The 144179-nt window shown below is 45.8% G+C and overlaps 3 protein-coding genes across 5 annotated transcripts in view; all 3 read left to right on the top strand.

The window, feature by feature from the left end:
* Positions 1 to 12666, top strand: part of LOC119449670 (cytochrome P450 3A14) — a 65105-nt gene extending 52439 nt beyond the window's left edge. Inside the window, exons 9-14 of one of the 2 annotated variants that reach the window (XM_037712892.2) lie at positions 3310 to 3379; positions 4585 to 4693; positions 5855 to 5946; positions 8951 to 9091; positions 10574 to 10736; positions 12528 to 12666. In XM_037712892.2, coding sequence (XP_037568820.1) covers positions 3310 to 3379; positions 4585 to 4693; positions 5855 to 5946; positions 8951 to 9091; positions 10574 to 10736; positions 12528 to 12626 — 674 coding nt within the window. In that variant the 3' untranslated portion in view covers positions 12627 to 12666. The remainder of the gene's footprint in view (positions 1 to 3309; positions 3380 to 4584; positions 4694 to 5854; positions 5947 to 8950; positions 9092 to 10573; positions 10737 to 12527) is intronic. The other variant, XM_049665361.1, reaches the window with a different exon arrangement.
* Positions 12667 to 25871: 13205 nt separating this feature from the next.
* On the top strand, positions 25872 to 67137 carry LOC119449675 (cytochrome P450 3A14-like). Its single transcript, XM_037712897.2, has 15 exons — positions 25872 to 25973; positions 28386 to 28510; positions 31689 to 31785; positions 32154 to 32206; positions 33174 to 33270; positions 36171 to 36296; positions 40136 to 40373; positions 49643 to 49773; positions 54654 to 54738; positions 55457 to 55526; positions 56033 to 56141; positions 59121 to 59212; positions 59702 to 59842; positions 63055 to 63217; positions 66593 to 67137. The coding sequence occupies exons 2-15, from the start codon at positions 28452 to 28454 to the stop codon at positions 66668 to 66670; spliced, it is 1539 nt and encodes a 512-aa protein (XP_037568825.1). The 5' UTR covers positions 25872 to 25973; positions 28386 to 28451; the 3' UTR covers positions 66671 to 67137.
* Positions 67138 to 81477: 14340 nt separating this feature from the next.
* LOC119449673 (cytochrome P450 6B1-like) lies at positions 81478 to 124706 on the top strand. 2 transcript variants are annotated; one of them, XM_037712895.2, is made up of 15 exons: positions 81478 to 81672; positions 82524 to 82648; positions 91888 to 91984; positions 92348 to 92400; positions 93467 to 93563; positions 96623 to 96748; positions 105083 to 105320; positions 107560 to 107690; positions 112239 to 112326; positions 113007 to 113076; positions 113602 to 113710; positions 115770 to 115861; positions 116344 to 116484; positions 118184 to 118346; positions 123783 to 124617. In XM_037712895.2, the coding sequence occupies exons 1-15, from the start codon at positions 81493 to 81495 to the stop codon at positions 123858 to 123860; spliced, it is 1788 nt and encodes a 595-aa protein (XP_037568823.2). In that variant the 5' UTR covers positions 81478 to 81492; the 3' UTR covers positions 123861 to 124617. The 2 variants fall into 2 exon arrangements, with proteins under 2 accessions (XP_037568823.2, XP_037568824.2); XM_037712896.2 differs by lacking the exon at positions 118184 to 118346 and having other exon boundaries at positions 123783 to 124706.
* Positions 124707 to 144179: the final 19473 nt, after the last annotated feature.

Here is a 144179-nt window from a genome sequence, read left to right as displayed (position 1 = left end):
ATCTGACTAACCTCAACAAGGAGGAGCGTCCCGCTGCAGTCGTTTGACTTTGAGGCCCTCACCTGTATACTACTAACAACCAACTATGTATCTTGTATGAATAATAAACAGAAACTAAAAAAAAAACGCCGTCGAAAGGGAGAAACTGATAACTTCCTTCACTAGCAGAAACATTAGGAAGACTGTCAGGAGCCATGTTCTTTTCAAAACTGGATGCAAGGGCCGGATTTTGCCAGGTTAAACTCTCTGAAGATTCACAATTGCTTAAAACATTCATAACCCAATTTGGAAGGTATTACTTTCAAAGGTTGTCTCTTGTAATATCATCAGCGCCTGAACACTTCCAAAGGAGGATGACTCAGATTCTGGAAGGCATACCGGGAGTTGTGTGTCACATGGATGACATTTTGGACACCGGAGCTACACTTCCAGAACATTACAGGCGGCTGGAGGAAGTTTTATCAAGGCTGAAAGCCCCACGGGTGACATTTAATGTAACAATTGCAGTTTCCAAAAACTTCAGTGAAGTTCTTGGGTCACATCTTGAGTGAAAGCAGGATTCAACCAAATCTAGGAAGAGTGAAAGCAATAGTAGATTTTCCCGTACCATGCACACTAACAGAGGTGCGTCAGTTTATTGGCATGGCAAACCAAGTGGGAAACTTTATACTGAACATGTCCGACAAGATGAGACACCTCAGAGAATTCCTCAGAAAAGACATAGATTGGAGGTGGGATGTGCAACAACAGCAGGCATTCGACCAGGTGAAGAAAGCCATCCAAGAAGCAGCAGTACTCCCTGTGTATCACCCCAAAAGCCGCTGATAGTCTCTGCAGATACCTCTTCGTACGGTATGTGAACTCTTTGAGTAGTTACTTATAGGGACGAAGTTTCATGTACAAACTGACCATATACCTCTGATTCCACTGCTAGGAGATGGAGACCAAGACAAGATCCCAGCAAGAATTCAGAGATTCAAGCTCAGACTAGTGCGTTCTGCCTATTCCATTGAACATGTTCCTGGGAAGGAGATGTGGACTGCAGACGCACTCTCCAGATTCCCAGTAGAACCTGCAGAGTGCATGGAAGAGGAAGTTGAGGCATATGTTCAGGTAGCGACAGGATTGCTACCAGCATCAAGCAAATGCCTAAAAGAATGAGAGAGTACACAGAGGGACGATCCGGTGTGTCGACAAATAATGGAATATTGCACTAAAAGCTGGCCAAGCAAGAACAGAATTCCTCCTGAGATAGCCTCGTACTGCAAATGCAGAGCCACCCTCAGAGTGAAAGAGGAAAAAAAAAGAACGGCAAAGCTTGCACTAGAGCGCGCAAAGCTAAGTGATAACCTAACAGATACCCGGCATAACCAAGCTCAACTCAGGCATAGCCAAGGCCGAACCTAGCTGCTACCAAGTTCAGCCTAGATACAACCAAGTTCAACCTCGACATAGCCAAGTTCAACCTAGCTACTACCAGGAGACGAAATCGATCGGCCAGCTTCGTTGTGACTCGACCTTTGCGCGGCCTAGTGCAAGCTTTGCCTCCCCATTACGGCGACAGAAGAGGAGTGAAATTGCACACTCGGATGATTAGCTGCCACGCAGCCAACTGTGGAAGAAGTGGCACAGCGGAGCAGTGGCACGAGGGCGTGCCGAGCACGAGTTCGAGCGCTACCGAGGGGCGTTAACGAGCTAGCTGCAGAAGAAGACGACGACGCTCGAGCCAATGCTGATATGACAATTTCGTGAAACGCGCACTTTTTACGGCTGGCTTAAACAGCTGCGCTGTAAATATGCTGGTAAAAGACAACATGTAGGTTATCCCAAAACCTCGCTAGAAGAAAGTGCTTTGCCAACTGCACGCGGAACATCAAGGAGTGTCAGAGTAGACAAAGGGCAAAAATGTCAGTAGGGAGGCCCGGGCTAAGTGCTCAAATTAAAAAAAAAATTGTTGCAAACTGCCCTACCTGCATTTAAGAACGGAATCCGAGAGTAGAGCCCATGGTAGAGTCAGAGCTGCCAGATTACCCGTGGTAGAAAGTTGCTGCTGACTTGTTTTAACTGAGAGAAAAGCAGTATTTAGTCGTTGTAGACTATTACTTCCGATATCTCGAAGCCTGTCATCTACGTGAGACCACTACGGAAAGAGTGATAGCTCTGTTGAAGTAACTGTTTGGCCGTAATGGAATGCCAGAGACGTTTAGGTCAGACAACGGACTTCAATTCACGTCCGGGAAGTTCGTCAACTTCACGAAGGAGTACCAAATAAAGCATGTCAAGAGCAGTCCGCACTATACCAAGAGCAACGGTGAAGCAGAAAGGATGGTGAAAACTGCCACAGACGTCCTCAGGAAAGCGGAAGACCCAAGTTTAGCCCTACTCATGTAAAGGTTGACTCCTGGATGTTGTTGATATACTTCAGCGCAGCTTTTAATGGTGAAGACAGCTTAGGACGACTTTACATACCCTGCCATCTCAGCTAACTCCTAAGTCGCCGAACCATGAGTAATGCCGCAGAAGAGATAAAGAAGAGAAGCGCAAGCCAGCCCTAAGTTCCTTTCAGCGGCACCACGCTGCCACTCAAGGCATCTCCCGAAGCTATCAAATATTAATAAAAAATTTATTATATTTTAACCAATGTGTACGCTCATATGCTAACAGGGTGATATAAATGACGAAAATAAGTGCTGACGGCCACAGAGTTTCACACCTTATGGCGATGGCGACTATTGACAATGCGACCACAGCAGCGATGGCCCCCAAACTCCACCAGCTACATGCTGTACAGGACGTTTGCGATCCTGCGACGCGTGTATGGAAACGGCTGTGACGGCAGGGAAACGTGTCATGTGACGCGGGTGATGGGGTTAGGGTGAGGAGGTGCGGGCGCGGGATAAGACGGCGGCTGCTGACTCCAGACGAACACCGATTTATCTAGTGCAGCCGCTACCGCTGCACCCCAAAACGACTATTCACCGTAAAATGCCGAACGTCATCAACAACGATGTAATGGGCACACTGCACACTGGGCAGACTGAGCGCTACTTGACCCGCATATACCGCTATATATGACCCACATATATTCTCATCCTGTTGCATGAGAATACGTCCACCGACAATGAAGACGCGATCTAGATGTATTGCGCAGGGATAGGCTTTTCGTTGCACACGGCTTTATCGGTTACCCACAAAATGCAGTATATTTTATTGCAAGTCAGATCCACTGGTTTACTTCATTCTTCGCTTTATCGCTCGGAAATTCATGTGTGCAGCTAATTTGGAGGCCCGTTTTTTTTTTTTTGACAGGTACCGTAAAGTCCAGGGTGCTAACCAATGAAGAAGTATTAATCACTGCTTCATCACTATTCATAGCTGGGTAAGAACTCTATGTGTCGTTATGTGAAGCCGGATTCTTTAGAAAACATTGTATATACAACAAAGGGAACATGTACTAGTCAGAGAGTAGAGAGTTTTAGTCATGGCAGACTTAGGATGCCTTCGTACTGTACTGCACCTTGCCGCAAGGTAAATTATTCCATCGGCACATTGAAGCAGGTGCAAGGCAGCGTATTGTATCACTATAATATCGGTTGGTAATACCAACGATAATATGGAGCAACAAGGTTTTCAGTGTGTTGATTTTTATGGAGCTCGCTGCTGGTGCAAAGGCACTTGGCTGGCCATTGCATTTCTCAGGTGTTTAGCTCATGCAAACCACTTCGTGGAAGAAGAATTGCGAACCCCAATTTAGAACACACTTGGATCAATAAAATGTACCACAAGATTGTCAGTCATAAATGTGTTAGCCTTCTATAAAAGTGGCATAGTTAAAGAAACAGGGGGCATTTGCCCGAGCATTGACAGCAGCTTTAGTAATAATTTGAATATTTATGAAAACTAACTACCAGACGCGGGTTAGATTAAAAAAAAGAATTACGTTGCCAAATGAAAATACACACATTGTAATAAATGTATACAGGTGAGAATAGGGAAGAAAACAAGCGTTTTTACTAATGTAGGGGATGTGAACATTTCAACGTTATATACAAACCCTTTGGTTTTCCTGACTGGCCAGCGTTTGGGCGCCGGTCACTTATGACAGAGGCCGTTGTGATGACGAGATGCCTGCTGTGAATGGCATTTGCGTAAGAAAAGTTATGTAAATGAAAACTCTGTCCATTTTTTTGAAGCAATTTATGGAGAATTAATCTGAATATGGCAAATCAGTTCTGCGGAAGCCCTCAATGTAGAGGAAAGTACGCGATAGGGAAAAAAGTGTCGTCAGGCTTATTCTGCTGCAAAATGCGTTCTCTAAATTGTTTCACGATTTTTGCAACTTGAGATAATTAGCCGATTCCCATTTGCAACCGGAATGCTTCATTGCGCACTGAATATCATTTCACATATACTATAAAAGTAAAGAAACCGTTTTTCCATGCTCACGTAATAGAAGCTGTTCAGTGAAAGCAAATTGATGAGAGCTAGGGGTTGCAGTTTGTTCTGTGTGCAAAATGATTGCACGTAATATATCTATGAATAAGGATGCATGTATTCGATTCTGCCATTCTGATGTGAATACAGTTTCGAGACAACAGCAACGGCACTGAGTTACCTGATATACGCCCTTGCCAAGCATCAGGATGTACAAGAAAAGGTTCGAAAGGAAGTGATCGATGCCGTCGGCACCAACGTAAGTAACTAAAACGGTGCAAATGCACTAGTGCAAACGATTGCTGCTCCCAGTTCTTAGCTTCAAAGGAGGTTATATGAGCGTCGTTTGTGACATCAATGAAATACTTTGAAAATACGTGTTAGATCGCGGACTACCAAGCAGTGGAAGGTCCACGATACCAATTTGATAACAGCGCATTAGAATTTTTAAATGTGCTCATTCATCTAACTATGGATGAAATAATAGATGCATATCGATAAATTGCATACTTTTAGGGCCAAAATCGTAAAATACCAGTTCTCAATGCAGAGAACTTTGCCAGCTAATGAAGCTACCTCGAAATATGTCCCTTTGTTCAAGTGCGACTGATCTGCGTGTAATGAGTGAAGACACCTTGATGTTGGCTAAAACGCAGTTCATGTATACAAGAAATTGTTTGCAAGGAGGGGGTCGATTAAAGTATCAAAACATTTCTTGCCGGTCCCCCAATGTGCCATATGACTGAGATAAATGTGACTAAGCCGCATCTCTGTGACAACGCTGGATAGAGTGTAATGCTTACTTTTGCGTCGCCGTCGCCGTCGGCGTCGCCGTCGCCGTGAGGTTCCGTATGACGTCAATGGAGATGAAATCGTGGCCGCGCGCCGCCGAACGCTGTATGTGCGAGTGAAAGGGCGCGAGGGACGCGCTCTTTCACGGGGAGTGAACGCACGGCGGAGAACAAACGCGCGTTCTGCGCCGTGCTTCCTTAAGGGCTGCAGAAGTAGGCGTCTCTTTCCTCCTTTACAATCACCATATATGTAGAGCAAACGCGCCTTCTTCCGATGCGCGAGAGGCCGTGGGGGAGGGGGGGAAGGGGGAGGGAAGGGAGGCGACGTTTAGCTGCGGCACCAAGTGCCTATTTATATCAGAGGCTCCGGCAACAGTCACCAACGCCGCACGCATTTTGAGCGAACGCGGGCAAAATGCCGACGGCGTCGACAACAGTTCGGCGCGTTGCCGGTGCTGCTGCATGTCCAAGTTTATACAGCTGATAAAGCTAATATCATTACTCCGTATATCTCTCTACAAATTTGCTATCGCAATTGATGCTTCACCTTTCAGGTGAAACTGCGACAACTTTTTTTCGCCGAACCTATGCATTACAAACCATGAAATGTCCTTTAACGTTTTCATCAGGGAGAGCTGGACTACGAAACAGTCACGAAGAAGCTGAAGTACATGGGATCAGTGGTGGACGAGACACTGCGCTTGTATCCACCGGGACTATCGTAAGTGCGCTGATAAGGTGGTATAAAGATTTCCTGAATAGCAACCGTTCGTTAGAAGTACCTTTAAGAACTAGAGAAAAGTTTTTTTTTTATTTGCAACTCCTAATGTAAAGAAAGTCAGATGTCATCATCATCATCATCATTATTAGCCTATTTTCATGCCCACTGCAGGACGAAGGTCTCTGCCTGCGATCTCCACTTACCCCTGTCTCGCGCTTGCTGATTCCAACTTGCACCTGGAAATTCTTGATTTCAACACCCCACCTAATTTTCTGCCCTCCTCGACTCCACTTTCCCTACCCTTGACACCCATTCTGTAGCCCTAATAGCCCACCGAATATCTGCCGTACACGTTACATAGCCTGCCCAGCTCTACTTTTTTCTCTTAATGTCAACTAGAATATCGGTTAACAGCGTTTGGTCTCTCATCTACCGCGCTCTCTTCCTGTCTCTTAACGTTAAGCCTAATGTTTTATTGCGATAGCAGTTATATGGACACTTCAACCGGATTTCTGCCATCGGCGTCGCCGTCGCCGTCGTCGTCGCCGTCGCCGTGAGGTTCCCTATAGATAAAATCTTCGCCGCGCGCCGTATGCCCGAGCGGAAGCGTGCGGGGACGCGCGCTATCACGGAGAGCGAACGCACTCAATCTCCCACGCGCAAGCAAGGAAGCGGGAAGCCAGCGCCGGAGGGAGCGGGGGGGGGGGGGCGCACTTCTACTCTGCCAACAAACGCGCTCGTCGCTCGCCCGCACCGTCTCTTATCTCCACACGGCTCTGACCTTTATGCGCCGTGCATTCGCCGCTCAGTTTCCGTTGAAGCGATAGACCGCACGCACGTACCTTCGCCCGCTGCGGCGTATGCGCTTGCTGCCAGCGTTTTGACAGTCGTTGTCTGCAGTCATTCAGTGTGATCTATTCATGTTTGTTTGTGCGCGCTCACACCACGCTTGTTCATTCAGTTAGTAATAGTCAGGCCACATTTTCCAACGCACGCTACACATGCAATGCTGCCCGGATCGGCAGTGCAGCGCTACAGGTGTGTCCCTTCGCACGCGCTGCCCACGGGAAGCGCTTCTCATCAACATCACCGTTTCACACGCGCCTTCTCGTGGTCATCGAGTCTCTCTTCATGTCGGTCTACTTACGCCGCAGCACACCTGCTTACTTAATCAGCTCATGTTTACTACAATTCATATTGCTACCAAAGCAGCTCACCTTACTTTGTATGACATTGCTGTGTTGCTATCGCATTCATTGCTTCGCCCTTAGGGCGAAACTGTGAACTTTTTTCGTTGCATCACTCTTTGCACGGTCTTTTAACTTGTTCTCCAGCTTCTTTGTTGACCCACACGTTTCTGCCCTCTATGTTAGCACCGCTAGAATACAAGTATTGTACACTTTTCTATTCCACGACAGTGCTAAGCTTCCAGTCAGAATTTGGTAATTCCAGCCGTATGCACTTTAACGTAAATGCGGTAAAATGTGTATGTAGAAAAACGAAAAAAAAAAAAACTTGTAAAATAACAGCGTATTTGCCATAATAATACACGAGGTTTAAGATACTAAAACGACGCACTGGTGATACACGCCATCGCTCCGCGGATAATTCTGGCTACGTGTCTTTTTTTAGCCTGTACCTTTCAAATTCAATAGCAAATTCGCTTTCCACCACCATCCAATTGGTTATGACTGCGTCGCCCGGGAGTCAAGCTCATGACACTGCAGGCAGCAGGAAAACGCCATTGCCACTGAGCGACAGGGGTGTGCGAATATTTGAAATATGGAGTACAAATCAATTAGGTTTTCGCTAATCGATTCTTATTCAATTCGGTTTTTACTATTCAAAGTTGCCGTATGTTCGTTTTATTTCTAATACTGTAAGGGACAGCAACAGCTGTTGCATTGAGAAATATTGATGGAAGTAGTGACTATTCCCTTGAGTATTCCGAATGATATTGCTAAAAGACAACTGCGGTGGTTACGCCGACAAACCGGTTACTTAAAGAACGCACGGATGTATTTTCTGCAGAAGCTTCCAGTGTTCAAAAAAGCATGCCTCGCCTGATGCAATCTGCGAAGTTGCTGTCTCGATTTAGGTAAAGCAGTTCATTATTTGGATCATCTCACCTTATATGCGCTCATTTAAAACAACGTGCGGTGCTGTAGCATTGCCCTCAGATCCTTCAATGAGCACTACACTTTACTGCTTCCGTCTGGTTAAGTGTTTTTACTTTGTTTCTTTGCTGTGAGCGAGCTGTCATTGACACGTTGCGCTTGTTTTCTCTATTTCCTGTTTACGAACCTTTATGTTTACCTCACACCCCGGTAAAGGCATTGCATGTATCAAACAACGTAAGTCAGCCACGGACACTTCAGATACATTTAATCTTCGTATAGAAAGTGGGAGCATTCAGTATAAGATTTGGTATCCCCAGGTCGTTTTTCTTGAATATTCGTAATGAACTCGATCGAAAATTTCCTAGTTCCAACACTGTCACTATGGCAGCTCCGTTTGCTGGTCACTACGCAGTTCACTCAGTAGTGCAAAGAAGGTTCATGCACAGACACCGGAGCTCTATTTGCAGAGCTTATAAACGTTCGCAGCCTTGTGCAAGCCACAGTATAAACCGCGCCTATATGATCCTCCCTTTCGTAACTAACCATTTCCATCTTATGATAAATCCATGCCACTTCTTATCTTAAACAATTTATTTCTCTTCGCTTGCGTAAAAGCATGAATAAATTACTATTAGAAAGTGCTCCTCGCCATTTGTTACTGTAATCATAGCAACACAACGCAGCCCCTGTCAAATTTGCAAGCGTTCTCATACCTTCGGTATTTATTGCCTGTGCAAGAAAGCAAGTGACAGGCTAGATCGAACATGGCTAACTTGTGGTTTGTAATAACCTCACGATGTCAAGTTGCGACAGTTGCTATTCACTGGAGGAGAAAGTACGACAGTATATATTTATAGTCTGACTCATCATTTTACGCCTTTCAGGTTTGTTACACGGCAAGCCAAGGAAGATTATGTATACAACGGCATTCTGTTTAAGGCGGGAACGTGTTTCATGGTGCCGCAGTACCAAGTACAGAGGGACCCGCGGTATTGGCCAAATCCACTGGAATTTAAACCCGAAAGGTGACAAATGTTCCTACTGATAATATCCGAGCAGTAGCGCGGACGTACTGTTGAAGGAATGCCAAAAGTATGCGCGAAGCATGTGAAGTCAAGAACGGTATGATGGTGAGGTTCTAGTTGCAGTAATATTCAACATAGGTGTTACTGTTGTAATTATTGAGCTGTAAGACAGCCATACCCATAATTTTGTCGCACGAATTATTATAAAATAAGATTTAGAGACGTACACCAACTCGGTTTTTCTAAACCGTCTTTCACCTCTGTGCACCCAGCACAAACTTGTGTCACATCGGTGGTATTGTGGGTGGTCACTGCAGTGGCACACTCGTTTAAGTTAACATACTGGCTAACAAAACTCGCCGCAGAGACATTATGAATAGCGCGAAGCGACTGCGAACAGTATTCCATTGGTCCCATTCCCCAAGGGTGCGGCGTTTTCATGAAAGTTTGGTTTTAGTTGTGCGAGCAGCCATGTATATACTACAGTGTATGTCACTTGTATGGTGTATTCATCGGTGTATGTCAAAATGTTTAGCAATACATTTGCCATAGATTTAGGCATGTTGTTTATGTTATAAATTTACTTCCTGCAACTCAGGTTCGGAAAGTCGTTGACCAACGTTGCCAACGTTTCCAATAGCATGTAATAAACCAATTAAATCGACCATGACACCAAATTTTCTAGTGTGTATATACACTGTATGTCGAATCGTAAGCGTCTCACATAAAGCTGGAAAAATGTCACCGCATTCAATGCAGTGACATATTTGTAGTTAATTTTTATACCGCTGTTAACCGAAGTGAAGTCCGTGAAAACGAAATAAAATCGCACCCCCAGAAAGGGATCTTTCGGAATAACGGCAGTCAATCCCGAATGCCATGCTTTTTTTTGTACCGCAAGCATTAGGAGCTATTGCAGGAACCAGTAATACGTATCGGTCGCCGTGCGTCGTTTTCTTTTCGCGTGTATGCGTCACGGTGGTCTGGACGAGGCAGGCTTTCGGCGTTCTTTGGTTTATGCGGCTTTTATCCCGTGAGTGAAAGAAGAAAGAATTGCGGACATAATTCAAAGGAGACGCCATTGCTGCGCTGTTGAGGGCCAGTGTATGCTGAGCAAGGCGTCCGATGTGTATCGAACTGCTTCAAAGCACAGGGCACTGAAGTGGCCGGCCCCGCATTTTCCGACTTCACACGATCCAAGTGACATTTCAAATTAAAATTTGGAGTTAAATATGTTACAAACGCTAAGGTTTACTTCTTTTTGTATGAACACATTTAGTCATTTATTCTCAGTTACAGTGATAACCTGAGAATAGTTGGGCGACCATGTCCTGACCTCTTTAACGAAGTCAAGACAATAACAGAAATGCAAGAAGGGTAAAGCTGTTCGCTGTCTCAGTTGATAAGTTTGCTGAATGTTCCCACAGATCTAGGACATTTTTTTTTGTCAGCGCGTGACTTTTCGTGACGATCACACCGCAGACACTCGTCGGACAACGAAGCAGCTCTGAAGAAAACGGCATACACGGCCTTCGGCGTCGGGCCTCGGCAATGCGTAGGGACGAGACTTTCATTGCTGGAAATGCGATACGTTGCGGGCAAGATGCTGCAGAAGTACCGCTTAGAATTGGGCCCGTCTCAGAAGGTAAGAAATAAACCAAGCAACAGAAAGGAAGCACACAAAACTACGACTCTAGTCGGAAGTCCTTGTTGCAACTCACGTCTTAAAAGTGACATGTTTCATTGTGCGTGGCTATACAATGGGCGGTATTTATATATATATCATCATGATTGCCTCCTAATTTCGATTGTAACAAATATTTATGGATCGTCTTATTTTGCGGCTGAGTTTACATTCAATTTGTGGATACTAATGCTTCTGTACCTTAAAACATTAAAGGTGAATCAGATTTTAGAACATGATTGCCTGCAAATTTTATTTGTATTATCATTCTTATGTAGTAGTCATTTACTGACTTAACTGCTGTTACAACGCCACCTTTACCACCTGTAAGAAAAAAAATCAGTAGGACTACTTGCTTTTAGATTCGAGGTAGGTCAGCGCATACGGTACGTGTTTGATGCGCATTTTCAAGGAAGCCAGAGATATTTTGGCTTCCCCGAGTCAAACAGCATTTCGGCTTAAATACAAATACTAGTCGTGAAGTATGCCTACCGACAGACCGTGAAATAAGAGGCTGGGGCAGATCTATAGCTGCAAGAAGTGACCGATTTGGGACGAATACGCAAAATTAAAGATGGGAACAGGATGATAAGGAACAAGACGATTGCAAAATTTGGTTTAAATATGCGTGGTACAAATGTAGAAACAACCTTCTTTTGACTTTTTTTGCCAAGTCCTGAATCATGCCGTGCGTAAAATTCGGATTGACTGATTTCCACAGTTGGTGGAAAGAGGTTGTTGGAGGAAAGAGGCAGATCTCGTGCACTTTTGGCTTCATTCAGTTCTAAGCGAGAAGTTAACTCTGTAACAAAGACAATAGAAAAGAGGCTGCGAAGTTAGTTCTGTGCTTCGCACACAATTCAAATTTGAAGCTATCAGGATATCTACGCGCATCGAACAAGCTATCTTGCCGTGTTCTGGAATAGAAAACCGAATCATACCACAAGAAAAGGAATGTGCAAAATTGTTCATGACGCAAGAGCGAACTTGTTATGCAAAGTATTGAAAACGGCACAAAAGACATGGACGTTACAAGAGCTAGGTCGTCTGCTCTGTAGTAAATATATTCTTCTGTGTTAATATATTCTGCACGGAATCATGGTTAACTCATATACAGACATTAGAGGCCGAACAATGGAGGTAAAGTTACGGACGTAGTTTCTGGTACTACTACATTAGGCTCCGTAAATTTACGAGACGTTTTAATATCGTTGCAGGGCTTGCAGCTGTAACTTAAGCCGTTTCAGGACAACAAATAAGAACTTGTAGAGCGTAAGGACTACACGGCAGAAGCCATCGAAAATGCAGAGACGACTGGCATTTTTAATCTTTTCGTGCTAGGTACATGTCCAGCATGGCTAGCGAACCACTTCACACTAGCGTTGGCATTTGTGACTGCATTGGATTCGCTGATCGCTCAACACAATTTAAGGCAGTGCCAACAAAACTGCCGCTGCAAGCTCATGAGTAGACGACATGAGAAACTACGGTTGCTATTCTGGACATTTGTAAACTGCGCCATATTGCTGAATACTGTAATAGCGACATTATGAGCCAATCAGAGAGGCTGTAGCACACCTCTGGGCCAATATGAGCTAACAACATGACGGAATTCGGCACTGTCCCGAATAGCGCCAGCATAAAGTGGCAGAATTAAGATGTCACGCTAGGACGAAGCCTACTGCATACAACGTCATAATCTGGGTTGCTGATCCGCAAGAACTAACAAAGTTCCTTTTGAATATTCTCCAGGGAACCATGGAGCTTGGGCAGTACGCCATGGTGTCAACACCCGCTAATGGTCCTTGGATCTTGCTGCGTAGTTTGACGAACGAGAACATTGGACGCTAACCTTCGAAGCGAACCATGTGTATAGACAAATAAATACTACGCGGAAAACAATTTGCAAGTCGAATGATTAAGCAACAATAGAACAACTAGAAGAGGCAGTCAGTCTAAGTTTTTACTAGTAACTTATAAATAATACATATTTACTGGGAAATACTAAGTATTTGCCACTTGAACGACTAATGACATAATTTTTGTGCTGCAATGAAATTGTTACCATGAGATGAGGTTTTGGGCAAATAGACGCAGAAACTAAATATGGGTGACGATGCCCCTATAGATATCCCGCATTAGACCACCATGAGGTCATAGCGTTTTAGGTCAATTTGGGTAACTAAAGACTCAATCTAGCAAGTTAAGTTTCGATAAGGTTTTCGTTGCCAGAACGGTCCGAATTAAAGAAAATAGTTTTAATCTTTACTTCTCTTACTTGTCACTTGTATGGCGCTTCCTGAATGGACCACACGGGAATCTGCACTATAAATAACATATAAATAAATAAATAAATAAATAAATAAATAAATAAATAAATAAATAAATAAATAATAAATAAATAAATAAACAAACAAACAAACAAACAAACAAACAAACAAACAAACAAACAAACAAACAAACAAACAAACAAACAAACAAACAAACAAACAAACAACAAACAAACAAACAAACAAACAAACAAACAAACAAACAAACAAACAAACAAACAAATAAATAAATAAATAAATAAATAAATAAATAAATAAATAAATAAATAAATAAATAAATAAATAAATAACAAATAAATAAATAAATAAATAAATAAACTGAGTTCCTCTGAGATAAAGTTTTCCGCTCCGAAATCAAGAAGGGGACGTTTGGAACTCATTTTCTAAGTTTGTATATTCTGCCTTCGTATTCAATATTTTTTCTTGTAAAATGACGGAGAAAGCCATCAACAGAAAATGTCAGTGATACTACAGAAAAAGTGCGAAACAAAAGTCGCAGTTTCACCCAAAAGGCGAAGCATCGAATGCGATAGCAAATTATCAGAGCGAGAGATAAAGGAGAGGCGAAAGGCAGGGATGTTAACTGGAATATAGATATCCAGTTTGCTATCCTGCATGGGGAAGGGGTAAGGGGGACTGCAATATAAAGAAAAAATGCATACGCATTGAAAAAGAGGTACAGCTATACGGAGTAAGGATCACAGTCTTATAGGCCGTATAAACTAGTACACATTCGCTTGCTAACTAAATTAACATACATGGTGTCACGCGCACACAAGAAAACATGAACACATCTCACTCGATGCCAGCGGAAAATCACTATCAGAACGTTGGAGTGAGTAAGCGCGGCTGGAGGAGTGAGCAAATTGACCTTCGTACTCCCTCTCGCTTCAACGCGAACTTGAATAACTTCACACTCAGATGGTGAGCCTCGCTACGAGTGGCGGTAATAGAGGGGCATTGCCGGTATTTATGTCGTCTCTCACATGTGTAGTTTGCACAGAGGATAGTCGCTACTATCGCGATAAAGAAAAACATGGTAGAGCTCTTCATGATGCTTGGACAATAGGTCTGGAGCAATCATGTCTTTATCCAAGGCTGTGATGACACTAGTGGCAAACTACAAAGTTCGGGCAGGGTTGGTCGGACCATCGTCTACTGTAAGAGACGTAGCTTGCTGTTTGTCGGAGGCGCTAAGATAAACTACAGATGTACATCCCTCGTGGCAGTACTTGTGTCTTCACGTCAAAATTGGCCACGTACAGGGAGGCGCAACTAACCGTACCTGATAAAGTGGTATGAGGGGGGGGGGGGGGGGGCGTTACCGAGCGTGAGAAGGACGTCGGCCATTATAGTCGCGATGTATTCACCATCGGACACAGGTGAATGCGGCACGAACTCGACGTAAGTCAATTCTGAATATAGCCAGCCTACGAATTCGGCGGAATTGAGCCTACTTAGCAGCAGCTCAGCGGGATATTAAACAGGTACATATAGGCGTAGAGTACGGGATTAACAGGTTATGAAGGCAGAATGCTTGGAGAGGAAGTCTAGGTCAGGAATAACGTCTTGGGGACAGCGGGCGGAGAGGAGGAAGTAAAGGACAGAGTAGCGATCGACGATGCACACATGGGACGTACCCATTACAATTACGAAAGATGTTCCGCTATCGGCGACACAGACGATGCCCGTTGTGGCGGACGTTATAATTTTAACAGCGATCGAAGCTGTTAAAGTTGGAGTAGAAACGTCTGAAGTCCGCAGAAAACTCCGCGCCGTTACCTAGCAACAGCCAAGCCACAGCTGCGCACCACCTGGCCCAACCTCGCATAGCCGCGCATGCGTCGAAACAGTAGCGATGACGGCACCTCGCGTTGCCTAGTAACCACAGGCGCAGGTGCGCGCTCGCTTCGCCCGACACAGACACGGCCCCGTCGAGCTCCCGCCAGCTGCGCATGCGCCGTGACGTAATCCCGGCGTGTCGTCTGTTGCGTTGTTGCTAGGCAACGGCGCGGAGTTTCTGCGGACTTCGGACGTTTCTGCTCCAGCTTTAACAGTTTTGCTATTAAAAGCTCTGACCACTATGCAAACCGGTCAGCCGTTGAATTTGCTGAGCACTATCTCTTCTCATTTTAATATTCTTCATTCACGTTGTAAATAAATTATTAGAATTTTTTCAAGAGCGACGTCTTCGTCCCTGCCCCGTCATCTTGTCCCCTGACGCCGATGGCCGTCAACCTCGGTCACCTACACCATCGTAACGTCGGACGCCTAGCCCAAGGATAGAGAATATGACGTCGTAACAGTATGTTGTGTAAGGACGAGAAAGCCCATTTGGGCGAGAGTAGCCGGGCGGGAGTAGCGGGTGATCTGGGTAGGGGAACTCCAGTGTCTGCGACAAGTACTGAGATATGTATCGATTCGACCACAGTGAAAACAAATGAGATTGCCGTGCGCAGGGCGCCATTAAGATGGCTTGCGAAAACCTGATTGGAAAAAGATCGTTTAACGAGATAGAAGCGCAATATTACACTACTGTAGAGTATATACACTAAATCAATAAATCATATCAAGTATCTATGCGCGAGCCAGGGTGGTGGGACAAGCAAAGAGAGCATGTAACCATGTTGGAGAACTCCTGGCAGAAAGCAGCTTGCAGGAATGTATTCAAAATGGCGCCCATCATTATCACAGTATCTTTACTTCCTCGAGTTTTGAAACCATACAAAGTGACTGAGTTGGAGTCAACAGCGAATTGGCATGGGTGCACGGTTGGTAAATAGAAATATCAAGTTGTTATCGAGATATTTTTCTTGTAGCTCAGTAGAGGAGTACTATACAGGCGAGACAAGTTCATTTCTCATATCGACGATCTGAGTGCCTGCGAGTGGTGCCACTTTGCAAACCACCGGAGACCAAACAACAGTACACTGATCTTGGAATTTGTCCTACCAAGGCCCGGTTAATTTAATATCTGTGCAGCCCGCGTTTGCATTTTACGTAAAGGATTTCACGAAGGCACGTGTCCCTGTAATACAAGGCGAATGAGAGATCTATCTGGAAAACATAAAATAAGTTACAGCAGAACCCATCTCACGAAGACTGTCAACGGTAATGCGATTAACATTGAAGCAATGTTGCGACACACCGCATTGATACACGTTTATTTCTTCCCTGATTACAATGTCTCCGCAATCGGCCTATATGTTCCATTACACTGTCTCGGAGATGTGGCCATAATTTTCTCGGCCAGACAACCATCCACTCAAAGCAGGGGAAGTCACATTTATTTAATATCTTGAGACTTTCCTTGCTTCGGCTTTACAATGTGTCCCAACTATCATGCACCAGTATTTAAAAATATGCAAATGCCACGTAGCTGGCAAGAACATAGGTAATGTTTGCCGTCGGTAAGAGATACTCAGATTGCTTTTTTTGCATTCCGCCTAATTACACGATAAGTCTTAATCAATTATTCAACCTCTGAAATATAATTAGAGGAAAAGTTTCAATTAGAAAATTGTAGATCAACATGAAAAAAAATAGTGGCAGCTTTATACTAGTGGTACCTGACGGGCAAACAGCGAAGCTGGCGACCCCACCTAGCTTTGTCTTGGTTCGGCCAAGTTTTTGCAATTTTATGCTTCGAGACATGGCCAGCAAGATCACCCCGAAATCATCGACAGCCCGAGGAGCAACGAACACTCGGTCATTAAAGTATCTGGACGTTTCTGGATGCTCAAACACATTTGCTCGGTTTCGCGGGCTCGTAACTCCGGATCTTCTGCGAATCGCCGACGTTTCGCCGCCGCTTCGGCGGCGCGATACTCGGGATCGGACCGAAGTCGTCTCACTCGCTCTCGAGTAGCGGCGCGCTTCCTCTTCTTCAGGAGTGACATTCTTCTTCGGCCAGTCCATCTTCGCGGCGTTGTGCTCAGCGCAGAGACGGCAGGGCTTTGGTGTCACCGCAGCGGCGACGTGGAGCTATATATCCCGTGGGTCGCCGCAGTGACGTCATGGCTTAGCTGCGTCTCTGCGCAGCCGCGGCAACTACTCCACACGGCGCGGTGGCGTCATGGCTCGGCAAAGCTAAGGGGAAGCGACGCGGCGCGCTCGATGACGTCACGGCTCACGCAGCTGTGGCGAGGCTCGGCGCGGTCGGCGCAGATGGGGGCGAAGCGTTGCTAGGCGACGCATCGTGACGTCATCGGCAGGCGGAGGTTTTGCGGCATACACTCGACGGACCATCCAAAGCTTCGCTAGTTCACAGGGGTATGTGCCATCGCGCTTGACCCTTTCTGCACTACCTCCAGTATCGGCCCACATTTCTGGTCTATGGTACGTGGTGCAACAACGAGCTTAAACAGCTGCGCTTTTAAAACTGTGCATACAACTTTCTGGTGCTCAATAAGTGCTACATAAAGGCAATTTTCTGACCGTGAAAGAAGCCAGGGAATGCACGCAAAGTGCCTCGAGCGGCCAGTGCGTGTATTTTCGCGTGTATTCGCGGCTTCTTTCCCCTGTCGCATGTTGTGTTCTCAAGTCGAGAGTCAGATGACCATGACACGATAGAATAATCCCGACGGCATCATGACCATGATCACATAGGCGGTCGCCCTAGCTGGAAGACAACTTGGGCTACTGTGTTTGCGTAAAAACAATAGATAGATAGATAGATAGATAGATAGATAGATAGATAGATAGATAGATAGATAGATAGATAGATAGATAGATAGATAGATAGATAGATAGATAGATAGATAGATATGCAGGCAGGCTCAAAATGGCTGTAGGGAAAATAATGCTATTCACATTAAAAACACAAAATACAAAAAGTCCGGAAAGACTGATCTTGCTCAGAGGAATGGTCACTCATTTACCTTCCTATGGGTACCTGGTCACTGCGGCTTGGCTAGCAAGGAGATAGCTGATGCTTGACACTAGCGGTGTCAAGTCTGAAAAAAAAGTCACCGCATATCCACGGGGTGAATGATGATGAGTGGGCGAAGCTCCGGAGGGAATCATCGGTAAACCGTGAATCTTCCGTGTAATTCGCCCAGTCTCGCCGCACTAAATCGAACGATTGACTTCCACCAATGACACGCGCCATATGTGACGTCATTCCTATTTTATAACAGCGCCCTTCATTATAATTGCACCATCTCCCGCTTAAGGGGACGCTAGCACAAACGCGTTAGAAACGTGCAGTACTCTCTAGTAAGGGAGAGAGGCCACAGCGTCTTACGCAGCCGTTTACACATGCCGGAACGTGCACCGCGTTTGCCGACGCCATCACAGGACTGCTGAGAGAGTATAACCCCCGTATTCATAAACGCTCCTCGACTTGAACTTGACTTGCCACCGCCTTCAACGCGTTTCGAACGCGCTGCCCAAGGCGGTGGCAAGTCAAGTTCAAGTCGAGGAGCGTTTATGAATACGGGGGTGAGGCGGAGAGGCCACAGCGTCTTTCACCAGCTTCTTACACGGGCCGTAACGCGCTAGCACAAACGCGTTAGAAACGCGCAGTCTTTCGTTAATGTTGGGTATTTATTGTCATCGTGGTGCGTGTGTCCATGTGCGCTTCGTGGCGTAGTGGTTAGCGCCGCGCGTTCGGAAGCGAGGGGTCCCTGGTTCAATTCCGCGCTACGGACACAACTTTCGGAATTTTTTTTTCATAAAAGTAGACGTGGCTACCTACTACTACTACATACTACAGAGGAGGGACAGACCCACACCCTAAGGAGCTTCGCCCCTAAAAGAGCGGGGATGGCCGACGTTCCTTAGCAACTAGTTGATGTAGGCTTAACGTGGCTTAACTTGGCTTTTTCTAGGCAAGGTTGGGCTGTCAGGGCAAGGCCAGGCTATCATGACAAGGATGGGCGTTCACGCTTGGCTTGATTCTCGCGTTCTCGGTATTCCGGATCGGCTCGGCGACGTCGCATGTGGGCGGCTTTGTTGGCGAGGTAGGCTGGATCGGCACGAAGATGGCGATTCCTTTCCTGCGTTGCTTGAAGGCGCTTCTCTCGTCGGGCGGCCTCTTCTTCCGGCGTCGAAGTGCACTTAGGTCGAGCCAAATTTGGATACAGTGAAGAAATGCTCGGACGCCGGTGCGCGCACGCTTTCATTAGACACTTTTAGTTGGGCGTACGTAACGAGCCTACGTACGCAGCGCGGCTGCGGGAGAGAAGTGCGCATGCGCAGTACGTAACGTATCTCTTCCAGGGATGCGTGCGTACGCCCGCAAAAAAACGCGGCGCACGTAAACGTAACCAGACGTAGCGGACGTAGCGCTTGAAAGATGGCTGCCATGGCGAACGGACAGAGCAACAACAAAGCCGGCGCGAATCGAGTTTATTTTGCGTTGAAGGACGATGTCGCGCTGCAAACGGAGGTGCAGACGAGCGATCCGTTCAGGCATTCCGGACAATGGGAGGAGATCGCTTGGCGCCTCAGAGATGTCCTCAAGAAGCCTTTTACGGCGCGCTGTGTGCGCGAGCGCCTAAATCTGCTGCTGTCGCGCTACTCGGCGAACGATCGCCGAAATAAAAAAAAAGTAAGTCTGCAGTTGTTTTACAGTTGTTACAGTTTTGTGCAGCTGTGATCTCTTGCGGCACTAGCAGGGCACTACAGAGATCGTCAAAGTCATTTTTGTGGAACCGGAACATGAGTTTGAACGTTGAAGAGTCCATGCCGTCGATGTCAAGAAGTCCATGTTGAGAACGGTACCTCACCAATTCGGCCTCCCTGCTTCGCCTCATTTCGTCTTCAAGCTCATCCAAGGTATACTCATGTCTTAGCAGCCGCCGCTCTTTATGGGACAACAGGAGGTCATCAATTTCGGCCCAAGTCAGGACCGACAACAAGCGCGCATTTGATAAAACGCCTGAGGGAGGCATCCTTAAGCGCGCACGCCGAGCTGAACAAAGGCGGTACACTCACGGCAAGTACGAAGAAAACCACACCACACACTAAGCGCGCACACACACCGCAGGGCTCAGCACGGCAAGGCAACAGTGAAGCGTTCAACACAGTCAGTCTAAAAGAACACAGCGCGACCAAACACACGGTAAAAGCGTACGCGCACGCAAAAGGCGACTTCGCGAAACCACGCAGAACGACGCAAACAAGGCAAAAACGTTGATCCAACGATTCGGCTTGACTTGGATGCTAGTGGCCGTTATCGCGGCCGCCACCGCACGATGGCGCTAAGAAGCACTCAAAAGCTGTTTCATTTCACGTATGATACGTCTAGTTGAACGAAACGCATCCCGACATGGTCGATACGGTAAACTAAAAGTGTTGTTGCGCGCTTCGCTTGCACCGTACGCAACGTATCGTCCTGCGTACGTAGGCTCGTTACGTACGCCCTACTAAAAGTGTCTATTAGCGCGATCACATGACTCTGCTGAACACGTGCTCAGCGCAGCTATGACGTTAAATGTCCAGGCTCCTCTCTCGCGGACATAGCGCGCGGCACGAGAGACGTGGCTCTTCCTCGCTCAACCAGTTTTAGCGTTGCACACCACAATTTTGCCAAGCTTAAACAGCTCCACTGTTGACAGACAGACAGACGGACAGACGGACGGACGGACGGACGGACGGACGGACGGACGGACGGACGGACGGACGGACGGACGGACGGTGTGAAATCGCGGTGTGAAGCAAATGGTCGAACCCGGATCAAAACAACACTTTTTTTAGAACGAAGGAACTGTATTTGAGGCAGCACCGTTATTACTGTCATAATCTTAAAAGCACGTCGGAAGAACACTGCATGTCACAGTCGCATGACCGAGTGGCGGAGAGGGGCTAAATGGAGGAGGGGGGGTCACACTGTCACTCGTTAGCTCACTCGCTCATTCGTCGCGGGAACGTGAGAAAATGGGCGCACGCTATCGGGCAACTGAGTGGCGTGGAGAAAACGGAGGGTGTAGGACGACAGGCTGTCGCAAGCGCTTTCGCTGCGCATCTCGCTGGCCGCCCGGCTGTGGCCAGCTCATCGTGAACGATGTTGCGGACTTATTGTCCGCAACATCGTTCGCAACATTTGCGTAATCATCACGCTATCTTTTTATCGAATAATCTTATGCCTCCTAAGTCGGCAAATACGTTGTCGCATCGATGAATAAAATATTGTATGTATGTAATAGAAGTTGAACCCTCATCTTCGAATGTCGATGCGTGCTGTTGCTTCATCTTTCGCCAACCTGTTGGACATTTCGTGTTTTGACCGGTGTGTTAAAAAAGTCGCAGTTTCGCCCGAAAGGTGAAGCACCAATTTCTATAGCAAATTAGTAGAGAGCTATACGGAGTAAGGATAGTTATCGGTTGCATAAACTTGGACAGATTCGCTTACTAACTGAATTAACAAACATGGAAAACATGAATAGATCCCATTCGATGACCGCACACAACCGCTGTGAAAACGCAAGTGCTCCAGCAGCAGAGAGCGAAGGTTCGTGCGGTCTATCGCTTCAACGGAAACTGAGCGGCAAAAGCGCAGCGCATACAAAGGTAGGCGCCCTGTTGCAGATTGCTTTCAAGATACGGTGCGCGCGACCGCCCGCCGCCGCGTAAAGTATAAGTACGCAGTTGCTCGCAGAGCAGAAGCCGCACCCCCTCCCTCCCGCGCTGCCTTCCCGCTCTCCTCCTTTCGCGTAGGAGATTGAGTCGCCAGTTCCCCTGGCGCCCGGTCGCAAAATACGCCGTTGGTGCCGCAGCTAAACGCCGCCTCCCCTCCCTTCCTCCCATCCCCCCACGGCCTTTCGCACGACGGAAGACGTCTTGTTTGCGCTGCATCGCGCGTTCGCTTTCCATGAAAGCGCGCGTTTCGCGCGCGCTTTCACTCGCACATACAGCACGCGGCGCCCAGCGACGATTTTATCGCCCTTGGACTTTACACGAAACCTCACGCCGACGCCAGAAATCCACTTGGAGTGTCCTTATAATTGCTCTCGCAATAAAAGGATAAATAAAGTTGTTACAACTACTACTGACCACGTGACTGGCTGCTTGAATGAGGGAAATCTGGACTGCAGGCTGGTTGGGGCTGTATTCAAAGCTAGCCGGGTAAGCTGCCTCGAGCTCCTGCCGAGGGATTCGTGTAACATTGTCGCACTTGTTCAAAGGACAAGAAACTTCCGCACAAGAAGACGTCATCAGCGTATTAAGTAAGTACGGGTCCGTAGCAAACTAAGGCAATCATCTGCGAACATGCGTACAATAGATTTTATGTTTCCTATCATGTCTGGTTAATAATATACCTATTATTAAAAGGTGACTAGTGCCAAGACTGTTCCTTATGGCACACCGTACGACACTTCGACTGAGTCCGTTTGTTGGCGATCTATTTCAACAATTTGGTGCCGAACACGAAAGGTAAGCTCCTATCAAATTTATTATGCGACGAGACCTAAAGGTTTATTTAACCTTGCTCAGTAGATTACTATGTGCTGCCCGGTTAAACGCTTTCGATAGATTAGGAAATATTTATTTCATACATACTCCTGGTATGTAGGAAGCAAACGGATTCCACCAATTATCATTCAGAGTCCGTGGAAGAAGCCAAGAAAGAGAGAGAGGGAACTTATTTTAGAAACAGCAAAGATGTCGGCCTGTGGCTGACTATACAAGGCTGCTGAAGGAGAGCGAAAGAGTTAGGAGAGCTGACGATGAGGCAAAACCACGTGCATGAATGCGGTAAATTCACATACGGTCATATCACAGCCGTAAGTCACGAGTGTACATGAACATTCCGAAGCATCCTCAGTGAGATGGAATGATCTCGCGACACCATGCTTCGCCTACAACGACACAGAGCCAAGAGGACTGCGGTCAACAACCACGAAGCTGCAGCGTAACCGAAAAAATTCAGAGCTTTTCCCTTGTCGAGAAAATGGGGGGTAAGCAAAGCTTGGTGGCAAGACGACACTGTCGCAGGCGTTGCGCTTCGTTTGCCCTAAACTCAGGGTCGGCGGCTCTTCGCTGACGTTTAGTCTCAACATGCGCTCCCGCAACTCGGTGTCCGCGGCTCTTCGCTAACGTTTCGCCAGGGCTTCGGAAGCCCTCGCGCTAGAATCGGATGACAAGCTTTGCTTGTCCCCATTTTCTCCACAGGGGAAGCGCTGGTGATTTTGTCTCTCTGGGTCCCACGTGGGACAAGGGTAGTTCAAGGGCGCGTTACAGGTCCCCGAACCCACAGGGATATGTGCCATTTAGCTGGACCCTTTCTGCACTATCGCGAGGATCACCACCACCACCACCGCCGACACTTGTGAGCCTACAAAGCTTCGCTTAAAGAAGCAGGCGACTACGAAGCAGTCTCGCGACAGAGGTGCAGATAGCGCGGAAGAAATAATAAGAGCACATAAAAAAGCTACATCTCTTTTTTGCTTTCGAATCAACAAAGTGTGCATGGCTAGCGTTTGAAGATACGTCACCTGTCGATACCGCTTACTGGAGGAGATGATGCGTAACATGAAAGGCGCAGGTATGTATAACTGCGATCGGACAAGTCGCAAAGGGGTTCCATTTGTTCGGCGACTCTTTATGAACTATTTCCTCTCTGTTGATGTCGTCAATCAGTTGACTCCCCCCGTCCACTGCTGTTTAGACGTGTTCGGCTGGCAGCCATATCGACACGCAATGACAACGACGCCAACATCGGGATTGATGCAGCATATTTGAATCAGCATCAGAAACACCCCGCAACGGTATTAGCAAGATCATCCCACCGTGAGTTACTCAAACGACCTGTCTGCTTGTAATACGTCTTGGTGGGCTAGTTTCCTCCTACTTGCAAACGGCGAACAGAAGCTTGGAGGGGCACAAGCGAAGAAACACAACACAGGATATATGTCCTTCCTGACTTTCAACTCGGCAATCCTGGGCTGGAATCCAGCACTTTGTTAATAGGTTTACGTCTAGTTACACGTTGCACTGAACTGTGCAACGTGTGAACTAGCGGCACACAGCGCTTACTTCCAATAAAAATTAATGAAGAAAAAGGAACGCACCTATGTACGAAAGTGTACTGGGACAAGATGACAAGATTCCATAAAAAACACAGAATGACGAGAGGACAAGACAAAAATAACTAAAGAACTATAAAAGAGAGAAGAAAAAAAAAACAAGAAGCTTGTCATCCCCACTCGCCCCACTCGCTCAACCACGCGAACATCCTACATTCCCATCATGCCGTAACAAAGTGCCATGTACGGGATCGGCCGTGCCTTCTACCAATAAGCAGTAGGCCTACAACGAAACCCAATTCGTGACTTCGTCATTGGCTTCTTTGTAAGATATTCAACTTCCGCTGACGAAAGCTTATCCTCTGGAACAGCGCATTCTTGCGCTCTATTTTGCCTAAGCCAGAAGCAGCAGTCGGCGTTACCCATGATGCTAACCTCTTTTGCACCATACATTTAATAATAAAGAAAAAAAACTGAAAACAAGATTCCAACTCTCAGAACGACAAGGTAATTGAATGTCAATGGAAGCATGGATAACATAGGCACATGCGATACAATACCGCGTAGCGTGGCGAAACTGCGATTACTTGGAGATAAATTGGCCAGGCCTCGTTTATGTTTAACGGCAGTGCACTATGTAGGCGAAGGTACGCAATATGCAGTGTGCAGTAGGGCCACGCTACCCCTAAACTACTAATCCTTGCTTTGTTTTTTTCTCAGGCTGAGCAATAACTTTTCGAAGTATTTTGATGAGCTGTCGTATGTTTCCTGTCAATAGACAGTTTTAGTTTAGCGTTTCTCGACTTACGTACGCTAAACGCAAACTCTTTACGGGACGTTACGGTGTGCGTCGCTTAAGGACTTTTAGTTTAACGTTCCGAGAACGTAAACGTAATATAAAACGTAAGCGGACGTAGCGCCATCTCTTGCCTAAATCAACAATCAATTCTTGTCTTAGCTACAAGCGAGTCACATGTAGCCGAGGAAGTGGCCAATTCGTTTATGTGTGCGCGAGAACGTCGCGTAAGCGATTCAGCAGCAGGTACTGCGTCGCACGTCCTGTTCCTGTTCACAAACTCATGGAGCGCTCAAGTGTTCTTTGGGACCCTTTTTGCTTGGCTTACCTAAGCTGGCACGACAATGAAGCAATTACGATGCGCGAGCGCGAGCGCTAACCAAGACCAAGGTCGTATGCAGTCAGGAATGGGCTCCTCAACATTGATGCCATCCCAGAGCACACGTTCCTTCGCCAATTCCGGTTTGAAAAACAAGGCTTCCCTGTTCTTGTGAAAGCGTTGCAAGTGCCGGACTACGTGACAAGCGCTCAAGGAGTGAGAGTGTCTGCCAAGGAAGCCCTGTGCATGTGCTTGCGTCGCCTGGCCTATCCGAACCGCCTGTGTGACTTACAAGACTTCTTCGGTCGCCACTACAGCGTCATTTAAATTGTGTCGAACAAAATGATCTTCCACATTTCAGATGTCTTAGGAACTTTTAAACAGTAAGAGAGACTTGGAGCTACTCACATTTCAAGCTGACACGAACAGACGACATACAACTATTCCAATACGGTTTTTTTTTTTTTTTTTTTTTTTTTTTGCTCACCGTCTGCCACCTGTAGCAGACGACGCGCGCTGCGGAACCGTCGTCTGCTACAGGTGGCAGACGGTGAGCGTCATGACGCGAAGAAGCGGTGAACTGCGCTCCAGACGGGCCGGTCGGCGCACCTACCATCTGCTACAGGTGGCAGACGGTGAGCAAATTTTTTTTTTTTTTTACATTCTGCAGAATCGAGGCTGCCTACTTACTTTCGAAGACGTGCTCGGTCGCTCTTCGCGAAACGCGCTAGCAGAAGCTTGTATCTCTCACGCAGGGTTCTCCCGCTTAACACCTTTTTCGTCGTAAGTTCCATGTTTTTCGCAATCTCTTGCCATTTAATGGATTTCGAAGCGGGTTTCAAGCATTCACTACACGGAGAAGAGCTAAATCGTCTTTCTCGGTGAAGCGCAAGCGTGTCACACCTGTTGCTGGTACAGCCTCCATTTCGTAGACTGTTTTCCAAAAAGAAACTCGCTCTACCATGGCACCGCCAGCGACTTAGAGTTTTGTCAAACCCGTCCAAGACCAGACAATACATTAGCATCCATCCTGGTGTTGGTATGCGGCAACCTATGAGGACGCGTCGCGATTAGGCCTATGGCCGCTGGAATCGCCGAACGATCTAAGAAATTGGGCGTGTTATGCGCTCAAAACTAACGTTTCAGGTGAGTTTAGAGAAAGCGAAAGCTCATTTGTACAGTTACTGGTGATCTACGCGAGTGAGAGCGCAACCATCACGAGAATTCATGCTGAAGCGGGAGCCAGTGGTGCCGCCATGTTTGACAACGTTATTTTTTAGCGTCCGTAAACATTACGAACGTTAAACTCGCCAAATAACGTACGTTAAAATAGCGCACGTAAACCGCAGAAACCGAATAACGTTCAGAGCATGCGCAGTGATGATGACGCTATTTTTTGCGTTCGTAATGCGTTCACGTTTGCTTGCAAACGCTAAACTAAAACTGTCTATTAATAAGCATTATGTAATACTCAATCTCAACGCTTCACAACCACCATAATGCGCGTTATGTCGAGCCCGCCGGGGTGGCTCAGTCAGCTAAGGCGTTGCGCTGCTGAGCACGAGGTAGCGGGATCGAATCCCGGCCGCGGCGGCCGCATTTCGGTGGAGGCGAAATGCAAAAACGCCCGTGTGCTTGCGTTGTAGTGCACGTTAAAGAACCCCAGGTGGTCAAAATTAATCCGGAGCCCTCCACTACGGCGTGCCTCATAATCAGAACTGGTTTTGGCACGTAAAACCCCCGAAAGAAGAAGAAGAAGAAGCGCGTTATGTCGATCCGCTTACTTCCAGCAGCGTCACACAAGTGAATGGGACTGCAATATGCACCCGTGACGTTACATGAATGATCTTTATAGCTGCACCAACGTCTCCATACTATTAAAATAATCTCAGTCGCGCTCACAGTAACGCCGCAATATGACTTTATATATGATCCTTCTGCGGGTTCAGTGGCCTCGGAATGTTTCCGACAGATACTGTCTCGGTTATACGGTTGGCAGTCAGCGTGTTTTTTCTAACGGATCCATACGCCACAACTCACAGAAGTGCTAGCAAATAGCCGAAATAATGTGCGACGCAGTCTGTATGACCTTGAGGCCCGTGATACCCAACAGCGATAACAAAGCTATGAGGAAACGCTGACGCCTGGTGGCACGTCTCCTCCATCACGACTACCAACGTCGATGACCATGAGCAACCGTCGTGCATATGGAAGCTGCACTACGCTGCACACGCTAGCACAACGCGAAAGACGAAGCACGTAACTGACACACTAATACAACGCGCAAGACAAAGCACGTAACTGAATCGTCACCGAGTCAAATCAGCGCGTACAGCGCGTCGTAATTGCAGCCTCCGCGATCAACTTCAGAAACATTTTCAGAGCTAATTGCGGAGGCCACGCTCCGCTGTGCTGAGTACGGTGAACGCCACCTGTGGCGTTGGTAGTGGTTCTTGATGCCAGCGTCCCTTCGAATGCTGGCATCGAGGCGTCGTAGTGCTGAGACCACCGAAGCGTTCACTGTCGGTGCGCGTTAGTGTCATAATGCAGTACTTCTCTTTTCTGCTCGTAGGCGGCGGCACCGCCCCGAGCAAGAGCGCGGGTACACGGAGGAGTGTTAGATATATAGGGCGCGTCTGTGTAGCTCTCTGCAAATGCGTTTGTGGCGCAATGGGTTAAACGCTCGGCGATCTATCGTCGCGGACCGAGAGGTCGTGGGTTCGATTTCCAAATTTTGCATGTTTGTGGAACTTTTTCTTCTGGTTTCTTTCTTTGTATTATGTTCGTGTATGTTCGTGTGACGTATTTCCGTGACGGAAATACGTCAGTGAAGTCTTGGTGGACCCCGGCATAAAACACTTTCGTGTTAAAATAAAACATAAAGTTGTCGCAGCTCCTCCTCACATGCAGTCAAGAGATTGTCTTATCGGTGATGTCAGGACGTTCGGAGAAAATACCAATGGCATCTTCGAAGCGTCGCAATATTCGCGTGCTTGAATGACGATTTGTGGTCATCGTATCTTGTTTGCCTTACTCGTAGGCAAATGGAACCTCTTCACATGCAGTCAAGAGATTGTCTTATCGGTGATGTCAGGACGTTCGGAGAAAATAACAATGGCATCTTCGAAGCGTCGCAATATTCGCGTGCTTGAATGACGATTTGTGGTCATCGTATCTTGTTTGCCTTACTCGCAGGCAAGTGGAACCAAACCAAACGCCAGCCCTTGCCTTGTACGCCTCAGGGAGACCTCAGAAGACACCATGTTGGTGACGGCCGCCTTTCTGGCTATATTATCAACGGCTACAATTTTCCTGCTCAGGTAAGTTGATCTACCTCAGCAACAAACGTCATATTGTCCTCTTGCCTTTGTGTCCTATACTATACGTTTTATTTAAGTTCCAACAGAAGTTTTAAGAAGTTTTATCGCATAGAGGCAGTCACGCGCTTAGGAGTGTTCAGATTGATCATATGACCGATCGCAATGTCGACGGCGTTAAAAAAAAGAGAAAAAAAAAAACAATTATCTCTTTCCTAGGTGTCTTAGCGGCTATGGTGCCAAATCCCGGCCGGAGCGGCCGCATTTCGATGGAGGCGAAATGCAAAAATGCCCGCGTCCCGTGCATTGAGGGCAGGTTAAAGATCCCCTGGTGGTGAAAATTACACCGGAGTTCCCCACTACGGTGCGCCTCATAATCAAATCGTGGTTTTGGCACGTAAAACCCCAGAATGCATTCATTCTTTTCTAAATGGCTCATTCTCAGAAACAAGATTGAATTATCGAAATGAAAGGAATTAAATAATGAAGTCATGAATACATGCCATAAATTATACGAATTGCACGGCCTTTAGTAAAGCCGTCCCACAGGTCTGCTAAAAATGGATTGCCATTCAAGTTCATTCAATTCCATTCAATTGTCTTTGTTTACCAGAAAATATCCTGGCTGGACTCCTGGGCTAAAAGCTGCAAGGAAATAGCATGACAGGGCCCAGGAGACCATGCATACATAACGAAATGTGACATGTAAATAGCTTACAGAGGTTTAAAAACGCATCATACACAAAATAAACTAGTTATTTAGACAGTACATAGAATATCATTATAAATTAATTAAGAACATGTACTCTTACTTGTATACCCCCCCCTCCCCCCCAAAAAAACAACAAAAAACAACGCATTTGGGTCACAATGCAAAACAAACATTAATTTAAGAAACCAACCAACCAAAATTCTAGAACAATATGTAACACACTAATTTTACTGACAGAAAGAAATATCAACACCACTAATACAAGAACTAAGTGCAATAACATGAAATAACACCAGTAATACCGATAGGAAGTAACAAGAATAGAATAACAATACACAGAGCATCAGATCCCAGAGTAACCTATTTTGCAACACACAGTCCTTTGCGAATGAAGACCACATTTTAATAGATAATTGAATTATTAAACAAATGAGTAGCTCAGAAATATTGCACGTAATATATATGCCATAGGTTTGTCTAAATGTGTATGTTTCTTAGAACGTTTCTTAAGAACGTTTCTTAAATGAATTATTTATGTGAAAATTGCAACTTACATGTGATGAAAATGTTACAACAGGGGTCTTGTGTTCATCGACACAATGCCGATTTTATGTTCTGCGCACATAATGCCTCGTTTAATGTTGAGTGTCTTGTTTCTAGTTCTGAAAATGATAACCTTTGTTTTCCCAGGATTCATCTTAAGTTTGATTTGACAGTGACCATGATTTGATGTTACTTAATAATCGATTTTACCTTTCTGCCAAGTCATGTGAATCTTCGCGAGACAGCAAAACTGTGGAATCATCAGCACGTATAATAAACTTGCACTGTTTGGTCGGTGTTTACAAGTCATTTATATAGGCGTTAACAAGAAGGGGACCTATATACGCTTCTCTGCGGGACACCTCTACTAATCGGCAATGAAGATGAGCGATAGTTTCCCAGACAAACGCATTGTGATCTATTTGTTAAATATTATTTAACTAATGCCAGAGGAGTGCCCCAAACACCACACATTTCTAACTTATGCAATAGAATATTATGGTCGAGGGAATCAAAGGCTTTAGCGAAATGCATGAACAAATCTAATGTACAGAGCTTCTTTTCAATGTTAATTCTAAAATGACTTCTTTGAGCCTTAACAAAGCTAACTCCGTAAACCTTCCTTTCCGGAAACAGAACTGGGCGTCACTGATGAAGTCCGATTTCTTGAAAAAATGTGATAACCGGGAATGCTAGATTTTCGCAAAACCTTTAGCAAATACAGGTATAATCAATATTGGGCGATAGTTTCCCAGCATGTTTTGTCGCTATTTTTATTCAGAACGGACACGCATTCAAGTGAAAAACAAAGTTCTGCAATTGAGTCTGGGGAGGAACATCATGTGGTAGAGCGATGTTATGATAGTTCATTTTGACTATTTTACTTTGGTGGCTGTGCAACGCTGAAAGTTTCTGTTAGTAAATTTTTCAAGGTTATCTTCATGAGCGATCTATATAGCATTGGACTCGTCAGAATACTGCGCGAATATTTTCCCATTTCCAATACTTCGCATGCTTTCGCTTCACCTCCATGCCAAGCAAGCGCTTCAGAATAGGGCAGAGCTGCTGATTTATGTAGATTTGCGCAACGCTTGAAAGTACGATATCATTGTTACGGATGCGCATTTTCTTTGATTTCTGTAGCATCAGGTCTCGCTCTATCCTAGACTTAAACTCAACTACAATACTGCTTCGACCAGGATTGCAGGTGGGAACGTGATGAAATGCTTCTATGTCAGATTCTTGAAGGGACACTTTAATGGTCTCTCCGATCTTTGAGAGGACCCTCATAACGTTCTCATTTTCGTCTTTTCGGATTTCGGAATTGCACTCGGCGTACTCTGTCCCCACCGTGGATCGCTTTCAAGATAGGGCCCGCGCGGCTGCGCCATAAGCAGCCGCCGTTTGAGTAGAACGCCCCCTCCCCCCCCCCCTCCCCCCGGCGCATTTCGTGCGACGGAATACGGCGCTCTTCCTCCCTGCTTTCCTCCTGTGCGCGCGCGAGATCGAGCCACCATCGTCGGCTCACCCTCGCACGCTTTTACTCGCGCATACCGTATATACAGCGCACTGCGACGATATTATCGCCATTGGACTTAGGCTGGCGTGTCCATATAATTGATATTGCAATAATAAAGAAAGTGGGTTTTCCACCGCGGTGATTTAATGGTCATGGAGGCGGTGCAGGCTTCACCAGTGGCCCGGCAGCCGCCATTCCAGTGGGGACAAAACACAAAAAAACATTCTCGTTCTTAGTTTCAGGTGCAAGTAAATTTCCCCGAAGAGGTCACAATTTGGATCACTTTACTAGGGCGTTTCTCATTGCGGAGGTGTTGCTTTGCGGCGTTAAAGCCAACAAGTAATTAATTCAGGTACTGCGGAGCCGGAATGTTCCCTCTGTAAATTGCGTGTTCGGTTTTCATTCAGATGGCGGCGGCGTCACTTTTCCTACTTCGAGAAGCTCGGCATACCGGGCCCGAAGCCAAACATCATTTGGGGGAACATACGAGAATACCAGTCAATGGTAAGTCCTGCAAAATTCGTTATGAACGTCTTGCATGTCCTGCTTGCAAATGAATGGCGCTGTGCAGATCGTGCGCTTTCCGCTACATGCAAACAACATGATTCTTCAAATTTCGGAGGAACTTTCCAGGGATGACCGGGAGTTTGCAGGAGTATAATAGATGCAGCATTTTTCAGATTTATTGTCTTAATGTATTTATGATGTACCGGAGGAGATAAGGAGGGGGGGGGGGGGCGTTCTTCTTAAACTCGCGTAGAGATCTTGAAGCGTATTCCGTTGTCGGGGGCTGACAAGCACTGTTGGCAGTTTCTGAGTTAGGAGAATCAACGATCAATGAAGTCTGGCGCCATATTTCTCTTTTCTTGCAGCCTCACTATAAGGTCCTGGAGAAATGGTTCCGACAGTATGGCGATGTGTTCGGGTACTGTGCACCTTATTGAAACTGCTTTACAATTATCTTGCTATATAATAGTTATTGATTACGACAAAAAATGCATCTAATGGTGCGATCACACTGTTCTTACCCAAGTCAACAGCACGAACTGGAGAATAACTGATCGTTTGAAAGCAACCTAGTCGCAGACGGGACTCTTTTATTCTACAGCACTATAAAGAGTTTCAACAAAGCGTTTACACTCCGATTCGCCCAGACAGATGCATTTGCCCAAAAGCGCTTAGAGGGAACGATAGTGCTCGCGCACCCATCACTGCTCATGCTAGCAGTGGAACGTTAGAAGGCTCCCCTCGCACCGTTATCAAGCTGATTGGGCGGAGCTTGAGGGCGCGTCCGCTTGGCTTAGGGAACCAACATGCCAAAACAGTGCTTGCATGTAGGCTCCCTAGCTTGGCTTCTTAAGTAGCTAAGCAACCGAGTGTCGCTTAGCTACCTAGACAAACTGATGTTTTTCCCGCAGCTACGTTTTAGGGCGAATAATTATTTTTAATCTTCAAGGAAAGTCAGCAAGCATCGCCATTTTGCAGCAGACGATATCTGAGACGCAAGGTTGGTATTATTCGACGAATTCATTGCCGTCGATTGTTCTTATTAGCACCTATTTTGCGGTCTTCCCAAATTGGTCCAAATGATTAAGTTGGCAGGGGGTCAGGCATATAAAGTTGCGCTTTAATAACATTGAAAGAAACCAACATTAGTTAAAGGCAGACATCTGGAAGAGGATCGTAGTGTCTTTCCAACCGCTGGCCGCTAAAAGCCTCGTCAAGCGAATACTGACGCGGCACAAGCAGTGCGAAATAATATTTAGAAAGTGTTACGCCCCGAACAAAAGGTAACACGAGGCAGTTACTAAAAAGGAAGCAACTGCTCGACGCTTTAGGCTGCCTAAATATTGCGTAACCGCGTTTTAACTTTTCTCTCCACAAACTCCTAGGTACTACAACGGTGACGTGCCATTTGTGGCGCTGAAAGACCCTGACTTCGCCGAGTACATCTGCGTCCGAAACTTCAAGAATTTCGTGAACCGTGGTGTGAGTTGCGAGAGTACTACTTCTATAATAATTTAGTGGCTTGTCGGAGAGAAACTTTTCTTCACTAAATGCTTAAAGAAACGCTCAAAATATTATCCGCCATTTCTTCTACGCGAGAACGAGAGGCAGCTCATATGTGCATTAATCTTTTGATGCGTAGAAGTAGAAGAAGGCGATGGGAAGAGGAACTACGAAAACACCTTTCCAATACTACTACAACTACTACTACTACTACTACTAAAGATAATAATAATAATACAAGAACAAACATAATAATAATAATAATAATAATAATAATAATAATAATAATAATAATAATAATAATAATAATAATAATAATAATAATAATAATAATAATAATAATAATAATAATAATAATGTTTTATTCTTCGGAGCTAAGATTTCATGTGGTAACAATACGTTAGAACGATATTCTAATGGTTACCCGAGTTCGCCATGGAGTTGAACAATGAATTTTTGTTTCCTCAAACGAAAACCAGCACTTCAACTTCCGAACTGCTCACGCACTCTCGATGGTTAATCTTGTATTTTTTAACATCGACACCTATGTGTCATTGCGCGGTAATCATAGAAGGAATCTGTCTTCCGAATCATTTATCCCCTGCATTCGCCTGCACTAGAATACCCCACCCGCTTTCATAGTCTCCATTGAAGATGCTACAATGTTAAAGTCTGCAATTTGTAATCACTTATTACTAAACAACTCGCTACTTATACATGTGTAATTTTTGTGCCTACCACTTCTTTCTTTAACGCCTGAACGGTGCTGGAAGAAAAGTGACCTAAGATGAAATTATATTTACATTCTGGATGGTGGTGGTGGTGGTGGTGAAAAGCCTTTATTACGGTAATGAGAGGTGTGAGCCCCATAGTGGGGCTCTACATACATTCAGTGGCCGCATGCGTAAGAACTAATTTTCACCGATTGCATTCCTTTGTCATCGTTTCCGTGTAGTATGAGCATGATTTTTTTCGTCGGACCAGCGATGAAGGCCAACAGAGTATATGAATAGAAAATTGAAAGAATCGTCACAAAATACGGCGCCACGTAAACACGAGCATTCAACGTTGCTGTAGAGCCAGCGAAATAACTTCGTTTCACTATAGTGTAAGAACAGAGCTACCACGCCATTTTCCTCCAAAAGTATGAACAGTGAGGTTGAAAATATATTCCACATTGACAAGAAATGAAGACCCTTGTGAAGAAAAGATAAAACATTGTAAAACAGCGGGCTATTTGCGGGAACCATAATGTTGCAAAAAGCACGTCCGAAAACTTAATAGATCACACTGACACCATTCCTGTCACTTGTCAGGTGGCATTGGACTGCGAAAATAATCAGGCATGCCGTGGTGGTGGACAACTCTAATTTGTTTATTGATAGTTACTGAGTTTTGAGTTGCTGATTAAAAGGTCTGTCACATGACTACCTTTTTATAACAGAGCGCCAGACTTCTTAAAAGAGTTAGACCTGAAGGAAGTTGTGACACACTTCACATGGCCGCTAACGAGCTTTTAACATAAGCCAACAAAGGCTTGCGTTACGCTCTGTTTAGTTTTTAGGAAAAAAGTTTCTGCTCTGGTTACGTCTGCAACTATTTTAGTCATTGTTGTGGCTAGTTTATACAAAACAAAATATAGAAACTCACGCCGAAAGTTCGCAACTTCTGCAAAAAGTAAAGTGTACTCGCTCAGCATAGTGACGCTGGCAACCTTGCGCTTATCGTTTCTATTGCGCGCCACGTTGTGCAGCCTTTGATTTTCGCTGTTCTTGCTGTTTTCTTGACGTCGCCAAAAATGTAGCAAGAGAATACAAACAACCTTTACATTTCTTTAGTTACATCTTAGTAACTCTGGGAACAAATGCACTCCTATCAGTCATCGAAATGAGATTGCCGAACTCTGTTCTCCGTGAGCTCCAATAATCACCCTTAGCGGAAGGGCGACTGTATGAGATTGACCGCATATTCCTCAAGGTAACAAAGAACGAGTTAAATAGGAGTTTATAGTGGACAGAGTGACAGGGTTATAATGTGCCTCCGAGTGCTAGCCCCCTTTTAGTTCAGTTATACTGTGACACTGCGGAATAGGCTGTGTTGTCAGGCTCGATCCCCGGATCAGGGAGAATGTGTCTAAAGATCAAAAACTAAGCAATTTTTTTTTTTAGTTTCGGCTAGTTGGTATGCTACCATGGTTACAGGCAGCGCGACATTGGCAGGGACTCCGGTTGCTCCTTGTTACGGCGAATTTCGCGCTGCCTATAATCAGATTTTCTAAAGAATAGCATGCACGGGGTTATTTCATAGCTTGTGCTTCTATACGCATACACGCCAATATCCCGCTCGTTCACCTACTACGTGTTGAGAGAGCCCGTGATTTGCTCCGCTACTGTTCGAGAGAGAGTTTAATGGCTGCATTAGATGGGGTGTTTCAATTGCACGAAGATGATAAGATAATAAATAATTGCCAAATAATAAAGAAATAACAACTAGGAATAACCAAATAAGTCAAGCACAGTGGTGGCAGAAGGTCAAAGTATAACAGCGTAAGTAGAACAGCGGTGCATTCAGGGGATGACAACCTCAACGTGCTTGTCGAGTTCCCGGGGGCATGCTGTCTGTTGGCGCACTGCGGGTCAATGTCGAAATAATGAGCGTACTGGTTATCGGGATTGGTCCAACAAGAAACTTGCGTCGATGTGCGAGACAAGAGCTGTGTAGGGCAGACAGTGGGATCTGTGTAGGTGATTGCGCCGAGTGGGCCTCCCTGGCAATGGAGCTCTTGCAGCAATCGTCATAAGAAATAATTTTCAGGCTTCTGGCACAAATATGTGCACAGGAACCGTGGCTTTCTTATGTGTGACACCTTTCTCACGCAGATCAATATGCCCACGGACTCGAAGCATCCAATCTTGGGCCGATCCATAATGCACGAAAGAGCACCTCGCTGGAAAAGCCTCCGAAGTTCCTTGGCCTACGGTTTCTCCACAGCGAAGCTCAAGCTGGTAAGAGCCCTTTTTTCTCAAGGCTGAAATTGTAGCGAGATTTTCAACGCGAAACATCATAGGATTCGATTCGTCGTACGATGAGCCGGATAGTATGGTTGAATTCCAACCTACTGAGTAGTGCGAGGCAGCTCCACTATGTTATGCGTAATGAAACAATTAATCATGATATGAAAACCTGAACATATATTATCAGTTCACAGACCGCCGAATAGAACAGCGTATGATATTCAACACCTTATCTAATTTCCTAAATTTAGACTACAGCATTCTGGTATGCGCGGCCGGATGCTCCGGCTTTTGTGACCGACGAATTTAATGCCACTGAGAGACACATTGTTATGCCTATAAAAACGCTAAATTACGACATAAAACCTGTATGCACATATAACTTCGGCTTGTAGGTGTGCCTAAAGCTCACAAAGCACGTTATAGAATACCGCACGATGATAACTGAATTGGGGGCGAAATGCGAAAACACCCGTGTACTTAGATTTAGGTGCACGTTAAAGAACCCCAGGTGGTCCAAATTTCCGGAGTCCCTCACTACGGCGTGCCTCATAATCAGATCATGGTTTTGGCACGTAAAACCCCATAATTAAAAAAAATAAATGAATTATTTGATTTTTGGGCTACCTCGTTCTTGGCGCACTAGGTATGTGCCCATTCCTGGCCAATCCTGCAGACTGGGTGCGTTCCACTGTCAGAAAATAGTTATTGAATGCCTGAGTGTACTTAGATTAACGTCGCATACACCTCTCACTACGACACTTCCCTTGACAAGCATTGTGCTTGTCACACTTGCACACATCGCACACACAATCCCTCGCCTTAGACAAACATGTTCGCCCGTCTGGTGACGCTTTGCAGAAGCTAAAAAGATGCTGGATAGGCAGCTGCCTGCGAAATGCTTCGCATAACATCGATTCCCAGAGTGCATGTGATCTGCTATATATCTTAAGATGTATTACGACTTGCATGGTTTTCTTATACACTATGACAAAATCAATGGCTTATTCAGTCCAACGTACGTACAGTCAGCGACAAAATATTACGGCCCGCGGAGTCTGAGAAAAAAACGTGAATTTTAAAGCAGCTTGTGAACGTAGCCAGAAAAGCACTACAACACTATCTTGCCCGCAGTTACAGATACCTGCGTTTTCTCGCTTCAGGTTATAAAAAAAAATACTTTCGGCATCCTGGACTAGGGACGCCGCCCCCCTCGGACGATTTTACCGTCTGCTCATTTCTGTAAATAAAGTTTATTCCTCCTCCTCCTCCGCTTACCGCTGATCTGTTCTTGCCCAAATTTCACAGCAAGATCGCATTTTGTGCTCTGGATTGTTAATATAACACTTGGCAGTGTTGTTTGCGTGGTTTTAAAGAAACATACGCTAAGTTGGCTTTCGTCAGCGATTCTCGCAGCGATTGACGCCGCAAACATGGCGGCTATAACGTTACCTGGTCTCTTCCACCATCTGCAGTAAGGCCTTCAAGACTGGTTACTATCTAATAATAGATGGGGGGGGGGGGGGGGCGATGTAAGCACCAAGATGGTCGCAGAAGAAGGCAAATTCGCAGTGTTTTCTTGACATGCCAGGCAAGTAAAACAGTGCCGTGCATTATGCTCAACGGTCCAAAAACAAGTTACAATCTGCTGCGAAATTTCACCAATAGCAGCGCAGCGGTAAACGCACGACATATATCATTGTGAAAACAATCACACGGGCACACGAGGTGCCTTCGCCGTTGGCGCCGCCGCCGCCGCTGTGATGTACCTCTAACGACGGCGCGTACGCCGCTCGCGCGTGGAGGGTTCGAGGGCCTTCAGAGACGCGTAGTGCGCTTTGGATGCCAAAACGACGAAGCGAAGGAGAACAACCATCAACGCTTCGCTCAATTGGCTTGGTGGCGCAGCCAGGCCAGCGCTCCACCGTACGCTACTGGCGTGAGCATTGTGTGCACGCGTACTCTAAGGTCACCAGCATTCCTGCCGAGCTGCTGTGTGCATGCTCTGGCACCTATTGCGTTTCTGTCTTCACTATGACATAAAACGCCGAGCTCCCTCTGCGGGCAACTTTAAACCGACAGGAATGGAGACCGTTCTCTTAGTCAAAAAATTAGCAGTGGCTTAGCTCGGCTATGCCAGAATATACGTAGCGTGAGCTAAGTCGGCCACATCGTTCAGAACCGGTATATAGACTTGGTGGCATGGTTCAGAACCGGTAGACCAACAAGCTGTTAAGGGCTCGCTCTTCGATGACAATAGAAAAAAAAAAACTCATTGACCGTATGCTGTATGTGCAAGTGAAAGCGCGCGAGGGCGAGGGACGAGCGCTTTCACAGGGAGCGAACCCACGGCGGAGAGCAAACGCAACTTCCTATTGGAAGGGGAGCGGTGCGCGAGGTGGGCATCGAGGCACCCTACACTGTGCCTGTGCGTGCCCGCTCTCCCCCTGCGGCGCATGCGCGCAGCCCTGCCGGCCTCTGCCGCCTGTGCTATGGTGGTTACCTGTGCCGCCGACTCTCTCTGGGCTCTCGCCCGCCTCTCCCTTAACAGTGTCGACAACGGCGTTTAGCCGTTGGTCACATAGCCAGCGTTTTGACAGCGGTTGTGTGCGGTCACACAAACAACGCGCACAACTGTTGACGGCGGAGGCGTTTTGCCCGCGTTCGCACGGAATGCGCGCAGCGTTGCTGACATGTTTATGAAGAACGTGAATTTATGAAGTTTATGAAGAACGTGAAAATGAATTTATTTTCGCTGCGGCACACCCTATGGCAGTCTGCCGTAGCGACCATAAGGCCGTTGTTCCTGTGGTCAATAAATAAATGAAAACCACCGGATCATATACATTTTTCATTCTTTAATACTTCAATAAGCAATTACACCATCACATCTTAATAATCATAACTGGAAATACATAATTCCCACCATAGTACAGCTTCGCTGGTCTTCCATCTCCACCCCAGTGGAAGGGCTGACCGATTTTTTAATATTTTTTTTTTGTTTTTAACGGCGTGAAGGGGCAAAAACAGGTCTCTGTACTATAGAGCAGGCTGGAAATCAGAATACCAGGCTGCGAGCAGCGGCAGCAAAAAAAAGTGCGCTTTTTGTGAGATCCAGCAGTCGGCAAACTTTTGACCCCTACGGAACGTAAAATATTTCCTATGGCTAGCCAACAAATCATTCGTTACACACCTCACCGAAAGCATGCGCTGCGGTAAGCTTGTCTTCTTTTTAAAGCTAGAGAAATGCGAATAAATGCTCTATGATGTTCAGAATTCTGAGAAGCGGTCATTAAAAGATATTACCGCCTCTTTTTTCTTAGATTCTTTTTTTTAGCACGAACATACAGCAAGAAAGTGCGCTGCAACATATGGAAATGAAAGTACTGTTATACTGCACTTGGTTGAAGCTTATTCCAAATTTCGAGGATGGTTAAAATACCCATAAATCTGTTCTCATGGTCGATTTATTTGTGTGTGATCCCAAGGCATCACCATAGGGCAATGAGAGGTGTTGTTAGGGGAGGGGGCTTGGATTATTTTTGACCTCATGCAATTTTTAATGAGCCCGAGCGTTTTTTGACTTCTCCCACAGCGAAATGCAGCTGCCGCGGCGGGGAGTCAAACCCGCGACCTCGTGGCCAACACCACGACGCCATAGGCAGTGAGCTACCACGGCTAGTAACTTAGTTTTTTTACGGGTTACGAAGTTATAACGTAGGCACAAGAAAAGGTCACAGACGTAGTCATCTTTTTTCTTTCCGTGCCATTGTCGGCGAGCGAAAGCGTCTCGCTAATACGCAGCTGTTTACTTCTGCAATGCCCCACAGCTGATGCCCAGTATTAAGGAAAAGGCCGACATGTTTTTGAAGTTATTGGACGAGCACGCCGACTCGGGAAAAGAAGTAAACATGATGGCAAAATACGAGGAGCTCTCGATGGAGTACGTCACCCGAAGTCTGTTCGGCCTTGAGGAGCGCTTCTTCGGAAAGCCCGATCACCCTCTCATAACCGTCGCCAAGGCAACATTCAGGGGACTTATGACGGGAACCCTGCACGTGATCGCACGTAAGTGCACTTCTTTCTGCTTGTTTCGCCAAGTTCCTGCGATTGTCACAGTACAAAATATTTGACTGTAACGAATGCACCGCGCGGAAGATACTATAGGGGAATGAAAATAATGTGGAGGGTCGTGTACAGACCACACTGTCCGCACGCAGAAGCGCTTGTGTATATGTTGGGAACGTGGGTGAAACAAGCTACTCCTTTTAGTGTGATAGCAATTATGTGGACACTCCAAGCGCATCTCTGCCGTTGCCGTTGCCGTTGCCGTGATGTTGGGTATAAAGTTCAAACAGGATAACATCGTCGCCGCGTGCCGTACGCTGCATGTGCGAGTGAAAGCTTGGGAGGGTCAGCCTACGACCGCGGCTCAATCTCGCGCGTGCGAGGGAAAAAGGTGGCGCGGAAGCACGCCGTCGTCTTTCACGCGCGGGGCATGGCGGGTGATGAGGGAGTGCGGGGGTGATCAACACCGGCGGCTGTTGCATACGGCGCGGCCACGGGGGCGTCGTATCTTTGTATCTTGACAGTGATATGCTACTTGGACAAGTGCGCGCACGCGCGGGCCTCATCTTCAAAGCAATCTGCGATGTGGACAAAGTACGCCCCGTGCCGGTAGCTTCGTATGCGCTGTGCGTTCGATGTTTTGTTCGCGTTGAAGCGAGAGACAGCACGAAGGTCAATACGCTCGCCGCTGCTGCCGCGCTTACTGACTGCAGCGTTTTTACAGCGAGTTTCCGCGGTCATCGAGCGAGATGTGTGCATGCTTACTTGTGCGCGCTAGACACCGTACTTGTTAATTTAGTTAGTCAGCGAATGTTTGCAAGTTTATACGGCCGATGAAACTAATAAATATACTTACTTCGTATAATAATCGATGCTTCGCCTTTCGGGTGAAAGTGCAACATTTTTTTTTTGCTTAGGAAAACAATATATATTAAAGGTTGGCCGGCTCAAGCAACCAAACAAGCAAGCCATAAAGTTACCGGGCGCCCTCTAAACTTCGTCCTCGCCAGTGCTTAGGCTACCTGTGTCATCGCCTGCACTGGGGCGTAACTACAAAACAAACAAACAAACCAACAAACAAACAAACAAACAAGCAAACATATCAAAGTAAAAACCTAAACAGTGCTAACACATTGTTCACGTAAAGTTCAAGTTAGCACACCGGATGTGATAATATTAACTCTCCGTCAACTCTTCACTGTTTTCTGTTTTGCTGTTGCTGTTTGCTGTTTTGCTTGCTGTTGACTTTTGCTGTTTGAAGCGACTATACTCGGAGCATTCTTACGTACAAACTGCCTCGTGAACTCGCACATTTGCTAGGTGGTTATAGATTACGCGACCTTGGTTTCGTAACGCTGACGCAATTTCAGTCTCCGTTGCCCCAAATGATCAGTTGAACTACGAGGTACTTACGTGTTTATCCGTAGCTTTAGCTGGCGTCAAATATTACACGAGTTCTGGCAGAAAATAGTTTAGCCTGTATTTCATAAAACAGCGGAGTGTTTTTCTTCCTGGGCAATAGAAAATTATTCTCAGATGTTCAAAGTTAAGGGATATCCCATAACTTAACTGTCTTTTTATTGTGCTAGCAATTATCTGGACAGTCCAGGAGGAATGGTGCCGTCGCCGTGAGGTTCTGTATAGAGTCCAATGGTGATAAAGCGTGCGAGGCAGAGCCGGCGATCGCCGCGCAATCTCACGCACGCAAGGGAGGGAAGCGGGAAGGAAGCGGGAAGGAAGCGCGCTGTCTTCCGTCGTGCGCAGCGCTCCGGGGGAGGAGGGGGCAGGAAGGGGGTGAGGGGCGTTCTACTCCGGGCGGCCCCGGCGGCCGCGCACGAAAGTGCGACATTTTTTCAAAGTTTGCAGAGCTTATCAGAGGGGCACGAGGCTCAAAATATTCGATTCATTTAGCTCCTCATTCTAACGTTTACCATACTGTAATGTTATTGCAGTGAATTTTTCATGTAACCACACATTATCCCATAGGTTTTTAATGATAAATGTATCTGTCTCTGCCCCATGTTCATTCGGTCTTAAAGGTACTTGCTCGTTGTCACCAGAACACTGCTGAATACACCTGTGTTATGTCTGTCTTAGTGTAATAATATAACACACAATATAAATAAGAACACTTGCACACATCAGTTTGACATCTTGAAACTTAACAGCGCACGTTACCGTAGATAACTCTAGTGCCCACCCTACCTTTTTGAGGTGCCTTGGAATTATGTAAAGTATATACTAGACGAACGAACAACAGGCAACTGCAACTCCAGTTGTCATGTGGCACCAAGTTTAACATGATACCTAATGTTAAAATCTATAATGCCGCTGTAAATTTCCATGACAGTTATGTTACTCTGGGGTGGTGGCGTGGAGCAGAGGTAGAACATCCGACTTCTAATCTGAATGCCGTAGGTTCGAATACTCCTCCATTCCACTACATTTTCATTCACGGAGTGGCGCCTCACACGGGCAAAAAAAAAAAAAAAAAAAGACATCGCCGAGAGCTAGTGCGGCTATACTATCTCCAGGTGCAACCAAACTAGGAAGGTCCACTAAGCGTCAACAAGGTCACTCCCTCACCTGAACAGGAATTGGCCTCCCTGGTGCAGTATTCGGCCACTACCTCCCTCATGACTCATACAATTAACCCATGGCCCTCAGTCCCCAGCAGCTGCGCAGCACCTGACCAAGGCGGCGGTCAGACCTGCGACGCGGCAGAGGGTGCTAAGAATCTCTGGGTCCGGATGGGCCGCCACTAGAAACTGAACATGGCAAGGTTCAACTGGCACACCAGGGCTATTTGAGGAATCATCAGGCATTGCCTGGGATATTATTGGCCTTAGTGTGGTTAGAAGAACCGGGGAGGCTTATACAGTGCTGACTAATGGCCACGTCCTCTGCTACAGAGGTCTTCCAGATGAGAGAGAATTCGGGGTAGGATTTCTAGTCCATAAGGACAAAGCGGGCAACATTGATGAACTCTACAGCATTAATGAGAGGGTATCAGTCGTCGTAATAAAGCTGAATAAGAGGTATAAAATGAAGGTAGTACAAGCCTACGCCACAACCTCGAGTCACGATGATGAAGAAATAGAACAGTTTTATGAAGATGTTGACTTAGCAATGAGAAAGGTGCAAGCTCAGTATACTGTAGTCATGGGCGACTTCAATGCAAAAGTGGAGCAAAAGCAGGCTGGTGAGCAAGGAATTGGCAACTACGACATCGATCCTAGGAACACTAGAGGATATATGTTGGTAGAATTCGCGGAAAGGAATAGGATTCGAATAATGAATACCTTCTTCAGGAAGCGCAGCAACAGAAAGTGGCCCTGGAAAAGCCCTAATGAAGAAACAAGGAATGAAATAGATTTCATACTCGCTGCCGATCCCAACATAGCACAGGATGTAGAAGTGTTAGGTAGGGTAAAGTGCAGTGACCATAAGTTAGTGAGGTCTAGGATTTCTCTTAATTTCAAGAGAGAAAGAATGAAATTTGTCAAGAAGAAACAGGCCAACCTAGACGCAGTAAGGGTAAAAGCAGACCAATTCAGGCTGGTGCTCGCAAACAAATAAGCAGCTTTAGGACAGGAAGATGAAGACAACATAAAGGGAATGAATGAAACCGTAATTAGGCTCATCTCAGAAGCAGCAATTCAAGTGGGAGGCAACCAATAGGTAAGCTCTCCCAATTAACAATGGACCTATTAAAGAAACGACAAGACATGCATGAATGTGTCAAACTCTAGAGATCAGATAGAATTTGCTGAACTGTGAAAACTGATCAAGAAGAAAGTAAGAGATATTCGAAATTATACCGTGGAAAAGATTGAGGAAGCAGTAAAATATGGACGCTTCATGAAATCAGTGAGAAGAAAACTTGGCATAGGAAAAGGAATGATATTTGCACTGAACGATAAGCAGGGTTCTGATGTCATAGTAAAAGCAGCGGAAGATTTCTATACTGACCTGTAGAGATCCCAGAGCAGCCAAGCTAATTTTATTCGAAGTAGTGATGAACAGGATACAGAGGCTCCTTCTATAACTAGCGATGAAGTTAGAAGGGCTTTTCAAGACATGGCCAGGGAAAGACCCGCTGGAGAAGATGGAATATACAATCCATTTAATAAAAGATGGTGGAGATATCATGCCTTAAAAGCTTGCGGCTCTTTATACGCAATGCCTCACGACTTCAAGTGTACCAAAGAGCTGGAAGTATACGAAGATTATACTAATCTATAAGAAGAGAGACGTTAAAGATATAAAGAATTATAGGCCCATTAGGTTGCTTTCAGTACTGTGTAAAATATTCTACAAGCTAATTTCCAATAGAATCAGGACAACACTTGACTTTAATCAAGCAAGAGAACAGGCTGGCTCCACGAACGGATATTCCACGATGTATCATATTTATTTATTTATTTATTTATTTATTTATTTATTTATTTATTTATTTATTTATTTATTTATTTATTTATTATTTATTTATTTATTTATTTATTATTTATTATTTATTTATTATTTATTTATTTATTTATTTATTTATTTATTTATTTATTTATTTATTTATTTATTTATTTATTTATTCCTCACAGGCCCCGAAGAGCACTGGTTGAGGGGGCATATCAATAGAAATACAGCACAAAATAATAAACTAGAGTAACGGTACAAGAGACTCGGTACAAGGCAAATACACCAAAGAAACAAAAAGTTGATTCAGAAGGGCCTAAAAATACCAAATTAACACGGAGATTAAAAAACAAAGCAACCGCGAAAATGGCAAGAACAGATAATGGAGAAATCTGCGGAGTACAATCAACCACTCTATATGGCTTTCATAGATTATTAAAAGGCATTTGATTCAGTAGAGATACCGGCAGTCATAGAGGCATTGCGTATTCAAGGAGTACAGAAGGTATACGTCAATATCTTCGCAAATATCTACAAGATTCCACAGCTTCCTTGGTTCTCCACAAGAAAAGTAGAAAGTCACCTATCAAAAAAGGGGTCAGGCAAGGAGACACAATCTCTCCAATGCTATTCATTGCATGCTTAGAAGAAGTATTCAAGCTCTTGGACTGGGAAGGCTCAGGCGTGAGGATCAACGGCGAATATCTGAGCAACCTTCCCTTTGCAGATGACATTGTCCTATTCAGCAACAATGGAGACGAATTACAACACATGATTGAGGACCTTAACCGAGAAAGTGTAAGAGTGGGGTTGAAGATGAATATGCAGAAGACAAAGATAATGTTCAATAGCCGCGCAATGGAACAAGAATTCAGGACCGCCAGTCAGCATCTAAAGTCTGTAAAGGAGTATATTTATCGAGGTCAATTGGTTGCTGCATCATTGTCATTCCAGCTTTGTCATTCTACTCTTAATAGCCGTCATCGTCGCGCATTTTGCGCCGATTCAGCGGCCCAAGTTGTCTAACAGCGTGGACCACTAGGTATGTGTTCGTGGTTGTCATGCCGTCGTGGTCGTTACATCGTCCTCACTCCAGCTTTGTCATTCGACTCTAGTCACGCCACCGTCGTCATACAGTCGTCATGCATTCGCTGTCACACCACCGTCCTGATGCCGTGGCGGTCGTCCCATTCTCTTCACACCAGCTTCGTCATGCGATTCACGCCACGTCATCGTTGTCACGCCGTTGTCTTCATACACTCGTCATCATCCCATTGTCCTCATATTGTTGTTGTGCCCTCGTGCGTCGTCGTAACGCATTTGTTGGCAGACCATCGTCTTGATTCCGTCGTGGTCGTTCCATCGTAGTCATTCTAACATCGTCATCTAACTTGTGTTATACCGTCGTTGTCATGCCATCGTCGTTATAGAGTCGTCATCATACCGTTGTCGCCGTGCCGTAGTCGTCACGCTGTCGTTTTACCATCGTCACCTGACGTCGTCTCATTGTCTTCGTAGTCCACCTTCGTACCATCGTCGTAGTCCCATCGACGATGTTCATTCTTCGTCATTCTATCGTAATCATGCCGTCATCTCTCAATCGTGATCATGCGGCCGTTATCATGCCATCGTCGTGACTTGCTTCGTCGGCAGATAGTGACCGCCATACATCTGTTGTGATACTATCATTGTCATGCTGTCGTGCAATCGTCGTCATTCTAGCTTCGTCCTTCTGTTGTCGTCGTAACGTCGTCGTATCGTCATCGTCGTCCCACATTATAGTCGTCATCCCATTATTCCTCATGCCGCCGTCGTCACGCAGTCGTCGTCATGACGCCGTGCTCATGGACGACCTTGGAAAGCGAGTGTTATAGCAAACTGTGATGATACCAGAGAATGTCGCATGCATCCGAAGCATCATCACCGCTGAAATTAAATGAACTTGACTTCGGAAATATGATGTGTCGCGACATCAGCATTACCATGTCATCATGACATGAGTTCTACCACAATTTTGTTTATTCTTCAATGAGACACGTTGCCTTTTTTTTCATGAATAGGAATTGGGTCACCGGTACACAGAATATGCACAAGTTAATTACTGTCTGTAGGTCTTACTAGAAATTTAAAAAAAATTGTTTCACCACTGCCGGCGGAACGCGTCACGAGCTGATTCCAATATCCGTCTGCGAACGCGAGCTGATTCCAATATCCGTCTGCGAATTTCCTAATTTCATCACTCCACCTAGTTTTCTGCCATCCTCGACTGCACTTTCCTTCTCTTGGTATCCATTCTGTAACTCTAATGGCCCACCGCTTATCCATCCCACGCATTACATGGACTGCCCAGCTCCACTTTTTCCGCTTAATGTCAACTAGAATATCGAGTATCTCCATTTGCTCTCTGATCCACACCGCTCTCTTCCTGTCTCTTAACGTTAGGCCCAACATTTTTCGTTCCATCGCTCTTTGTGCGGTCCTTAAGTTGGTCTCGAGCTTCTTTGTTAACCTCCAAGTTTCTGCCCCATATGTTAGCACCGCTAGAATGCAATGATTGTACACTTTTCTTTTCAACAACAGTGACAGTGACGATTGTTAGCGATCAAGTAAGTAATTAAAAAATAAGTTATACGTGGACCAGTAGCAGTGCATAGCAGTGCGATTGAATCTAACGCTTCAATCGGACCTCAGTAATATAGATGCATGGTGTGATACCTGGTTAATGAAACTGAATACTAATAAATGTAAGGCAATGAGAGTTACTCGGATGTACTTCTCACGACACATCATGTACATACTCTCTTAATAGCGTTCCCCTAACTCAGGTTTCCACTTACAAATACCTTGGCATTTATATGTCTGAGAACCTCTCCTGGCAAACTCACCTGAACCATATAACAAGTAATGCTGGCCGTACTCTTGGTTATATAAAACATAAATTTAGTCTAGCTCCCACCAACTTAAAACTTTTGCTTTTTAAAACATTAGTTAGGCCCAAGCTTGAATATGCATCTTCCATTTGGGATCCCCATGTCAGTTCACTTAATCTCAGCATAGAAGCAAATCAGAACCGGGCAGAACGTTTTATTTTATGTAACTACTCGCATACAGCAAGTGTCACTTCAATGAAGTACAATCTCGATTTGCCTAAACTGTCACTTCGTCGTAAAATCGCGCGTCTATGTCTATTTCATAAGATATATCATTGTAATCCTACTTTAAGAGACTCTCTTCTGTCACCACCATTGTACGTTTCTTCCAGAAACGATCATCAGTTCAAAGTTGACGTGCCATGTTGCCGCACGAACACGCACTTCAATTCATTCATTCCCACAACAAGCAGCGACTGGAACCGCCTTCCCGCTTCCATTGTTTCCCTCGTAAATATGCACGAATTCAAACAAGCCCTTGTTAACCACTTTTTGTAACCTCACTAGGCTGCTAAAATGTGTTTTTTTTTTTTTGTGTGTGTGTTTACACTACCCACTCCTCTCTGTAATGCCTCTGCCTTGAGAGAAAATAAATGAAAATAAATGATATAGGTGGCGTTTATTCAAACGTTAAGGTCTTTAATCAAGCAGTACCAAGGGCTCAATACTTGGACCTTTATTGTTTCATATCTACATTCATGATTTACCTGATTGCATTAATCTTTCTAAAGTTGTCCTTTACCCTAATGACACCACCACTTCCATGTCACATAAATTGTTAACAACATTAATCACTAAGCTGAACAACGAATAGACCAAAGTTGTTCAATGGTGTCGTTTGAACAAGCAAATTTTAAACCCCCTTAAAACTCAGTTCATGATTTTTAAAACACCTCAAAAAGTTCTCCCTCCTCTACCGCAAGTTTCCATAGACCATCATTTAAGCCCAGCGGCTAAATTTGTATTTTTTTCTTGGCATAAAATTAGACCCTAACTTGAAGTTTACTAATCATATTGCTTGTGTTAAACAAAAAACTGCTTTTGGTATAAGAACTCTCATTAAATCTCGTCCATATTTTTTTGTTCATGCCTTATTGTCTTTATACTTTGCCTTCGTACATAGTCACATCACATATGGCATTACTTCATGGGGAAATACATATAACTGCCACCCTTGGTTAGTACAGCACATTCAGAACTAAGCCATTCGCATCATTACCAACAGTTCTTTTTACTCTAATGCTTCTCCGCTCTTTCAGGCTAACTTTATTCTTCCTGTATCTGGCTTGTTTAAATTACATTTACTTCTCATTCTATTTAACTTGCTTAACAAACAGCTCGGGTATCAATTAATAGACTCTAGGTTGCTGACCAATACCAATAGCACTAGGTTTGCCCATAATCACAACTTTCTATTACCTCAATGCAACACGAACTATGGCAAAATGGCATCCTACTTCTCGGAGATGAAATTTTGGAATGACTTCCCATATGCACTTAAATCATCATCATCTTTGTGTGCATTAAATATGAACTTAAAATTTTATTTTGTATAACTTTTGTCCTGTTTAATTTACTTTGTAATAAAGTGTGTACTTCATTCTTAAATAGGTTTGTACAATTTAGGTTGACAATGTGCGTAATATTTAACTTACATCTATGACTCCTTCTATAGAATCGAATGTGTTCGTTTCTACTACCACGTTCGCTATTTATTTACTTGTAGATTGCATAATTTTATACTGCTGCATGAATTAATCATTTTGTACCAATCTTCTTGTTAACCGAGGGTCCCGCTGCAGTCGTTTGACTTTGGGACACTCTCCTTGAATGAATAATAAACTGAAACTGAATACAGCAAATGCGCGGCCCATTATAAGCATTGTTTAGTATAAAACATTCATGCTTTCCTTGCTTTTGTTTCAGAGAGCACAACTATGTTCGGCTCGCTTATGAAGCCTTTCTACTTCCTCACGTATGCTGCTGGAGAATTCACCTTTCAAGCGCTATCGGATGAAATAGAGAAAATAGTGGACATCAGAAGAAAAAACCCTGCGGTAATACCTATCTTTTGCGGGAAATGATGCCCTGCCCTAATTAACCGAGCTCTATGGTATTCAGATATCGGAGAAAGTCTTGAAATCACAGTGGCGACGCAGCTACTTTTTCGTTGCGCGGAAACGGGTGTTGGAAGCCGATTTCTTGTCCTCATTGGAACGCCAACGCATTTCGTCGGACACCATGAAAATTAATATCTCCAAACTGATGCAGTCCTGAGAATTGGTACCAAGTGGATATGCCTTGCGAACACACCAGCTATAATTCGTAGTTCGGAATATGGGCCGTCAATGAATTAATTAGGAAGTTTATTAGGGTAATTATACTAATTATTTAGCGAAGCATATTGATTTCTCGTAGAACTAATGGCCACCTCATGGAGTAATTTAGATCAAGAGAGAGAGAGAGGGGGAGGGGATATAAGGGGAAGGTAAGGATGTTAACCAGTCACGAGTCCGGTTGGCTACCCTATACGCTGGCGGGAAGCGAGAAGGATAAGAGAAAGAAGGGAGAAAGAGACAGAGAGTTAGAGTTGTGCTATCTGCCACAGGCGACGTTTAAAGATATTGCACGTTTTTTTTTCCTTTAAAAAAAAAAAAACGTCGGCATCTTGCGCTAATGGTGCAAGTGGTGCATCTTGCGCTAGTGGTGCAAACAGCGGAGCTGTTGATCGACCCAGCGTCTTCCAGGATTTACTAGGCTTGGCTAAGTTTTGCTAGGAAATGCTAAGTGCTGCTAGGCACGGTATTCCGAATCGGCTCGCCGCCGACGCGCAGATTCTCGCTTGGCCGCGCGATGCGCTTCAAGATGAGCGGCTTCTTCTTCGGGTGTTCGGGCATCCGGCTGCACGGAGAGGAGGCGAAGCACACGTCGCTCCGCGAGATGGTTGCTAGGCAACCCAGGTGACTCATCGCTCAGCGATGTTTCTTTTTTTTTTTCGGTCGACGAGCATGGTTTTATGGATAGCTTAAACAGCTTCGCTGTTAAAACACCGTGTATATTAGACTTGACCCTGGGAGTGTGCCTGCCCAGCTGATAACCATGGCGTGGATTTAGCAAATTCACCGTCATGATTGCATTGTTAGAAGCAAATGTGTATTTAAAGCTAATATTTGCAGATCGTAAACGGCCGCAAGGGCGAGACATTAAACAAGGGGGCGCCGTAGTGTCCGCGACGGCTCTTCTATTCCACTCGAAATAGAGCACTTCATCAAAATTTATTCGTCGTTTTGAGCCCCGTGACAATATTTATCAGACTTTATTACTTTGAATGAGGCCTCGTAACGGTGAATAACTTTATTATAAATGGCCCTACTAACAACAGAAGGAATCATAATTATTCTGAATCTCCAAAACTGTATCCGGCTGAAAGGCATGGCAAAGAGAAACGTTTCTCACAATTACGACGTGGATCGTTTTGTTGGCGAAACGAACGTATTAGCGATGCCGAATATTAATTGTATACTAATAAAAAAGAGCGTAAAATGCAAGCTCATGTGGACTCACAAACGCGCATATTTTTCGTTTGATGTCAAGCATCAACACATATAAATCTTTGACTTGGCAGCAGTTTTGTGTCATGACTTAGCCGCCGTAAATGATAAAAGTCCTTGCGTGGGCATGGGGTATTCTGTCATGAATCAAACAATAAGTAAGCAAGTAAAATAACTAATCTAAACTTGAATATACAGATGTGTGAACCTTCGTGAAATGAAACTTCGGTAGAGCTAGTGGAAAGCGAGCGTATTGCCGCGACAGCACGAAAAAAAATTCGGATATGCCAGCACTTATAGTGACCCAACTGGCATTATACTTATTTCTGACCTTGCGTTCAGTCTACCGAGGCCGCAATTTTTACACACAGGTTTTGCGAGAAATTTCACAACAGATACATCTCTCACATCTATATGTACAAACGCTATCGAAACAGGACAAAAAAAAAAAAAGGATACCACAAAACTATGTACGGTAGAAAATTTGCCGATATGGCTCTTTTCGTGTCGACGTATGGCTACTTGACAATGAATTCAGTATTATACCAGGTCTACTTTTTAGCTGCACCAAATTTTAGAAAAATGTCTGTGGCAGATAACACAATTCTAACCTTTGAGCTCGACGAGCCGGCCATTACATAGACGAGAAATAAAAAAAGCCCAATTGAATAATTAACATACTTATACTAGTTAACTTTTAATTACTTTACGGCGCATATTTCAATTTCCGAATTGTAGCCAATGAGTTCGCAAGGCGTACCCACTTGGAACGAATTCTCAGGACTACACCAGTTTGGTGGTTCATCAGTTCAGTATAGGCTAATCACTTTGGTGGCAGGCGAATAAAGCCGGTGGGGCCTAAGCGGCACTGGGGTGCATCAGGAGGTTCTGCGAGAATCGGCAACTCAAGTCGAAGGGTACTGGCAGAGCAATCAATAAGAGCGGAATGCGCAGAGAGAAAATCGAGGCCGAGAATTAGGTCGTGGGGGCAATGAGCAAGCACGGTGAAGAGGACAGGAGTGTGGCGGCCGGCGATGCTGACACGTGCCGTACACATGCCGACGATAAGGGCAGTACCTCCATCCGTAACGCGGATGAGGCGTGCCGACGCTGGGGTGAGGAGCTTTCTGAGTCGTTGGAAGGCAGCACTCATAATTGAAATATGGGCCCCTGTATCGATCAGTGCAGTGACAGGATAGCCGTCAGCGTCAACGTCAAGAAGGTTTTGGTTCGTAGGGAACGTGAGCAGAGGATTTCAGGGCAGGGTCGACAACGCAGCTTCATCTCTAGAAGCTGCAGTGGCTAGCTTTCCGGCTGGATCCGGGAGGCGATGGGCGGCGAAAAAAGCGGCGGGGTTGGGGCGAACGAGACTGATGGCGTCGAGGTGAGGGCGAGCGGCTGTAGCGAAGGTTCGGAGCTGGGGCATCAGCGGCAGTGGGTTCATGGCGGGTAGCATAGGGAACAGTAGGTCGAAAGGTACGGGAATAAGCGTCGGCGTATGTCCGAGCAGGTGGTGGCCATTGGTTGCGGCAGTGACGAGCGACGTGGCCGATGCGACAGCAGTGGAAGCAGATCGGCTTGCCATCAGGGGCACGCCATTCGGACGGGTTGCGGTATGGAGCAGAAATGGACTGCCGGGGCCGAGGAGGGCCGCTAGAGAACTGGTGAAAGCTGGGTTGAGTCGTTGAACACACGCAGTTCATACCCATGTTCTCAAATTCCTGTCGTACGACGGCCTGAATCATTGCAATCGTGGTTGCAGGCGGATCGGGAGGCGTCGCGGAGAAGGCTGGCGAACAGGTGGCCTCGAGCTCGCGGCGAACTATACGGGTTACGTCGTCACAGGTGGTCGTCTGACGCGGTCGACCCTCACATGTCGACGTAGCAGCAGCGTTTGGTAGCCGCGTGATGTGGTGTGTGATACGGCGGCTCTTAACCTGTTCAAGGCGACGGCATTCTTTTATGATGGCGTCGATAGTCGAGACGTTGCCGAAAACAAGCAAATTGAAAGCGTCGTCGGCGAGGCTCTTTAGCACATGTGTTACTTTATATGCTTCAGACGTAGTGTAGTCAGCTTTGCGGCATAGAGCCAAAACGTCGAGGATGTATGAAACGTAGGGCTCCGTAGATGTTTGAACACGAGACGCAAGAGCCTTTCTCACGGCAACCGTGCGCCCAATGGGGTCGCCGAACAGTTCTTCCCGTAGCTTTTCTTTGAAACTGTCCCAACTGGTTAACTCATCTTCGTGCGTTTGATGCCACACGCGTGAGGTGCCGCCGAGATAAAAGATGACATTGGCGAGCATAATCGTTGGGTCCCACCTAGAGGTCCCACCTAGGATAGAGCTTGATCCATTCGTCAACGTCCTGTCCCTCCAAGCCAGAGAACACACCAGCCTCGCGATGTTGGGAAAGCGTGACGATTGGAGCAGGCGGACGAGCCGAAGCCGTTGCAGACGCGGTCTCGTCACCGGGAGGCATGGTGACAAGCTCGATGTACCGACCACTTCGGAGTTCCGTGGCGAGGACGGGGATCGCAATCCTCCACCAGAATGTTACGTGTGGAAGGACACACACCAAAGAGGCTATTTACAATATATTTACACTGGAACCAAACCGCCAGGCCGACACCTTGCTCGGGCCAAAAACCCAGACACACTTCATATCGTCTTTCTCGCGGCGGCTCGTCTCTTGAGCATCTCTAGATGATATCGTGATAATGTTAATTTTCAAAGCGTCCGATAACTACATTGGCGTTTCAGTTACTCTTACGCTTCAATGAATAAAATGGCCTTTTCTTTAAAAGGTAAGTGGAACAACAGTGCATTTTTACCTGCATGTTTGACGGTGCACATCTCGAAACCGGTGCCATCCTCAAATTTCGTTTGAAGTCGATATGGCTTGCAAACTGAATAGCTACGACTCGTACATGGACACATGTGCCGTAAATTAATTACTTATAAAGTTAATTAGGATAACTATGCCAATCACTCAATTAAGCATTTTGATTTCTCGTTGAAGTAATGGCCACCTCATCGAGTAAATTAGCTCAGGGGTTAGAATTGTGCAATCTGCAACAGAAAATCTAAAAATTTCGTGCCTCTAAAAACAACCACCCTCGTTTACTGCTATATTGTCAACTTCCCTTTTTTTTTCTGGTCATACTTTCATGTCTCTCGTTGTTTCATGATGATACTAGTTATGTTCAACATATCCGCCATGTTTGTGACATTTTTTAAAGAATTATCCTACGTTATCCATGCTATGTTGTCTCCGCCAATATTTTGGGCCCTTATGATAAATCAATGAAATAAAATATGACGATGCCTATGCTTGACCCGATATTATAAGACGCTCACATGGATGTTTCCGTTTATCAAAAGTAGTATAGAAGACCGGACATGCTGCAAAACCTTCTAGACGCGGAATACACCGAAGAGCCGAGTGGCCTCTCAAGCACGGTGCCAAACGGTAATTTTGATTCCTCCTCACTTCCAATCGTTAATACTTCCTTCACTAAAAATTGTCATCTGAACAGATCAGTAATGTCATTGACGTTTTACAACCAAAGTATGTATCTACATTCTCATGTAATCAGCAAGCTTGCAAGTGTTTCATACTCAACGCACATTAACTGTAATACTGGCATGACATTCGAAGTGAGACATTACTTGCGACAACGTCACTATTCTTCAACATTCTTCCAGTAAACATTTTATCTAGACTCCATAAACTGCTGCGCATTGTTGTCTGAATAACGCTCAACGGCGATTATGTTTATTACTTCTATATTTAAAAATATGCTTTGGTTGTCATTCGGTGTAATTATTGCAAGACACATGATCACTTTGCATTGAACTGGAGACTAGTAAATGATTTGCGGAAAGCAAGCATGGTGCGAAAATAATCCCTGTTAATGGACAGCCTGCCCGTTTGTACTTTGGAATTGCCACATGGCAGCAAAAATGACGAAATGAAATCGATTCGAGCTGAACTTCATGCAGAGCACTAAAATCATGCGAAGCTCGGGATAGCTTTGCTTCCAAGTTAAATTGCTCTATACGCGGTTGTCTATTGTCGCATGTATCGTACATGCAAAAGCATACCTCCGCTAACTCGATCGTTAATGAAATATAAGTTTTTTCGGGCGCTGATGCTAATGACATTTTATTCTTTTCTTGGTGCGTAGGTGATTCCAGGACGCGGCCACTGACTATGCAAGAAGTGGTTGTCAATGCTGCTACATTATTCGTTGGAGGGTAGCGATAATTGTTTCTTGCATTTCATCTTTCTAGCGCTTCGCGCACGTTTTTAATAACGTTTGGTTTAACTTATTCCGCGCTTTTTTTTTCATGTAAGGATACCATGAACTGTTTTTTTGTCGCGTAGTTCACACGTAATCATTTCGGTCACGAGATTTCCTCTGCAAAAAAAAAAAAAAGCGCAAAACCTTAGCACTGCTCATTTTTCTTAGCTTTGTGTCGACATACTTCTGTATCAACTCTCTTAAGTTTAGCCGACCAACTGATAACGTCTACCAATTCATTTCTGGTCGCGCTTCTTTTTATGAGACGAAAATCCTCAGAAAAAGAAAACGCACCATAAGATTTCTTGGCCATACTTCTTGAGAGAACGCATCTGCTTTGCGAATACAGTTTTAGATTATCATTTTACTATTACGATTCTACCTCACCAATTATGTTCTTCGTCAAATAGTTTATGCACGTTTTGCTCGGTGGATTTACTCGTGTGAAAATGCTTTCAGGTTTGAAACAACGGCTTCATCTCTAAGCTACTTGACGTTTGCATTGGCAAAGCACCCGGACATTCAGGAGAAAGTCAGGAAGGAAGTTTCCGACGCTATCTCCGCTTCGGTGAGTGATATCGTCATTATTTTGGGCTTTCGTGGCTGCTCGATCAAACAGAGTCATTCCACACCAACTTTCCCAACTGTGGCGCTCGACCAATATGTATTTCGCTCGAAGATTACAATAACAATGACACATACCCGGTATTTTAGCAAACACTTTCAAAAAATTTTAAAGTTGCCTGTGGCAGAGAGCACAATTCTAGTTCATGAGCTGGTCTACTCGAAGAGGCGGACATTATTTGCACAAAAATTTAAATGCACTATCGACTAATTTACAAACATTCACTAATTATTTTTAACTAATTACCTTATGGCCCATATTGAAATTTACAAATTGTAGCCATGGAGTTCGCAAGGCGGATCCACTTGGAACGATTCTCAGAATTACACCAGTTTCGAGATAGTAATTCCCGAATTTTGCGGTGAAATGCATTGGCGTTCGAGACACTTTTGTGCTTCAATGCGCGAAATGATGTTTTGTTAAGAAGCATTACTTGCACAGTATTCTCCTAAATATTTTGAGCGGAAAATTTTTTGGGGCACGTGAGGGCCATTTGAATTTCACGGAACGGCGTAAAAGCAGGTGCGATACAAAAATATGTGAAAAGTCGACCGTATCGCGCTTTCTTTCAAACTTTGCGTTTTTTTTTGCGTTGTCAGAACATTGTGCTTTCATCATAAAAAGTTTCACAAAATGTTTTTAACTTTTCCAATCCTTAGCACCGAGGTAACAAAGCGCAAATTATAGCGTATTTGGGAAATTTTTGAGAAAAGACGGTCAAGGAAGGATACTTGGAATTATTTCTATCGAACTGTCCTGAAAACGTAATATCTCCTAAAATTTCATTTTCGCCGATGTGCTGCGCACAGGCTCTAAAATGAAAGCCTGACGTTGCAAAAATGCTATTTTGGCCTATATATGGTTATACGTTAGCCTCCTCTCTGACTGACCCCACTCAAGGACTAGAATTACGTTATCTGCAACAGCCTATTTTTAAAAACTCCGTAAAAGTTGAAAATGATCCCGTATATAAAAGCGGTAACAAACACGGTCAAAACTATAACACAGTCAGTAATATATATACTATCGCCTTGGCCATCCAGGCCCGAGAGATCACCCGTCAGCGCCACACAGTCTTGCAAGCTTCTCAAAAGCGACGCTACGGCCATCGGCATCGAGACCATCATTTTTCCCCTGGTTCCCTTGTCCTTCTCTGGACGCCTTCAGGTCGCGTCGGCTTGTCGGAATAACTACTTTCCCGTTATTCTGGTCCGTACCAGATCTTACGTCAACGGTCTGACGTGACGTACGAGATCGCCCCAGTAGGTCAGTCTTCAGTGCCTTCCAACGTCACCAGCGATGTTGCTCCGCTCGCCAGGCTCAAGCCATACGTCCACTCATTAAGTGAGGCTCTAAAACCTGCACCGGGAAGGAGCTAACCCCGCCGGAAGGGTGATGTTACGGTGAAGGGAAAGAAGACCGCGACAAGAACTATAGGAAGAATAAGACTCTGGCCATTGCCAGAACGCCATACACATCAGTTGTAAATATACACTATTCTACACTAGTGGGCCTGCTTTCTTCCTGCAACAGTATCAATGAGTTAAGCACCACAATGCCCCCAACAAGCAAAAGCTGTACTTATTGGTTTCTACAGGCTTGACATCGCAAAGACCCTGTGCTACGTGTCTCAACAAAATCTTTGTCGGCTACTGTCGATCTGGCCCCTAGTAGCTGGAATAATAGTAAAGGCATATCGCGTAACTAGTCAAATATGCTCAGTAAAGCTGTCTACAAGAATATTGACCAAATGTATTGGTCTTTTTTCGCTAGTTTCCCGGTGACTGATCGTGTGTCGTGCAAGTAGTGATGCGCCGGTGACGCTCATGAAAGCGATTTGTGGCCCGCTCTTACCATTGCACTGCGTAGGCGGCCGCATATGTATACATCCAGTAGCATGCAAGTGTGCAATGTCGATCTACCTTATGTACGCATGCCTTCAGGATGAAATTCTTACGAACTTCTGGTCATCACAGCTTTTATTACTCTCCACACACACCACCATCTGTACCATCCTGGTTTGTATTTCCCGCCAATATGCTATAAGGTGAAGTCGAAGCGCGAACCAAAATATTGTAATGGTGAAACTCAAATTCACATATTTTTTGTAATATTTGTGTAATTTCTTTTGACAGCAATGTATATTGGTCGAGTGCAACGGTTGGACCGGTGTGGAATGACCGAACTATTAAAAAAAGCATGGCATGTATTAAAATAACCCGCTGGGAAGCTCTTTCTTACACTGCCAGAGCATCAACATAATGTTACTAAAAACTACACAAGGAGGCGTTGACGACCAAGTAATTGTCGTGTGCTTCCTGCTCTCGGCTACTTTACTTGCAGTTTATACTTTGTATTTACGCTGGTTCGTGAACCATATTGTACGAAGCGCCTTGTGTGTCTTATGTACCTCCGAGATGTGTGATGACACGAATTTTGCTTGTGATGGCCAACTTATTCTCGTAACACGAATTTGTACTGAGCAAGAGTGTTCGCTCTTGTTCGTGTCATTTTGTGTGAAGTCTCTCGGGTGTCACATATGTCTAGCCTCAGGAAAGCAAATGAGCAAGAATGCGAAAAAGACGCAAATGCGTGCACAGAAATCCTCCACACTGCAGCCATCGTACACCGAGTGCATGATAGACAGCCCGACAATACCGTGTCGCTGTAAATGCAGAGGCTTCACGAAGGCGTGTGCCAGCGTATTGGGCCTTCCTAGCTCAAGTTAGTAAACGTAAACGTCAATCGGCACCTGATAAGCAAGACACCTACTTTTGCCGGCGCAAGTCCTTCAAGTGGCATTTCATACATAGGGCCTGTAATTTTTATTTTTCGTGATGTTATTTTATACAGATTTCCACTCATAAAAGTGTCTTATAAATAAACCAGATGCCATAATGTAATGATATCTTCTTCCTATAGGGGTCGCTGGATTACGAGATCGTAGCAAGAAGACTGAAGTATCTCAGTCAAGTGATCGATGAAACCTTGCGTCGATATTCACCGGCTACGACGTGCGTATGCCATTCTCTTTTACCCTTGTTGTCAACACAGTTGTAGCACTTATGAAGTCGCTGCGGGCTTGATCGAAGCTGCTACACGGGAACCTATACTATTGGATCGGGCCTCTACAACTATGTGCGCTCCGAAGCATTGAATGATGAGAGTGAGAGCTCTCCCCTGTCTATTCACTTTCGCCTGCTCGAAGAGTGTTATAAGAGCCCGGGCCGAGACCCGGTGACATGTTCTGGCATTACAACACTGGCTTCGGCACATTTAACGAAAGCTATACGTACCTGTTCGGCTTTCGCTTTTGTGTGCCAGTTCTGCGGAAGACGCTGTTGTTAATTACGCCTGCCTCACCTCAGTCGCGTCAAGCATTAGATAACCGGCGGATTGTCTTCAGTGAACTGCATGTTTAAGGTAATAAATACCGCTCCAGTTCTGTGAGCAACATAAGCGGGGAACCAAGAGCACCAAATTTAACCCATTTTGTGCAACAGGTCCGTCACGAGGCAAGCGCAAGAGGACTTCGTCTACAACGGTACCAAATTCAAAGCAGGAACATGCTTCATGATTGCACAGTATCATACTCACATGGAACCACGTTTCTGGCCCAATCCAGAAGAATTTGATCCCGAAAGGTACGAATGGGACGCTAATAGTTTTTGCGCAGCGCCGGTGACAGGAAGGTGAGAGAGAGAGAAAAAAAGGAAGGCAAGACGGGGAGGTTAGCTGGAGCACTGCACGGGCCCGGCCCGGGCCCGTTTTTACGTTGGGCGGCCCGCCCGAGCCCGATCAAAACATTTATGGCGAGACCCGGGCCCGGCCCGGGCCCGGAAATAATCTACGTTACCCGCCCGGCCCGGCCCGCCACCCCTTTACCTTAGGCCCAAGCCCGGCCCGAGCCTGACACGAAACCGGCCCGAACCCGGCCCGAGACCGAAAAATAATGTTTTTCAGAGTTGAGAGGCCCGAGAATAACTCGCTGCACGTTACATGCACACCGCCAGAAAGCCCGAGCCCGGCCCGGGCCCGCGTCAAAAAACCCGATCCCGGCCCGGGCCCGGGTCAAAAAGCACACGCCGTGCCCGAGCCTGGCCAGAGCCCGTGAAAAAACTGTTCTACCCGGCCCGGCCCGGCCGACGGGCCGGGCCGGGCCCGGGCTTTCGGGTAAGCCCGAGCCCGTGCAGTGCTCTAAGGTTAGCAAGTGTAAGTAGCGGCTGGCTACCCTGTGCTAGGGAAAGCTGTTAAGGGAATAAAAGGTGATTAAAAAAACAAAAAAAAGTGAAAACAACTATCAAAGTCGGTCGCACAATTCACAATTTGAGCAGAGCTATAAAGGCCTTGAGTGCCGAAACCCGTCTGGACCGGTGTCCTAGAATGTTTTCCTCTGTAAAGGTGGAATGGTTGTTTATATGGGGTTTAATGGCCCAAACTAATATATAAGAGACGCTACAGCGAGGAACTCCGGATTCATTTCAACAACCTGGTGTTCTTTTACGTGCATTTAAGTTTAAGCATACGAGCGTTTTTAATGCGATATCATTATAGGCGAGCTACATACATATTGTAGGTACCCACCTGACGAAAAATGTCGGCCGATACCGAAGCCACTATAGCCTAACACAGCGTCTTAAAGCACCCGCCGTGGTTGCTCAGTGGCTATGGTGTTGGGCTGCTGAGCACGAGGTCGCGGAATCGAATCCCGGCCGCAACACTCCAATTGCTAGTAGGTACAGTGTTTGACCGCTGGCGCCACGCTTCGCCGCTCGCGCGTACCGCGTTTCTAGGTGGTTTCTTTCGCCGAGAGCGCTCGAACGCAATCATATGGTTCGCATGAATGCATCCCTTCGAAGCGTGGCTGTATGGCTGAGTGGCTACGGCGCTCGCTTTGGGATCATGCGTACGCTGGTTCGAATCCCGCCCGGGCTAGAATTCTTTTCCTTAATATCACGCTTTTCTTTTTTTTTCCTCTCTGTTTGCCAGCGCAGTCGCTTGAACCCCGGTGACACGGCGGCAGCCGTGGTGCCGGGCACCGACGCGAAGCGGCGGTCGTTGGGGTGTTGCGGAGCGCAGCGTAGCAACACCCCAAATAAAAAAATACTGCTCCAGTCAGGTAGACTGCTCCCTCCCTGATAGTGAGATTATATTTGGATCATCAAAACAGTGATGCGTTTATAATGCCACCGATCCCAACAGCAGGCTAGTCACCACCAGCCCAGCGTTTTCTCCGTCAACGCCTCCTCCGTTCCAACGGCGGCGGCTCGAAACATGGTACGCGCGAGCGGCGCAGCGTGGCGCCAGCGGTCAAACGCTGTACCTACTAGCAATTGGAAATACGCATCCCGGCCACGGCGGCCGCATTTCGATGGGGGCGAAATGCGAAAACACCCGTGTACTTAGATTTAGGGGGAACGTTAAAGAACCCCAGGAGGTCCAAATTTCCGGATTCCTCCGCTACGGCGTGCCTCATAATCAGATCGTGGTTTTGGCACGTAAAACCCCATAATTTAATTTTTATTTTTTAGCGTCTTAAAGCGCTAGCTGAGATGAGGGAAGGATGCGAGGAACTCGCACGTGACGCACAGGCCGGGCTTTTTCAGAAGGTGACTTTGGGCCGCGAAAAGCATGCGTAGAGCACTTGACTTTCGTACTCGACAAAGGTTTGGTCACACATTTCCTTACGACATTATAGGCCGATTTCACCCACTTTGGAGGCAACTAACATAAAACTCGAGGTGTGCTGAGTGTACGCAAGCGCGTCACAATGTGCACGAAATCGATAGTTTGTAAGATATGCGACCTACGTCGCTTTGAAAAATGAGAGTGTGAAAAGTCGCCCATGGCACGCGCGTGCGCGCATCTCGGTGCTAAAATGTGGCGTATTTTTTTTTATTCGTCTTGTATTTATCTACACGGGGCTGCCGATGCTGCGAATTGAACCGGCGACCTCGTACTAAGAAGCAGAACGCCGTAATCACTGCCACTATCGCTCTCTCTCACAAACGCCACACACACACACACACAGACACACACACACACACACACACGCACACACACACACACGCACACGCACACGCACACGCACCACGCACGCACGCACACACACACACACACACACACACGCACACGCACACGCACACCACACACACACACACACACACACACACACACGCACGCACACACACACACACACACACACACACACACACCACACACACACACACGCACACACACACACACACACACACACACACACACACACACACACACACACACACACACACACACACACACACACTAAACGAACACGCGCGCACACAGGTGCCGTTCGTATACATACAGGAATGACTGGTATGCGCGAAAGCCAGAAAACAACGATATACGCACCGTTACAGGCTACCAATGCCAGTGCTTTTATTCTTTCAACTAGATCAACCTCATCGCTTTTTCCAAGCACTAGCTCACGTGCGACCGGAACCGCAACATAGATAGCACAAGGCCTGTGCTATCTATGTGGCTATCTTTATGACGTCACGCTACATGGACCGACATTTCCACTGCCAAGCCTGTCGTGATGAAAGCGGTGACGGCAAAATCACCGCTGCTTACTCGGGAGCATCCCCATTAGACTCTATGGCAGTCGGACCAGGTAGTATGACGTCATGGATAGGAGTGCACAAGCCTTGTGCTACCTAGGTGGCGTTGTCGGAACGCGTCCTAAGCAAGCGGATTCGCATGCGCGTCTTTCGCGCCAGAGGCTCATTACCTCAGCACACTTTCTCTCCGATTTCAGGACAACTCCGAGTTAACGAAACCGTCACAGCTTCTAAAATGGTCTCGCACTTTCCAGATTCTCCCCGGAGAACTTATCCGCACTTAATAAAAGCGCGTACGTGCCTTTCGGAATCGGACCTCGCAACTGTGTCGGCATGAGGATGGCGCTCCTCCTGCTCAAGTACACCGTCGCCAGGCTTGTGCTGAAGTATCGATTCGAGCTGGGCGCTTCGCAAGAGGTGAGAAAACTCGAAACAGGCTTTCACAGGCGATGTTTTAGCAGGATCAAAGTCATAGTTTGTGTAGAAGTATGCGGTTTCCCGATTCAAGTACTTGTGAGAAGTAGAAAGGCTTCCGCTTCAATTACTGTGGTTGCAGTGAGAAGGAACTGTTAGGTTCTCTTGTCGCTGTCTGGAGGCCCTTATTTAGGCCCTTCATATGTGAAGAAAGAAATTCACAACAATCGCCAACTTCCGGAAAAAAATCGAAGTACTAAGTTCTCAGTTGAATAACTCGGCACAGAAAACAGATCGCAGTACTACAACTTTTGAATTGCAGTTCAGTAATGTGGAAAATCGGGAGAGTTGGAAACTGTCAAGCGAATGTCGTCAGGCATCACCTAACGTGATGGTGATTTTTCAATTGCGGCTTATGTACCAAAGCAAAAAACAAATACATTTTGGACGTAATGTAACGGATTAACTAACCAAATCGCGCTTCAAATAATAGTCAGAGTAACTCAAAACCCTTTTCCGGACAAAGCGTTCTCAGCCTGCTCCAGCGATATAAAAGATTTGTATTATTTCATGCCTCAAAAATGACCTAATGCAATGTATTGAAGAATGAATAGATAACTATGGCGTTGTCCAGTTTCAAAGTCAGAGAGGCATTTTGGACGATGGGTTCTTAGAGATTCTGGCGTTTTATCTAAGATCAACCTATGTTGAATGTGACGGGATAATCTATCTTTAGAAGAAAAGAGTATGTATTGGATCATGCTTGGCTCAGGTCTTGAGCGATCTGTTCCGCGCCCACCATGGCAGACGTCTTAAAGAAACTATGGAGGCGTCAAAGATTCTTTTTTTTTAATTTAGGTACGTGGGCGATTACCTATTGGTGTAGGAATTTAACCCAAATAACACTCAGACAGGGATCTATGTGATTGCCTTATTCCGTGAGTATCTTGACAATGTGGCGATTACGCATGAGCTACCTGTTAATAAAGCAACCAAGTTTTTAGATATCAGGCTATATCTTTCCACTAATCTTGTATGCCGGGAATATCACCCTCGGGTGAAAGAGACGCTCCTACCACATGCTTCGTCACATTCGAAGCTGGTGATTCCAAGCGAGCAATCGCAAATCTTTGTATTGTCAGTGCGATCCGGAAACCGGGCTCCCATTGGGTGTCCGGGAGTTTTGCAAGGCAAGAAGAACGTCTGCTGGACGCAGGGTACCCTGACCATCTCCTTGTGTCAGTGGCGCAAAATGCAATGAGAAGGCCGCCGAGTGGCACGAGCGAGCAGAGTGACGCAAATAAAAGAAGGTAGTTGTGCCGTATATCCATGGCGTGTCACATGGGCTAAAGAAAGTGGCCCGGAAAGTACAAGTCGATCTGGTATTTTCTGCTCATCAAAGAACTGCCAAGGATTTGTAAAGCTGTCAGGGAACTGTCAAGCAACAAATCCGTTTGCAAAGAAGCACCGAGGTTGTGTGAAAAAATGTCACAGTTTCGCCCTAAGGGCGAAGCAATGAATGCGATAGCAACACAGCAATGTCATACGAAGTAAGGTGAGCGGCTTTGGTAGCAATATGAATTGTAGTAAACATGAGCTGATTAAGTAAGCAGGTGTGCTGCGGCGTAAGTAGACCGACATGAAGAGAGACTCGATGACCACGAGAAGGCGCGTGTGAAACGGTGGTGTTGATGAGAAGCGCTTCCCGTGGGCAGCGCGTGCGAAGGGACACACCTGTAGCGCTGCACTGCCGATCCGGGCAGCATTGCATGTGTAGCGTGCGTTGGAAAATGTGGCCCGACTATTACTAACTGAATGAACAAGCGTGGTGTGAGCGCGCACAAACAAACATGAATAGATCACACTGAATGACTGCAGACAACGACTGTCAAAACGCTGGCAGCAAGCACATACGCCGCAACGGGCGAAGGTACGTGCGGTCTATCGCTTCAACGGAAACTGAGCGGCGAATGCACGGCGCATAAAGGTCAGAGCCGTGTGGAGATAAGAGACGGTGCGGCGAGCGACGAGCGCAGGTTGTTGGCAGAGTAGAAGTGCGCCCCCCCCCCCCCCCCCTGCTCCCTCCGGCGCTGGCTTCCCCCTTCCTTGCTTGCGCGTGGGAGATTGAGTGCGTTCGCTCTCCGTGATAGCGCGCGTCCCCGCACGCTTCCGCTCGGGCATATGGCACGCGGCGAAGATTTTATCTATAGGGAACCTCACGGCGACAGCGACGGCGACGCCGCCGGCAGAAATCCGGTTGAAGTGTCCATATAATTGCTATCGCAATAAAAGGCACCAGTCTCCATTCGTGCCCTGCGCACAAGGCGTCGTTTATCGGTTTCCTTTCTCGTGCAGGTAAAGTATACATAGGGCAGACCGGGAGATGCCAAAACGGCAGATTATTGGAGCGCAGGCAAAAATTGAACTGATGTCGGGATGGGCATTTATCAGTGTAGTGTGGCGATTATGGTTGTGAACCATTGTTTAAGGAATGTTCCATGCTGCACAGAAATTCCGATAAAGACACGCTGGCAATTGTGGAAGCGAATTTGATAGTAAAAGCTGGTGCGAGCTGCTTCAATGTCCTGTCTGTAGCTCTGTGTGGAAGAAAATGGCCTACCTCGACATTGCAGGGAAGCGCGTGCAGTGATTGGTTCCGTGTGGTTGTATTTTGTCGTTATAAATATGTCACTTACGGAAATAAAAATCACTTTTAAGTTAGCGCCTGTCCTTGCCGTTTTTCTATGTCCGCGTCACCTAAGCGCTATGGTACCAATAACTAACTCAAGACGACTACGAACAATATGCCGTTGGTCTCAATTATCTAAGTGCACGACTCTATTTTTAAGGTTTGAGTCTAGCTATGTGAAATACATTGTAACACAAACCAGTGGTTATGCCTTATGGCAAGCCTTCATCCGAAAAGAAAAATGTGGGCTTTTCTTTTCGTAGAAAACTGCCTTTCCATTTGCCGAACTCTCTCGTGGGTTGGAAGCCCTTTTCACGCAAAGATATCGGCACGCTTTCCAAATCATTTGGTAGAGTTGAGTAAGTTTTCAAAAGACCTCACAAGTACTTGGCAAATGGAAATACGTTTTTTTAAATATTTCAGCACAGTGGGACCTTATTCCCAAATAATCGCATTCGCTGAATATCGCATTCATTGTGTGTTAATTGGCTAAGCCAATCACTTAATTAATGCCTGTAGCTCCGATGATGCGTCGCGCTGGGCGTCACGTCACGAAGAAAATGAATGAAAGAATTTCCGAAAGTTATCGACCAAGACTATTCTTCGTTGTGCTACATTTTCACTAAGATATATTCAGTAGATTACATATGTTTTGTTTACTTATGTCACATTGAAATTTTTCTTTGCAGGGTACCATGGATATAGAAGAATATTGTTTTCTGTCTGCGCCCACTAGAGGCCCGTGGATTGTGTTTCACAAGTTGTAACGCAGTGCATCGGCAAAGCATTTCAGCGTTGTTAAGGCCATCTCTGCCCAGCATCAGTTCATTATCAACGCAGTTGACAAACCTGAGTGCATGTAAGGACAACTTTAAAGATGGGCAAATTCCAGATTGCAAATTCGACAATATGGCGGAATTCGGCAATGCCCAGAATACCACTCCTGATTTTAAATTATACGTTTGCTGTCAATGAACACGTTACCAAAAATTTTCTAAAGCTGTTTTTTGTAGTCAGTGTTCTGAATATGTTTCTTGCTTATGTTATTTGTTTACCATTGTTAGAACAAACGTGTATAATCTGCTTTGTTGATAGCTGTCAAGGGATCAGAGAGATGAGGCCAATCAAGGCGCTTAATCTGCAGATTTTGCCTCGCCTTGCTCATCGCAAGCCATGCACTGTACATTTGCGAGAAATAAAGCAAAATCAAAGTAAAATACAAGGAGCCCACAAACCATTGGCACCGTGTGAAAGCGATGCACTACGCAAAGTGGAGCACCCTCGCGGCGCCACCTGTTGGAGCGCAGCGCACTTCTCACGGGGTCCAATGCGCCGGCAATCTCAGAGGCGAAGCCGCCCCTACGCCCTACGACACCATAAGCAGCGTTTAATGCGAACCTAGAGCTCCTCTTAATCTCAGAGGTCATACTTCTCTACGGGCCTCCGAGACCGAAAACTGCCATTTTGGAGGTCGCACTTCTGTTGGCGTTGTACCGGGATGATGCGGCAGATGGCGCAACTGAGGTTAACTTGGCTGCGTCGCACTGCGAAGCTGTTTCTGTATTCAGCACGTCGATCCGCCTCGGTAATAGATATTGTTCTAATCACCTTACAAAATTAGCGAGAGAAAAAAAAAACACGGATGAAAGTAAGCGACGAAGTTTGTCGTTGCCGATGAAGGTAAGCACTCAACCTGTTGTAAGTGAAAAAAAAGAAAGAAAGAAAAGAGCAATAGAAAAAAAAAAAACGGGAAAAAAACATAAAACGAGAAGGTTAGCAAATGTCTTACTCCATGTAGTTTGAAAGGTTGACATATCGACGTTCTCATTGGACTGCCGGAATCTCTGTCTTCCGAAGCAAGTCATTTCCTGGCTATTATTTGGCACTTCAGCTGTTTCTTTCTTCGTGTTCTTTTGCTTCTTCTTCTTCTTCTTGTTATTATTATTTTTATATTATTATTATTATTATTATTATTATTATTATTATTATTATTATTATTATTATTATTATTATCATCATCATCATCATCATCATCATTATTAATATATGAAAAAGTATCCAGACAGTGAGGGAATGTAGAGAAGGAAATAGGAAAGAAAGAAAAACAAGATGATAGATCACAGTGACTAAAGCAAACAACGACAAAGAATAGAGCACGTCAGTAGAAAAAGAGAAATCGTTGATTAAGGCTTGCTTTGGGGCTATTTGGAATAACATACTTGTACATATAAAGCAGCGCTACAAAGTTCAAGCACAGGGACGAGAACAGCACAGACGAAGCGTTAATAGACGTGCTTCGTCTGTGCTGTTCTCGCCCCTGTGTTTCAACTTTGCAGCGCTGCTTTATATTTACAACTAAAAGAAATCATCGCAGGTCGCGCTAATTACAAAAAATACTCAAAAGTTAAATATAGAACGTCTTCTGTTTCGTAACACTCAAAGAAATAAAAAGTCGCAGATTCGCCCGCAAGGCGTAGCATCGATTGCGACAGCCAATCAGTAGAGAGCAATACGAAGCAAGTATAATAGTTTAATGGGCCGTATGAAGTTGTAAACATTCGCTTACTAACTAAATAGACAAGCACGGTGTCACACGCACGGGTAAACATGAACGCGTCTCACTTGATGACCGCGGAAACTTGCTGTGAAAACGCCGGAGTGAGAAAAGGCGGCAGCAGCAGCGGGAAAATTGACCTGTGCGCTGCCTCTCGTCTCGCTTGAACGCGAACTAAACGTCGAAAGTTCAGCGAATACGAAGCTCCCTTGCCTCGCCCCCTTGCCTCGCATGCGAAAGACCGCGCGCTTCCGGCCTGCCTTTCTCCCTCGCGTGCGCTACATTGAGCCGATATTGCCGGCTCACCCTCGTACGCTTTCACTCGCACACAGCGTAGGGAGTGCGGCGACGATTTTATCGCCGTTGGACTTTACACGGAACCTCACGGCGACGTCGACGGCGATGGAAGAAATGCGCTAGGAGTGTCCATATAATTGCTATTGCAACAAAACAACGCACTGCAAACTAGAAGCCAAGCTAGTTTCTCCTCAAAAGTAAGGAGGACGCGATGAGCGTCTTGCGTTGCGACGAACAACTATTTTGAAGTTGACATTCATCGAGGATCATACACACCACGAGACGAGAAAACTAAAGCATGTAAGCAGAGACGTGTTTTATGTACCACGAATGCAAAGCAGACATGTATGCAGCGTAGTGGTGATGGAGTAGTCCTGGAGGAGAGAGAGCGGCTTCAAGGCCACATTAAGGCTGTATGCCTCCCAGTACTTTGCAAGCTGGGCACAGTGGTGGTCGCCGAGACCGCCGCTGGGGTAACCAGTGATTATGCTTCCCGCATACAGGGATATACTGGATTTCAAACTTCGTTTTAACGGAATCCATGACACAAAAAAATTGCGACACCTGCAACAACATTTGTGCAAAGGTATCGCAAAGTCTAGTGTGCTGCACCCGTTGCCCAAAAAGCGCTATCACGTACAAACTAGTCATAATAACGAAAACAAATGCTTATATAGCACTACAGCGCAGAAATATAGCATAGCAAAACATACAGGCAATACCTAACAAGAACTGTAACAGTGTACTAAAAAAAGCTGCAGTGTATTACATTGAAGTAATGTAACCTAACTTCCAGTTAGAACTTGCCTTTCTTTTTCTTCCAACCTTCCTTTGTAAGTGAAATTTAATGTTATTAGGAAGGTTATTTTGTATTTTTGCTCTAAGAAACGTTATACTTTGGTTCTCCTAATCATTGTTAGGTTTCCGTAATTGAAGTTGTTATGTGTGTGTGTGTTTAGTAACTCGATTAGGCTGTTACATGACTGACGAGTGAAGGGGTGTGTGAGATACAGCACATACACATGTGCTACCATGATCGCCTTCAGTAGAGGTGAAAAAAAGGTCACAGTTTCGCCCTAAGGGCGAAGCAATGAATGCGATAGCAACACAGCAATGTCATACGAAGTAAGGTGAGCGGCTTTGGTAGCAATATGAATTGTAGTAAACATGAGCTGATTAAGTAAGCAGGTGTGCTGCGGCGTAAGTAGACCGACATGAAGAGAGACTCGATGACCACGAGAAGGCGCGTGTGAAACGGTGGTGTTGATGAGAAGCGCTTCCCGTGGGCAGCGCGTGCGAAGGGACACACCTGTAGCGCTGCACTGCCGATCCCGGCAGCATTGCATGTGTAGCGTGCGTTGGAAAATGTGGCCCGACAATTAATAACTGTGGTGTGAGCGCGCACAAACAAACATGAATAGATCACACTGAATGACTGCAGACAACGACTGTCAAAACGCTGGCAGCAAGCGCATATACGCAGCAGCGGGCGAAGGTACGTGCGGTCTATCGCGTCAACGGAAACTGAGCGGCGAATGCACAGCGCATAAAGGTGAGATCCGTGTGGAGATAAAAGACGGTGCGAGCGAGCGACGAGCGCGGTTGTTGGCAGAGTAGAAATGCGCCCCCCCCCCCCCCCCCCCCGCTCCCTCCGGCGCTCGCTTCCCGCTTCCTTGCTTGCGCGTGGAAGGATGAGTGCGTTCGCTCTCCGTGATAGCGCGCGTCCCCGCACGCTTCCGCTCTGGCATACGGCGCCGGCGAACATTTTATCTATACGGAACCTCATGTCGACGGCGACACCGACGGCAGAAATCCGGTTGAAGTGTCCATATGATTGCTATCGCAATAAAAAGAAGTAACGGTTAAACGGTGAAAGAGTAACTCTTTAACCGTTTTCAGAATGACAATCAACTATACCGCTCATACCTGCCGTATCCATTTGTTAACATTTCTGTAATTAAAGATGAATAGAAAACATGTCTTTGTATACAGCATTATCGTGTCGTGGAACTCAATTTCGCCACAGATTGGTTGGTTGACTGGTGCCTGGAGTTATGGTCAAAGAAAATACGTGGAACAGCCATAAAACGGGCGGTGGTAAAGAAAAAGCGAAAAAAAATATAAAGGAATTGTGTAAATAAAAATCAGATCCCTTCCACTATAGTGTGAAGATGGAAACCAGCGAAACTATGACTGTAGTGGGTCTGCTGTAGTGAATATTGCCCCCCCACGTTGAGAATGGGCGTATCGTCGTTGGGCATATCACCCAACCAAACATGTCTATCATGAACGTTCCGGTGGAAAAACTCGCTTTAAAACCTGGCCGTCGCAGCACCGGGTAAGCCGGCACTAGCATTGCCGAGACGTGCATCACCATTGTCAGGTTCCTGGAGGGCAAGACGACGCTGACGTTTGGCCTCAACATCGCGCTCCCGCAACTCGGGGTCGGCGGCCCTTCGCTGACGTTTCGCGTGGGCTTCGGAAGCCCTCACGCTAGAATTGGTACGTCGACGACGAGCCCTTTCCTGAGCGCGTTCGCGGCGGCGTTAATCATACGCGTTAGGACGCGTCGTCAGTTGCTCATGAATGGTTCATCTCATCACAAAGGCAACTTAAGCACTTCCATACTTATACCTTTTCAGGCCAACACCCTCCTTCGTAAAATCTACAAGTTCGCCCTAGGCCTCCCACTGCGCACATCCGCAAAACGACTCATGCAGACTGGTACCAACGTTACTAGATTACGAAAGAGGTAATCTAGTAACGCTCGACTGGTACCTTCAACACCCTCGACGAGCTCGTGGAAGCCCATCTCACCTCCCAATCACCCGCCTTTCCAAATCGAAAACCGGACGACATATTCTTAACTACTTAGGCATTTCTCCACCCTCTCTCACTCGCCCCAAATACACCATTTCATTCCATACCACATACACGGCAATCTACACATACCACCACTCCCTAAAGACATGCACCCTATAGATCACATCACACGCAGGAGGCAAATGGTCAAGGCCCTACACAGAAATTCTCCAATTCAACCTACGTGCTCTATGTCGACGCCGCCGAATATAGCACTGGTTCTAAATGTGCCCTCTCAGTAATCAATTCGCAGGGCCAGTTAGCTACGGCCACCTCTGTCCATGCTTCTTCTCAGGAGGAAGTGGAGGAAGCGGCTATAGCCCTTGCTTTCGCTATTTCAAGTTCCTTCGTCGTTGTCAGTGGCTCAAAAACAGCCATCAAAAATTGCGTAGCGGGCAGGATTTCAAGGAAATCCCTTTCCTAACCCTCTTTGACCCTCCCACACAAGACATAGGCCTGATTTGGACCCCAGCACACACGGGTCTCGCCGGCAACGAGGTGGCTCACGCCAGCACCCGAGGATTAACGTACTGGACGCAGGCGTTAAGTGAGCCACAGATCGTTGCCTTCGAGAGGCCGTTTTCCGCGCGAGATTGCCTTCGCACATTCCACATCTGTCCACCTTATACACTCGATCATCTGACATTTCCTCCGTTGGCAGGTAATTCTCCATGCAAACGCGAGATCCTGTGGCAGCAGCTACAGACTCGCATCTTTCCCTGTCCTCCTTTTCTTCACGTCATTCACCTCTCTCCTACACCTCTCTTGGCGGCCAAGACCAACCTCAACCACATTATGCGGGTTGCCCTCAACAGCTATTACCCCCTCACCCTAATAATTAAATCACTAGTGAGAAGCAGTTGGGGGGGGGGGGGGGTGCCTTGCGCAGCTCGCCTGGCTCCCGTCTACCCCGCTGCCCCTTTTCTTTTAAAAAGGATAAATAAAGTTGTCACAAGTAGTACTCACTACGTGCCTGACTGCTTGAATGAGGGAAATCGGGACTGCAGGCTGGTTGGGGCTGTATTCGAAGCGAGCCGGGCAAGTTGCCTCGAGCTCATGCAGAGCGATGGGTGTACCGTTGTAGCAGGCGTTCAAAGGACAAGAAACTTCGGCACAAGAAGACATCATCAGCGTATTAGGTAAGTATGGGTCCATAGCAAAATAAGGCAATCATCTGCAAACATACGTACAATAGATTTTATGTTACCTGCCATGTCTGGATAATAATATACGTATTATTAAAATGTGACTAGTGCTACGACTGTTCCTTATGGCACTCCATACACCTCGACTGAGTCCGACTGTTGGCGTTCTATTTCAAGAATTTGGTGCCAACACGAAAGTTAAGCTTTTTATTAAGTTAAGCAAATTTATTATGCAACCAGACCCAAACATTTATTTAACCTTGCTCAGTAGATTACTATGTGCTGCCCAGTTAAACGCTTTCGATAGATGAGGAAATATTTATTTCATACACACTCCTGGTATGTAGGAAGCAAAGGAATTTCACCAGTTAACATTAGAGTCCGTGGAAGAAGTAAAGAAAAAGAGAGAGAGGGGGCAACTTATTTAAGAAACAGCGAAGATGTCGGCCTGTGGCTAACTATTCAAGGCGGGATAAGGAGAGCGAAAGAGTTAGGAAAGGTGACAATTAAGAAAAACGACATGCATGAATGCGGTCATTTGACATACGGTCATATCACAGCCGTAAGTCACGAGTGCACATGAACATTTCGAAGCCTCCTCACTGAGATGAAATGAGCTCGCGACACCATGCTTCGCCTACAACGACATAGCGCTAAAGGACTGCAGCAGCAAGAACGAAGCTGCAGCGTAACCGAAAAAGAAACAGTCTCCGGAAAGACGTGCAGATAGCGCGAATGAAATAATATAAACACACAAAAGAAGTCGCCGTTTCGCCCGAAAGGCGGAGCATCACTTGGGATAGCAAATTAGTAGAGAGCTATACGGAGTAAGGATAGTAGTTTTATCGGCTGTATAAATTTGGAAACATTCGCTTACTAACTGAAGTAATAAGCATGGTGTCAGCGCGCACAAGCAAATATTCAACGATCCCACTCGACGACCGCAGACAGCCGTTCTCAAAACGCTGGCATGAGCAAGCGCAGCAGCAGCAGCGATCGAAAGTTCGTGGGGTCTATCGCTTCAACGGAAACTGGGCGGCGAAAGCACAGCGCTTACAAAGCTATGAGCCGTCTGCAGATAGCTTTCATAACACGGTGCAGGCAACCGGCCGCTGCCGCGCAACGTATACAAGTGTGCAGGCGCAGGCAGAGTAGAAGCCGCATCCCCTCCCTCCCGCGTTGCCTTCCCGCTTTCTTCATTTTGCGTACCAGACTGAGTCGCCAGTTCCCCTTGCACCGTTGGTGCTACAGCACCACGTCGCCACCCCCTCCCTCTCTCCCATCCCTCCACGGCCTTTCGCGCGACATTCGCGTTTGCTCTCCGCCGTGCGTTCGCTCTCCGTGAAAGCGCGCGTCCCTTGCGCGCTTTCACTCGCACATACGGCGCGCGGCGCCGATTTTATTACCCTTGAACTTTATAAGGAACTTCACGGCGACGGTGAAAACGACGACGCTAATAATTATTTGCTATCGCAATAAAAGGTATCTCTACATCCTGCTTTCGGTGCATGGCTAGCGTTTAAAGAACGGCCACCTGTTGATGTCGCTAGCTGCACGACACGCTGCGTAACCTGAAAAGTGCAGTTACAACCACAACCGGACAAGTCGCAGCTCTTTTGTTCGGGGACTCTTTCTGAAACATTTCCTCTTTGTTGATGTCGTCAATCAGTTGACACGCCTCCTCTTCAGTTTAGACGTGCTCGGCTACGGCCTGGCAGCGATATCGACGCGCGAGGACGACTTCGTCAACATAGGGATTGATGCAGCTGCAGAAATACAGCGCAACAATACGCGTATTAACAAGATAATCAAACCGCGAGTTAGTCAAATGACTGTCTATTTGTAATGCGTCTTGCTGGGCTAGTTCGCTCATACTTGCAAAACGCGAAGAAAAAAAGCCACAAGCCTGCTCGGCACACGCAGCACAGTCACAGCGGAAGCTGGTGGAGCGGCTCAAGAGTAGCTCCAATTTCGGCATCACGCACGACAGGGTCTTCGCGGCAAAGTCTCTTCGCCTCGTTTGAACGAGAACGATCTGAACTGTCCGCCCGGCGTCGACGGCGAGCTGCGGCTTGTAACGCTCTCTGCACAGCAGTCTGCTGAATCCGATGATGCCTGGTTGCAGCCGCGCACGTAGCTTGCGAGGAGCCGCCACAACATGTACCGAAGAGGTATCCAGAATACGAGGCCCACATCTAGATGTAGATGTAGAGCCTTGGTGGTAGTGGCACACCCACATCTCACATCCCTTGACCCGTGGCACGGTACGTTGTTGTTGAAGATGATGATGATTGTTTATTGGAATCTTCAAAACGGGCTTGTGACAAATAGTCACCTAGCTTGCTCGAGTTAACCAGGTTCAGTTACATGCAGCATGCAACTGCTATATGCAACTTACATGTCGGGCACGCTGCGTTTGCGGGTGCCTTAACTAGATGGCGCCACCATACTGGCGGAACCTCGGGATCGCGTTGATTGCGCGCCTCGTTTGAATCGCATCTCGTCGTCTGCACCTGCGCATCTGCCTAGGGCGCGTTTATAGGGAATTTTCCGCTGTCTGATAGCAAGCGCTTGCGTGGCTCAGTGATAGAGTATCTGACTCCCGCGCAGCGTGCCCGGGTGCAATCGCGGCGGGAACCGCGGGTACTTTTTTTTTCCCATTTACGGCGATAGCGGTTGCGGATCCACCGGCGGCGGAGGCGGCGGCGGACAACATCGCGAACCGGAACGGCTATTGGAATGAGCCCATAACAGGTTACACTGTAAAACTTGGAGTAGCACGAGAGAAGAAACACTACGCAGGATATTTGTCCTTCCGGACCTCCGACTCGGCACTCCTGGGCTGGAATCCAGCGCTTTGTTAATAGGTTTACGTTTCTGTAGCGTTGAACTGTGCAACGTGTGACAAAGACACACGAGAGGCACACAGCGCTTACTTCCAATAAAAAATGACTAGAAAAAGGGACGCATTTATGTACGAAGGTATACTGGGACAAAATGGCAAGATACCATAAAAAACAGAATGACGAGAGGACAACAGAAAAATATCTAAAGAACTATAAAAGAAAAAAAAATGAGAAGCTTGTCAATTTTTTTTATAAATCCACGAGCGTGCCAACTACAGACAAATGTAGCTATTTTATACTATAAGCCACTAGAATAAACAGAAGTGGCGTTGCGAGCGCCACTCGTATGACGTTATTGCAAGGTTTTGAGCTTGTCTGCTACAGTTCGGGCTGCGTCCGGGCGCCTTCTGCAACGTTTTCGTTTGTTCGCTCTCGTTCCCTAAGCTGGTGCACTGATGACAGTCCTCTCAAATATATTTTGGCGATGTCTTGGTTCGTCAAAATTTATTGAAAGAGCTTATTTTCTAGACAACAATATATTTATAAAAGCAACGTTACAGTGTCGGCCAACGGAGATCAGTCCGAAACTGCTGGAGTTTTTCATGCGCAGTTCTACACTCTGCAGCGGTAGCTCACGTGCACAATAAAAGCATAAAGACGAAAACATAGGAGAGAACAATCAAGTTAAGCGACCATACTTGCCATGTTGCAACAATCCTGTAACAAACGCTTGCTGTATATGACTTGATTTATCAACATTTATCTTGATTTTAAGCCGCTAAATCTTGTTTGCTCACGACGAGCTGTTCATTGACAAAATATCGAATTTTCGTATTTATTCACAGAAACGTTCAGCAGTAGAGCAAGGACCAAATAACACATCAGTATAGATTCTAACAGTATCGTTTGCTTTTTGAACTGCTTCTAAAAATTAAGCCGTTCTTAACCAGTTAATTTTAAGCTGCGATAATTTTAAGTAAAGCTAATTGAGGCTTTAAGCTACTCGCCGCACACAGATAAGCATGGACTAATATTTATTCTCTTTGCAGTGCTACACGCTCTACTCAGTTCAACAATTTAGCGCTGCTTGTTGCTTGGGAAACCGTTCTGACTGATCTGCTTGGCGAAACTGACACAGCTGCTCGGCGCAACTTTTTGGGCGAAATATGCCTTTTAGACCGTATGGCTGCAGCCAGGAAGAAGCCGAAGCTTCATTCTGTAGTGGTGTTGGACACAGAAAATATCAGCAATCACAGAAGGAGGTCGAAAATCAAGTGAATTCATATGAGGCTTGCATATGTAGTGTCCTGTTTATGAGGAAACTACATACGACGAGGGGGCCTTAGTTGGGCTGACGCAGCGAATAGTCCTCAGTTCGTATAATTAAACACCATTGTGGCGAGACATCGTCATGCAGATGGTACTACGATGTTGCACGACGGCGCTGCCTGGAAGAGGCAGCCGAAACTGCACTCTAGTGCCTCGAGTATGTTATAGCCATCCCGATTGGCGCTGTAAAGGACTCCTTCATGGTTTCAATCGAACTTTGTAATGAAGGGAAGGGCTTCGCGAACAATGCGCGCCTCGCCGTAACGTCATAATGATTGTCGGTTGCTTCCATTGTGGGAGGTGTCTACCATATTGTCCATAAAGACCACTTCAGGCCACTATGAAACATTGCATGACATGTAATGGCTGGGCTCTTGATCTTAACCACGAACCTTTTCTTTCAGGTGATTGCTATACATACCTGAAGCGCAGTTGTGTTAACAGCCATATAGAATGCTTTTTCTGGGTGGCTGTTTCGCAAAAAGTTGAAAGTAGTAGCAATTTTTTTTTCGTAAGACATGCGCGCCTAACTCTGGTTCTTACGTATTACTGCATGCAGTACCCACTTTGAGTAGAACAACTCAACAGAGCAATAAGAAGCTTGACGAAAGCTTCGCTGGCGGTATCCTATTCTAACATCCTGATTTATATATAAATTTCACACCAAATATCAAGATTACTGTTCAATGTAAAACGAAATGTGTGCCATAACTAAGTACTAAATAAAGGTTAAGTTTGGAGCGAAGCATCGTAAAAATAAACATTTCTATGCTGAATTTGCAGACATTGTTTTTACGCAATATTTATGAACAGACACGGCGCTGCCATTGCGCTTCGACTTTCCGATCCCGGAGTTCGGGGTCGGCTTGATAACGCTGACGTTCCACTTAGGCGTGCCGAGCCCGTGTTGCCTCCGTAGAAGTTTCCTGCCGACGTTGACGTTTACGTTCGGCTTCCCTGGCCCGAAGTTCGGGGTCCGCTTGCCGACGCTGACGTTTACGTTCGGCTTCCCGAGCCTTCCTCTGCTTCGCGGCGGTGGTGCTGCCGCTGCAACTAGCGCCGACGTTGACGTTGTCATGGCGTTTCGCACATCGTTGCACAGAGAGAGAGTTCCGGCAACACAACCCAATGAAAGTTAGCCGTTTGTACGCTGAGATCGTACGTGATTCCTAGCGTCGGTGCGGCTATCCCGAAGCCAATGGGTCTTGCTGCTCGCTTAAGCACGTTCCCCTGGCGTGATCTTGGTGCATCGCCGTCCTTCACCAGCCAATCGGTAGCGACCGCGACGCGTGTCTGTACTTGGTGTGCATCAGGTAAAGTTCGCGCTTTCTCTTGAGATGTTGGGTTTGAGATACACATCGATGTTGTTGTCACGGACGAGAGTGGTGACCGGTAGTCTAGACACGGAAGCACAGCGAACCAAAGCGTAGCACGCATTTAAAGCTATCTCGCGCTTGAACCGCGCGTCAGCAGCAAGCCCTTTGCCTCGAACCGCCTGGCCGCACCGGCGTCGCTTCGGGACGGGAGCCCACTCGACGCTGCCATTGACTTTCCGAGCCCGGAGATAACGACGGGCGTGCCGAGCCCGTGTTGCCTCCGTAGAAGTGCCGACGCTGACGTTTACGTTCGGCTTCCCGAGCCTTCCTCTGCTCCGCGGCGGTGGTGCTGCCGCTGCAACTAGCGCCGACGTTGACGTTGTTCATGGCGTTTCGCACATCGTTGCACAGAGAGAGAGTGACGAAAGCACAGCGACCGCGCGCTTTATACTGCGCCGCAACACTTGCGCCACCTACCGGCGTACCCTTAGAGAGAGAGGGAGAGAGTGATAGAGTTATATGCAATGATTTGCTGCGCCGCACCTGTGACGGAGAGGGGGAGAGGGGAGGAGGAGAGCGCACACCTGCGTAGGAGAGGAAAATGAGGGAGAGTTGCGCATGCGCAGTATGGGTGCGGACGCCGCGGAACGGACACTGCCCCGAGCATAAGATGCTCTCGCATCTAAAACATTTAGCAATATGTGGTGACGCTTCCGATGTAAATCTGAAGCGTTGCTTTGGAAGCACCGGACGTACGTATTCATGTCCCCAAAGCACACATTTCGGCCTTCAGCAGTAGCGTATTTTCTTTAACACAAATAGCTTTGTAGTGGGGGAAAATGCATTGATGTAGTTATGAATTTCTCGTTTGGCTCCGTACACTTTGCCTGCTTAAGTGTTTTAGAGACTCCCCATATACAAGAAATATTTTCCAAGAATAAGCTTGTCTTGATTCTTGCTGCATCAATAGTTGTCCGTAGCCAGGATGATACTGATTTATTATTGTGCATAGACGAATTTTAGCAATTGAAGCGCAACTTTCCTTCATATCTATACATCGATTCCCCTGTTCATTTCACACAGCGTACCACAGCCACCAGATGCTTTCTCTGAGTAACATACCCCTACCTTCAGCAAAACGAGAACAACGTGAAAGCAAAGCCAACGTTTCGACAATTCCACTTGTCGAAGCGTTGGCTCCTGCTTTCATCTTGTTATCGTTTTGCTCATCGTCTTGAATTTCCATCTCCCGCATTCTCGGTGACATTCCTACATTGTGTCGTTCTTTTCTCCCTATCTCTAGATCAATTATAGCAGTCATGGAAGATATGAAGCAAGGATCAAACCTGGCATCGACCCCTTAACGTGGCGGTCGCACTTGCATGTGATCTGACCGGGAGATTAGCCTATAGTAGCAGACCTTTTTTGCCAGCTTATATAGGAGAATGTGGTGAATACGCGAGACTAACGTCCTCTTTTATGCAGAAATTGGGCTTTCGGAACGTTACTGGAGGTTCTGCCTGATGAGATACAGTAAAGTCAGGTGGCACATGCGTAGACTTATGCTTTGGAAATGTCTTCCTCAAGTAAATTTCCAGTTGTTAGTCTTTAGCGCTGGTGTCGTCATTTGTCGGGTGCCTTATTATATATGTGTTAGTTTGGTTCACACTGTGATCAAGAATGATAATAACGTTCCGTGCACACGCTTTCAGTGCTCACTTCAAGCGTCGGCGAACATAGATCATGCAAGGCAAGGCGTACCAGCATGCGCTTTGCAGACAGGAGGACATAGCTGATTGGTGGGCTGCTTATCAAGACTTGAGTCCGTGTTCTTCCTTTCTCCATTTGACGGAGCAGGTATCAAATATCTGCACGATGTGATGTGAAACCCCTACATACTCACGCCGGGCAAGTACGCCTGCAGCATTGGCTGCACTGACTGCAGTACTTCTGCTAAGTAAATTTTCGCAGTGTTATTTCGCATCCGGCGCCTCTATCTTGAGGACTTCACAGATGCTTCAATTAAACCCCGCGCAAATATGTGAACCGGCAAGAGCGACGCTATACGGCCGACCTAGAGCGCCGAAGGCCGGCGTGCAACTTCTGTTTTGGCGCGTCATCTCTGAAAAAGTGAATGCAATCTCTGAAGTTCAGGTAAATATTGCACAGATGTAATGCTTCCAGGCTATATTCGGTAGGAACCTTTTACAAGCGGTGCCAAAGGCTTTGGATGAACCCCCTTCCCCCTTTTCTGGGGAATGAATATTTCAGCCAAAGCTTGGGAATGAATATTTTCGATGTAAAAAGGCACTTAATGTCTAATGAACTGAGGCCACTAAACAGTCCAATGTCCGTAGAGACGCTACTCGAACACCGTGCCTACGATCATCGGTCCAGAACAAAGTTATGGGGCACTTTAGGGCTTTTTCAGAATGACTGACGTGCCCGAGCGCTTTGACCACGTGGTGCGTGCGTAAACCACATAGTAGTTCCTTCCTCTCTCTATTCTCTCTATTCCCCTGTTATTTTCCCCCAGTGTACGGCAGCCAACCAGACGCTTTTCCAAATAACATATCCGTGCCTTATGTTTTTCTTTTCCCGCTATCTCTGGAACAATTATTGCAGCCACGGAATATTCAACTTCCGCTGACCAAAGCTTATTGTCTGGAACAGCGCATTTGTGCTCTATATGGCAAAGCCAGAAGGAGTAGCCGGCATCCCCCATGATGCTAAATTCTATTGTACCGTACAATTCATTTAAATAAATAGTGAAAACAAGGTTCGAACTCTGATAAGGACAAAGTAATTAGATGTCAAGAGAAGCACTGATAACGAAGGCACATGCGATACAGTACTGCTTAGCGTGGCGAAACTGCGATTACTTGGCGATAGAGCGGGCGGGCCTTGTTTATCTTTAACGGCTATGCGCTCTGCATACGAAGGTGCGCATATGTAGTGTGCAGTAGGGCCGCTGTCCCTCAACTACCAATCCTTTCCAATTACGCGCCAGCGTAAATGACTAGGCGCACCCACGGCCGTCGAGGGACAGCGTAACAGCCGGGGAAAAGTACGAAGGAGCGCGCCGAGCGCGCGGCAAACCAATGCCACCTAGAGGAAAGACTAGGTAGCATTGAGCGAAGAAGGGAAGGAGAAAACAGGCGGACCTTCGCAGAGGAGGAAGGTAGGCGAAGCGCGCTAGATTGACCTGCTCTGGCAGTTGCTACGGGTTGTGTGCGCGCTATGCAGGTACAGGGTTCGTCTCGTGATCGAGTTGCCGAGCTGCCGTGCGAGAAGGACGGAGCAGCCACGCAAGCGCTGGCAGGCCGACTGCTTGTCGACCGACCCCGAAGTCGTCGCATCTGCACATCGCTTTCAAGATACTGCGTGCACCGCTGCGCAAACTACGCAGTTGCTACCAGAGTACAAGCCAGCCTCCCTTCCTCTCGCGCTGCCTTCTCGCTTTCTTCCCTTTTGCGCGATTCAGCTCACCGTCACACGGTTTCACTCGCACATACAGCATACGGGGCGCGGGGGCGATGTTATCGCCCTTGGACTTTATACGGGACATTGCATCAACCATGACGGTAGAAATGCGCCTAGAGGTTCCATATCATTGCTATCGCAATCATGTAGGCATGGCACCCATACGCTTGCGCGAACAAGCGTTCACGAAATGAATCGTCACTGTAATTTTTCTTCTCGGGCTGAGCAACATCGTTTCCGATGTATTTTGATAAGCTGCCTTATCTTTCCTGACAATAACAAGTATTACGTAATGCTCAATCTGAACGCTTCATAGCCACCATAATGCGATAATGCGCGTTTTGTCGATCCGTTATGTCGAGCAGCATCACATAAGTTGTCACTTGGACTGAAATATGCACCCGTGACGTTCCATGCATAATCTCGGAATGTTTCCGATACATCTGTTCTGTGGCTGCCAGTCATCGTCTTTTATCTGACACGCCCATACGACACAACTCACAGATATGCTTGCACATAGCGTTAAGAATGTGCGACGCAGTTTGTATGACCCTGAGGCCCGTGATACCCAACAGCGATAATAGAATTACGAAGAAAACAGAATTGAAGGTCCTTAGCAACTCCTCCTCACGTACGATTGAAGGTCGTAGCAACTCCTCCTCACGTACGATCAAGAGATAGTCTATCGGTGATGTCACGACAGTGGGAAGAAAATAACAATGACATGTTCTAAGTGTCGCAGCCTTCCCGTGCTGTGGCCATTGTAACTTCTTCTGCCTTACTCGCAGGCCAACGGGACCAAGTCAGACGCCAGCCCTGGCTTTGTACGCCTCAAGGAGACCGCAAACGACACTATGTTGGTGACGGCGGCCTTGCTCGCTCTCGTATCGACGGCTACAATTTTCATGCTCATGTAAGTTAATATATCGCAGCAAGAAAATAATATTTTCTTCCTGCCTTTATGTCATATACCATCACGTGTTACTTTAACTGCCAACAGCCGTTTTAAAAATCACATGGAGCTCATGGCGCAATTAGCCATGTTCATGTGGATCTCATCACTAGAGGCCAGATCTTTAGGCATTAAAAAAGCGTGTTTTAGGCGCCAAAAATAGGCAGGCAAAGCAACGTTTTAGGCCTCTAATATCGTAAATATAGGCGCAATAAACTTTTACATAAATGCAAATAATTTCAAACGGAGACATGCGCAACCTGTATCTACGACAGGAAAACAAGAAATGTTATAGTTTATGACGGTACAAAGGCGCCATCAGGTGAACATAGCCGTGCAATTGTCCCATAAAACTGCTGGAATAATGATGATCACTTGGCGTAATTCAACAAGCACACTGCTCATAGTCATGTTCAATGGCCACTGTACTCGAGCGTCGCATATAGTGAAACAGGCATGAAAAAGAATACTTGAAAGCTGGGAATACTAATTTAAAAAAGTGCTACTTTATGTCTGCCTGAGGCAATTAAATTAAGACACAACAAAAACAGACAAATAACAAATGCAAGAGAGACTACGATTTATTAAGAAATTAACATGTTCTTAATGAGGACTGTTAGGTACAACTCTGGCAATTTTCTCATATGCAATGACATTATCGGAATTGTACAGGCAAAACGCCCCAACACTGCCAAATACACTTCCGCCCATTTAAAGTGCACGTGTTTGAAGAAATCTGTTTGGAGAGCACGCGGAACGTAGTCTAAGAATCACTGTGAAGATTGTGGAAACAATAGCAAACTAAGAAGGGTGTAAGATTGGGCTTGTTACTAAAACATGCTTCAAGGTAGGTTAACAGCGTAAAGCCACCAGAGAGGGACAGAAGAGAGAACAGAGTGCTGAACTTCCAACAGTTTATTTTCTTTCCAGAAAGCATCGCTATTTATACAGTCATGCAATAGCACACTAACCATGCACAGAACGCCACAAAAAAAAAGCACAAAATTTAACGTGGTGATAGCCCGAAGTATCTGATCTTGTCAGTGAGAGCGACAGAGAGGGTACTGACGCAACCATCCCTCAAACGTAGAATTTCTCCCGCTTCGATTATCTCCCGTGTAACACGGTCTCTGTGTTTAGCGACGATAGTACATTTTTTTAAATCTTGGCCTGCACCCACATGCGCAGCAGTGGGCAGGAACCCATCCCTGTTCTGCGCGGTCTACATTGTACTTGTGTTCCTTCAGCCTTTCATTTAGCATCCAGGTCCAAACGAGAGTGCCGTATCGCACATCAAAAGAAACCTATAGATTGCGCGGACAACGTCGTTTACCGGATTACTCTGTCTTGTGGCAAATATTATATCGGACAGACGGGCCACTGCATAAATGAAAGGCTGAAGGAACACAAGTACAATGTAGACCGCGCAAAACAGGGATGGCTTTCTGCCCACTGCCGCGCATGTGGATGCAGGCCAAGATTTAAAAAAAAATGTGGTATCGTCGCGAAAGACGCAGACCGTGTTACACGGGAGATAATCGAAGCGGGAGAAATTCCACGTTTGAGGGATGGTTGCGTCAGTATCCCCTCAGTCGCTCTCACTGACAAGGAGATCAGATACCTCGGCCTATCACCACGTTGAATTTTGTGTGGTTTTGTCGTGGCGTTCTGCGCATGGTTGGTGTGGTATTGTATGACTTATAAATAGCGATGATTTCTTGAAAGAAAATAAACTGTTAGAAGTTCAGCGCTCTCTTCTCTCTTCTGTCTCCTCTGGTGGCCTTGCGCTGCTACCCTAGGGCGCTATAACGTAAAATGATTCCAAACTGTTTTGATTCCAATTTCTGCAATCAGCCTCCACGATTGGTCAAAACATTTTCGGGCCACTCCCAACTTCGCCTGTCTGTCACGCGACGTCACGAAAACCGCGATAGCTCCCCATCTGATATAACGTGTACACACTGATTACGCATGATTAAACCACACAAGAGAAAAATAATCATTGCTGATTCGACGCCTTTTCACCATTAGCCCTCTGCTATTGGTCCAATGTTTTCTTTCTACGCCCACTTCGCCTGTCTGCCACGCGACCTCACATAAACGCGAAAACTCACCACGTCAAAGTGACGTGTACGCGAAAAAAATGCATTAATATGCCGAAAAAAACTGAAAATATTTCTGAATAGCCACAGACTGCCCCGTTCCGAAAGGAATAGAAGATGGCTGCCCGCCGATCGCTCAGGCCCTCGCTACTCGCACCTGCCGGTGAGCATGCATTTATTTGCGAATGATAAACCTTTTTGCGTGGCAGTAAAACGTTATCGAGCCCTTTCGGCATGCATAAGAGATCGCTCTGCCAACTCTTCCTTGCTGAGGATCCGTTTTAGCGGCATTCTTATCCTTCCGTTGGACGCCGCCGCGATTTTCGACCAGCCACCGCAAGCTAAGTAAGGCGAAGCGGACCAATCGGAGAAGCCGGCACCACCCTCTTCATGCGGTTATCTATTTTCACTGTGCTGGCTCGGCCCCATCGAAACCCTCTCCACTAGAGCGTGCTCCTCGCCTCTTGTCAGCCAATTAGATAAGAAAAACAACTGAGTGTAGACAATGTTATTGGTTTTGAAAGCGAACAAAAGTGACCGCCTATGAACGAGGAGAGTGTTTGATTGGGTCGTTCAGACAACGCAGCGGGTCACCGCCCGATGCCTGCGTCAGTGGTTACGTAAATTTCACGTCAGGAGTTTGGAATCAAAACAGTTTGGAATCATTTTACGTTATACCGCCCCTACCTTGACAAATAGCAAACTACCGCCATCTCCAGATTTTTGGATTCAAAATTGTTCCTCTTGTCACTGAGAATGATCTTGTACGCTGAGAAGGAATGCTCGACGGTAGTGAACACCCTAAAAAGTAAATTACAAACAAAACAAAAGCCGCGTGCACATTTTTCTTTTTTTTTGCTTTTTGCTCTCCTTTCCCCTGAGGTCTCACCGCGGTTTCGCGTTCACCAACCGCGGCGCAACTGCTGCAAACGGCTGTCTTCCAAAAGTTAGTTGAACTAGAAGACTAGGTTGAACCCAATAACGTTCCGAACAGTCAATGTTGCCCGGTAACATGAATAACAGTCTCTGACTGCACTCGAAAGCGAAACTTGGGGCTAAATAGTGTTCATATAGGCGCCGATATTGAAAATAGGCATTTATAGGCATTTATAGGCATGTAGGCACTAACGCCAAAATAGGCATTTATAGGCACTATAAAAACACTATAAACGCCCTTCTTACCCTCTAATTCATGCTCATATATTAAATTGGGGCGATAGGAGCGCAAGGAACAAAAAAGGCATTTGCCTAAAATCCGGACTCTACCCATCACAGATCGCAATGCCGAGGATGCTAGTTAAAACGCCTCAGTTAACACCGGGGAGGGGCGGGAGAAGCAATGGAATAGTTCAAATCCAGCGCTAATGCAGCTCCACTCACGTGAATCCCGGGGAAGTGCGAAGCAGTTAGTGGTTCGTTGTAAGAAAAGAAAAGTTGGCGCTATCTTCTGCAGCCCTTGAGGGAGCACGGCTCAGTGCGAAGAGTAGCCGATGAAGTGCGAAGAATGCCTATTTTCAGCTCAGTGCTCAGTACGCCGTAGTAGGGTACTCTGAAAATTTGGACCACCTGGGGTTCTTTAACGTGCACCTAAATCTAAGCACACGGGTGTTTCCGCATTTCGCCCCCATCGAAATGCGGCCGCCGTGGCCGGGATTCGATCCCGCGACCTCATGCTCAGCAGCCCAACACCATAGCCACTTTTTTCGGATTTAGCGAGTTCTGAAAATAACGCTGTATCAGGTTAGATACTGGTTATTCTGCAGACTACTTCAGCTGATTTTAGAAATCGCCGGATGGTTGTTCCCGCACGCATGTAGAGAGTACCGCGCCTTAGAAACGGGCTGCGCGGATCGCTTTTAGTAATGGTATACTCTACATATTTCTTTTCTCTTCGACGTATTATGTAAGGGTATGTCTAAGGCTGTGTGTGTCTCGCACGTGTATCTAGAAGATGGCAGCATTTGAGTTTCATTAAGTGCGTGAAAGTACTTATAAATAAGCGCGAATATTCTTGCAGTCTTGAACGCGTAATTTGCGCAAGCTTTCTTTTTCTTTAATGCGCGAGTCGCACGCAAGAGTTTTGACCGCAAAATGAAAGCGAGTCTGATAGTACATCCGTGAAGTGAACGAGGCTCTCAGTGGCACTATTACGTGCGTTAATAAGGTATGTAGAGTACGAACATATGACATTTCAAGTCTCAATGATTTAGGGTCATTCTGCAGTTAAATTGGAGGATTTTGGTGCTGTATGCGTAGACGTGTATTGTTCTGTTCGATTTATTTTTATCATGCATGGAGTGGCGACAGAACCGGCAAAACAAAAATATCACCGAGAGCTAGTGGGGCTATACTACTGAAGGTGCTACCAAATTAGGAAGGCCCACTAAGCTTCAACAGAGTCACTCCCTCACCAGAACAGGAATTGGCCTCCCTGGTGCAGTATTCGGCCACTACCTCCCTCATGACTCATACAATTAACCCATGGCCCTCAGTCCCCAGCAGCTGCGCACACCTGACCAAGGCGGCGGTCAGACCTGCGACGCGGCAGAGGGTGCTAAGAATCTCTGGGTCCGGATGGGCCGCCACTAGAAACTGAACATGGCAAGGTTCAACTGGCACACCAGGGCTATTTGAGGAATCATCAGGCATTGCCTGGGATATTATTGGCCTTAGTGTGGTTAGAAGAACCGGGAAGGCTTATACAGTGCTGACTAATGGCCACGTCCTCTGCTACAGAGGTCTTCCAGATGAGAGAGAATTCGGGGTAGGATTTCTAGTCCATAAGGACAAAGCGGGCAACATTGATGAACTCTACAGCATTAATGAGAGGGTATCAGTCGTCGTAATAAAGCTGAATAAGAGGTATAAAATGAAGGTAGTACAAGCCTACGCCACAACCTCGAGTCACGATGATGAAGAAATAGAACAGTTTTATGAAGATGTTGACTTAGCAATGAGAAAGGTGCAAGCTCAGTATACTGTAGTCATGGGCGACTTCAATGCAAACATGAGGGAAAAGCAGGCTGGTGAGCAAGCAATTGGCACCTACGGCATCGATTCTAGGAACACTATAGTGCAGAGATGTTGGTAGAATTCGCGAAAAGGAATAAGCTCCAAATAATAAATACCTTCTTCAGGAAGCGCAGCAACAGGAAGTGGACCTGGAAAAGCCATAATGGAGAGACAAGGAATGAAATAGATTTATTTATTTATTTATTTATTTATTTATTTATTTATTTATTTATTTATTTATTTATTTATTTATTTATTTATTTATTTATTTATTTATTTATTTATTTATTTATTTATTTATTTATTTATTTATTTATTTATTTATTTATACTGTAAATCCCAATAGGGATTATAACAGGAGGGCAAAAGGAGACAGGCATTTAGTACAAGGCACAAAAAAAAAAGAAACAAGCAAACATGGTACAACTAGAGGTCGTCCAATCTACGGATGCAAGTTATACCGCAAGTTTTTCAAAGGTAAATTGTACAGACAAAATGACAAAATGACATTGGCACTTCAGGTAAATGAGAACAAAGGCAAAACTATAAAACTGTTTTAAAATTGTGAGGCTAGCAAATCGCTTCCGATTAGTTTAGAGAAATGGGCTAAGGATGTGCTACTGGTAAAGGAGGGGGTCAGGTTATTCCATTCTCTGATAGCCAGGGGAAAAAACGAGAATTTGAGGGCATCTGTGTGGAATCTGTAAGAAGCAAGTGTATGAAAGTGTTTCTGGCGGGTAGTTCTTGCTTCGGATTGCTTAATATAACGGGACTTGTCTATATTTAGGTGGTTGTGTAACAGTTGGTACATTACCTTTAAGCGTGCCAATTTCGCCCGGTTTTTTGTGGTTAGCAATCCGGCCTTCTTAAGTAGTTCTGTAGGTGAATCTGTTCGGTTAAATTTGTTAAAGATGACCCTAAGCGCTTTTCTTTGAACTCCTTCGAGCTTGTTGGTTAGTTTTTTTTGTGTACGGAAACCAAGCAGGGTTTGCGTATTCCAGGATGGGTCCGATATGTGTATTGTAGGCCAGTAACTTTGTGTCGGGTGGTGCTAGCTGCAATCGTCTTTTTAGAAAAAGCACTCTTTTTAGTGCAGATGATGTGATGTATTGAATATGAGAATCCCATCGTAGGTCTTAGACAATATGACAACTAGGTATTTATGCTCCTTAACTTTAGGCAGGGTGGTTGAATTAATGGTATAATTAAAGTCGGTTGAATGTTTTTTTCTAGTTATGGATAACAGTGCGGACTTTCTTTAATTGATATGCATTTGCCAATCTCTGCACCACATTGAAACTGTCTCTAAAGCGGTGTTTAAGGTGATGTGGTCATCATGAGTATTGATTTCTTTGTACAGAATGCAGTCATCCGCAAACAACCTGCATCCAACATTAACGTACGTAGGCAGATCGTTCACAAAGAGTAAGAACAATACCGGCGCCAAGACACTACCCTGTGGTACACCTGAGGTCACCGGTACGACTAAGGATTTCACATGATTAAGTTCTACGTATTGATATCTGTCTGTGAGGAAGTTGGTGATCCAGTCAAGAATTTGTCCCTTGCCGAGGGTAAATTGAAGTTTAAGAATAAGTTTGTTGTGCGAGACCCGATCAAAAGCTTTAGAAAAATCCAGGAGAATGAGATCGATTTGTTTTTGGTGATCGATGCTTGAGGACATGTCATGAACCAATTCGATAAGTTGAGTTACCGTAGACGTGCCCTGGCGGAAACCATGTTGAAAAGGAGATAAAATATTGTATTCTTCAAGGTGGTTCGTTATGTGTTTTAGGATTATGTGTTCTAGCAGTTTACCAACTGTACAAGTTAATGAGATTGGTCTATAATTGGAAGGTTCGCTCTTATTTCCGGACTCATATATAGGAATTAATTTTGCTACTTTCCAATCTTTTGGCATGGTGCGCAACGACAGTGATCGATTAAAGAGCAAGCACAGGTATTTTGATATCCACACTCTCATACTCTCTGCCGATCCCAGCATAGTCCAGGATGCAGAAGTGTTAGGTAGGGTAAAGTGCAGTGACCATAGGTTAGTGAGGTCTAGGGTTTCTCTCAATTTGAAGAGAGAAAGAATAAACTTATACAAAAAGAGACGGGTCAACCTAGACGCAGTAAGGGTAAAAGCAGACCAATTCAGGCTAGTGGTCGCAAACAAATATGCAGCTTTAGAAGAGGAAGGTGAAGACAACATAGAGGTAATGAATGAAACCGCACCTAGGCTGATCTCAGAAGCAGCAATTGAAATGGGAGGTAAGGCACCAAGGCAACCAGTGGGTAAGCTCTCCCAAGTAACAAAGGACCTAATGAAGAAACGGCAAAGCATGAAAGTGTCAAACTCGAGATCACAGATAGAATTCGTTGAACTGTCGAAACTGATCAACATGAAGAAAGTAAGGGATATCCGAAATTATAATGCGGAAAAGATTGAGGAAGCAGTAAAATATGAACGCAGTCTGAAAACAGTGAGACGAAAACTTGGCATAGGACAAGGCGAAATGTATGCACTGAAAGATAAGCAGGGTAATATCATCAGCAATATTGATGACATAGAAAAAAAATGTCACAGTTTCGCCCTAAGGGCGAAGCAATGAATGCGATAGCAACACGGCAATGTCATACGAAGTAAGGTGAGCGGCTTTGGTAGCAATATGAATTGTAGTAAACATGAGCTGATTAAGTAAGCAGGTGTGCTGCGGCGTAAGTAGAACCGACATGAAGAGAGACTCGATGACCACGAGAAGGCGCGTGTGAAACGGTGGTGTTGATGAGAAGCGCTTCCCGTGGGCAGCGCGTGCGAAGGGACACACCTGTAGCGCTGCACTGCCGATCCGGGCAGCATTACATGTGTAGCGTGCGTTGGAAAATGTGGCCCGACTATTACTAACTGAATGAACAAGCGTGGTGTGAGCGCGCACAAACAAACATGAATAGACCACACTGAATGACTGCAGACAACGACTGTCAAAACGATGGCAGCAAGCCCATACGCTGCAGCGGGCGAAGGTACGTGCGGTCTATCGCTTCAACAGAAACTGAGCGGCGAATGCACAGTGCATAAAGGTCAGAGCCGTGTGGAGATAAGAGACGGTGCGGTCGAGCGACGAGCGCGGTTGTTGGCAGAGTAAAAGTGCGCCCCCCCCCCCCCCCCCCCCCCCCCGCTCCATCCGGCGCTGGCTTCCCGCTTCCTTGCTTGCGCGTGGGAGAGATAAGAGACTGTGCGGGCGAGCGATGAACGCGGTTGTTGGCAGAGTAAAAGTGCCCCCCCCCCCCCCCCTTCCGCTCCCTCCGGCGCTGGCTTTCCGCTTCCTTGCTTGCGCGTGGGAGATTGAGTGCGTTCGCTCTCCGTGATATAGCGCCCGTCCCCGCACGCTTCCGCTCGGGCATACGGCGCGCGGCGAAGCTTTTATCTATACGGAACCTCACGGCGACGGCTACGGCGACGGCGACGCCGACGGCAGAAATCCGGTTGAAGTGTCCATATAATTGCTATCGCAATAAAAGCAGAAAAACCATCGTGCACACACTATAGCTCGAGGTCCCTGCAACAGCGCACTGCAAGAGACGGCAGAGGACCCCATTCCACAAGCACTATACAGTTACTATTATATACTTTAAAACGACCGCATTTCGAGCAGACCGATGCCGCCACCACAATCATCCCTCTCCAGAGCTGAAGCCATGGCCTGGAGGCAAATGCAGACCGACACCTATCCTTACCTCACGCTCCTCCACGCGATATGCCCCACCCTTTATCAACCGATTTGGCCTTTCTTTAAAGAAACCCTATAGCATACTACATGGGCCTGACAAAAATCCCTGATCGACCAGTAGCCTAGCGGCCGCCATTCTGTTGGGGGCGAAACGCAAGAACGTTCGCGTTCTTAGGTTTAGGTGCAAGTAAATTACCCCGAAGAGGTGATGATTCAGAGCACTTTACTACGACGTTTCTCGTGGTCTAGGCCTTGCTTTGCGGCGATAAAGCCTACAAGTAATTAATTCAGGTGCTTTGGAGCCGAATGTCCCCTCTGTCAAGTGCGTGTGCTGTTTTTTTTTTTTTTTCAGATGGCGGCGGCGTCACTTTTCCTATTTCGAGAAACTCGGCATACCCGGCCCGAAGCCAAACCTCATTTGGGGTAACATACGAGAATACCATTCAATGGTAAGTCCTCCTATAAAATGTGTTTAAACGCCTTGCATGTCCTGCTTGCAGATGAATGGGCTGCGCAGATCGCGCGCTTTGCGCTGCATGCAAACAATATGATTCTTCAAATTTCGGAGGAACCTTCCAGAGATGTCTGGCAGTTAGCAGGAGTGCAATAGACGTAAAATTTCTCAGAGTTATTGTCTTAATGTTTCTATGGTGTACCGGAGGAGATAGAAATGGGGAGGCGTTCTTCAGCTCTAGTGGAGATGTTGAAGTGAATTCCGGTGCCGGGGCTGATAAGCGCTGTCCGCCGTTACTGAGTTGGGAGAATCAAGAACCACTGAAGTCTGGCGCCATATTTTTTTTTTCTTCTTGCAGCCACACTATAAGGTCCTGGAGAAATGGTTCCGACAGTATGGCGACGTTTTCGGGTATTCTTCACCTTATTGAAACTACTTAACCTGTTCTATTGTTAGATAACAGTTATTGATTACAACCAAAAATACACCTTATAGTGTGATCCCACTGTACTTACCCAAGTCAACAGTACGGACAGGATAATAAATGATTGTTTGAAAGGATTCTAGTCGCAGACGGGGCTCTTTTACTCTACGGGACTATAAAGAGTTTCAGAAAAGTTTACAGTTAGATTCGCTCATACAGGTGCATGCTAGTAATTTGCACATCAACACTCAGCGGGAACGCTAGTGTGTGTGCGAAGATCGCTCGTGCTATCAGTGAAACGTAGAACGCTTCCCTCGCTCCGTTATCAAGCTGATTGGGCAGAGCTTGAGGGCGCGTCCGCTCGGCTTCTTGGCTAATCGCATCGCTGGAAACTCAGCCACGCGCTGCTATCAAAAATGCGACCGCAGTTCCAGGCAGTGCCTCAGCGCTTAAAACCTGAGCGGAGCGAAACGCAAGCGACGCTCTGCTAAAAACTTATTTCTCTAATTTCTCGAAGCCGTTAACTTAAGCTGAAGACCCTCACTCGCTTAACTACCTAGACAAATTACTGTTTTTCACACAGCTACGGTTTACGTCAAATAATAAGTTTTAAACCTCAAGGAAAGCCAACAAGCATCACCATTTTGCCGCAGACGATATCTGAGATGCAGGGCCGGTAGAATTCAACGAATTCATTTCGGTTGATTGTTTTTACTTAGCGCCTATATTGCGGTCTTCCGAATACAAGAGATTAGCTTGGCAGAGGGTCAGGCATAGAAAGAAAACAACATTAGTTAAAGGCCGACATTTGGAAGAGGATCTTATTGTATTGCCGACCGCTGGCCGCTAAAAGCGTCATCAAGAGAATACTGACGTTGCGGAAGCAGTGCGAAATTATATTTAAGAAGTGTTACGGCTCGAACTAAAAGTACCAAGAGGCAGTTACCCACAAGGAAGCAACTGTTCGACACGTCAACGATGCTTTGGTGCGATATTTTGTTTGCCTAAATATTGCCTAACCGCATTGTAACTTTCCTTTCCGCACACTCGTAGGTTCTACAATGGTGACGTGCCATTTGTGGTGCTGAAAGACCTTGACTTCGCGGAGTACATCGGCGTCCGAAACTTCCAGAATTTCATGGACCGTAGTGTGAGTTGTGAGAGTACTACTCCCATAATAATTTAGTGACTTGTCGCAGAGAAACTTTTGTTCTCTAAGTGCTTAAAGAAACAATCACACGCAAACAGGAGCAAATATTCTGCGCAATTTCTTTTACGCGACAACGAGAGACGGCTCATATGTGCATTAATCTTTTGATACGCAGAAGTAGCAGGCGATGGGAAGAAAAAGCACGAAAACACCTTTCTAATAATAATAATAATAATAATAATAATAATAATAATAATAATAATAATAATAATAATAATAATAATAATAATAATAATAATAATAATAATAATAATGTTTTATTCGTTGTAGCTAAGATGTCATGTGGCAACAAGACGTTACAACGACATTCTAATGGTTCTCTGAGTTCACCAAGGAGCGGAACAATAAAATGTTTGTTTCCTCAAACCAAAACCAGAATATTGACTTCAGTACTGCTCACGCGCTCTTGATGGTTACTATTTCCTTCTTCAACATTGGCACCCATGTGTAATTGAGCGTTCATCACAGAACTAATCTGCCTTCCCAATCATTTATCCCCAGCATTACCCTGGACTGGAATAGTCCCCATTCAAGACGCTACAATGTTCAAGTCTGCAATTTGTAATCCCTCAGTACCAAACAACTTGCGACTTATATTTGTGTAATTTTTGTGCCTATCCATTTCGTTCGTTAACGTCTGAACAGTGTTGAAAGCAAAAGAAGTGAAGTAAGATGAAATTATATTTACATTTGGGGGACGCACTGCGTAAGAACTCTTTTCCCCGGATTGCATTCGTTTCTCATCCTTTTCGCCAAGTGGCTGATCACCGTGTAGTTGGAGCATGTTTTTTTTGTCCGAACAACGATGAAGTACAAAAAGAATAGATCAATAGATAATTGAAAGAATCGTCACAAAATAAGGCGCCACGTAAACATCATCATTCAACGTTGCTGTGGAGGCAGCGAGATAACCTCGTTTCACTATAGTGTAAGAACAGAGCCACCGCGTCATTTTTCTCCAAAATTATGAAGAATAAGGTCGAAAAATATTTGACATTGACGACAAGAGATGAGGACCCTTGTGAAACAAAGATACAACATTATAGAACAGTGGGCATCTGGGTAACCATAATGTTGCAAATAGCATGTCCAAGAACTTCATAAATCCTAATGACGCCATTCACGCCACTTGCCACGTGGCTTTGGACTGCGAAAATAATCGGGCATGCAGTGGTGGTGGACAACGCTCATTTGTTTATTGATACACAATAAAAAACGCTAGCACCCTTTGGGTCGTATCTTGTCCCCAAACAATAATCGTCATCTGTATTCTCCGAATTTCCTTTCTTTAACGCTGCGAGCCCGGTACTTTCTAATCACGAGAGGCTTCACGTTACCAGCGTGACACAGCATTCTCGGCAGGAAACTAGCGAGCGCTGAGTTTTCAAGAAAGGAAACACAAGCAAGGCGAATCATGATTGTTGGTTGCGGACAAGATTCAACCCAAAAGGTGTAAACTTTTTTTGAGAGTGTAGTTCAGTTGCTAATGAAGTGGTCTGTCACACGGGCTGCAACTGTGAACTATCTTTAGATAAGAAAGCGCCAGACTTCTTAAAAGCGTTAGACCTCAAGGAAGTTGTGACACACTTCACATGGCCGCTAACGAGCTTTTAACACAAGCCAACAAACGCTAATGTTACGCTCTGTTTCGTTTTCAGGAACGGTTACAAAGATTTCTTGTCTGATCACGCCAGAAACTATGTTAGCCAACGTTGTGGCTAGTTTATAGAAAACGAAGTATAGAAACTCATGTCGGAAATTCCCAACTTCTGTAAAAAGTAAAGTGTACTCGCTAAACATAATGATGCTGGCAACCTTGCGCTTATCCTTGCTATTGTGTGCCACGTTGTGCAGCCATTGATTTGAGCTGTTCTTGCTGTTTTCTTGACGTCGCCAAAAATGTAGCAAGAGAATACAAACAACCTTTACATTTCTTTAGTTACATCTTAGGAACTCTGGGGAACAAATGCACTCCTATCAGTCATCGAAATGAGATTGCCGAACTCTGTTCTCCGTGAGATCCAATAATCACCCTTAGCGGAAGGGCGACCGTATGAGATTGACCGCATATTCCTCAAGGTAACAAAGAACGAGTTAAAAGGAGTTTATAGGGGACAGAGCGACAGGGTTATAATGTGCTATAACCCTCCGAGTGCTAGCCCCCTTTTAGTTCAGTTATACTGTGACACTGCGGAATAGGCTGTGTTGTCAGGTTCGATCCCCGGATCAGGGAGAATGTGTCTAAACATTAAAAACTAAGCAACCTTTTTTTCTTAGTTTCGGCTAGTTGGTATGCTACCATGGCTACAGGCAGCGCGACATTGGCAGAGACTCCGGTTGCTCCCGTGTTACGGCGAATTTCGCGCTGCCTATAATCATATTTTCTAAAGAATAGCATGCATGGGGTTATTTCATAGCTTGTGCTTCTATACGCATAGACACCAATATCCCGCTCATTCCTCTGCTACGTGTCGAGAGGGCCCGTGGTTGGCTCCACTACTGTTCGAGAGAGAGAGTTTAATTGCTACAGTAGATGGGGTGTTTCGATTACATGAATATCACAAGATAATGAATAATTGCCACATAATAAATAAATAACAACTAGGAATAAACACACAAAGCAAGCACAGGGGTGTCAGAAGTATAACAGCATAAATATAACAGTGGTGCATACAAGAAATGACCCCCCCCCCCCCCCTCCCCCCATCGTGCTTGCCTAGTTACCGGGGGCATGCTGTCTATAGGCGCACTGCGGGTCAATGTCGAAATTATGGGTGTAGTCATGATCATGATCGCTCCAACAAGGAACTTGCGTCGATGTGCGAGACATGAGCTGTGTAGGGCAGACAGTGGGATCTGTGTAGGTGATTGCGCCGAGTGGGCCTGCTTGGCAATGGAGCTCTTGCAGCAATCGTCATAAGAAATAATTTTCAGGCTTCTGGCACAAATATGTGCACAGGAACCGTGGCTTTCTTATGTGTGACACCTTTCTCACGCAGATCAATATGCCCACGGACTCGAAGCATCCAATCTTGGGCCGATCCGTAATGCACGAAAGAGCACCTCGCTGGAAAAGCATCCGAGGTTCCGTGGCCTACGGTTTCTCCACAGCGAAGCTCAAGCTTGTAAGAGCCCTCTTTTCTCGAAGCTTAAGTTGTAGCAAGATTTTCTTTCAATGCGAAACATTATTGGGCTCGGTTCTTCGTACGGTTAACCGGATAGTATGGTCGAATTCCAACCCACTAAGTTGCGCGAGTGAGTGCAACTGTTATGCGTAATGAAACATTAGATCATTATATAAAATATGAGCACATAGTGTCGGTTCACAGACCGCCTAATGGAAAATAGCGTATGATATTCAACACGTTATTTAATTTCTGAAATTTAGACTACATCGTTGTGGTATGTACCGCCGGATGCTTCGGCTTATAGAACACACCATTTTGACCAACGAAGTCAATGCCGGGGAGAGGCACGTTGTTATACGTATATAAACATTCAATCACGACATAAAACCGGTATTCACATATAATATCAGCGTGTAGGTGTCCCTAAGGCACACAGACCTCGTAATAGAATACAGCGTGATAATAAACAGCTTATTTGATTTTCTTATATATCTTATTTTTGTGCTACCCCGCTCTTGCGGCACTAGGTATGTCCAAATTCCTGGCCAATCCTCTAGACTGGGTACGTTCCACTGTGAGAAAAGGGTTATGGAATGCCTGAAAGTATTTAGATATACGTGGCATACACCTCTCACTACGACACTTCCCTTGACAAGCATTGTGCTTGTCACACTTGCGCACATCGCACACACAATCCCTCGCCTTAGACAAACATGTTCGCCCGTCTGGTGACGCTTTGCAGAAGCTAAAGAGATGCTGGATAGGCAGCTACTTGCGAAATGTTTCGTACAACATCGATTTCCAGAGTGAATGTGATCTGCTATATATGCTAAGTTGTATTACGACTTGCATAGTTTTCTTATACACCCTGCCGAAATGAATGGCTCATTCAGTCATACGTACATACAGACAGCGACAAAAAATCACGGCCCGCAGAATCTGAGAAAAAGCTGAACATTAAAGCAGTTTTTAATCGTAACCAGTAAAACACTGCAACACTATCTTGCTCGCACTTACAGATACCTGCGTTTTCTTGGTTCAGATTCAAAATATATATATATATATTATTCGCTTACCGCTCATTTGCTCTTGCTCAAATTTCTCAGCAAGATCGCATTTTATGGTCTGGATCGTTAACATAGCACTTGCACTGTTGTTTACTTGGTCTTCAAGAAAAATAAGCTAAGTTGGCTTTCGTCAGCGATCCTCGCAGTGATTGACGCCCCAAACATGGTGGCTATAACGTAATCTGGTCTCTTCCATCGTTTGCAGTAAGGCCTTCAGGACTGCTTACTACAAAATAATAGCTGGGGGGGGGGGGGGATGTAAGCACCAAGACGGACAGAGACGAAGGCAAATTCGCATTGTTTTCTTGTCATGCCAGGCAAGTAAAACACAGTCGTGTATTATACTGAACGGTCCAAAAATACGTTACGATCTTGCTGCGGCATTTGACCAATAACAGCGCAGCGCTAAGCGCACGATATATTTTATTGTGAAAGCAATTACACGCACGCTCGAGGTGCCTTCACCGTTGACGCCGCCGCGGCCGTGATGAACCACTGTCGACGGCGTGTACTCCGCTTGCGCATGGAGCGCTCTGGGGTCTCCATAGACGCGTAGTGTTCTTTGGCGGCCAAAAACGACGAAGCGAACGAGAAGCACCTTGAACCCTGCGCTCAATTGACTCGGTGGAGGAGCAAGGCCAGCGTTCCGCCTTACCTCCGCTACCGGTGTGAGCGTTGTGCGCACTGCGTACTAGCATTCCTGCCTAGCCGCTGTATATACACTGGCACCTATTGTGCATCTGTCCTCGCTACGACGTACAACGTCTCACTCTCCGGACAACTTTAAACAAACTGGACACGAGACCGTTCTCTGAGTCAAAGATACTGTGAACGAGGCCACATTGACACTGGCACAAAAAGCGATTCGTGCAGTGCTTAAAGTGCACCGGCTTCAGAGACCGCTTATAGTGCCCCTGTGCATCCTCCCGTCCTCAGTGCTCACTCTCTTCCTCCTTTCCTATTTCTATTCCCCCTTCCCCTTACCCCCCGTGTAGGGTAGCTAACCGGACGAGCGCTCGTCTGGTTGACATCCCTGCCTTCCCTCCTCTCGCTTTCTCTCTCTCTCTCTCTGAGCGGAACGGGCAGTAAACGTCATGCTAACTATATCTAATATTTCAATGGCTACGCCGACGGCTTCCCGTCGGTCTCATCTCGTGTAGCATCAAGGATGATGATGATGATGATTTATTGGCATCCCCTTTGAAACGGGGCGGCGACAAATAGTCACCTAGCCTGCTTGATTTAATCAGGTATACTATACATGTTCTTTATCTAGCATTTTTCTATACCTCTCATTATCCTTTTCATTTTTCAAAAATTTACCTTGTACCGCTGGCTATGATTTTAAGAGATCAGGTCAGTATCCATCTTTCTCCCTGCTTTTTTTTCCACCAGTACTCTAATCGTCTCTTGCTTATCTCTACGACTGATGTGTTGATGTTTCCTACCACTTTAAACCCAAGCGCTTCTGGGAGTTGCACGTTACCTACGGTTCTCGCTGGGTGGATCCCGTCGCATTCCATTAGGATGTGCTGAGTGGTCTCTGGATCTTTACTGCAGCATACACATGCCTCATATAGTTCCGAATATTTGTTCCGGTATGTTTTCGTCCTTAGGCAACCGGCTCGAGCCTCCAAATAGCAAGGCACTGCGCTTTGTGTGATCGTAGAGATTTTTCTTCTAATTTCTTTCTTCTCATTCTTGTAAATCTCCGTTGTCCTTTTCGTTTCCATTCTTTGCATCCAATTCACGGTCTCTACTTTCTCTCACTTCTTTCTGATGACTCCTGGCTGTCTATTTACAGTTTCGATTATCCTGTACTTGGTTGCCAACTTCCTTGACCTCTTCCTCTATTCTGTGTCCACGCTTTTCGTGTAGAGATACTTGTACACTTTAGCCGTCCATTTATTTTCCTCCATGTTCCTGAGCCTTTCTTCAAAACTAATTTTGCTCTGTGCTTCTCTGACTTCAAAAGAGGCCCAACCCATGTCACCCTGCACTGCCTCATTTGTGGTATTACCGTGGGCTCCCAAGGCCAACCAGCCTACTGATCTTTGGTTAACTTCCAAACCCGACAAGTTATCCTATTTTAAGCATAAAATGACATTTACGAATGTTAGCGCTGGCACCATTACTCCTTTCCAGATTCCACGCACCACCTAATACTTATTGCCGACCCACAGTGCTCTTTGTTCCATTATTGCTGCATTCCGCTTTCCCTTTATTTTCAGATTATCTTGGTGGTTGCTTGAGTAAATCTTTCCTTCGTTTATGTGTACGCCGAGGTACTTATATTGCTTCACTATGGGTATTACTTGCTTTTGAATTGACACCACGAAGTTACTCATCTCTTCATTATAATAATAATTCCTGATTTCTTTCTGCTAAACTTGAGGCCTAGATTTGTCGCTGCGTTCCCACAGATATTCGCAAGTATCTGTAAATCTTTTTTATTGTCCGCTAGTAGCACAATGTCGTCTGCGTACATCAGTCCAGGGACCTTCTGTTGCACCATTTGTCCATTATGCATGTAGGATACATCAAAACCTAATTCGCTGCTTTCCAGTCGTCCTTTTATACCCTTGACGTAAAGCGTGAACAACAATGGTGACAGAGGGCATCCTTGATTCAATCCTTGGTGACTTCCCACCATTTCATTAGCTTTTCAACCTTCCCATACCACTTGTACTTGGTTGTCTCTATATATCTCCCTCAGCAGCTCCACGAAATCGTCATCTATGCCTTGGTATTGAAGAATATCCCACAACAATTCCCTGTCTACATTGTCATAAGCTCCTTTAATATCTAGAAATGCTATCCATAAAGGTATTTTCTGAGCTACTGAAATCTCTATGCACTGAGTTAGTTCAAACATATTATTCTCTAAGCGTCTGCCTGGCCTGAACCCATTCTGTAGTTCCCCCAATACATCGTTTTTCTCCACCCACTTCGACAGTTCTAATGTTATGGCTTGCATTGCCATTCGATATATCACTGACGTTACTGCAACTGCCCTGTACGAGCTCGTCTTATCCTTATCTCATTTGCCTTTGTAGATGAGATTCATATTGCTTTCACGCCACCCAACGGGAATTTGCTTTGTTCTAATCACTTGCTCTTTGGATTTAATCAGCAGTGCCTTCCTTTTTGGACCGAGGTTTTTGATTAGCTGTATTGGGATTTCATCGGGTCCTGCTGCCGTGTTGTTAGGGACATTTTCCGCTGCCTTTTTCCAATAAAAGCTTTCTATGCTAAATTTTGATCTCTCAGGCCTCTCTGCTGTTGCTGGATCTGTTGTCTGAACTACGCTTTTTCTTGTGCCGAAGTTATCCCTAATAACGTCTGTGATGCACCGCAGCGCATCGTCTCCTTCGCAGATGTTACCGTCTTCATCCCTTATAGCCGTTTGCGAGTTTTTAGTTGGAGCTCCAAGTGCTTTTATATGGTTCCAGAATCTTTTTGGGGCGCCTTTGACTCGTTTGTGAATGTTATGCACCCAACGTTCACTTGCGCATTTAATTTTCTCTTGCACGAGCTCACTCGCAACCCTTTTCTTTTCTCGGTATGTATTCCATCTCAGGAGCACCTCTTCTTTTTGTAATCCCAACTTTTTGGCTTCTCGATGAGCCCTAGATGCCTGTTTACGCTCTTCTATAGCTTGTTCAATTTCCTTGCTCCACCACTTACGTGGTTTCCTCTTTCCAATCCAATAATTGTTTTGCCGTGTCCGCCCTATTTCATGCTGCATAACGTCCACCAGTTCCTTATATTCCCAGACTGCTGTAGGAAAAGCCTCAATTTTCTTCTCTATGTTGTTTGCGATCTCTGTTACTTGCTCGTTATTCATTTTTAAAACTCTGAGGGTATTGGTCCAGGTTCGTCGCTGGTATTTTGCGCAAACTTTAATGCTAAACGTCTATGATCGCTTCCCAGGCTATTTTTTCAATTTTCTTCTATTATCATTTGGTCTAGTTGTTCGTAGACCATTTCTGAGACTAAGGCGTAGTCGATACATCACTGTCTGTTTCCGAATTGCCACGTTACCTGTCCATGACACTTATTCTCCCTGTTAACTACTATAAGGTTCTGTTCATCACACAGATCCAGCACTAGAGAGCCGTTGCAATCAGTATATTCGTCGAAATCGTCCATGTGTGCGTTCATATCTCCCACTAATATCACCTGGCCCGATTTACTGAACTCATTAAAATCGCTTGTAATACAATCAACCAATTCATTATTTTTTTCTCTGATATCACTACCTCTCCATAGGTAAGCTACTCCCAGCCACGTCTTTTTACCTTCCCATGTGCCGCTAATCTATAAATGCTCTTTACATGTCTCGTTTACCCTTCACCACTTCAGACCTCACCTAATTAGTACGCCTACGCCTTCGCCTTTCCTTGACCCGGTCATTCTGTTGCACCATTCAAATACAAAATTGTCAATAACAGGTGTCTGCTCCAAATCTCGTAGATGCGTTTCGGTCAAGGCGTACACGCTAATCGCTCCATCATTCTTGCGAGGTGTGATCTTGCGTTCTCGCGAGGTGCGATACCTTCAACGCCACCTCGCGGCGCTCCTCAACACTACAATGCTGTTCCTTCTGTTCAGCAAGAGTTGCTTTGTGTGCTGCCTTTCACCAACATATCGAGCCAGCGAACTGTTAGAGCACCATCGGAGCACGAGCTCAACGCTGAACTTTCATATTGCGGTCAATGCCTCGCCCTTCGGGCGAAACTACAGAAAAAAAGTTATGGCGTGAAGGGCAGATGCAGTAGTATATAACAGGCTGGAAATCAGAATACCAGGCTGCGAGCAGAGGCAGCAAAAAAAAAAAAAAAAAATTAGGGGCAGCTTCACACTAAGTGGTGCGAGGTGGTGGAAGGGCAACCAGCTTAAGGGCAACCAGCTTAGAGCTGGTTGCCCTTCCATCCTACCATCCTCCCGATACTCGAGGTTGGTGCGCAGTCTTCTAAATGCCACTTTATAGTTCGACGTAGCGTGAACGCGCTCAGCACGGGGACGCCACGCCAGAGAAAACACAGCACTCTATAGCCCCGCGCCAGGCGTGGCCGGCGTATCCGGCGTTCGTCGGCGTACCCCAGCTGCAGCCGGTGTCGAGATGCAACATGCTGCAACATGCGTCACCCAGAATGGACCGCATCCTCGTCTCGTCGAGCAAGATGGGCTGATAGATACTGGTAGCGGCACCTGCAGCAGCCAAGTTCGCAGTTTCGTAACATCATGAAGCTCCTAATTTCGTATAAAATGCGGATACGTCTAGGCGCCGCGGCGCACACGTTCGACACGTTGGAGGGGTCGGTTTTCGTGCCTTCCATAATCACGGCTATCCACCAGCCCATGTTGCTCGACGAGACGCGGATGCGATCCATTCTGGGTGACGAGGCCGGCGCGAAATGCAGCATGTCGCATCTCGACGCCGGCTGCATTGGGGGCACGCGAACGAACGCCGGATACGTCGGACGCGCCTCGCGCAGTGGCGAGGGTAACCTGGGACAGGGTGGCAGAGTTGGCGTAGAGCCTGCTTTGTTGACGCGGCTGCATATTGAAAGGCGTGCTCCTTTTCTGCGGTAGTGGTGGATTCCAAACAGCGACTCACGAACTGTGCATCTGTACGAACCGGTGATCCGGCGATAGCCGAGCAGGTGGCCATTGCCTTGGCGATGCTTGATGACAGTAGCGACGTCATCTACAGTGACTCATGGTTGGCTATTAGGGCATTTCAATGTGGAGTGATCTCATAACAGGCCTTTGGGCTGCTTCGTAAGGCAGGTCCGGATAGAATCAAGCATCACTTGCTTACTTGGTTCCCAGCCCACGTTGGGCACATGGTGGGTGTCCCCACTAACCTCAATGAGACGGCCCACGCTGCCGCGCGCGCACTGACTGACCGCGCGGGCGCTGTAACGGCCGAGGAGAGAGTTACGGATGGTAGGCACGCGCCCGCCACTTATAATGAACTTATTAAACACTTCTATCTTTCGCGGCGACAATACCCTCCTCCTCACCCCAAGCTCACCAGGCCTCAGGCACTGACATTCAGACTTTTGCACACAGAGACCTACCCAATCTGTTCACGTTACATGCGATATATCCGGAGATTCACACTGATGATGCGTGCACTGCTTGCGGGAATAGATGAACACTTTCGCACATGCTCTGGGGATGTATCTTCATAGCAAGCCTTGACCTCAGCTTAGCTAGGTGGGAGGCGGCTCTCCGCAGCCCACTCCTGGCTGAGCAACGTTGGGCTGTCCAGCAGGCCCACGATGCGGCCGGCAGGCTAGGCCTGTCGGTCCCGACGTGGGAGCGGCCCGCGACGTGCTAATACGCGTTCTGCAGGACTGAAACAATAACAGTTATTCAATCAATCAATCAATCAATGACGGCACGTGCGTCGCCTAGCAACGCAAGGTGACGTCATTGCCAGGCGCAGTTTTTTGTTCGCACTACGCGGCATAACCAAGAGCCTAAACAGCTCTGCTGTTAAAGTGCGCGTTTTGTGAGATCCAGCAGTCCGTAAACTTTTCACCCCTACGCGTGACCTAAAATAATTCATATAGCTAGCCAACAAATCATTCGTGGCACACCTCACCGAAAACGCGTGCTGCGTCAAGCTAGTCTTAGTTTTAAAGGAAGCGAAATGTGAACAATTTAAGGATTTGTGATGTCTGTAATTCTCAGAAGCGATCAATAAAAGATATTACCGCCTCCTCCCTTTTTTTAGTTTCTTTTTTTCGGCACAAACATGCAGCAGAAAAGTGCACTGCAAAATATGGACATGAAAGTACTGTTATACTGAATTTGGTTGGAGCTAATTCAAAGTTTTCAGCATGGTTTACATGCCAACAAAATCTGTTCTTATGATCGATTCATTTGTGGATTTAAACGGGACAAGGCATCACTAAAGGGTAGTGAGAGGTGGTATTGTGGGGGGCTCGGGATTATTTTTGATCGCATGAGCTTTTTTAATAGGCCCGAGCGTTTTTGGACTTCGTGCAGAGTGAAATGCAGCTGCCGCGGCGAGGAGTCAAACCCGCAACCTTGTGGTCAACACTACGACGCCATAGGCAGTGAGCTACCGCGGCGTTTAATTTTGTTCCTTTACGGGTTACGAAGTTGCAACGCACGCGAAAGAAAAGGTCGCAGACGTAGTCATCTTTTTGTCTTTCCGTGCCAGTGACGGCGAGCGAAAGCTTCTCTCTAATCCGCACCTGTTTACTTCTGCAACGCCCCACAGCTGATGCCCAGTATTAAGGAAAAGGCCGACATGTTTTTGAAGTTATTGGACGAGCACGCTGATTCCGGCGAAGAAGTGAACATGACGCCGAAATACGAGGAACTCGCGATGGAGTACGTCACTCGAGGTCTGTTCGGGCTCGACGAGCGCTTCTTCGGGAAGCCCGATCACCCTCTCATAGCCGTCGCCAAGGCAGCATTCAGGGGAGTTATGACTGGAAGCCTGCACGTGATCGCACGTAAGTGTACCTTTTTCTGCTTGTTATGCCAAGTTCCTGCGATTGTCACGGTGCAGAAGATTTGCCTTGTAACAAATGCACCGCGCGGAAGATACTATAGAGAGTGAAAATAATGTGGAGAGCTCGTGTACAGACCCCGCTGTCCGCACGCAGAAACGCTTTTGTATACAGGGTGTTTCAGCGAACACTTCAAAAAAAATTTGGAGGTTGCCTGTGGCAGATAGCACAGTTATAGTTCATGAGCTGATCTACTCGAAGAGGCGACATTACTCGCTCAAAAAATTGAAATTCATAATCGTATAAATAACAGAAATTCCCTAATTAAGTTTTTAACTAAGCACTATATGGCCCATATTGCAATTTACAAATTCTAGCCGTTGAGGTCGCAAGACGGATCCACTTGGAATGAATTCTCAGGATGACACCAGTTTCTAGATATTAATTTCCGCACTTTGCGGAGAAATGCCTTGGCGTTCCTGTTACTTTCTAAACAAAACGTCGCTTTATGCCTTGAAGCACAAAAGTAACTAGAACGCCAATGCATTTGCCGTGCTTGTCATGTCGTCGTAGTCGTTTCATCGTTGTCATTCCAGCTTTGTCATTCGACTCTCATCATGCCATCGTCATCATACCATTGTCATGCATTCGCCGTCACACCGCCATCATGGTGTCGTGGTGGTCGTTCCATTGTCGTCACTACGTACAGCTTTGTCATCCGATTCTCGTCATGTCACCGTTGTCACGCCATTGTCATCATACAGTCTTCGTGATACAGTCGTCATCAGGACATTGTAGTCATGCACTCGTCCCCGTCACGCCATTATCGTCATATACTCGCCGTCATCTTATTGTTCTCATGTCGTCGTCGTCAGGCAGTCGTCGCTATGCCATCGTCATTATCTCAAAATCGTCGTCTCATTGTCGTCATACTGTCTTTGATTGAATCCTGGAGTTTTACGTGCCGAAACCACGATTGGATTATGAAGCACGCCGTAGTGGGGGACTCCGGACTAATTTTGACCACCAGGGGATCTTTATACGTGCCCTTCCAATGCACGGGACACGGGCGTTTCTGCATTTCGCCTCCGTCTAAATGCGGCCGCCACGGCCGGGATTTGAGGCGGCGACCTCGTGCTTAGCAGGGCAACACCATAGCCACTAAGCCACCGCGTCGTTCCATCAACGTGATTCCTTCTTTGTCATATTTCATCGTCGTCAGGCAGTCGTCGACGCCATGATGCGTGCTCATGGGTGACCTTGGCAAGCGATTGTTATACCAAACTGTGATGATACCAAAGAATGTCGCGTACATCTGAAGCAATGGAAGTCTCAGAATGACAACCACTGAAGTTAAATGAAAGTGACTTCAGAATTACGGTGTGTTGCTCCATTTCTCGAATGCTAATCGCTTTACCGTCGACAATCATAATGAGATCAGTTCTACCAAAATTTTGTTTATTCTTCAATCAGCCACGTTGCATTGTTTTCATGAATATAATTCAATCACCGGCTCACACCACATGCACAAGATAATTATTGGCTGCAAGCCTTACGAGAAATAAAAGAAATTGTTTGGACACTGCTGGCGGAACGCGTCACATCGAAAATACCGTACAACATGGCACCATCCTTCAGTACAGCGGTCGTTTGTAGCACAACTCAAATAACGAGATAAATAATTGAATCATTAATTGTTCTTAATAAAATAATTAAACAATCCTTTGGAGATTAATGACCTCATAATTAACTGTTGCGGTTTCATGTGCCAAAATCAGGATACGAATATGTGGCACGCCCGTAGAGGGGGAGTCCTAGTGAATTTTACCTCCTTGGGTTATTTTCCAAGCACTTAAATCTAAGTACACGACTGTTCTTGCATTTCGCTCCCATCGGAATGCCGTCGCCGCCGCCGGGATTGTACCCGTGACCTCGGGTTCAGCAGCAAACGCCATAGCCACTAAGCTACCACGGCGGGTTAGCACTGCTCAGATGATTGAAATTGAAATGAAGCCACATTCAGTACGCGGGTGGTTCAATCTACGAGAACCTCGGCGCCGGTGGGCTTTATTTTTTCTTGCCAACACTGGAAGGAACTGGCGAAAGCGAGTCACACACACACAAATGTGGACAACGTCATTGAAGGGCATAGCATGAGGCTAATGAATGCAGCAAATGCGCTGCCCATTACAGAAGCCTTGTTCAGTATAAAACATTCATGCTTTCCTTGCTTTTGTTTCAGAGAGCACAACGATGTTCGGCTCACTTATGAAGCCTTTCTACTTCCTCACGCACGCTGCTGGAGAATTCACCTTTCAGACGCTATCGGACGAAACGGAGAAAATAGTGAACATCAGAAGAAAAAACCCTGCGGTAATACCTATATTTCGCGGGAAATGAAGGCCCGCCCTAATTAACCGAGCTCTATAGTGTTGAGGTCTCAGAGGAAGTCTTGAACTCATAGCGTCAGCGCAGCTATTTGTTGGTTGTGCGGCAACTGGTGTTGGAAGCCGATTTCTTGTCCTTATAAGTGTTCTTTTCAAGCAGCCCCCGTCCCGACTTCGTCCACTCGAAACTTGGCGACCGTAACCCGAACTAAACCAATGGTTATGCGCGGCAGTAAAGGAGTGCGCGCGACGGCATGGTCGATATAAGATATGAATAGAGCGCAACGTGTGTCGAAGCCCCAAATTGCCCTTGAAACGTAATGATCAATCACTTGATGAATCAAGTTACCTCGCGTATATCTCATTCAAATAGAAGACAGCCGACATGAGCACTTCTTTTTTAACCTCTAGTTTGTAATATTTGTTTCTCAGTTTGGGTTTTGGGATATATGTTCCACGCTGAAGGTCAGCCAGCAGTTCGCACGTCTTCCGCGGTGAAGGTCAACTGTTAACTGACCGCGCGATCGAGCGCGGCCGCAATTGCTGCTGCGTTCGATCGCGGCTGTGATCCAGCAGAAAAGTCCCTTGTACTTTCGAGGACGGGTGCGAGAACTCGATTACACAGCTTCGCTGTCTTTGATGTATCAGTTGCTAGATTGACATACATGTGTGAAGGAGTCATAGTAAATTGGATTGGTAGAATGAATTGTGAGCTAGGGCTCATTGGATAAAGGCTTCATATTCTTAATAAAGGACAGTGTAAATGAAAGTAGATGAAAATAAAACTACCCCTCTGTGGGAGTCGAACCTGCAACGCCTGCATACGCGCTCGAGACTCTACCAGCTGAGTATCGTTGATGGCTATCAGTCCGTCCCGTTTCCTGCGTATTTGTGTAAAGCCATTTTCATATACTTCACCCGAACGTACCTTGCGCACATTAATTTTTTTCTTCTTCTGCGAAGTGTGCTGAATTGATGCCTGGAGCACCATTGAATGCGCTAGCTCAATTCTTTCCCAATCGTCCAATGTTTGCTCCTTGTTGTCCGCGTTTGATTGAATTGGGCCGCTACAGAATTATCTTTATTGTTGAGGTCAGATCTGAACGGTGGCTGTACTATCACGTTCAACATGAGTTCCAACAGGGTGCCAACATGTGGTATTACAAAGCGCTCCGAGACTATAGAGTTACTCTATATGAGGCCACATAGTAACTCAATTCGAGACTGCATGGCAGCGTCGACATACCTAGGAACTAAACACCAGTAAATGGATAGGTGTCTACTTAACAATTGTTTTTGTATGGCGTTGTCGCCGTACAGCCTACGAGCCTCTTGGATCACGGGCACTCAACAGCAACTCATACTGAGCGCGCTATATAGTACATACGGGGTTTTTTCACTTAACTTGGACCAAACTTTAAAAATTTGCAAAAGATACGTAGCTGGACAGAACCAAGGTAATGTTGCAAAACCGTAGAGGCTTGGGCTAGTCGGTACGTATTCGATAGGGAAGCAGCGCAAAAAAAAAAAAAAAAAAAAACACACACACACACACACAACAAGAAGACAAGAAGGGAAACACACAACAGAGCTGTTGTGGGTCTTCCTTCTTGTCTTCTTGTCGTGCTTTTTTGCGCTGTTTCCTATCGGGACATGGTAATGTTGTTTGCCGTCGCTTGGAAATACACATATTATTTTTTGTCGCGGTACAGCTTTCTGTTGCTCAATACGCGCTGCATGAAAGTGTTTTTCCGAGCATAAAAGATGCCCGCGCATACACGCGAAGTGCCTCGAGCGGCCAGTCACGCTGCAATTTTGTGTGTACACGCGGGCTTCTTTCACGCTCGAAAAAACACTTTTATGTAGCACGTATTGAGCAACAGAAAGCTGTACCTGGAGTTTTTCATGTTGCTCTACAATTTTCTCATTGACAATTTTCATCTAATTAAGATATCTTATATGCTAATTTTTCACTAAGGTTAATTAAGTAATTAGGCGGAATGCAAAGAAGTAATCTGAGCATCTCCAAGCGACGGCTAACATCAACCTTGGTTCTGCCCAGGTAAATAGCATTTGCATATTTTTAAAGTTTGGCCCAAGTTAAGTCAACCACCCTGTGTATTAGACCCGCTCCTGGGAGTGTGTGCCAGCACAGCTGATAACCGTGGCGTGGATGCAGGAAATCCATGGTCATGATCATATTGTGACACGCAAATGTCTATTTACAGCTAATATTTGCGGTAAAACGGCCGCACAGGCAAAATCTAATACAAGAGGGGGTTGTAGTGCTCGCGACGCCTCCTCTATTTCATTCGCATCTGAGCAATTCACCAAAACGTCTTCGTCGTTTTGAGTCCCACGACAATATTTATTAGAATTTCTTATTGTGAGTGAGGCCTCATAGCGGAGACTAAGTAATAAATGGCTCTACTAAGAACAGAAGAAATCACAATTATTCTGAATCTCTCACGCTGTATCATCCAAAGAGCACGGCAAACAGTAACGTTTCTCACAGTGATGACGATGAAGGTTTTGTTGGCGAAACGTAAGTAATAGCTACGCCGAATAGTAATTTATGCAAATACAAAACGAATAGAATTGTATGCAAATACAAAACGAGTGTAGAAATGCACGCTCATGTGGACTACCAAATGCGCATATTGTTGGTTTAACATCAAACATCAACACATACAGGATGTTTCAGCGAACACTTTCAAAATATTTTAAAGGTTGCCTGTGACATATAGCATAATTCTAGTTGATGAGCTGGTCTACTCGAAGAAGCGGGTATTAATTGCACAAAAAATTAAAATACATATTCGATTAATTGACAACCGCTCACTAATAAAGTTTCTAACTAATTATCTTATGGCCCATATTGCAATTTACAAGTTGTAGCCGTGGAGTTTGCAAGGTGGATCCACTTGGAACGAATTCTCAGGACGAAACCAGTTTCGAGATATCAATTCCCGAACATTGCGGAGAAATGCATTGGCGTTCCAGTTACTTTCTTAACAAAACGTCGTTTTATGAATTGAAGCACAAAAGTAACTTGACTGCCGTTTTATGTCACGAATTAACCCTCGTAAATGATACAAATACTTGCGAGGGATACTTTTTTTTTTTCGCAGCATATTCTGTAATGAATCAAACAATGAGTAAGTAAAACAAGTAATCTAGACTTAAAATATAGAGATGTGTGAAGCTTACGTGGTATCAAGATTCAGTAGAGTTAGTCGAAAGCGAGCGTATTGCCACGACAGTACCAAAAAAAAATTTGGATATGCCAGGTCTTCATCATCATCATCAATCTATAAAAAAAAAAAATGCCAGCTCTTATAGTGGCCCAACTGGCAGTATACCTATTTCTAGTCTCGCGTTCAATCTACTGTGGTCGCAATTGTTACACGCAGATTTTATATTGCGAGAAATTTCACAGCTGAGGTGCATCTGTCAAGCTTTGTGACATCTATATGTACAAACGCTATCGAAACACGGCAAAAAGAGGATGCCACAAAAACAACTATGTGGGGCCGACAATTTCCCGATATGGTTCTTTTCATGGCGACGTATGGCTACTTGACAATTATTTCAGTATTATACCAGGTCTAGTTTTTATGTGCACAGAAAAAAAAATTATCCAAGGCAGATAGCACAATTCTAACCCTTGAGGTAAATTCCTTGAGGCGGCATTACTTCCACGAGAAATGAAAATACCTTATTGAACAATTAAATACTTGCACTACTTATCTTCTTAATTACTTTATGGCCCATATTTCAAACTACGAATTGTAGCGAATGAGTTCGCAAGGCATATCCACTTGAAACCAATTGTTAGGACTACACCAGTTTGGAGATATTAATTTTCAAAGTGTCCGACAACTGCACTGGTGTTGCCGTTACTTCTGTGCTTCGATGCATAAAGCGTTTTCTTAAAATGCAAATGGAACAACAGTGCATTTGTACCGCAAGCTTGACATGCATATTTCAAAACCAATGTCATCCTCAAAATCGGTTCGAAGTAGATATGCCTTGCAAACTGAATAGCTACGACCCGTACATGAAAATATGTGTCGTGAATTAAATAATTAAAATGTATTTAGGATAATTGGGTTAATCACTCAATTAAGCATTTCGATTACTCGCATAAGTAATGGCCGTCTCATCGAGTAAGCGACCTAATCGGTTAGAATTTTACGATCTGCAACAGGCAATTTGTAAAAAAAAAAAATTGGTGCAGTAAAAAAAAAAAAAAAAAAACTCCTTTTTCACTGCTGCAGTTCCTTCTTCCTTTTTCTTTTCTTTTTGGTTTATTCTCACGTTTCTCATTGTTTTATGATGATACCGGTGATGTTCAACACATCCCCATGTTTGTTACATTTTTGAAGAATTATCCTATGTTATGCTTGCAATGTTGTCACCGCCAATATTTTGGGCCCTTACGATAAATAAATGAAATAAAAAATGACGATGCCTATAGCTTGACCTGATGTTATAAGATGCTCACATGGATGCATTCGTTTATCAAAAGTAGTATAGAAGACCAGACATGCTGCAAAACCTTCTAGAAGCGGAATACACTGAAGAACCGAATGGTCTCTCAAGCACAGCCAAGCCAAACGGTAATTTTTATTCCCCCTCGCTTCCCATCGTTAATACTTTCTTGACTAAAAATTGCAATCTGAACAAATCAGTAATGTAATTGATGTTTCATCACCAAAGTATGCATCTACATTCTCATGTAATCAGCAAGCTTGCACACGTTTATTACTCGACACACAATAACTGGAATACTGGCATGACATTCTAAGTGACATATTACTTGGGACAATGCAGCTATTCTTCAACATTCTTCCACTGCAGTGCATTGTTGTCTGAACAACGCTCAACGACAATTATATTTATTATTTCAAAAATGTGCTTTGGTTGCTACTCGGTGAAATTATTGCCAGACACTTGATCACGTTGCGTTGAACTAGCGACTAGTAAATGATTCGCGCCAAGCAAGCAAGGTGCTTAAATAATCCCTGTTGAAGAGTCCGCCTGTTTGTACTTTGGAATTGCCACACGGCAGTAAAAATTGCAAAGCGAAACCGATTTCAGGTGAACTTAATGCAGAACACTAAAAATATGCGAACCTCAGGATGTTTTTGTTTGCAAGTTAAATTCCTATATAAGCGGTCGTCTATTGTCGCATGCGTCGTACGTGCAAAAGCATATATCAGCTAACTCGATCGTTAATGAAATACAAGGTTTTTCTGGCACTGATTCTAATGGCATTTGTTCTTTCCTTGAGGCGTAGGTGATAACAAGACACGGCCGCTGACTGTGCAAGAAGTGGTTGTCAATGCTGCTACGTTATTCGTTTCAGGGTAGCGATCATCGTTTCTTTATTCTCATCTTACCAATTGCACTTTCCTCGCGTTTTTATTAACGTTTCGTTTACCTTATTCCGCATTTTTCATTATTGTAAAGATATCATGAATCATTTTTTGTTTCATGTTGTTCGCGCGTAATTATTTCGCTCACGAGATTTCCTCTACAAAGAAATGATAAATCCTTGGCTTCTGTTAATTTTTCTTAGCTTTGTGTCGACATGCTTCTACGTCAACTCTATGCAATTTAGCCGACCAACTGATAACATATGCCAATAATTTCAGGTCGCGTTTTTTTTATTATTGTTTTATTTTGTATGAAAAGAAAGTCCACCCGAAAAATAAAATAAAACGCAACATAAGATTTCTTTGTCTGCTCCTTGACAGACCGCACCTGCTTTGCGAATACAGTTTAGGATATTCCTTTTTTCTCTTACTATTCTACAGCAATATTAATGCTGTTCGCCATAGAGCTTATTCACGTTTTGCACGGTGGCTTTAATCGTGTGAAAATGCTTTCAGGTTTGAAACAATGGCTACATCTCTAAGCTACTTGACGTTTGCATTGGCAAAGCACCCGGACATTCAGGAGAAAGTCAGGAAGGAAGCTTCCGATGCTCTTTCTGCTTCGGTGAGTGATTTCGTCATTATTTTGGGATTTAGTGGCTGCACGATCAAACTGGTTCGTTCCACGCCAACCGTCCCAACCGTGGCGTTCAACCATTATCCATTTCTCTCAAGAAATTACAAAAAACAATTACACGTATACTATTACTTGCACAGTATTTTCCCAAATATTTTGAGTGTAAAAACATTTTTATGGACGTGAGGGCCATTTCAATTTCACGAAACGGTGGAAAACGAGGTTCGATGCAAAATTTTGCCAAACATCGACCATATCGCGCATTCTTTCAAACTTCGCGTTTTTGCGTTTTCTGGACATTGTGCTTTCATTATTAAAAAAAAGTTTTACATAATTATTTTGTTTTTCAATCCTTAGCACCATGGTAAAAAGGCGCAAATTTATTTCGGACATTTTCACCAAAAAAGGTCACGGAAGGATACCTAGAATTATTCCTATAGGACTGTCCCAAAAACATACTATCATATAAAATTTTATTTTCGCCGATGTGCTGCGCACAAGCTGTATAATAAAAGCCCTACTTCGCAAAAATGCTATTTTGGCCTATGATTAGACGTTGATAACACACTAAGTTGGTCCATAAAAAATACGTAGAAAAGACACAACAAAACAACTTTCTCCACGGAAATTGTAATCATAGTAATTTGTATCTTCACAAAAAAAAAGGGCTTTGAAATTGGAGTCCCACAATTACAATATTTTGGTTCGTGCTTCAACTTCACCTCATAGCATGTTGGCGGGATACAGTAACCAACTGAAATTGCTGCGTAATAAATAGGTTGTGTATCCGCAGCATACGGTTTTCTGTTCTTTTTTTTTCGTACTGTATTCTTTGTATATTATACAGGCTGATTACTTTTAAGCTTTACATAATTTTTTTTAAATCACCTGCGTCAGATAGCATAATTCTTGTTCTTGAGCTGGATTAGTTAAAGAGGCGGATATTATTAGCACGAGAAATCGAAACAATCATTGTACTAATTAACAAAACTTCACTAATAAATTATTTAGTTATTTCACAGCACATATTGCAATTTCCAAATCGTAGCTGGTGAGCCTCCACCAGCATTTCCACTTGAAATGAATTTCCATGATGGCACCAGTTTCGAGATATTATTTCGCCAAAACGTGGGACGAAATACGTGGGCGTTCCAGTTACTTTTGTGCTTCAATGCATGGAAGAGCGTTTTATTTAAAAAAGTATGTTGAAGAACATTGCATTGTTGCGGGGAGTCTGATGGCGCGTATCTCGAAACTAATGTCATTCTGGAAATTCATTCCAAGTGGATACGCCTTGTAAACTCACCAACTGTAATTCGTAAATTGCAATATGCGTGCAGCTGCTGCAAAATAATTAATTGAGAAGCTAATTCACGAACTTTTGTTAATTAGTTGAATATGTGTTTCGATTTCTAGGGCAAGTAATGTCCCCCTCTCTAAGTAATCCCGCTCAAGGACTAAAATTATGTTATCTGCAACAGCCTATCTTTATTAATTCCGTAAAAATTAAACATGATAACCCCGTTCATAAACGTGGTAACAAACTCAGTCAAGAATGTAACAATATTATTTATTTATGTACCACAGTGCCCGCAATATTAAACAGCTATACTTATTGGTTTCTTCATGCTTGACAGCACATAGGCCCTTGGCTGTGTGTCTAAAGAAAAACTTTGTCGGCTACTGTCTATCTGGCCCCAAGTAGCTGGAATAATAGTATAGAAAATCACGGAACTAGTGAAATATGCTCAATAAGGCTGCTATGATAGACAGCCCAAGAATACCACGTCGCCGTAATTGCAGAGGCATTACAAAGCGCGTACCACCGTATTGAGCATTTCCAGCTCAAGTTGGTAAACATAAACGTCAAGCGGCACCTGATGTGCAAGAGACATCATTTTGCTGTCGCAAGTCCTTCAAGTGGTATTTCATACATAGGACCTGTAATTTTTCTTTTTCTGTATGCTATGGTACGCAGCTTTCCGCTCATAAAAGTGTCTTATAAACAATGGAAATGTCATAATGTGATGATATCTTCTTCCTATAGGGGTCACTGGATTACGAGCTCGTAACGAGAAGATTGAAGTATCTCGGTCAAGTAATCGATGAAACGTTGCGCCGGTATCCACCGGCTACCACGTGCGTATGTCATTCTCTTTTACGCGCTTTGTCAACGCAGTTGTAACAATTATGAAGACGCTATGGGCTTGATCGAAGCTGCTACACAGGAATCTACTATTGGATCGGGTCTCTACAACTAGGCGCGTCCCGAAGCACTGAATGATGAGATTGTCAGCTCTGCCCTGTGTATACGCTTTCGCAGCTCGAAGAGTGTTACAAGTGCTCAGGCCGAGACCCGGTGACAGGTACTGGCATTACAACATTGGGTTCTGAACATTTAATGAAGGCTATGCGTACCTGTTCGGCTTACGTTTTTTTGTGTCAGTCCTATGGAAGGCGCGGTTGTTAATTACGCCTGCCTCACCTCAGTCGCGTCAAGTCTTAGATAACCGGCGTGTTGTCTTCAGTGAGCTGTATGTTTAAAAAAGACGGCTGCAGTTCTGTGAGCAATGTACGCGGGGATCCTAAGAGCACCAAATTTAACCTATTATGTGCCTCAGGTCCATCACGAGGCAAGCGAAAGAGGACTTTGTCTACAACGGCACCAAATTCAAAGCAGGAACATGCTTCATGATTCCAGCGTATCATCTTCACATGGAACCACGTTTCTGGCTCAATCCTGAAGAACTTGATCCAGAAAGGTAAGCATGGGACGCTAATAGTTTTTTTTTTTCTTTTTTTTTTTTGCGCAGCGCCCGTGACAGCAAGGTAAGAGAGATAAAAAAAAAAAAAAAAAAGAAAGGAAAGACGAGGAGGTTAGCCAGTGTAAGTAGCGGCTGGTTACCCACTGCTGGGGAAAGGGGTTAAGGAAATAAAAGGTGAAAAAAGACACAAAAAGAAATGAAGCGAGAAAAATTCACGCGCTACAAGTTTCAAAGTCAGACGCACAATTCACAAGCCTTTAAGAACTTGAGCAGAGCTCTAAAGGCCTTGAGTGCCGAAACCCATCTGGACCAGTGTCCTAGAACGTTTTCCTCAACGTGGAATGGTTGTTTGGCTGATGGGGTTTAATGGCCCAAAGTAACAGTGGGAATATGAGAGACGCCACAGCGAGGAGCTCCAGATTTATTTCAACAACCTGGTGTTCTTTAAGATGGGTTTAAATTCAAGCATATATATGTATATATATATATATATATATATATATATATATATGCATATATATATGTGAGCGCTTTTAATGCCATATCATTATAGGCGAGCTACAAACATATTGTAGGTACCCGCCTAGGTACCCGCCGCCAGGCTTTTCAAAGCGTCCCTTTGGCCCCCCAAAAGCATGCGTAGAGCACTGGGCTGCCGTACTCGACAGAGGTTTGGTCCGACATTTCTCTAGAGCATTATAGGCCGATTTCACCCTCTTTAACTAACGTAAATCTCAAGGCGTGCTGAGTGTATGATCAGGCGTGCCGAGGTGTGCTGAGTCTACACGGGGCTGCCGATTCCGCGAATGGAACGGGTGATCTCGTACTCGGAAGCAGAACGCCGTAATCGTTGCGACTCTCTGTCTCTCTCTCACAAACGCCACACATACACACGCCCACGCGCGCACACGCACACGCACACACACACACACACACACACACACACACACACACACACACGCACACACACACACACACACACACACACACACACACACGCGCGCGCGCGCACGCACACACACACACACACACACACACGCGCGCACGCACGCACGCACGCACGCACACGCACACGCACGCACACGCACATGCACGCACACGCTCACGCTCACGCACACGCACACGCACACACGCTCACGCACACGCACACACAGACACGCTCACTCACTCACTCAATGGTGCGAACACCAGCGCACACTGGTGCCGTTCGTATAGGAAGGACTGGTATGCGCTAAAGCCAGAAGACAATGATGCACGGCACCAGTACAGGCTACTGATGCCAGTGTTTCTATTCTTTCAACTGGATCGCCCTCATCACTTTTCCAAGAACTTGCTCGCGTGCAGTCGGAACTGCCTCCTACATAGCACAAGGCCGGTACTATGCTTTATGACGTGCTACTATGTCCGAAATTTCCACTGCCAAGCCTGGCGTGATGAAAGTGGTGACGGCAAAATCACCACTGCTTACTCGGCAGCAGGTAGCAGGGGCCAAGTAGTATGACGTCATGAATCGGAGTGCACAAGCCTTGTGCTACCTAGGTGGCGTTGCCGGAATGCGTCCTAAGCAAGCGGATTCGCATGCGCGTCTTTCGCGCCAGATCTAGGCTCATTAGCTCAGCACACTTTTCTCTCATTTCAGGACAGCTCCCAGTTAACGAAACAGTTACAGCTTCTATAATGGTCTCGCACTTTCCAGATTCTCCCCGGAGAATTCGCCCGCGCTAAAGAAAAGCGCGCACGTGCCTTTCGGAATCGGACCTCGCAACTGTGTCGGCATGAGGATGGCGCTCCTCCAGCTCAAGTACACCGTCGCCAGGCTTGTGCTGAAGTATCGATTCGAGCTGGGCGCTTCGCAAGAGGTGAGAAAACTCGAAACAGGCTTTCACGAGACGATGTTTTAGCAGGATCAAAGTCATAGTTTGTGTAGAAGTATGCGGTTTCCCGATTCAAGTACTTGTGAGAAGTAGAAAGGCTTCCGCTTCAATTACTGTGGTTGCAGTGAGAAGGAAATGTTAGGTTCTGTTGTCGCTGTCTGGAGGCCCTTGTTTAGGCCCTTCATGTGTGAAGAAAGGAATTCACAACAATCGCCAACTTCCGGAAAAAAATGGAAGCACTAAGTTCTCAGTTGAATAACTCGGCACAGAAAACAGATCGAAGTACTGTAAAATGCATTCCTTGGAGAATCTAAAGCAGCCAAATCTAACACATTAGTTGAGACTTTTTTTTCATTGCCAATATTGATTTTGTTTACATTAGTTTAATAGAAGTCTAACCAAGATATTTTTTCTATAAATTATTTATCAATGTATCAGACGTGAAACTCGTTCGCTTTTATTGCTTTAACCCTTTGCGGTCCGAAACATTTACCCACTTTCCGGCTGTCGTGGTCCGAAACTATTTTGCCAGTTTGTGGTGCCGCGAAGAAAAACACAAACTGTGGAAGAAAAACTAACAGGATATTTATTTCTTCTCTTGCAATCTGCAGGAAACTCCTCTACCGATATTTGAGCAGCGTGTGATACCACTCGAAGCATTTTTTTTCATTATCAGTCATCATCAATCTTATGGAACTTCAAGCGACCAGTATCAACCCTTATCGTCCCTAATCGGCCCTTATCGAACCTTATCAGAAATGCACCAATCTTTATAAGCTCTTATCGCTCTTTAGCACCTTATCCATCTGCGTCGAATTATTATCAACCGTGATGAGACCCATATAACCCCTCATCACTCCTTATCATCTTTATCAACTAATTGACTGCTCATATGTATGTGTTTCGCGATGCGAAGCGCATGGGCCCTTAGGAATCGGCGACATCAGGACGCCCCAACGGAAGGCGCATCCCGGGACCACCGATAAGCATTGGGGATGTGGCGTGTTTGACATTAAATTTTGGCAAAACCGGAATTTTCGTGATGTCTACAAGGTTCTACGTCGGCTCAACATGTGGCCCTAGAGATGGCTTTTATTCCACCATCACCAAATCTTTCAACAAAGTCTTCATAGAATATGTTCTCTTTTGAAATTCGATTTGTACCACCCGTGCAACACATTCATACAACACACTCATTCAACACATTCATTCCCCGCCTGCAAGCTTGGGTGCTTAGCCACCACCTCCTATATACTTGACAAAGCCTGCGCCTCACATCATATGTCACGCTGCGCCGGCTGGTTGGCTCCTGCTCTTTCTTTTCTTCTTTCTGGTCTGGGGTTTTACGTGCCAAAACCACTTCTGATTATGAGGTACGCCGTAGTAGAGGGCTCCGTATTAATTTTGACCACCTGGGGTTCTTTAACGTGCACTACCACGCAAGCACACAGGCGTTTCTGCATTTCGCCTCCATCGAAATGCGGCCGCCGCGGCCAGGATGTTTGGCTCCTGCTCGAGCATGGTGCTTGCGACTTATGCGTTGACTGCGTGACCCCGCCCGGTTTCATAAAGATTTTTTTCTCTTTACAAGCAATTCAGTCTTCTAGTTGTGTTCCGCACTAGCATTCGATAAAAAAATTCACAGCCCTTCCACTACTGTGAAGATGGAAGCCAGTGAAGCTGTGAATATGGTGGGTCTGCTATAGTGAATTTATATATTATCATTATTGATAATATTGAGTGTGTTTGGCATGTTCGTCAAAGAGCAGGACACCGGCGTCTTGTTTTCGCCTGGCACGATGGCCAAGCATTGTGTTTGCTGCGCCAAGTCCGCCTCATCGTCATTGACTAGCGTATGAGCCACAACGTTCATAGCCACGGCACACTGCACGGCATCGTCAGGATTCTGACATCAGGATACTGGAAGATGTGGTTAAACGAGCGTCCGTCCCATAGGGAGTCCAAAGGACAACTGCTGATAACAGCGCTAGCACGATCTCTACATCTAAAGACAGAGGGGGACAACGATTGGTGGGACGTGCCGCCGGAGCGTATCGCGACACTTGTGAAAGAGGCATGGGCGACTATAAAAATGGGCCAGCCATGGGCCAGCAATCGCAAATCATTTTCTTGTCAGTGCGCTCCGGAAATCGGGCTCTCACGGGGTGTCCAGGAGCTTTGCAAGGCAAGAAGAGCGTCTGCTGGACGCAGGGTCCCCTGACCATCTCCTTCTGTCAGTGGCGGAAAATGCAACGAGAAGGCTGCCTCAAGCAACAAATCCGTTTGTAAAGAAGCACCGAGGTTGTGTGAAGAATGCACCAGTCTCCATTCGTGCACTGCGCGCAAGACGTTGTTCATCGCTTTCTGTTCTCGAGCGGTAAAGTATACATCGGGCAGACCGGGAGATGCCTAAACGACAGATTATAGGAGCACAGGCAAAAATTGAACTGATATCGGGATCGGCATGTATCAGTGCAGTGTGGCGGTTCTGGTTGTGAACCGTTGTTTAAGGAATGTTCCATGCTGCATAGAAATGCCGATAAAGACACGCGGGCAACTGTGGAAGCGAATTTGATAGTAAAAGCTGGCGCGACCTGCGTAAGCGCCCTGTCTGTAGATCTGTGGGGAAGAGAAATGGCCTACCTCAACATTTCAGGGAAGCACGTGCGGTGATTGGTACCGTGTGGTTGTATTTTGTCGTTACAAATACGTCATTTACGGAAATAAAAAAAAATGTGGGCAGCTTGCACTAGTGGTGCAAGGCTGCAGTAAACAGCGGAGCAGGTGATCGACCTAGCTTCTTCCAGGTTTTACTAGGCGTGGCTAAGTTTTGCTAGGAAATGCTAAGTGCTCCTAGGTACGGTATTCCGAATCGGCTCGCTGCCGACGCGTAGATTCTCGCTTCGCCGTGCGATGCGCTTCCAGATGAATGGCTTCTTGGGGTGTCCGGATCTTCTTTGGTCGTCCCGTGTCAAGGCTACATGTACTCGCCACAGAGTCAACGAGATTTCTGCCGCCGTTGCGGTGGCTCCGAGCTTTATCTCCTCGGTGACGTCACGGCCAAGCTGCGCCTCCACTCTTGCCGGGGCGTGGCTGGTCGAAACATGCCGAGCCGCCGCCAGAGGCGCCTGCTGCAGTGACAGACACCGCGCGCGTTCGGCGCGAACGCGGGGAAACGGGGAAACGCGGAAGGCGTCGGCAGCAGCTCTGCGCTTTGCCTCGTTCGTGCTGTTACAAATTCTTTCTCTCCCTCGCTCTCATTGGGCTTCTTCGATTATGCAGTCCCGGACTGTCCGCAAACCGTCCGCGGCTTCCGGTCTGACTAGCCCTGACAGGAGAGCGCCTCACAGTCACGTGATCCAGCTGTCGGGGACTGTCCGAGATTTCGGTCGAAGCACCGCGACCGGAAGTCACTCTCCTGGCTGCCGTCGTCTGCTCTTTGCTACTCGTAGATAGCCCCCTACCCAGCGTTTTTATTAGCGTGGCCTCCGAAATGGTGCAGTCTCAGAGGCGTACGTCGCGGACACAACCATGAAGCTAGCACAGTGTAATCGTAGCCTGAGCGCGTAGAACGTTTTCGTAAAGCGCAGTTTATTACGTCGCGCTAGCCAGCTCATTGCCTGAGGAATTTAAGTTGAATTCCCACACGGACGTAAACAAAATCGTGGTGGCCCTAAAATTGCTGTGGAGAGACTCCGACATTATGGTCGTGCCACGTCGCTGTTCATGAAGAAAGCACCCGCCTACATACTCAAAGCTCGCGAGACCGTTTGCTAATTAAAGGCCCGACGCGTGAGAGAGCGCGTGTACACCGTCTACTAATCCTGCACGTCAAAAATCAAACGCTCGAACTTGGTAGCAGAAGGGATCAACATATATGTCAACAGCAATCCGCGAAGCTCCTATTGTATACCACCCCAGCTACCGGCATGAAATAGCCACATGCAATATATGATTCCTTGCACGTACGCTAGTTTCACTTACCTGAAAAGCAAAATTTACCTGCTTACTGAGTACGTATATGGAAATCAGCATGACAGATTTCGTGAAACACATTAAGAAAAGCAAGCAGGTGCGCCTGATCGCTGTGCTTCTTACTTAAAAAACACGAAGACGAAACACAATTAGACGGCTCGTAAAAAACTTGCATGATGGCACATAAAGCACCGATGTAACAGAAGGGATAACTCAATGCACAGTAGTTGCCGTCTGGAGCACGCAAAGTGCGCAGAAGCACACGGAATCTTTCACAACATGGCGTCAAACACCGCACGCATCTTTTTAAGACAGCCGTCGTCTGTTAGCTACTTGCGCTTGTCCGAGCAAAATCTGATGACAGCTCCAACAGTCCGCGGGCAGTCCGGAACTTCCGGTCCGTGAAAAAACGAACGCGCTTCTGACAACACTCGGACTAGTGGGCGGAGCTTCGGAAGCTGTCCGAGCAAAATCGAATGCGGCACAGCAGTCCCAAGCAGTCCGGGACTGTCAGGAACTGATAATCGAAGAGGCCCATTTTCTCTTTCTCTCGAGCATAGCACGCGCCACGCGCATGCTCCCTTCCCTCTCCTTAACATCCCATGTCAAGGCGACATGTGCACGGCTCGGAGAGGAGGCGAAGCACATGCCGCTCCGCGAGGTGGTTGTTAGGCAACGCGTGGTGACGTCATCGCCAGGAGCAGTTTTTTTTTACGCACTACGCGACGCAAGCAAGAGCTTAAACAGCTCCGCTGTTAAAATCAGTTGAAAGTTAGCGCCTGTCCTTGTCGTTCTTCTATAACCGCGTCACCTACGCGCTATGGTACCAATAACTAACTCAAGACGACTACGAACAATATGCCGTTGGTCTCATTCGTCTATGAACAATATGCCGTTGGTCTAATTCACCTAAATGCACGACTCTATTTTAAGGTTTGAATCTTGCTATGTGAAATACACGGTAACACAAACCAGTGATTATGCCTTATGATTAAGAAAAATGTTGGCTTTTCTTCTGGTACAAAACTGCTTTTCCATTTGCCTAACTCTCTCGTGGGTGGGAAGCCTTTTTCACACAAAGATATCGGCATGTTTCACAAGCCATTTGGTAGCGCTGAGTAAGCTGTCAGAAGACATCACAAGTACTTGGCAAATTCAAATACATTTTTTTATATTTTAGCACAGTGAGACCTTATTCCCAATTTAACACCTTCGAGGGATATCACTTTCACTGTGTGGTAATTGGCTAAGCCAATCACTTAATTAATGCCTGTACCTCCGACGATGCGTCGAGCTGGACGTCACGTCACAAAGAAAATGAATGAAAGCATTACCGAAAGTTATCGACCAAGACTATTCTTCGTTGTGCTACATTTTCACTAAGATATATTCAGCAGATTACATATATTTGGTTTACTTATATCACATTGAAATTTTTCTTTGCAGGGTACCATGGATATAGAAGAATATTGTTTTCTGTCTGCGCCCACTAGAGGCCCGTGGATTGTGTTTCACAGGTTGTAACGCACTGTATCGACAAACCATCTCAGTGTTGTTAAGGCCATCCCTACCAGCGTCAGTTCATTATCAACCCAGTTGACAAACCTGTGTGCATGTAAGGACAACATTATAGATGGGCAAATTCCAGATTGCAAATGGGACAATATGGCGGAATTCGGCAATGTCCAGAATACGACTCCTGATTTTAAATTATACATTTGCTGTCAATGAACACGTTACCAAAAGTTTTCTAAAGCTTTTTTTTTGTAGTCAGTGTTCTGAATATGTTTCTTGCTTATGTTATTTGTTTACCATTGTTAGAACAAACGTGTATAATCTGCTTTGTTGATAGCTGTCAAGGGATCAGGGAGATGGGGCACATCAAGGCGCTTCATCTGCAGATTTTTCCTCGCCTTGCTCATCGCAAACCGTGCACTGTACATTTGCGAGAAATAAAGCATAATCAAAGTAAAATTCAATAAGCCCACAAACCATTGACACCGTGTGAAAGCGATGCACTACGCAAAGTGGAGCGCCCTCGCGGCGCCACCTGTTGGAGCGCACCGCACTTCTCACGGGGTCCAATGCGCCGGCAATCTCAGAGGCGAAGCCGCCCCTACGCCCTACGACGCCATAAGCAGCGTTTATTGCGAACCTAGAGCTCCTCTTAATCCCAGAGGTCATACTTCTCTACGGGCCTCCGAGACCTGCAGCTGCCATTTCGGAGGCCGCACTTCTGTTGGCGTTGTACCGGGATGATGCGGCAGATGGCGCAACTGAGGTTGACTTGGTTGCGTCGCACTGCGAAGCTGTTTCTGTATTCAGCACGTCGATCCGCATCGGTAATAGATATTGTTCTAATCACCTTGCAAAATTAGCGAGAGAGAGAAAAAGAACAAGGATGAAAGTAAGCGACGAAGTTTGTCGTTGCCGATGAAGGTAAGTACTCAACCTGTTGTAAGTGAAAAAAAAAAGAAGAAAGAGCAATAGAAAAAAAAAGGGGAAAAAACATAAAACGAGACGGTCAGCAAATGTGTTACTCCATGTAGTTTGAAAGGTTGACATATCGAGGCTCTCAGAGCTATCATTGGACTGCCGGAATCTCTGTTTGTCTTCCGAAGCAAGTCATTTCCTGGCTATTATTTGGCACTTCAGCTGTTTCTTTCTTCTTGTTCTTTTGTTTCTTCTTCTTCTTCTTCTTCTTCTTATTATTATTATTATTATTATTATTATTATTATTATTATTATTATTATTATTATCATCATCATCATCATCATCATCATTAATATTTGAAAAAGTATCCAGACAGTGAGGGAAAGAAGAGAACGAAATAGGAAAGCAACAGAAACAAGATGACAGATCACAGTGACTAAAGCAAACAATGACAAAGAATAGAGCACGTCAGTAGAAACAGAGAAATCGTTGATTAAGGCTTGCTTTGGGGCTATTTGGAATAACATACTTGTACATATAAAGCAGCGCTACAAAGTTCAAACACAGGGACGAGAACAGCACAGACGAAGCGTTGATAAATTTGCTTCGTTGTTGTTGTTCTCGCCCGTGTGTTTTAACTTTGCAGCGCTGCTTTATATTTACATCTAAAAGAAATCATCCCAGGTCACGCTAATTACAAAAAATACTCAAAAATAAATATAGAACGTCTTCTGTGTCGTAACACTCAAAGAAATAAAAAAGTCGCAGATTCGCCCGCAAGGCGTAGCATCGATTGCGACAGCCAATCAGTAGAGAGCAATACGAAGCAAGTATAATAGTTTAATGGGCCGTATGAAGTTGTAAACATTCGCTTACTAACTAAATAGACAAGCACGGTGTCACACACGCACAGGTAAACATGAACACGTCTCACTCGATGACCGCGGAAACTTGCTGTGAAAACGCCGGAGTGAGAAAAGGCGCCAGCAGCAGCGGGAAAATTGACCTGTGCGCTGCCTCTCGTCTCGCTTCAACGCGAACTAAACGTCGAAAGTTCAGCGAATACGAAGCTTCCTTGCCTCGCCCCCTTGCCTCGCATGCGAAAGACCGCGCGCTTCCGGCCTGCCTTTCTCCCTCGCGTGCGCTACATTGAGCCGCAATTGCCGGCTCACCGTCGTACGCTTTCACTCGCACACAGCGTACGGAGTGCGGCGAAGATTTTATCGCCGTTGGACTTTATACGGAACCTCACGGCGACGTCGACAGCGACGGAAGAAATGCGCTTCGAGTGTCCATATAATTGCTATCGCAATAAAACAACGCACTGCAATCTAGAAGCCAAGCTAGTTTCTCCTCAAAAGTAAGGAGGACGCGATGAGCCTCTTGCGTTGCGACGAACAACTATTTTGAAGTAGACATTCATCGAGAATCATATACATCACGAGGCGAGAAAACTAAAGCGTGTAAGCAGAGACGTGTTTTATGTACCACGAATGCAAAGCAGACATGGAGTGGTCCTGGAGGAGACAGAGCGGCTTCAAGGCCACATTAAGGCCGTATGCCTCCCCGTACTTTGCAAGCTGGGCACAGTGGTGGTCGCCGAGACCGCCGCTAGGGTAACCAGTGATTATGCTTCCCGCATAGAGGGACATATTGGATTTGAAACTTGGTTTTACCGGAATCTACGACGAAAAAAAATTTGCAACACCTGCAACAAATTTGTGCAAAGGTATCGGAAAGTCTAGTGTGCTGCACCCGTTGCCGAAAAAGCGCTATCACAAACTATTCATAATAAAAAAGCAAATGCGTATATCGCACTTTAGCGCAGAAATATAGCATAGCAAAACATACAGGCAATACCTACTAAGAACTGTAGCAGTGTACTAAAAAAAGCTGCAGTGTATTAAATTGAAGTAATGTAACTAACTTCCAGTAAGAACATGCCTTTCTTTTTCTTTTCAACCTTGCTCTGTAAGTGAAATGTAATGTTATTAGGAAGGTTATTTGGTATTTTTGTTCTAACAAACGTTATACTTTGGTTCTCATAATCATTGTTAGGTTTCCGTAATTGAAGTTATCATGTGTGCGTGTTTAGTAACTCGCTTAGCTGTTACATGACTTACGAGCGATGGGGTGTGTCAGATACAACACATACACACGTGCTACCATGATCGTCTTCATTAGAGGTGAAAGAAGAAGTAGAAACTCTTTTACCGTTGTCAGAGTGACAATCAACTATATCAGTCATACCAGCCGTATCCATTTGTTGCCATTTGTATAAATAAAGATGAATAGAAAACGTGTCTTTATATACAGCATTATTGTGTCATGAAACTCAACTTCCCCACAGGTTGTTTGGTTGATTGGTGGCTGGAGTTATGTTCAAAGAAAATACAGGGAACAGCCATAAAACGGGTGGTAGTAGAGAAAAAACCGAAAAAAAATATAAAGGAATTGTGTAAATAAAGATCAAAGCCCGTCTACTACTGTGAAGATGGAAGCCAGTGAAGCTGTGACTATGGTGGGTCGGCTGTAGTGATAATTAATAACCGATCGAGGAACTGCGTTTACAGCTGACCTAATGCAGGAGATCGTCACGCTGACCCACACCAATCATCGGAAAACCACGGCCTATCACCCACAAGCTAATCGACTAACCGAGCGCTTAAACAGAACTATGGTCGATATGATCTCGATGTACGTTGACGTAGAGCACAAGTCCTGGGACCAAATTCTACCATACGTGACATTCGCATACAATACGGCTGTGCAGGAAACCACTCGATTCACACCATTTGAACTTGTTTATGAGCGCTGCGTAACAACACCTTTAGACACCATGCTTCCGGTAGACAACGGAAAAAGAACAAGTGACAACGCTGATCACATCATCCAGAAAGCCGAAGAAGCTCGACAGTTTGCTCGCAACCGCATCCGCAACCAGCAGAGTGCCGACGCCCGCCGTTACAACAGTGGCTGAAGCTTCAAGGAACATTCAGTACGAACCCGGCGACTACGTTTGAGTGTGGACACCCGCCCGTCATCAGGGGTTGTCGGAAAAATTACTGCGCAGATAATTTGGCCCGTACAAGAACGTCAGGCGACTCAGCGACGTGAACTACGAGGTCGTCCCTCAGAGCACTAATATGAGCTCGAGCGGACGGCGGACACGGGCCGAGATTGTCCACGTAGTACGGATGAAGCCGTACTATACGTCCGCGAAGAAGTGCCCCTCTCCCACGCCCTCTGTCGTCCTTTACCCTCTCCGACCAGCGACCGGGACGGTCGCTTTTTACTTGGGGAGTAATGTCGCGAAGGTGCCCACTACAGGCACAAGATCGCCAGAGAGAAGACGACGAAGGGCGCAGGTGTGCGCGCGTTCTCTGTCGGCCATCATTAAAGAAGGCTGTTGTCGTTCGGCGAGCTCCAATTAATTATCGTCGTGACAACATTGCCTCCCCCCCAAGCACACACACGATGAGAATGGGCGTATTGTCGTTGGGCATCACCCAACCGAACATGTCTATCATGAACGTTCCGGTTGAGGCACTCGCTTTGAAACCTGGCCGTCGCGCCGGGGAAGTTGGCACTAGCGTTGCCGAGGTGTGCACCACCGCTGTCGGGTTCCTGGAGGGCACGACAATGCTGAAGTTTGGCCTCAACATTGCGCTCCCGCAACTCGGGGTCGGCGGCTCTTCACTGACGTTTGGCCTCAACTTCGCGCTCCCTCAACTCGGGGTCCGCGGCTTTTCGCTGACGTTTCGCCTGGGCTTCGGAAGCCCTCACGCTAGAATCGGCACGTCAACGACGAGCCCTTTCCCGAGCGCGTTCGCGGCGGCGTTGCTCACACGCGTTAGGACGCGTCGTCAGTTGCTCATGAATGGCTCATACTCCTTTAACAATGGCTCATACCCCCGCAAACGCGGCCTCCTCATTACGACGACAGAAGAGAAGTTAAATTCTACGCTCGAATGATTAGCGGCAACGCAGCTAGCTGTGGAAACAGACGACGACGACGAACGCCGGAGCAGTGGCACGAGCGCGTGCCGAGCAGGAGCACGAGCGCGAACATCACTCTTTCCAAGCTCACGCTCTCCCAGCTCGGCGATACTGCTCACGACAACGAGACCAACCTAGCCAGCCTTTAACAGCTCCGCTGTAAAAGAGAACATAATGTTGTGACAGTCGTATTCATTATTGAATGGTCACGTTGAAAGTGCTTCATTTTCGGGAATATTACTATTAGTTTTAGGGATATATAAAGAAGAGCATTCTTTATATTGGTAGTGATTTACGGGAAGAAAAAAAAAGACACTGAATAAATTAGCCTGGCCGTATCTTATTCTCGCTTATAAAATTAAATACGGTATCACATTGCAGCCACCAGTGCCGACGCCCCTAGATAATGTATCACGGGAAGCTTAAAGGCCCAGCCCCAGACCTTCCCGAAGCCTAAGAATCCTAAACTCGTTGCATTCTACAAAGAAATGTGCGACGGTTTGCAGCCACAGAAGTTTGCGGTACTTAGGCGCGACGATGATAAAGTGGAGGTTGACGGTGGTATAAAAATTGTGAGTTGTAATGACAGATGGAAAAGCCATATGTCACAGCCATTAATGGTTGAAAAAGTAATTGCGGTCGCGAGATAGAAACTGACGAAGTACGTGCAACCAAGACAAAGATCCCATAAACATTTTACAAAGAAAAAAACGAGGAAGGGACCGGGAGGGGGGGGGGGGGGGGGGATGTACGCCGATGCGGGCAGGAGATGAAAAAGGAAGCCAAGCGTCAATGATTCCGTTGGTAGCGCGATTTTCGTGGCGGTGAACCGAGGAAGTCGTTAATGGGTAATCGATGTCCTAGAGGCAAACGAGAGTAAATGGGCGCCTGCTTAGCGCACGCATTATCGGGCAACCCGAGTGAACGAGTAACGAAACACCGCTGGGGAGGAAAAAGTAAAAAGTAAACTCTAGGTCGCAATGAGAAGCTCATTTCTCATGCGTCGTAAATTCATAGAATAGAAACACTCGAACACACAGACACAGCACAGATAGAGTACAGAAAGCAAGCAACAAGAAATGCTGTCTACAGGGAAATAAGAAACTGAGGAGAGGATATGTCCTGCACACTTCAAGTCCGCGGGTATATAAACAAGCTTGGGGGACTTTAATGCTACGGCCTTGTCGGTCCGTGATGTTACGCCCAAGCAACTGCGAAGAGAGCGATGCAATTAAGACGGATGGTCGTAGAGTGCGCTGACACATCCACTGCTTACTATTTGATTAGTTCCGCTACATTTTGCGCCTCTTCATCGGAATTGTAGTAATGGTGTCGTGATGAGTTCTTAATACTCACGCAAATACCACGTTCTCTCAAGTCTAAGCACCTCCGATGCCCCTTCGCTGAGAGTGGAAGAGTGAAAGAATACAAGTTCCGTGCGAATGTAACCATGTAAGCACTACTTTCGCTTGCTGCCTCTTGTGACCTGTCAGCATTGATACATACTCAGCGTACTGACAAACACGAAACTGGGAAAGAGGCCTTTCACTGCTGCAAGTTGCTGCGGTTGTTATTGTCCTTAGCAGACTAAAGGAAAACATTGGAAACATCAACATTTTACTTTTACTTTAGACTTCTTTATATGGTCGAATAAGATTAACTGCTGCGACGAAGGGAAAGAAGGTCAATCTAAGACCCATGGGGAATCGCACACTCCAGACATTGCAAAGAAAGTATGGAACATGCGAAGTTTTTTTCTTCAAGCGAAGCTTCCTTTGCGTAGCCGAACTTTGGTTTCGCGTCCGTCGGTCGGTCATTAAGTCGGTAGGTAGGTATCTCGCAGGATTTGTTTATATATATATATATTGTAATGAGGCGAAACACAGAGACAACACACGTTCCTGGGCCGGCTGTTCTATAATCTGCCTCGTCGTCTTCCTCTCGCTGTCCGCGCCCGCAGTCCGAGCGCCCGAGCCTAGGTGCATCTTTTTTTTCATTACACTTGGCCACGCTGCCGAAGATAGCTCAGGCGGTTGTGAGGACACGCCGATTATGGAAACCAGGGAAAGCCGTCCTGTGCGCAACCAGCGTCTCTGGGGGTCGGCACTGCGTGTTACGATCGGGTCGCATGTCTCGTCGACGTATATCCCGTCGCAATAGGACACGTAGGGCAGGAGATCGTGCACAATGAGCAGCCGCTCTGCTCAGTCGTCGCGTACTTCTTCGCAACGTTGCCGCAAAATGAACGAGGCTCGTAGTTGCGCGCGAATCAGCCGCGCTTGACAAAAAACGGCGAGCATTGCGCGACTGGTCTCTTGCGCGCCTCTTTCGGTGTCTTGCGCGTGCTACGCGTCTTTCGCGTGCAGGCAGCTCTCTGCAGATGATGACCTTCATTGAGGCCTCTCTCAGTGCACTGTGAACGGCAGCAAATTCGGCGAACGACTCCGTGGACATGCAACGATGTGGCTCCGACGAGTCAGGAAGCATCTCCCTGCCACGATCCGTGGATAGGTCGGGTTCCTGGAGTGATAGCGTCGGCACCTCCATGCACCCCGGCGTTGATGTGTTTCGGAACCGTTTCGCTGACAGCTGCGGACCGAAAGTGGTCTCGGTCTCTGGAAGTAATGGTAAAGCGTCGGAAGTGGTAGACGCAGAGTCCGAGACCCGTGGTGGTAAAACTGGCTCGCATTCTGGGTCTACAGCGGGGCAGGTGGCGAGGCAATCTGCCAAAACCCTCCCGGGTACTGAGTTCCGGGTGCCAGAAGAATGCCAAGTCGAAGTAGCAGTGGTGTTCTGCTGCGTGCTTATGAGTAGTAGTGCAGCCGATGACGCCGGTTTGATACCGCCATTGATACCGGGGTGATCTGCCGCTCGGTGGTGACTCGTAGCGGGAGCGGTCGTCGCCGTGCGCTTCCCACCGTCTTCGATGGGGCCAACGACGACACTCGGGGAGCTGGCTTCTGCGGCGGGGCAGCCGGTGGGCCTCCATGGTAAGGTGCTGCAGGGAACTACTGCCGCGTCAAGGTGGTGCTCCTCAGGAGCTCCGGCCGTAGAGCACTGCTGGCCGGGCTCGACGCAGGCATACGTGAGCGGGCCGAAAGCAGCGATCAGAGCTGCACGATCCATTCAGGCCACGACCAAAGTTTAATGCCTGCGTAGTTGTCCCATGCCTTGGCGGCACCACAGAGTCGTTTCGCGGCAACCAGCCATCTTGTGTGGTCTGTCCAGGCATGACGATCACCCAGGGCATTGATGTTGCGAACCCAAAGGATGACGTCGTCTTCAAAGCCGCTAAACGTTGGTATGTCCACGAACGCCGGCTGCAGGGAAGCGTGCATGGACGGCGTTCCCAGGCAGGACGCACCCGCTGACGGATGCGAAGGCGGTCGTCATACCCTGGAGCTGTTGCGTCAGCTCGGCGATGGCGTGGACGAGGGCATCGGTATATCCCTGACCGAGAGCCGCCGAGGAGGCTTCGACGCCATCCCCGGATGGGGCAGTGGGTACTTGCGACGGGGGTAGGGTGGCGGGCTCCATACCGAAGGAAGCGTGGACGGCGTTCCGGGAAGGTGGGACCCGGCACGCCGAAGAACCGTGCGAGGAACACTTAAGGTGGAAACGCCTTAAGGCAGGTCCATTGTAGACTGCGCCATTGTAATGAGGAGAAACACAGAGACAGCACACGTTCCTCGGCCGGCTGTTCTATAATCTGCCTCGTCGTCTTCCTCTCGCTGTCCGCGCCCGCAGTCCGAGCGCCCGAGCCTAGGTGCGTCTTTTTCTTCATTAAAATATATATATATATATATATATATATATATATATATATATATATATATATATGTAAGGCCTTGGTTGAGGCGAAAGGAAGAGGGAGAGGACGACGAATCTTTTGGTGCGGAGCGCAGAACGAAACGGGTGCTGGACTCTTTTTCCCCGACTCTCATCCATCATCTGTCAATAAACCCGCCTCAACCGTAACAGTTTTGTGGTGGAGGTGCCGGGGTACTCAACCACGTAATACGGTTCTGCAACCACCTGATCTACGCCGAAGCCGCCGCCTTGCTGGACTGCCACCGTTGCTGCTGGTGGTCGACATGTCTCGCGGTGAAGACGGAACACCCGGGTTGTACCAGTTCCTGCAACAGCAGCCCCTGCCCTATATATATATATATATATATATATATATATATATATATATATACACCGCCCCTCATAACCATTGCATGTTGACCGATAAAATAGTGCGAGTGAGCGCGCGACGGCTAATCACAATAAAAAAAGTCGCAGTTTCGCCCGAACGACGAAGCATCAATTGCGATAGCAAATTTACTGGTACGGAGCTATACGAAGTAACGCTAGTCGTTTTATCGGCTGCATAAATTTGGACCCATTCGTTTACTAACTGAATTAACAAGCATGGTGTTAGCGCGCACAAGCAAAAATGAACAGATCACACTCGATCACCGCAGACAACCACTGTCAAAACGCCGGCGTAACGGTGCATCCGAGCACAAAATGAAAGAGAAGTTGTTAATAGAACTTCATACTTATAATGATGTCATATAAATATAACGCTAGCGTCTGCGTACGCAGCCATTGTCTTTTCAACCAACATGAGAATAATGAGTATTGCACGAATTTCTAAACTTAGTCCTTCTGACTTCAAACGACATTGTGAATTCTTACAGTACATTAGAGAAGCACGTTTATTAGAAATTTGTTGTATGCCAACAATTAGTCTCACCTATCAAAATTTCTACTATAATATGGCATTTGCAACACTGCGAAGAAATATAGCCGTTTAGAATGTAAAAAAAAAATATTATTTTTCACTGTTAGTCTTACCTGCAGAACGTCCTGTACATTGAGTGAACCGCACACTCGAAAGTCGTGACTCATTTATACGCTGCAAGGCATGCAATGAAATGAAATAATATTGATTATAAAACTGTGACTTACGCGATGAAATGAATTAATAGTTAATATAAAACAGGTAAATACACTAAAAAGCGTTGTGAAGATAGCACTGAACACAATAAACCATAAATAACAATGAAGCTGCAATCTGTTTTCGCCATGATCTCGCGCCAGATTGTAGAAAACATTATTTATAGGATCCCCATGATTCCCATCGTAGCTGCATGATTTAGGTGTCAAATCTTCCTCATGTAATGTTAGTATGAAACAGTATTCTACATTAAAAGCAAGTCACCGCCTCGCTTTTTTGAACTTTTCGTGTATAGCTGCACCCTGACAATATATACGACATGGAATAGTCCACTGCACTCTCGTGTTTGCGGTAAGGCTTGACACGACAGAGCGCTTTCAATTTAGAACCTGCGTTGTTTGCGCAAAAAAGCTTCCGGAGAAAATTGCACCGGATATCACGAACTCGCTCGGATCACAGTTTTGTAGAACGTAGTGGTCGTTTTCGAAGAAATATCGCCCCTCTAAAAACCACGCTGCCCGCTACCTTATCTCAGTGGCCAAGAATTTATAACCACAATAGGGGAGCCAGGAAGATTTACGACGGTTGGTTTCCACGTTAAAGTGGATCCGAACGTCGGATGCCTTCAGGCCTTGAAAGCTAGAGGCTAAATGAATGCTCTTTCATCTATTCGTTCGTTCGTTCTTAGGAATGAAGCAAGTAACTGACCATAGTCAAAATAAAATGACGCTTGAAATCCTTACCGATCTATTGTTCATGATCTCCACACTAGGTTGAAAACAAGCTATCAGTGCGTATCTTAAAACAAATTTTTGTTTTGACTATGGTCAGTGATCTGTTTTCTAACTAACAATGATATTACCATACCAGACAGTACTCCGTTGAACTTTCGACTACTTACATTTGTTTTTTTTTTATTTTTATGTGGGGGAGTGGCCGCAAAACATATGAAGTAAGAAAGAACAAAAGAGCAACAGATAGACGAATGGAGCCCTGTGTGATGGAGGTACTGCAGTAATACCTCATTCATTTATTCATTCATTCATTAGGTAGGCCGATCAGCTGTATCATTCATTTTAAACGGTGTTAAATATCACCATAATGTACTACTTCCCTTGCAGTATCGTAGCTGGTGTGTAAATGTTTAGGGCGGAGTGTTCCGTGCTCATCAGGGCGTAAAGTCTCCCTTCAGTGGAGGGGGCCCATAGGCAACCAGTACAGCGCGCACACACTCAGTACGCCCATGTACACACACACACACACACACACACACACACACACACACACACACACACACACACACACACACACACACACACACACACACACACACACACACACACACACACACACACACACACACACACACACACACACACACACACACACATATATATATATATATATATATATATATATATATATACAAGGTGTTTCAGCGAACACTTGCAAAAATTCTTAAAGGTTGCCTGTGGCAGATAGCACCATTCTAGTTCATGAGCTGGTTTACTCGAAGAGGCGGACATTACTTGCACAAGAAATTGAAATGCATAATCGAATAATTAACAGAAATTCACTAATTAAGTTTTTAACTAATTATCTGATGGCCCATATTGCAATTTACAAATTGTAGCCGTGGATTTCGCAAGGCGGATCCACTTGGAACGAATTCTCGGGATGACACCAGTTTCGAGATAATAATTCCCGAACTTTGCAGAGAAATGCATTGGCGTTCCAGTTACTTTCTTTACAAAACGTCGTTTTATGCATTGAAGCAACAAAGTAACTGGGTGGACGCAGAACCGCGTCCGCCTTTTCAGGCGCCCAAGTCTGTCCAAGGTACGTCACCTTCGCTGTTGGTGCTGCCTTCTTTTTTCTGCATTTCCTCCATAGACACAGAGTCGGAAGTTGCTTCGCCCAGTTAGGTTCTTAACAAAACGTCGCTTTATGCATTGATGCACAAAATTAACTTACCTTTATTGGTTTTAAACCGCAGCATCGTAGCTTTAGTACCTTCCCGCAAAAATGGGCAAAAGTAGAACCACAATTCTAATATTGCCTAATTGCAATTCTAATATGCTTAATACTGCTTAATATTGCTAATATTGCTTAAACTAATAAAGGTACATGAATGAAATTTTGCGTCCTAAATGGAAATTCCTTGAACTGTACTTTATCCGAAATGTAGCTTCCTTGAGCGTGTAGTTTTTGTGCTGTTTGCAACAAAAGATTGCGATATTTGGCAATTTTCAAAAGCAAATTATCCAAAAAGTAAAAATTACACACAAGATTACTTTTGCATTAGCTTCCAAAACTTAAATCGTGGTGGACGCAATTACCTATAATCCACGTCCGGGTAACTCCCAGATGCTATTATACAGTTCACTGGAATTTACTGAAAGCTTTTGCCAGTGACGGCTTCAGCGCATGGCTGAAAATAATCATTGCCATGACCACAACTTCTGCATCATGAACATAGCTCAGGCTGGACATGCAAAACAAGGTAATCCTACTCCGAGTGGTCTTCACAAAAGTGACTTGCGCAGTCTACTATAGTTGTTTACAGGCATTCGCTTGAAAGCATATACAGCACTTTTTGTTTCGCTGAATGTAGGGAGGTCCCCTTCCTCCTTTTTCTTCCTTTCTCTCTCGCAGACACACACACTCACCCACACAAACCTCACTCCTTGCATATAACGTTTCTTTAACGAAGAAAAAAAATGCGCGCAATTATGCCAAAATTACTTGACGTGGCTTATAGTGTCACAGCAAGATCGCAGTATCTAATAAGACATCGGAGAACCGATGAGACTGCCATACTATACGTGCGCGACTACACTTTGCATAATCCGAAAAGCACCAAGCAAGGATATTCCAGCCTGAAGCGAGCAGCGGGCGGTGACAGTCATTAAACCTTCTGAGTGGAGCTGTTACCCCGTCCCTAATTTTGCGAATTGTTTTTTTTTTATTTGCATTACTTTTTTCTTCCTCCCTGGGGCATGGACGAAACTTTCTGGAGCAAGGCTTTCTTGTATTGCTCGTGCTACGAGATACCCATCCTGAATGCAATTTTTCTTTAGAAGTATAGTTAACCTTCATACAGGCAACGTCTTTTGCATTATATTTACAAAAAAATTGTACCTGTCAAGTTAAACTTTTGTTAAAGAGGCCAGGAAAATATGAGTAATGTTTCATTTCTCACGTCGTACAGACATTTAAAATCACCTATGACATACAGAGCAATTCTCCAATTAGGGGGGTGGAGTTCCCAAAGAAGGGGGAAATACGCCCCAAATCGCAGTGCGCGTTTTGCTGATTTACGAAGGTTCACTGAATGCTAGTTTAATTATGCACTTTTGGCGCTACAACACTTGCGGAATTGAAGGTGGACAGTAATGGTGATTGTGTACACTTAGAAGGGATGCTGGTACGGTACTAGAACTAGGTTCAAGACATTTTCCAAAATGCATCGGTGTTGCGTGGGGGTTTCGTATATACAGTACAAAACTAACGGGAGCGCGAGTAGTTTTCGTAGCACGTTCTGGGCAAAAATAATTCGAATGTCGTGCTACTCTCAAAATTCTGCTGACGGCATATGACTGTATATTACCACCCTTGCTTCAATTTCAAAATAGCCTGATGTAAATGAACACTAAAATTATGTACCGAAATTTTCTTAATTTATCTATCACCGTATTACTACTTGTGCATTAATGAATGCCGCCTCAAATAATCCACTCGGTGATACAAAGCAGCGATTTTTGCCATTGGTGATTTTAAAAGTTCTTTATGATTTGAATTGTATAAAAAAATCTTTGAATGATTTTTATTACACTGTATGAAAGCGTACCTATAAAGAAGAAACCTTGACATACGCATTTGGCCGACCAATGTTTTCGGGCTGTTTGCTGTCATAATGCCACATCCTCACCTCTTCGATGTATCGTTATACTGTGGCGATATTTTTCTTTTCAGCGCCCTCAGTCTAAAAGCGGAAACATCGAATCTACCAATATAAAAATTAACAAATTCGTCAATTACGAAAAGTGATGATTTAAGCTCTCATTGGCTCTAGAGCTTTCAGAAATTACTTCGCATCATTAACGGTAATAAAAAGTAGTGCAAAGTTGCGCACAGCTGTTAAATTTTCTGCTTCTGTGTTGCGTCCGCGTTCATCTTGTCCACGTTATTCCGATGGTGTCCGTGTTTCCTACACCTGTTTTATTGCGATAGTAATTATATGGACACTTCAGCCGGATTTCTGCCGTCGGCGTCGCCGTCGCCGTGAGGTGCCCTATAAAGTCCAAGGGCGATAAGATCGTCCCCGCGCGCCATATTCCCCGGAGAGCCACGGGGAATATGACGAAGAGCCACGGCCGCTGGATAAAAAAAAGGTACGGCCTGCCGCGTGCATCGAAAACGGTGTGATCCGCCGCGGCGCCACACATCGGGGGCTGTTGTCTGGCATCGGCATAGCAAATGCGTGAGGAACGCGCTTGGAACGCCGTCGCACGTGCCAGCCGACGGCGCGTTCCATCGCCGATGACTAGCGCCGTTCGGCCCAGCCAAGCGGCCGACAATGCAACTACGGCTGTCACATTCGCTCCCATTGCAACGCGCGCGACGCGGCAGGCCGCACCTTTTTTTATCCAGCGGCCGTGGAAGAGCGCACACACGGCGCAAAGCAAACGCGAGCGTCGCGCGAATGACCGTGGGGGTATGGGAGGGAGGGAGGCGGGGCGACGCTGTGCTGTGGCACGAAGTACGTATCTTGCAACCGGGCGCAAGGGGAACTGGCCGCTCAATCTCCCGCGCGAAAGCAAGAAAGCGGGAAGGCAGCACGGGAAGGAGGGGGGGCAGCTTCTACTCTGCCAACAACTGCGTTTGTACTTTGCCCGGCTGCGGTGGTCGCCCGCACCGTCTCGTATCTCCACACGGCTGTGACCTTTGTATGCGCTGTGCATTCACCGCTCAGTTTCCGTTGAAGCGATAGACCGCACGAACCTTCGCCCGCTGCCTGCCAGCGTTTTGACAGTCGTCTGCGGTCATTCAGTGTGATCTATTCATGTTTGCTTGTGCGCGCTGACACCACGCTTGTTAATTCAGTTAGTAAGCGAATGTGTTCAAGTTAATTCAGTTAGTAAGCGAATGTGTTCAAGTTTATGCAGCCGATAAAACTACTATCCCTACTCGGAATAGCTCTCTACTAATTTGCTATGGCAGTTGATGCTTCGCCTTTCGGGTGAGACTGCGACATTTTTTCATACTATTAAGCATTGACAGTTGACGCTATTTAAAACGCCAATCGTACAACATTATATTAGCCAATTTACGGAATCAATGACACCCCACTTACACTTGCAAACTTTTCAATCGCATCACAGCATCTAAAGCTGTGCTGACACCGACTGGAACATCATGCAGTTTCATTGTCACTACAGCCTACCTCGGATACTTTATTGGTGCTAGTTGGGCCCTCTCTTTTTTTTTTCCTTCTCACACAATGTCACTACACCCCTTTCCTTTGGCAAGCCTGTACAGACAATAGACTCCTTCAAACTTTATGTGCTCCTTTGAATTGAACCCTTAGCGTTCTAGCGGTGCAGCGTCTCTTTGTAGACTACTAAAGAACCGACAAAGGCATTGCCGATACAGGCTTAATATACTCTCGAAGCGAGCGCCCCACAGAACTAAAGAAAAAAAAACTAAACAAATATATTTTACTTGTGAAAGCTCGGCCGGGTACCTGCTTTCAAAAGCCCGTCCGGGACAATGGACCTGATGAGTGACTGTAAAAAGAACACCGTCACTTTCAGATGAGCGACACGCTTTTGTCGAAGCCATTGAGCCCGTGTTTGCCAGAAGAGAGTCCGAGATCGATAATTAATTATCACGTTCCAATTTCACGGCCGACGTTGGCTCACCGGGCAACATTGTTCTTAATTTCCTTGTTTCTTTTCTTGCGTATTTCCGAGATTCTTTTGTACATTCCAGTACTCCGGCACATTTTGAACGCGTGATTGAATAGCTGGTTAAACAAACGGTCTTTTCTTTGGCCGGGAAACGTTTAGTCGCGATACCACAGACACACTTACTGTTTCATTTTTCGAGGTGTCAGTGCATACATTCTTTGCGAGCTCTTTTTGATCTCAGGTTTCAAGTGAATGTTCAATCGTAAGGATCTCCGCTACGGAGGGGTTTGTTTAATGGAGTGAGAAAATCGTAGCAGGATTCTTTTCTCCCCCTTTCTTTCTTTCTTATGATGCAGTGGATGTTCGATTCGCTTAGGTTGGGTTCCTCTAGGTTGCGGCGTGAAGGCTTAAAACCTTGTTTGAAAAGTGTCGTTTTTCGTCCGAGAATTTGTCATATAGCTAGTGCGTGCGGTGGACGGCGATTTATCATTTGTGAAGCGTTGAAAAAGCTTAGTACAGGATTTGGTGATCCAGTTTTGTCACACGGCGATAATCATCATCGATCTTGTGCCTGTTTTCTTTCTTTAACGCTGTGCGCCCGTTACTTTCCTGTCAAGACCTTTTTATGCCCAGTTGCTGCGGCGTTTATGACAGGAAACTACTTGGCTAGCAGCGGTAAAGAAGCACAAAGTGCACGCGAGATTGATGACAGATTCTCGTTGCGCGACAAAATTGCACACTAAATCGTGTAGAGCTTTCGAGAGTGTTTGGTGGTAATAACTGGTTTTGGCCTGGCCGAATACTACCTTGTCCTCAGCCCATAATTTGGTCAAGCCGTCGCTATTGGCCGCAGTCGCCATGCCTACGTCATCGCACCGTCGCCCCGTTGCCGTGATTCCGTGACAAGGCTTGAGGCCGAGCCAGTGTGTGGTGCATGTTACTGTGAATTACAGCGCTCGTTTTCGTCGTTTGCTGTCATTGTGCCGGTGTGCGCTGTAATTCACGGTAACGTGATTCCGTTGTCGTCGTGCCATTTCGGTCATGCTGCCGTCGTGATCTTCGTCGTCGTTATTCCGTCTATTCGTGCTCGACAGCGAAATTAAATAGCAACTCCGTCATTGTGGGGGGCTGACGAATGTGAACAAGCGAGCTGAATTTCAATGCCCGACAAATATATTTTGAGACGCAGCTATGTAAGAGGCGTACCTAAATTGGATAACAACTGAAGCATATAGTGAATCTACATGACCTCTTTGTTTCACAAATAAACTGCGCAAGGTCTCCGTAAAAAGATGAATAATCAAAATGAGAACTCTCTCATCTTAAAGTTCCAACTAACTGGCTCCCATGGCGACCGCTTTCCTGTGCGAGGATTCTTTGAAGGCTCCCGTTACATGAGATGGTCGGTACGAAAGCGCCAGAGACAGGGAGACCCTCCGTAAAACAAAATATCAGACACACAACACACACGGGCGTAAGAAGAACTGCAATTCGTTGCTTTTCTGTTTTTTTTTTTTTTTCACCGGATCATTGAGCAGTCCCCTCAGGGAACGTCAATTTTCAAAGCGGCGGTCACGATTCCCCGCGATCTCCGCAGGGTTCGAGTTTAATAAAAACGACGAGTAAAAATACTAACTTCAATTTGCCAGACAGGAAACATTGAACTTCAATGAGGTCGCCCAAGTGTCCATAATAGAAGGACAAAGAATAAGGAGGGCGGTGGGGAGGAAAAACCGCATGGTCAATCTATAACCCGACTCGCCTCCCCGGCCTTCGGCTACCCTGCACGCTAAGCTTGAACAGAGCGCAGCTAAAGAAGAACTACGATAAAATGATAACGAAGAGACCCATAGAGCAGAAAGCGAAAGAACTCATATATATATATCGGGATTCGAATACAGAAAAAACGGTCATTCACGATGAGAAGGGGGACATCGGGTGGGCGAGGCATACGGGGTCGGACGAGCGGAGAGACTGAAATTGGCTTGTTCGTTGGCGCACAGAAGGAAGCAGGCGCGAGCCAGTAACAGTATATATAGCAAAGGCGGAGGGCAGGCGGGCGAGCGGTCGGTCGGCGGTAAAGCCGAAATGCCGCGCTGTCCAATTTTGCCGCCACCGTCCGGAGGAATGCCCGCCGTTCCGGAACGAAGCCCAGGGCCGCCGAGCTTGGAAGGCCGCACACTGGACGAGGCGGCGGAAACGCGGCTAGCGGGCCGTGCTTCCTCTCTACCGGAGAGAGATGAAGAAGAAGTAAAATCCACAGTGGTGGAAAGAGAGGAGGGACGGAGATTGAAAGAAGGAACGGTCCTTTGCTTGGTGCACGGGCTGGTCGAGAAGCAATGCGCTCCGCGAAAGCGCACTGATTGCGCCGGACGGAGCCTCCTATGTACGCCGCTATCTTCAATCGACAGAAGGATGGCGGGAAATGAGGGCCTCCGTCCGGTGGTCTTGCGAGCCACCTCTAAAGGGGCGAAACAAAGAGCTGCGTCGTCTATCGCGGGCTCTGGAATGGCGCGCACTGGGCCGCCATTTGCTATCGACGACCGTCCCTCCAAGAATGTAGCGTCTTGATTACATGTGAAATGATTATCGTTTCGTTAAGCTGGTAGTCTCGATACGTCAAGTGGCCCGATTAATGCAGAGCCGTCACTACTTGTCGGGTGGACGGACATCAGGCGTCATATAGACACTAAATAGTAATCCTAAACCAGTTTAGAGAGCCAAACCCTCCTTCTAATGCTGATGGTTATTCGTGAAAACTGCGCTAAGTAATATAAAGAAAACAGAAGAAGACGAAGGGACATACCCACGTTCAACGAGCGCAGTGCATATAACGAGCGCTCGTTGTATACCTGTGCGCTCCTTCGCGTTTTCGTGTCTTTTTTGTAATACTTGGCGCAGTTTTCTATCACGTACCAAATAGCCTCGTTCTTCGCTCTTCTAAGGTTGCTGAATAAGCAAATAAAATCACGACCACGATTTTTTGGTTTGAACTTTGCGCCGAAATTGCAGCGGCGGTGACGTCGTGGATTTGGAAAAAAAAAGGTATTTTGTGCATTGGGGTCGTTTGGGGGTGCACCATATGTTCTCAGTACTCGGCCAGGTTAAGCCATTCGTTCCTTTAGAATGTTGTACTTGTAACCCGTGCTTTTCGGTACAAAGAATCCTTCCCTAGAGGAGATGGTATTTTCTTATTTTAGTATTATTGAAATGATTAATGGGAGAGGTTCGCGATTTTATGGCGACACCGGCTACTCCTTGTCACTTACCGAAGGAAACATACTTTTATATGCTCAAAAGAGTGAATAATGTCACAAAATATGGCTCTCGTTAGAACACCAGTTACACGGTATAAATACAATACAGTCCAACAGTACATGAATCGCAAAGTTTTCTGTGTGACTTCAGTACACATGTGCATATGCAAAGTCAAATATTTTGAATGGCCCAAAACACGGAACAAAATAATTACACCGCAAAACACAGGACACAAGTAATTACACATAGCGTAAAAAACACGCCCACCACATAGATGAATTCTGAACACAGAACGACATTCACATCACTTATTTAGCTCCTCAGGATAAAGTGAAATTTAATATTTCCCGAAATGTTTGTGTCTGGGAAAATTTTTTTTTCAAAGCAAGAAGTGCTCTTTTCTGAAGTCCCGCCGTTGGCCATGGACGAAGTATCTTTTTTTACAGTGAATGGTATTCTACCTAGAAGTAACAAATTTGCTTGCAATACCCGTCGTGGTGAATCATATTTTGTGCACTCGAGGAGGAGATGATGTACATCTTCACCTGGACGGCCACAAGAACACTGCGGGTTAGAGGCACGTTTTATACTGTATAAAAGTGCCGCCTAAATGCAGTACTAAGCCGCAGGCGGCGGAATAGTGTTCGAATTTTCTGTTTTCTCTCAGATTTGACGGAGTAAAATTTGTCTGAGTAACTTCGCGAGAAAGTCGCTAAATTTACCAGTCTTTAGTCACCTTTGAATGAATGAGGTTTTATTATTATTAGAAAAGAAATATTATACAGCTAGGAGGAGGTCACGAGGTCAAAGACTGTAATGGGACCTCCTTTACAGCGTATAAGTAAAATATTAACCACAGTTACAACAACTAAAGCTAGAATACTAAAAAATAGCAAACATAGTATTGGTTTAGGTTCAGCAGTACTAATACAAATCAGCTGCAGACAAGCAAGTAAACAAGTATATATATATTATTACATTCGACTAATTACATGTAGATGAAGAAGTAACTATAACGCCATTATGAAAGTAAATGGATAATGACACAACCAACCCAAACTTTATTAGTGTAGCGTAACTATATAACAAAGTGTACATTTGGACGGAGAAAAGAAAAAAAATGACATAACGAAGTGGTTCCAGATGATAAATATGGTCTTTCAGTTTTTCGATTAAATTCAAATGGTTTACATGACCCAATAGTAGGAGGTACTGTATTGCAAAAGGAAACAGACGAAAAATGGACACTGTGCTTACCATAATTGGTGTGTGCCTTTGGAAGAATAAAATTA

This window comes from Dermacentor silvarum, chromosome 4 (genome assembly GCF_013339745.2).
Source record: "Dermacentor silvarum isolate Dsil-2018 chromosome 4, BIME_Dsil_1.4, whole genome shotgun sequence".
Taxonomy (NCBI): domain Eukaryota; kingdom Metazoa; phylum Arthropoda; class Arachnida; order Ixodida; family Ixodidae; genus Dermacentor; species Dermacentor silvarum.
Note: the sequence above shows the minus strand (reverse complement) of the source record. Positions and strands in the feature narration are given on the sequence as shown.

What these genes read in the sequence shown, in the direction of transcription:
- LOC119449675 (XM_037712897.2), top strand. Translation starts at nt 28,452, where the DNA reads ATGTTGGTGACGGCCGCCTTTCTGGCTATATTATCAACGGCTACAATT. An exon ending in AGAATTTCGTGAACCGTGGT is followed by an intron (nt 33,271 to 36,170) that starts GTGAGTTGCGAG and finishes TTTCTCACGCAG; the next exon opens with ATCAATATGCCCACGGACTC. An exon ending in CGATATTCACCGGCTACGAC is followed by an intron (nt 59,213 to 59,701) that starts GTGCGTATGCCA and finishes TTTGTGCAACAG; the next exon opens with GTCCGTCACGAGGCAAGCGC.
- LOC119449673 (XM_037712895.2), top strand. Translation starts at nt 81,493, where the DNA reads ATGCAGGTACAGGGTTCGTCTCGTGATCGAGTTGCCGAGCTGCCGTGC. An exon ending in GCTACAATTTTCATGCTCAT is followed by an intron (nt 82,649 to 91,887) that starts GTAAGTTAATAT and finishes TTTTTTTTTCAG; the next exon opens with ATGGCGGCGGCGTCACTTTT. An exon ending in TCAGAAGAAAAAACCCTGCG is followed by an intron (nt 107,691 to 112,238) that starts GTAATACCTATA and finishes TATCAAAAGTAG; the next exon opens with TATAGAAGACCAGACATGCT.